Below are 122,608 nucleotides of genomic sequence, written 5' to 3' on the forward strand. Positions count from 1 at the left end.
CCTTCTTCTCATGCAGACCTAATTCGTGGTCATATCACCCATGCCACTCAGAATTACAAAACTGCCATTATAAGCCGCAGAATTACAAAAATGCCACTATGGGCCTCAAATGTTGACCCATTGACTTTGCTGACGTGGAAATGACATGGAAATGATGTGGCAATGATGTGGAAAGTTTCTTCAACTAAATATTAATGTCCAAGCTCCAAAATTGCTTCACCCAAATACCTAAAAATAATTAAAAACAAAAATTAGGCCAAATAATGTGAAATTAGTCCAAATTCGGAACAGTGGCCCAATAAAGCCCAACAGATGAAAAACACTCTAATGATGAACAATTAAGCACTAATCAACTGTCTAATGGGTGCACAAAGGCTAGTGGAATAGAAGAAAATAATGACTCATCAGTTGCTTCGCGGGGGTCTGTCTGGTCTGGTTTTTTGCAGGTACCGTGGTGGCTGTCGCATTGGCGCAATCGACATCGATTTCTGTCACGGTGGCCTGCGGTTCTGTTTGGAACGGAGGTGGAGGATTCTCGCAATGTAGGTGTGTTCGCGTCTGGTTTCGCGTCTTCTCCAGGCAGCTTTTTTCGTCGCAGGTGGCTGCGTGGTGGCCGGCGCCGCAGTGATGGGGATTTCGCGTCAGAAAGTGCCCTCGTCGTCGATCTGATTCGCAGTGGTTCTGCAACGCGTGGCTTCGTCAACGTGTGGTGGTTCGTCGTGGCAGCCTGGTTTCGCGAGACATCTGCTGGCTCTGGTTTCGTCGCAGCGGAGGTGGCTCGCAACACCGATCTGGTTGTGTTCGCGTAGGTGGCTCGCGACGGCGGCGATCTGGTTCGGGACGGCGGCTTCGCAAGCGGCAATTTGATTTTCCAGGCCCTTTTTTTGGCCGTCAATGGCTGTGGTTTGCTCTAAAGTGTGCCGGCAGAGATTCCGTTTAGGGGTTAGTTCATGCGCGTGGGAGAAGATAAAAACCTGATAACCAGAGCAAAAGTTATGGTCCTTTGAAGTTTCACTTAAAATCAGTCCAAAATTTTTTTGAATCTCTTAACTCAGACCATACCAATTGCTCTAGCTATTTTTCCTATCAAGTTCAACGTCTTAGAAGTGGGGAAAAAAATTTCAAGTTAAAACAAGCTCCGTAGCTACCAAAACAAAAATCCAGAAGTTAAATGCCAGATTCGGACACTATTCAAACACTATTCACTACTACAAATGACACTATTCATGCGCGCCGCGACACTATTCACTACACTAAACAGAAACACACAGGAATGGAAACAGACACTGAACTTAACACAACATTAACATCACAATGAACATATACCAACTCAACCACACTTGAACTACACACACACCAAAACACAGAACACAAACACACTGAAAATTTTACTTTGAACGAAACGATTGGTCCCCGGCAACGGCGCCAAATTTGATAGAGGCCGTACCCCACCAAATTAAAACATATTAAATGCAGTACATGAAAGTGAACCAAGTCGTCTCCCAACGACCAATATTTTCATTCAAAGCCAATTTTCCAGATGAACACAACAATAAAACACAGGGGGAGGGGGTTGGCAGACAGATTCAGAATGCTAATCAATAGATTAATTTAAATGCTACAGTGACTAAAACCGTATTGACATCCCTGATTCAAACGCAATTTCACTTATCATAGGCCACCAAATTAACACCAACCCTGCCTTGTCTCAATCCACTAGATAATAATTCACTAAGCGAAAATTACAATCTAGCTTCATTATGCAATTAAGCAATGCACACATCCTTAAATTCGTGACAGCCAAGCTACATACATTAAGCATGAACGTATCTTAAACAAAACACATGCAATTACTCTGTAAATTAAGCATTGACAGATTCACCACATGCATTCCACGAATTCAGAACAAAAACATGGCAGATTTCACAAAACAAGCACAACCTCAAAGCTTCATTGCATTTTTCATCAAGGAGTCAATACACGAATTTAGCTAGACATGGAAATGAGTAATTAAACACTTCAAAACTGAAATCACAAAAATCAGAACCAAGAACCAAGAACCCTTCAAATCTGAAAACGCAATTTAAGAGCAAAAATTGAGATTTCAAAGCTTAAATGGAATGCAAAACAGTGTTATCATATATAAATGCGAAAACCCCATGAATGGGTATTGTTCCAAGTCAATAAAATCCACAAACCGAACTGCCCAACCAAGAAAACGAATTCCAAACGTAAAACCCTCAATGGGTGCTGTCAAATATGCATAAAAACGGTAAAAATGAGCCAAAAACGTGAAAAACCGCAAGGGGGACGTCCATGGAAGCTTGGAGAACGAAAATGGAGGTTTTGAAGAGAGGTTGAAGATGAATGAGCGGCTGCCTTCTTCTCATGCAGACCTAATTCGTGGTCATATCACCCATGCCACTCAGAATTACAAAACTGCCATTATAAGCCGCAGAATTACAAAAATGCCACTATGGGCCTCAAATGTTGACCCATTGACTTTGCTGACGTGGAAATGACATGGAAATGATGTGGCAATGATGTGGAAAGTTTCTTCAACTAAATATTAATGTCCAAGCTCCAAAATTGCTTCACCCAAATACCTAAAAATAATTAAAAACAAAAATTAGGCCAAATAATGTGAAATTAGTCCAAATTCGGAACAGTGGCCCAATAAAGCCCAACAGATGAAAAACACTCTAATGATGAACAATTAAGCACTAATCAACTGTCTAATGGGTGCACAAAGGCTAGTGGAATAGAAGAAAATAATGACTCATCAGTTGCTTCGCGGGGGTCTGTCTGGTCTGGTTTTTTGCAGGTACCGTGGTGGCTGTCGCATTGGCGCAATCGACATCGATTTCTGTCACGGTGGCCTGCGGTTCTGTTTGGAACGGAGGTGGAGGATTCTCGCAATGTAGGTGTGTTCGCGTCTGGTTTCGCGTCTTCTCCAGGCAGCTTTTTTCGTCGCAGGTGGCTGCGTGGTGGCCGGCGCCGCAGTGATGGGGATTTCGCGTCAGAAAGTGCCCTCGTCGTCGATCTGATTCGCAGTGGTTCTGCAACGCGTGGCTTCGTCAACGTGTGGTGGTTCGTCGTGGCAGCCTGGTTTCGCGAGACATCTGCTGGCTCTGGTTTCGTCGCAGCGGAGGTGGCTCGCAACACCGATCTGGTTGTGTTCGCGTAGGTGGCTCGCGACGGCGGCGATCTGGTTCGGGACGGCGGCTTCGCAAGCGGCAATTTGATTTTCCAGGCCCTTTTTTTGGCCGTCAATGGCTGTGGTTTGCTCTAAAGTGTGCCGGCAGAGATTCCGTTTAGGGGTTAGTTCATGCGCGTGGGAGAAGATAAAAACCTGATAACCAGAGCAAAAGTTATGGTCCTTTGAAGTTTCACTTAAAATCAGTCCAAAATTTTTTTGAATCTCTTAACTCAGACCATACCAATTGCTCTAGCTATTTTTCCTATCAAGTTCAACGTCTTAGAAGTGGGGAAAAAAATTTCAAGTTAAAACAAGCTCCGTAGCTACCAAAACAAAAATCCAGAAGTTAAATGCCAGATTCGGACACTATTCAAACACTATTCACTACTACAAATGACACTATTCATGCGCGCCGCGACACTATTCACTACACTAAACAGAAACACACAGGAATGGAAACAGACACTGAACTTAACACAACATTAACATCACAATGAACATATACCAACTCAACCACACTTGAACTACACACACACCAAAACACAGAACACAAACACACTGAAAATTTTACTTTGAACGAAACGATTGGTCCCCGGCAACGGCGCCAAATTTGATAGAGGCCGTACCCCACCAAATTAAAACATATTAAATGCAGTACATGAAAGTGAACCAAGTCGTCTCCCAACGACCAATATTTTCATTCAAAGCCAATTTTCCAGATGAACACAACAATAAAACACAGGGGGGAGGGGGTTGGCAGACAGATTCAGAATGCTAATCAATAGATTAATTTAAATGCTACAGTGACTAAAACCGTATTGACATCCCTGATTCAAACGCAATTTCACTTATCATAGGCCACCAAATTAACACCAACCCTGCCTTGTCTCAATCCACTAGATAATAATTCACTAAGCGAAAATTACAATCTAGCTTCATTATGCAATTAAGCAATGCACACATCCTTAAATTCGTGACAGCCAAGCTACATACATTAAGCATGAACGTATCTTAAACAAAACACATGCAATTACTCTGTAAATTAAGCATTGACAGATTCACCACATGCATTCCACGAATTCAGAACAAAAACATGGCAGATTTCACAAAACAAGCACAACCTCAAAGCTTCATTGCATTTTTCATCAAGGAGTCAATACACGAATTTAGCTAGACATGGAAATGAGTAATTAAACACTTCAAAACTGAAATCACAAAAATCAGAACCAAGAACCAAGAACCCTTCAAATCTGAAAACGCAATTTAAGAGCAAAAATTGAGATTTCAAAGCTTAAATGGAATGCAAAACAGTGTTATCATATATAAATGCGAAAACCCCATGAATGGGTATTGTTCCAAGTCAATAAAATCCACAAACCGAACTGCCCAACCAAGAAAACGAATTCCAAACGTAAAACCCTCAATGGGTGCTGTCAAATATGCATAAAAACGGTAAAAATGAGCCAAAAACGTGAAAAACCGCAAGGGGGACGTCCATGGAAGCTTGGAGAACGAAAATGGAGGTTTTGAAGAGAGGTTGAAGATGAATGAGCGGCTGCCTTCTTCTCATGCAGACCTAATTCGTGGTCATATCACCCATGCCACTCAGAATTACAAAACTGCCATTATAAGCCGCAGAATTACAAAAATGCCACTATGGGCCTCAAATGTTGACCCATTGACTTTGCTGACGTGGAAATGACATGGAAATGATGTGGCAATGATGTGGAAAGTTTCTTCAACTAAATATTAATGTCCAAGCTCCAAAATTGCTTCACCCAAATACCTAAAAATAATTAAAAACAAAAATTAGGCCAAATAATGTGAAATTAGTCCAAATTCGGAACAGTGGCCCAATAAAGCCCAACAGATGAAAAACACTCTAATGATGAACAATTAAGCACTAATCAACTGTCTAATGGGTGCACAAAGGCTAGTGGAATAGAAGAAAATAATGACTCATCAGTTGCTTCGCGGGGGTCTGTCTGGTCTGGTTTTTTGCAGGTACCGTGGTGGCTGTCGCATTGGCGCAATCGACATCGATTTCTGTCACGGTGGCCTGCGGTTCTGTTTGGAACGGAGGTGGAGGATTCTCGCAATGTAGGTGTGTTCGCGTCTGGTTTCGCGTCTTCTCCAGGCAGCTTTTTTCGTCGCAGGTGGCTGCGTGGTGGCCGGCGCCGCAGTGATGGGGATTTCGCGTCAGAAAGTGCCCTCGTCGTCGATCTGATTCGCAGTGGTTCTGCAACGCGTGGCTTCGTCAACGTGTGGTGGTTCGTCGTGGCAGCCTGGTTTCGCGAGACATCTGCTGGCTCTGGTTTCGTCGCAGCGGAGGTGGCTCGCAACACCGATCTGGTTGTGTTCGCGTAGGTGGCTCGCGACGGCGGCGATCTGGTTCGGGACGGCGGCTTCGCAAGCGGCAATTTGATTTTCCAGGCCCTTTTTTTGGCCGTCAATGGCTGTGGTTTGCTCTAAAGTGTGCCGGCAGAGATTCCGTTTAGGGGTTAGTTCATGCGCGTGGGAGAAGATAAAAACCTGATAACCAGAGCAAAAGTTATGGTCCTTTGAAGTTTCACTTAAAATCAGTCCAAAATTTTTTTGAATCTCTTAACTCAGACCATACCAATTGCTCTAGCTATTTTTCCTATCAAGTTCAACGTCTTAGAAGTGGGGAAAAAAATTTCAAGTTAAAACAAGCTCCGTAGCTACCAAAACAAAAATCCAGAAGTTAAATGCCAGATTCGGACACTATTCAAACACTATTCACTACTACAAATGACACTATTCATGCGCGCCGCGACACTATTCACTACACTAAACAGAAACACACAGGAATGGAAACAGACACTGAACTTAACACAACATTAACATCACAATGAACATATACCAACTCAACCACACTTGAACTACACACACACCAAAACACAGAACACAAACACACTGAAAATTTTACTTTGAACGAAACGATTGGTCCCCGGCAACGGCGCCAAATTTGATAGAGGCCGTACCCCACCAAATTAAAACATATTAAATGCAGTACATGAAAGTGAACCAAGTCGTCTCCCAACGACCAATATTTTCATTCAAAGCCAATTTTCCAGATGAACACAACAATAAAACACAGGGGGGAGGGGGTTGGCAGACAGATTCAGAATGCTAATCAATAGATTAATTTAAATGCTACAGTGACTAAAACCGTATTGACATCCCTGATTCAAACGCAATTTCACTTATCATAGGCCACCAAATTAACACCAACCCTGCCTTGTCTCAATCCACTAGATAATAATTCACTAAGCGAAAATTACAATCTAGCTTCATTATGCAATTAAGCAATGCACACATCCTTAAATTCGTGACAGCCAAGCTACATACATTAAGCATGAACGTATCTTAAACAAAACACATGCAATTACTCTGTAAATTAAGCATTGACAGATTCACCACATGCATTCCACGAATTCAGAACAAAAACATGGCAGATTTCACAAAACAAGCACAACCTCAAAGCTTCATTGCATTTTTCATCAAGGAGTCAATACACGAATTTAGCTAGACATGGAAATGAGTAATTAAACACTTCAAAACTGAAATCACAAAAATCAGAACCAAGAACCAAGAACCCTTCAAATCTGAAAACGCAATTTAAGAGCAAAAATTGAGATTTCAAAGCTTAAATGGAATGCAAAACAGTGTTATCATATATAAATGCGAAAACCCCATGAATGGGTATTGTTCCAAGTCAATAAAATCCACAAACCGAACTGCCCAACCAAGAAAACGAATTCCAAACGTAAAACCCTCAATGGGTGCTGTCAAATATGCATAAAAACGGTAAAAATGAGCCAAAAACGTGAAAAACCGCAAGGGGGACGTCCATGGAAGCTTGGAGAACGAAAATGGAGGTTTTGAAGAGAGGTTGAAGATGAATGAGCGGCTGCCTTCTTCTCATGCAGACCTAATTCGTGGTCATATCACCCATGCCACTCAGAATTACAAAACTGCCATTATAAGCCGCAGAATTACAAAAATGCCACTATGGGCCTCAAATGTTGACCCATTGACTTTGCTGACGTGGAAATGACATGGAAATGATGTGGCAATGATGTGGAAAGTTTCTTCAACTAAATATTAATGTCCAAGCTCCAAAATTGCTTCACCCAAATACCTAAAAATAATTAAAAACAAAAATTAGGCCAAATAATGTGAAATTAGTCCAAATTCGGAACAGTGGCCCAATAAAGCCCAACAGATGAAAAACACTCTAATGATGAACAATTAAGCACTAATCAACTGTCTAATGGGTGCACAAAGGCTAGTGGAATAGAAGAAAATAATGACTCATCAGTTGCTTCGCGGGGGTCTGTCTGGTCTGGTTTTTTGCAGGTACCGTGGTGGCTGTCGCATTGGCGCAATCGACATCGATTTCTGTCACGGTGGCCTGCGGTTCTGTTTGGAACGGAGGTGGAGGATTCTCGCAATGTAGGTGTGTTCGCGTCTGGTTTCGCGTCTTCTCCAGGCAGCTTTTTTCGTCGCAGGTGGCTGCGTGGTGGCCGGCGCCGCAGTGATGGGGATTTCGCGTCAGAAAGTGCCCTCGTCGTCGATCTGATTCGCAGTGGTTCTGCAACGCGTGGCTTCGTCAACGTGTGGTGGTTCGTCGTGGCAGCCTGGTTTCGCGAGACATCTGCTGGCTCTGGTTTCGTCGCAGCGGAGGTGGCTCGCAACACCGATCTGGTTGTGTTCGCGTAGGTGGCTCGCGACGGCGGCGATCTGGTTCGGGACGGCGGCTTCGCAAGCGGCAATTTGATTTTCCAGGCCCTTTTTTGGCCGTCAATGGCTGTGGTTTGCTCTAAAGTGTGCCGGCAGAGATTCCGTTTAGGGGTTAGTTCATGCGCGTGGGAGAAGATAAAAACCTGATAACCAGAGCAAAAGTTATGGTCCTTTGAAGTTTCACTTAAAATCAGTCCAAAATTTTTTTGAATCTCTTAACTCAGACCATACCAATTGCTCTAGCTATTTTTCCTATCAAGTTCAACGTCTTAGAAGTGGGGAAAAAAATTTCAAGTTAAAACAAGCTCCGTAGCTACCAAAACAAAAATCCAGAAGTTAAATGCCAGATTCGGACACTATTCAAACACTATTCACTACTACAAATGACACTATTCATGCGCGCCGCGACACTATTCACTACACTAAACAGAAACACACAGGAATGGAAACAGACACTGAACTTAACACAACATTAACATCACAATGAACATATACCAACTCAACCACACTTGAACTACACACACACCAAAACACAGAACACAAACACACTGAAAATTTTACTTTGAACGAAACGATTGGTCCCCGGCAACGGCGCCAAATTTGATAGAGGCCGTACCCCACCAAATTAAAACATATTAAATGCAGTACATGAAAGTGAACCAAGTCGTCTCCCAACGACCAATATTTTCATTCAAAGCCAATTTTCCAGATGAACACAACAATAAAACACAGGGGGAGGGGGTTGGCAGACAGATTCAGAATGCTAATCAATAGATTAATTTAAATGCTACAGTGACTAAAACCGTATTGACATCCCTGATTCAAACGCAATTTCACTTATCATAGGCCACCAAATTAACACCAACCCTGCCTTGTCTCAATCCACTAGATAATAATTCACTAAGCGAAAATTACAATCTAGCTTCATTATGCAATTAAGCAATGCACACATCCTTAAATTCGTGACAGCCAAGCTACATACATTAAGCATGAACGTATCTTAAACAAAACACATGCAATTACTCTGTAAATTAAGCATTGACAGATTCACCACATGCATTCCACGAATTCAGAACAAAAACATGGCAGATTTCACAAAACAAGCACAACCTCAAAGCTTCATTGCATTTTTCATCAAGGAGTCAATACACGAATTTAGCTAGACATGGAAATGAGTAATTAAACACTTCAAAACTGAAATCACAAAAATCAGAACCAAGAACCAAGAACCCTTCAAATCTGAAAACGCAATTTAAGAGCAAAAATTGAGATTTCAAAGCTTAAATGGAATGCAAAACAGTGTTATCATATATAAATGCGAAAACCCCATGAATGGGTATTGTTCCAAGTCAATAAAATCCACAAACCGAACTGCCCAACCAAGAAAACGAATTCCAAACGTAAAACCCTCAATGGGTGCTGTCAAATATGCATAAAAACGGTAAAAATGAGCCAAAAACGTGAAAAACCGCAAGGGGGACGTCCATGGAAGCTTGGAGAACGAAAATGGAGGTTTTGAAGAGAGGTTGAAGATGAATGAGCGGCTGCCTTCTTCTCATGCAGACCTAATTCGTGGTCATATCACCCATGCCACTCAGAATTACAAAACTGCCATTATAAGCCGCAGAATTACAAAAATGCCACTATGGGCCTCAAATGTTGACCCATTGACTTTGCTGACGTGGAAATGACATGGAAATGATGTGGCAATGATGTGGAAAGTTTCTTCAACTAAATATTAATGTCCAAGCTCCAAAATTGCTTCACCCAAATACCTAAAAATAATTAAAAACAAAAATTAGGCCAAATAATGTGAAATTAGTCCAAATTCGGAACAGTGGCCCAATAAAGCCCAACAGATGAAAAACACTCTAATGATGAACAATTAAGCACTAATCAACTGTCTAATGGGTGCACAAAGGCTAGTGGAATAGAAGAAAATAATGACTCATCAGTTGCTTCGCGGGGGTCTGTCTGGTCTGGTTTTTTGCAGGTACCGTGGTGGCTGTCGCATTGGCGCAATCGACATCGATTTCTGTCACGGTGGCCTGCGGTTCTGTTTGGAACGGAGGTGGAGGATTCTCGCAATGTAGGTGTGTTCGCGTCTGGTTTCGCGTCTTCTCCAGGCAGCTTTTTTCGTCGCAGGTGGCTGCGTGGTGGCCGGCGCCGCAGTGATGGGGATTTCGCGTCAGAAAGTGCCCTCGTCGTCGATCTGATTCGCAGTGGTTCTGCAACGCGTGGCTTCGTCAACGTGTGGTGGTTCGTCGTGGCAGCCTGGTTTCGCGAGACATCTGCTGGCTCTGGTTTCGTCGCAGCGGAGGTGGCTCGCAACACCGATCTGGTTGTGTTCGCGTAGGTGGCTCGCGACGGCGGCGATCTGGTTCGGGACGGCGGCTTCGCAAGCGGCAATTTGATTTTCCAGGCCCTTTTTTTGGCCGTCAATGGCTGTGGTTTGCTCTAAAGTGTGCCGGCAGAGATTCCGTTTAGGGGTTAGTTCATGCGCGTGGGAGAAGATAAAAACCTGATAACCAGAGCAAAAGTTATGGTCCTTTGAAGTTTCACTTAAAATCAGTCCAAAATTTTTTTGAATCTCTTAACTCAGACCATACCAATTGCTCTAGCTATTTTTCCTATCAAGTTCAACGTCTTAGAAGTGGGGAAAAAAATTTCAAGTTAAAACAAGCTCCGTAGCTACCAAAACAAAAATCCAGAAGTTAAATGCCAGATTCGGACACTATTCAAACACTATTCACTACTACAAATGACACTATTCATGCGCGCCGCGACACTATTCACTACACTAAACAGAAACACACAGGAATGGAAACAGACACTGAACTTAACACAACATTAACATCACAATGAACATATACCAACTCAACCACACTTGAACTACACACACACCAAAACACAGAACACAAACACACTGAAAATTTTACTTTGAACGAAACGATTGGTCCCCGGCAACGGCGCCAAATTTGATAGAGGCCGTACCCCACCAAATTAAAACATATTAAATGCAGTACATGAAAGTGAACCAAGTCGTCTCCCAACGACCAATATTTTCATTCAAAGCCAATTTTCCAGATGAACACAACAATAAAACACAGGGGGAGGGGGTTGGCAGACAGATTCAGAATGCTAATCAATAGATTAATTTAAATGCTACAGTGACTAAAACCGTATTGACATCCCTGATTCAAACGCAATTTCACTTATCATAGGCCACCAAATTAACACCAACCCTGCCTTGTCTCAATCCACTAGATAATAATTCACTAAGCGAAAATTACAATCTAGCTTCATTATGCAATTAAGCAATGCACACATCCTTAAATTCGTGACAGCCAAGCTACATACATTAAGCATGAACGTATCTTAAACAAAACACATGCAATTACTCTGTAAATTAAGCATTGACAGATTCACCACATGCATTCCACGAATTCAGAACAAAAACATGGCAGATTTCACAAAACAAGCACAACCTCAAAGCTTCATTGCATTTTTCATCAAGGAGTCAATACACGAATTTAGCTAGACATGGAAATGAGTAATTAAACACTTCAAAACTGAAATCACAAAAATCAGAACCAAGAACCAAGAACCAAGAACCCTTCAAATCTGAAAACGCAATTTAAGAGCAAAAATTGAGATTTCAAAGCTTAAATGGAATGCAAAACAGTGTTATCATATATAAATGCGAAAACCCCATGAATGGGTATTGTTCCAAGTCAATAAAATCCACAAACCGAACTGCCCAACCAAGAAAACGAATTCCAAACGTAAAACCCTCAATGGGTGCTGTCAAATATGCATAAAAACGGTAAAAATGAGCCAAAAACGTGAAAAACCGCAAGGGGGACGTCCATGGAAGCTTGGAGAACGAAAATGGAGGTTTTGAAGAGAGGTTGAAGATGAATGAGCGGCTGCCTTCTTCTCATGCAGACCTAATTCGTGGTCATATCACCCATGCCACTCAGAATTACAAAACTGCCATTATAAGCCGCAGAATTACAAAAATGCCACTATGGGCCTCAAATGTTGACCCATTGACTTTGCTGACGTGGAAATGACATGGAAATGATGTGGCAATGATGTGGAAAGTTTCTTCAACTAAATATTAATGTCCAAGCTCCAAAATTGCTTCACCCAAATACCTAAAAATAATTAAAAACAAAAATTAGGCCAAATAATGTGAAATTAGTCCAAATTCGGAACAGTGGCCCAATAAAGCCCAACAGATGAAAAACACTCTAATGATGAACAATTAAGCACTAATCAACTGTCTAATGGGTGCACAAAGGCTAGTGGAATAGAAGAAAATAATGACTCATCAGTTGCTTCGCGGGGGTCTGTCTGGTCTGGTTTTTTGCAGGTACCGTGGTGGCTGTCGCATTGGCGCAATCGACATCGATTTCTGTCACGGTGGCCTGCGGTTCTGTTTGGAACGGAGGTGGAGGATTCTCGCAATGTAGGTGTGTTCGCGTCTGGTTTCGCGTCTTCTCCAGGCAGCTTTTTTCGTCGCAGGTGGCTGCGTGGTGGCCGGCGCCGCAGTGATGGGGATTTCGCGTCAGAAAGTGCCCTCGTCGTCGATCTGATTCGCAGTGGTTCTGCAACGCGTGGCTTCGTCAACGTGTGGTGGTTCGTCGTGGCAGCCTGGTTTCGCGAGACATCTGCTGGCTCTGGTTTCGTCGCAGCGGAGGTGGCTCGCAACACCGATCTGGTTGTGTTCGCGTAGGTGGCTCGCGACGGCGGCGATCTGGTTCGGGACGGCGGCTTCGCAAGCGGCAATTTGATTTTCCAGGCCCTTTTTTTGGCCGTCAATGGCTGTGGTTTGCTCTAAAGTGTGCCGGCAGAGATTCCGTTTAGGGGTTAGTTCATGCGCGTGGGAGAAGATAAAAACCTGATAACCAGAGCAAAAGTTATGGTCCTTTGAAGTTTCACTTAAAATCAGTCCAAAATTTTTTTGAATCTCTTAACTCAGACCATACCAATTGCTCTAGCTATTTTTCCTATCAAGTTCAACGTCTTAGAAGTGGGGAAAAAAATTTCAAGTTAAAACAAGCTCCGTAGCTACCAAAACAAAAATCCAGAAGTTAAATGCCAGATTCGGACACTATTCAAACACTATTCACTACTACAAATGACACTATTCATGCGCGCCGCGACACTATTCACTACACTAAACAGAAACACACAGGAATGGAAACAGACACTGAACTTAACACAACATTAACATCACAATGAACATATACCAACTCAACCACACTTGAACTACACACACACCAAAACACAGAACACAAACACACTGAAAATTTTACTTTGAACGAAACGATTGGTCCCCGGCAACGGCGCCAAATTTGATAGAGGCCGTACCCCACCAAATTAAAACATATTAAATGCAGTACATGAAAGTGAACCAAGTCGTCTCCCAACGACCAATATTTTCATTCAAAGCCAATTTTCCAGATGAACACAACAATAAAACACAGGGGGAGGGGGTTGGCAGACAGATTCAGAATGCTAATCAATAGATTAATTTAAATGCTACAGTGACTAAAACCGTATTGACATCCCTGATTCAAACGCAATTTCACTTATCATAGGCCACCAAATTAACACCAACCCTGCCTTGTCTCAATCCACTAGATAATAATTCACTAAGCGAAAATTACAATCTAGCTTCATTATGCAATTAAGCAATGCACACATCCTTAAATTCGTGACAGCCAAGCTACATACATTAAGCATGAACGTATCTTAAACAAAACACATGCAATTACTCTGTAAATTAAGCATTGACAGATTCACCACATGCATTCCACGAATTCAGAACAAAAACATGGCAGATTTCACAAAACAAGCACAACCTCAAAGCTTCATTGCATTTTTCATCAAGGAGTCAATACACGAATTTAGCTAGACATGGAAATGAGTAATTAAACACTTCAAAACTGAAATCACAAAAATCAGAACCAAGAACCAAGAACCAAGAACCCTTCAAATCTGAAAACGCAATTTAAGAGCAAAAATTGAGATTTCAAAGCTTAAATGGAATGCAAAACAGTGTTATCATATATAAATGCGAAAACCCCATGAATGGGTATTGTTCCAAGTCAATAAAATCCACAAACCGAACTGCCCAACCAAGAAAACGAATTCCAAACGTAAAACCCTCAATGGGTGCTGTCAAATATGCATAAAAACGGTAAAAATGAGCCAAAAACGTGAAAAACCGCAAGGGGACGTCCATGGAAGCTTGGAGAACGAAAATGGAGGTTTTGAAGAGAGGTTGAAGATGAATGAGCGGCTGCCTTCTTCTCATGCAGACCTAATTCGTGGTCATATCACCCATGCCACTCAGAATTACAAAACTGCCATTATAAGCCGCAGAATTACAAAAATGCCACTATGGGCCTCAAATGTTGACCCATTGACTTTGCTGACGTGGAAATGACATGGAAATGATGTGGCAATGATGTGGAAAGTTTCTTCAACTAAATATTAATGTCCAAGCTCCAAAATTGCTTCACCCAAATACCTAAAAATAATTAAAAACAAAAATTAGGCCAAATAATGTGAAATTAGTCCAAATTCGGAACAGTGGCCCAATAAAGCCCAACAGATGAAAAACACTCTAATGATGAACAATTAAGCACTAATCAACTGCCTAATGGGTGCACAAAGGCTAGTGGAATAGAAGAAAATAATGACTCATCAGTTGCTTCGCGGGGGTCTGTCTGGTCTGGTTTTTTGCAGGTACCGTGGTGGCTGTCGCATTGGCGCAATCGACATCGATTTCTGTCACGGTGGCCTGCGGTTCTGTTTGGAACGAAGGTGGAGGATTCTCGCAATGTAGGTGTGTTCGCGTCTGGTTTCGCGTCTTCTCCAGGCAGCTTTTTTCGTCGCAGGTGGCTGCGTGGTGGCCGGCGCCGTAGTGATGGGGATTTCGCGTCAGAAAGTGCCCTCGTCGTCGATCTGATTCGCAGTGGTTCTGCAACGCGTGGCTTCGTCAACGTGTGGTGGTTGGTCGTGGCAGCCTGTTTTCGCGAGACATTTGCTGGCTCTGGTTTCGTCGCAGCGGAGGTGGCTCGCAACACCGATCTGGTTGTGTTCGCGTAGGTGGCTCGCGACGGCGGCGATCTGGTTCGGGACGGCGGCTTCGCAAGCGGCAATTTGATTTTCCAGGCCCTTTTTTTGGCCGTCAATGGCTGTGGTTTGCTCAAAAGTGTGCCGCAGAGATTCTGTTTAGGGGTTAGTTCATGCGCGTGGGAGAAGATAAAAACCTGATAAAATTTTTGTATTAAAATAAATACCTATAAATATTTAGTTTCAGTATAAATAAAATATTCAATGTTTTGGTAGTTTAATATTTTTTGTGAGTAAATTAAATCAAGAAGTTAACAAAATATTCAAGTTTAATACTTTTTGCAGTTAATGATCATAGTTAGTGAAAAATGTTAAACATCAGTGTTTATGTATATCATGCGAATATTGGTTGTTCCAAAAGAAAATTAATATTTGGCCAGATTACATACATGTGATGGTAAAATGTGATAATTAGAAGGTTTTGTTTTGGTTGATGATAAATCAATCCAAAGATGAATAAGATGGGTTTGTTGTTTGACATACTTCATTATCAATGTTTAGTCGTTACAACAAAATATTCTTAGTAGTTAATATTATTTATATTGTTGTCCAAAGAATATTGATGATGCATTAGATGTCTTGAGATGTGTTAAACCATTATTTAAATATATTTATAATTATTTATTTTTATGATGTGACATGGGTGTTTTACTTTTTTAATAATATTTGCTTTATTAGGAGTTAGTCACTTTTGTGGTTTATGTTTTATGTTTAAGTTTGTGTATGCCTACATTGTATTTATGCTTTCATAAACTAGCATGTTTGTCTCCTAAATTATTAAGCTTTCCAAGTTTATGCAAGGATCAAATGTGTTGGATTGATAGAAGACCAAGGAACAAACAACAAAACCCTAAGTTCAGCTCTGCACCTAGAGCTAAGCAACATTCGGGTTTGGCTGGATTCAGCCCAACCGGATTAATCGAGGATTTGGGTAATTTCGGACATCACACAAACGTAAGCCAGCCCACACTTCACCGGAAGAAGACAACACCTTTGTGTGATAGGAAAGCGCAACACCTTCCAATGAGCACGAGGAATGAGCAAATTCTGAAGAAAAGAGGGAAGTTGTAGATAAAAGGTGAAGAGGTCGGGGGAAGAGAATATTATTTTTTTTATTCTTAAAGACATCATTTGTCCCAAGTTTCGTTTCTCTTTCTTCGATTTGGTCATATTTTTATGAAGGACAATGATATTTTGACAATTTTCTCTTATAATCTGATGTGACTTTTTTTATGTGTTAAAATATCATTTTATTTTTTTAAGTTAAAAAAATATTAATTTGTATAAATTATGATCAATTTGATTATATTTTGTGACGACATTTAAATTGTTAACCAAAAGTGAACAACGACAATCATGTGTCATTTCGTGATTTTTTTTATTTCTTAAATTTTTTAAAAAATTTTAAAAAAATTGTTCACATCCAAGTCAACATTATGACACATGGCAGTGTCATATGTCAAGCAAGTGTCATTACCACATACAAAGTCAGTATTATTGTCACATATTTTATATTTAATTCATACAAATTTTCGTTAATTTTATTCAAACAAATTGAATTGAATTGTCTTTTATTCTAACAAACTAAACTGAATTTAGTGAACCGAACAACGATATGAACCAACTGTTATGAACCAAACATTTTTTCTAATTACACTTTTGAACCAAACTATATTAATTTTAATTTGGACTATACTATTTTAACCGAATTGTACTTTATCAATATTGTTCGTAAAGTGTTTTTAAAAATGATAATATTAATTTCAATTCACTATCGTGCTAAATTTAAGTGTATAGTCAAAGTGATTAACAATACGAAGCAAAACTATTACATTTTATAAATTGTTTTCTACTTTTAATTTGTTTCATGTTTTCAAAGATTCGTATGAAAGTCAATTTCTCGAAGGAATTGGCTCAAAATAACAAATCCAACCAGCAAAGTATATGTTCAAATGAATCGAGAACAAAAAGCTATACACAAAAAACAAAAACAAGAATAGTTATTTTCACCATCATATAAAATAAAAATCATATTAAAACGAGATAATAATTTTGTAAATTAAAAGGAAAAAAGAAAATATAATAGAAAAATACAGGTAAATATAGATTTAAGTTATATAAAATAAATATTAAATATGTTTGTACACCTAACACAATTTTTTGCATGATCATGGTTCTAGTTAGAAGCTTTAACCTTTATTTATTTATTAATATATATATATATATATATATATATATATATATATATATATATATATATCCAAATTCAATTTTAACCATTTTTTCTAATATATAATATTATAAATAATCCATAGTTCAATATAAGTTGATACATTATATCAAGTTTTAATTTGTAATTTAATAACTTATAATATTTTTGTTGATATTGATATTTATTACATATTTTTTGTATCATACATATTAATATGTATGATAAGAAAATATACAATAAAAATTAACATCAACAAAAATATTATAAATTATTAAATCTTGAAGTCTACCAAAATAATAGTGCAAAAATATGAGCACTTAAGTTTTGTAGGAACATGTCTAAAACTAAATCTTAGAAGTACAAGATAGAGATTGTCCATCATCAAGCAACTTCCCATCATTAAATTTTTCTTTTTTCTTTCACCATGATATTTCCATCAACCAATGGAGAGTTTAAAATAGAAATTGAATCATCCAATCAACCATTAGGCTCCCTTCAATTGAAGTCAAAGTATACTAATAAAGATTGATAAGGAGTAAAAGATGCAAAGAGAACATTGTCCTTTAAAAGTTTCTTAAAAAACAAATTTAATTGAAAAGTATCACAACATTAAAATCGAAAATATTTTATTGCTTACAAAAGAGCAACAATACGTAACTCTTTTATATGATTTCATCGACAAAAGCAAATGATTTTAAGCAAAGAAACAATTATATACATTCGTTTAAAAATTCAAAAGAGGAAATACCGACTAAAAGTATAAAACTCCTATCTATACATTCGTTTAAAAAATAAGAAAAGAAAATTAGAGTTGACTCAAAATGAAAAAAGTTGAATATAAAGCATCTATACTAAACAAACAAGTAAAACCTATATTACATAAATTATCTTTTAATTTATTTATTCATTTTATTTATACTTATCACAAGTTAATGCATTTTCATAAAAAAAATAAAATAAAGAGAAAAATGGTCAGTTTTTGAACCAGAATAACCCTGTCCTAATATATAATTTTTTCTACCTCGAACATAATTATTTCTCATAAAATATACCTAAAATTTACCAAAAGATACCATTTAACTAAATAAGTTAAACCAGACACGAATTAATTCATTTATCTAAAACTTTAAATTAAGTCAATAAGATAAAAATCACTTCAAATATTTTCTGTCGGAGCAAGAAGAAAAAAACATTTGTAACAGAAAAAAAGAAGTATGTATGTGCTCCGAAACATTATGAGAGTGCTCGAATTGGGCCGCACGAATATGACGGGTCGGTGTCGGGCGCCCATTCTAAAACCCTCGCTCTTCGCACACACTGCTCTTCGCTTTTGTCTTCCTTCTCCTAAAACCCTCACCTCTCCACTCCATAGTTAGGGCTTTTCATTCTCCTCATCACTTCTTCAATGGCCACTCTTCTTCTCAGACACTCCTCTTCCACTTCTCGCCGCCTCTTCCCCTTAGCCTCTCAAATCCACTCTTCCGTATCTCGTTCTCCTCTCTCTACTCCCAGTGACTCCACCTCCACCTCCTTCTATTCTTTCAATTCCAATCCATGGTGGAGATCCATGGCAACTTTCACCAGAACGTAACACTCTCGCTTTCTCTTTTTCGTCGCAAAATTTAAAATATACAAGTAACAGTAATCGTTATTAGTATGTCTTTTACTTGTTTTGTTCATCTTATTGTTTGACTTTGCAGGAAGCCTCACGTTAATGTCGGAACTATTGGACACGTGGACATTGGAAGACCACGCTAACTGCGGTAATCACCAAGGTCTTGATTCACTCTTTGTTTAAATGTGTGTTGAGGTGGATGTTTTGGTGTTTATTACTCAATTAGGTTTGATCAGGTGCTTGCGGATGAAGGGAAGGCTAAGGCTGTGGCCTTTGATGAAATTGACAAGGCTATTGAAGAGAAGAAGAGAGGAATCACCATTGCAACGATATGGAATCGCACTCTTTTGGTCTTGCAATCGATTGTGTTGTTTTCTGTTGATATGTATGCTTGCTCTATATTTCGGTTTTCAGGCTCATGTGGAGTATGAGACTGCAAAACGACATTATGCGCATGTGGACTGCCCTGGACACACGGATTATGTTAAAGTAAGCTTTCGAATTTGGTTTAGTTTCTCTAAGAATGTTTTTTTTTATTGGAGTTATCAATTGCCTAATGGAAGCTGGGTGGCTAAGTTGTGGCGAACAAATTTAAGCAATTTTACCTTGTATAATAGTTAATTGTGGAATTTAGCATATTTTGGTGCTTGTGTAGCCTGACCTTCTTTTCAAAATGAGATGGAAAATTTATGCTAGGAATTTGGAAGTAGATTAGTTTGTAACAAAATATATTTTATAGGTATTGATTACACTGTATATTGGCAACAGCTGCATTTGTTAGATTCCTATTTTGTTCACTGTATGATTTATAATTGTCTGTTTTTTTTTTCAGAATATGATTACGGGAGCTGCCCAGATGGATGGTGGTATACTTGTTGTATCTGCACCTGATGGACCAATGCCTCAAACCAAGGAGCACATTCTTCTTGCTCGCCAAGTAGGTATTCTACTGATGTGGTTTGTATATATATACCTAGAACGTCTACACCTTTCTCCTTACTTCTAGATTGACATATTTTATCTTTAAATGTATTATGCAGGTTGGTGTGCCATCTCTTGTTTGCTTTCTAAATAAAGTTGATGCTGTTGATGATCCAGAGTTGTTAGAGCTTGTAGAAATGGAGTTACGTGGTAGGGTGTTTCTCTAAGGCTTCTCTTCTCTTGTCCATGCTCAGAAAATGAATAAACCTGCTTAAGTTTCTGTAATCTTTGTGTTTGCTAAAATGTGTTTGCTAAAATGTGTTTTTATGATAATGTTTTTTGCAGAGCTACTGAGCTTCTACAAGTTCCCTGGGGATGAAATCCCGATCATTAGAGGTTCAGCGTTGTCTGCTTTACAGGGTACAAATGACGAGATTGGAAGACAGGCCATTCTAAAATTAATGGATGCTGTAGATGCATACATTCCTGACCCTGTTCGCCAACTTGACAAGCCCTTCCTAATGCCAATTGAAGATGTGTTCTCAATTCAGGTAAAAGGACCTGAACTTTATTTTTTGGGTTAATTTTTGAAGAAAGCAGATTCATTGAAGTAAAGATGGCCTCAGTTATAAAATTGTTACAATTTGTAATGTAAGTCTTGTGTTTTTATCATGTTCTATCACTTTCCATCTGCTCCAGTATAAACACCGTTTAGGTAACGACACTGTTTAAGAAGTACTATTTATTACTATTCTGTTTACGTTAAAATTGCTTTAAATTCCTTATATGCTCCTTCAGTTCACTCAAACTACAGCAATTATTGATGTGCTTAACATCATAAGCAGATGGGATTATGAACACTGGAGCATATGTGGAATAGATGTTTATAATACCGGTCATCTTTGTAACTGTGGTCACTTTAACAAATTCTTTCTTGTTCTTCTAAATCTCTAGTTAGGTGAAGGATAAAATTTCAAAATCTTAAATTTCAAATTCTTAATTCGGTCTAGGGTTTTTGAAGAATAAAAAAGGAAAGGAGGTAGCATTTGTTACGGCCTTGCTCTTTGTAATGATATGACGCAGTGGTAATTTAAATCTTAACATAGTGCTTTAAAAACTGTTGTCTCATATAATTGTTTTTTTTTTCCTTAAAGAGAATATCAAAATTTCTATTTTCAACACTTAGTTCTCTCAAAATCTGCATTTGTTTCATTACATATATTGGATTGTATGGACATAAATAAATATGGGGGCAATGGTTTCCATCATTTCAGCTGCTTTATATTTTTCATTTGTGATGAAGGGACGTGGAACAGTTGCCACTGGCCGTGTTGAACAAGGCGTCATTAAAGTCGGTGAAGAAGTAGAGGTGTTGGGTCTAATGCAGGTATGTATGTTCATTGAGTCATTTCCTATATATAGCTGCCCTCTGATCCTTCCTGTTAATAAACTGATATTAATTATTCTTTCAATAAAAACACTACAGATTAATCAGAAACCTTTCATTAAAGACAAAACATCAATGTATATTAATTTCTTACAAACAAACAATAAACCAGTCGAAATTATTCCCCCCAAATAAACATTTCACATTTACTGTGCTTGAAATAGAAAAAAATGTAAAGTATAATAATGCTTGCATGGCTTAGGATCTTATTTTCATGCAGTATATATAACAGAATATTGGATGGACCCACATGTCAAATCACTCTCTTTGAGGTTCCCTGGTTTATCAATGGTCACCGTCTGTTGAAGGAACCATGCTTCCTCATGCTTGATGTACTTCTCAACTTCTTCTTCGAACTCTTGATAAAATTCGAAAACTGGTCGTTTAGGTTATCCCTAGCATTAGCCTCGTCATCATCTCGTAGTGGTACAGGTGTAACGTTGCTCTGCTCCCGACCGATGTGGGACACGGTTCTAAGTTTACCCTTGGCACGTCGAATGAAACTGTTGAAAGTTTCATCGTTATCAAGTGAGGTGTTATCTGAGTTCGCCGCACGACCATGTTGTCCCTTCCAAGCGCGTGTGGTCTCTACTGCTGGATTAGCAGCACGCCACCTCATCCTTGGATCATATCCAGCTTCACTTGAAGCAACTCTTGTTGCCTTTCCATGAACCTTTGAACATGATGAGTTCCTGTTCCATGATGCAGGTTGGTTTGAAAAGTGTTCGATGCAAGGTATATGGTTTCTCGACAAACTTGGTTAAGCTCAAATGATTATAAGTTGAGTTGGTGTAACTTGTTTTATAGTGTGTTATGAGGGTGTAAATGGAAGATTATGAACTAAAATAAGAAAGAAATAGTGACATGTTTTGAATAGGTATGTGTATGAGGACTAATTGTTTTTCGTAGGAGCTATCCAGTTAAGATTCTGAACAGCGATTAAGAAGAGCTTTTTCTAATTTTCCACGGAATATAATGGTGTCAAACTCCAAAACAACCAAGTACTGATGTATATACAGTAACATTGAACCATGGCCAAAGTTGACGGCTTAGTCCTAATCTTCTCAAGGAAATCAAATAAAAGGAAGAGATTTTCTTTAAGTACTTGATAATTCTATGGTTAGTATTGTATACTGCTGTTTTAATTATCTGTTATTATCATAATAAAAAGCAAAAAAAATAAACATAAACATTTATCTCTTTCATCAAAAATCAGTATCTTCCTCTCCCACCCTCACAAACATGAGAGTTTTCCATGGAGCAGCTAGATGGTATCAGATTCCAAGAGGACCCTTCTTCAGAATTGGCGAAATAAACAAAAGTTTCAGTTGCAGCTTGCAAGAATCACGTCATTCCCATATATATAAGATGCTTATGTGGTTATGGGTAATTATTATTCGTGTGTCTTTATGTGGAAATTAAACAACTCATCGCACTTGTTGAATTTTAAATTACGATCAGAGAGCCAGAATGTAAGTGGTTCCTACCATACCAAACATTAAAACGAATATGTTTCTGGAATTTTATTTTTGCATGTTCATGGTGTAGTGTATCAACCGTAGTTAAATTTATCTCAATCTAACGTTGCTGGTTGAGTATTGCTTCCACATTTATCTCAGTTAATAGATAGTTTAACGTTGTCATGTTCTTTCACAAAAGACAGAAAGAGAGGGGGGGAAAGCGAGTCCAAGTCATGCAGCTCGAAAGAAACAAAGTTCTAATTTTCAACTCACGCCAAAGATTTCTTCTTTCTTATACCATTTACTCTTCCCGGTTCCACCGCTGATTTATGTCACTACCACCATCTTTTAGAAAACAAACCATTATGTACCAAACTTGACACTTCTAGAACCAGTTATTTTGACTCAAATTCAAAATACTGGACCAGCTTTTATGATTCCCATAAGTGTTTTTTTAAGGTGGGACGGTTGTTATTAGAGAGAACTTTGACTACACTAAGGTTCGAAACTACTTTATTACACCTAACAATCACATGCAAGAACTTATCTGCTTTTTCATAATGGTAATGGGGTTTTGAATTTACCACCATTAATAAAAGACTTGAAAATTAGTTCACTATGTAACCAAGTAGAGTTAACAATAAACTATACTTTGAAATGGCGTATTTTAGAGACTAGAAGAAAAAAAATTTCTTGCGAATGTTACTGTATTATAGTTAATGGGCTCCCTATATTTAGAGAAGTAATATTTTTTTTTGTTTTATTATTATATTAAATTTATAATTTTAGAATTTATAATTAGTTGGTCATTTAATAAATTATTAAAGAATATATTATGTTTAAAGTATTACTTCTCTGAATAATTATTTTATTCATTTGATTTATTATTAAACTGATTTACCGTAAAAATAAAAATATATTTCAACTCTAACCTTTAATATCTAATAAATTATTATTTTAGTTCTTAAATAGTATTATTAGTTTTTTAAATTTAAAATCTTCATACAAATCTCTAAAATGCTCGAATTCTATATTGAATCGATTTAACCCACGGTATGTATTTCTAAAGATTATTTTTAAAATTATTTGATTTTTAAAATAAATAGATAATTATTTCTTTTAATGTGTGTCCTTATACACATATGTTGTCTCTTGTAATATTTATCTATTATAATATAACAACCCTGTAGAAGAGTGATACAAAATATCATGAGACGGACCTTCAAAGATAATGCATCAGAATTAATATACAAAATATGAACTCTTCTTTGATTGTTTTCAGGTTTAGCTGTTGAGTCAGGAAATCATAAGACGGGGCTGGAGGGCCACTGCAAGGTGAAAGATGAAACTGTCACAGCAAAGAATGGTCCATCTTGTAAGGGAAAGAGATTGTAAGAAGATTTGTTGCAGCTGCAGTTGAAGGGATTATATTTTGGCATTTTTTAGCTTAGTTCAAATACTACCAAATATATTCCAGTGATAAACAAGTGAAAGCAGTGATGCATACCTTTAGTCCCTCATTGAAAAGCCATTAAAAAAAAGCAGTCTTAAACGTTGACAATAAAGCAGCATAATAATGTCTCAATGGTTTCAACTTTCAAGTACCACCTAAGATTTACTAATGCAACCCACGTTCTTCTTGATTTTTTCTCTCTTAATAGTAGAAGGTGGAAGGGAGTAAAAGGAAACTCGATATCAATCCTACTTACGCACATACAAATTTGACTAATCAAATTAACTTACATAATTCACAACATAGAAACAGTCTAATTAATGCTCAGCGATTTAAAAGCTAAACAAGGGTGCTGGAAGATGAATACAGGCTAATTTTACAATTCAACATTGGAGCATATCCCAGTTGGGGAACAAGTCAACAAGATCAAGAAAAGTATACTCTGCATACCTCTTTAAAGGAGCAGTCAAAGTGGATTGCTTATTTTCGTGTGGATCTTCCAAGGTTCTTATGACCACCAAATTACCATGGGAAAGAAAGATGCATAATCAATAAACAGATACAATAAACGAGCCATCTTCATTACTACAATGAGACATTCCATGGTTATGCACAACACTATCTAAATAATTTCAGTATTAGAACCCTGTGGAAGAGTGAAAAAACAGAATTGAAGGTATGGTTATGCCTCCAGATAATGACCCTTGTATGCTACTAATAACTCCTCTGCATTTTCTCTGAACTGTGATATATACTTGTCCAAGAACATCTCCTCAGACAAGCACAACACATGAATATAACTGGGGACTTTCTTGCAGAGATTTTTTGATTTCAACAGTTGGAAGACTTTATATCGAGGAAGCACGCGATCCTCCATGTGTACATTAAAATCTTAGGCTGGTGAATAAGGACTGACTTGGGCAGCATAACTGTATGCAAGAAGAATTTCATTCCAACTTTCAACTTCTTCTCTGATGTTCTAAACAAAGTCGGGGTTCTCTTGAACATTTGCAGGCCCTCATCCTTCAAAAACCAAAACAATTAATTAGTTTCAACTTTCTCTCAAATGTTTTATCGCTCAAACAACTTAATGTATGAATTGCATGGACAAGCATTCTTGAATTTTCACGGAAACCCAAGTCTACAGCTCGAGAAACATTGTTTTCAATAGTAGACCGCTGTGCAACGAAAAGCCTTGGATGAAGTTTGAGTAGCAATGAAAGATGAGTCCCAAGAATGCCACAACTCTCCAAGAAGACGACATTCTCCATAATTCTTTTGTACTTTGGGAGTATCCAGCCACATCTGTGCAAAACAAGAATAAAATCTTTCTGGTCGTAGACAATTTTCCTAATAGCTTCAACTGAGGGGACCAATGTTTTCTTCAAGCTATGAGTCAAAATGGAGGGATTCTTTGAAATGAAGCTGCATAACTCGTAACCCTGGAATCCAGACATCTGAAAGAGCTGAATTTTGGGTCTCAAGATTTTCTCAACGTTTGTAAACAGTATCTGGGGTCTTTGACGAATCAGGGAGAGAATCTGGCTTTGGGAAAAGCCTATTTGTTTGAAGAAAGTGAGCACTGATAAGGGGTTTTGAGGGAATCTGCACCCTGAAACACGTTTGGAGACATAAAGGGATTGGGTTCTGGAGAACTGCAAGTCGGAATTCAGGTAATCAATTATTGAAGTGGTTTCGTTGAAGTGTAGGCAACGCTTTTGGTTGAGAAAGATAGGAAGAATGTCATAGACTGATAAGAGAATTGATTGAAAAGAGAAGATGAAACAGCATGGTGTGACTTGAGAGACTGCATTAGTTCTGTGATCGTAGATGAATGAATGCTTTGTTTAGAATCAACCAAAAAACAACGTATTTTTTAGGTTTTCTATTTCGAATTTGAAGTCACCAAACGTTGGCAGCCCTAATCAAGATAATCCCCAAATCTGATTCTCAAGGGTTTCGAAGAACCCTAAATCCCAATTTCTTTAACCTTTCGTCTCTCGCTTGGATTTCAAACCCTTCTTCTTCATTGAGCACGGCCAAATCACGATGAAGAAGACTGAACCCTTTCTTGAAGTTGCGTTCTCGTCGACGGTGGGTTGCTTCGCGGGGGTCTGTCTGGTCTGGTTTTTTGCAGGTACCGTGGTGGCTGTCGCATTGGCGCAATCGACATCGATTTCTGTCACGGTGGCCTGCGGTTCTGTTTGGAACGGAGGTGGAGGATTCTCGCAATGTAGGTGTGTTCGCGTCTGGTTTCGCGTCTTCTCCGGGCAGCTTTTTTCGTCGCAGGTGGCTGCGTGGTGGCCGGCGCCGCAGTGATGGGGATTTCGCGTCAGAAAGTGCCCTCGTCGTCGATCTGATTCGCAGTGGTTCTGCAACGCGTGGCTTCGTCAACGTGTGGTGGTTCATCGTGGCAGCCTGGTTTCGCGAGACATCTGCTGGCTCTGGTTTCGTCGCAGCGTAGGTGGCTCGCAACACCGATCTGGTTGTGTTCGCGTAGGTGGCTCGCGACGGCGGCGATCTGGTTCGGGACGGCGGCTTCGCAAGCGGCAATTTGATTTTCCAGGCCCTTTTTTTGGCCGTCAATGGCTGTGGTTTGCTCTAAAGTGTGCCGGCAGAGATTCCGTTTAGGGGTTAGTTCATGCGCTTGGGAGAAGATAAAAACCTGATAAAATTTTTGTATTAAAATAAATACCTATAAATATTTAGTTTCAGTATAAATAAAATATTCAATGTTTTGGTAGTTTAATATTTTTTGTGAGTAAATTAAATCAAGAAGTTAACAAAATATTCAAGTTTAATACTTTTTGCAGTTAATGATCATAGTTAGTGAAAAATGTTAAACATTAGTGTTTATGTATATCATGCGAATATTGGTTGTTCCAAAAGAAAATTAATATTTGGCCAGATTACATACATGTGATGGTAAAATGTGATAATTAGAAGGTTTTGTTTTGGTTGATGATAAATCAATCCAAAGATGAATAAGATGGGTTTGTTGTTTGACATACTTCATTATCAATGTTTAGTCGTTACAACAAAATATTCTTAGTAGTTAATATTATTTATATTGTTGTCCAAAGAATATTGATGATGCATTAGATGTCTTGAGATGTGTTAAACCATTATTTAAATATATTTATAATTATTTATTTTTATGATGTGACATGGGTGTTTTACTTTTTTAATAATATTTGCTTTATTAGGAGTTAGTCACTTTTGTGGTTTATGTTTTATGTTTAAGTTTGTGTATGCCTACATTGTATTTATGCTTTCATAAACTAGCATGTTTGTCTCCTAAATTATTAAGCTTTCCAAGTTTATGCAAGGATCAAATGTGTTGGATTGATAGAAGACCAAGGAACAAACAACAAAACCCTAAGTTCAGCTCTGCACCTAGAGCTAAGCAACATTCGGGTTTGGCTGGATTCAGCCCAACCGGATTAATCGAGGATATGGGTAATTTCGGACATCACACAAACGTAAGCCAGCCCACACTTCACCGGAAGAAGACAACACCTTTGTGTGATAGGAAAGCGCAACACCTTCCAATGAGCATGAGGAATGAGCAAATTCTGAAGAAAAGAGGGAAGTTGTAGATAAAAGGTGAAGAGGTCGGGGGAAGAGAATATTATTTTTTGTATTCTTAAAGACATCATTTGTCCCAAGTTTCGTTTCTCTTTCTTCGATTTGGTCATATTTTTATGAAGGACAATGATATTTTGACAATTTTCTCTTATAATCTGATGTGACTTTTTTATGTGTTAAAATATCATTTTATTTTTTTAAGTTAAAAAAATATTAATTTGTATAAATTATGATCAATTTGATTATTTTTTGTGACGACATTTAAATTGTTAACCAAAAGTGAACAACGACAATCATGTGTCATTTCGTTATTTTTTTTATTTTTTAAATTTTTTAAAAAATTTTAAAAAATTGTTCACATCCAAGTCAACATTATGACACATGGCAGTGTCATATGTCAAGCAAGTGTCATTACCACATACAAAGTCAGTATTATTGTCACATATTTTATATTTAATTCATACAAATTTTCGTTAATTTTATTCAAACAAATTGAATTGAATTGTCTTTTATTCTAACAAACTAAACTGAATTTAGTGAACTGAACAACGATATGAACCAACTGTTATGAACCAAACCTTTTTTCTAATTACACTTTTGAATCAAACTATATTAATTTTAATTTGGACTATACTATTTTAACCGAATTGTACTATATCAATATTGTTCATAAAGTGTTTTTAAAAATGATAATATTAATTTCAATTCACTGTCGTGCTAAATTTAAATGTATAGTCAAAGTGATTAACAATACGAAGCAAAACTATTACATTTTATAAATTGTTTTCTACTTTTAATTTGTTTCATGTTTTCAAAGATTCGTATGAAAGTCAATTTCTCGAAGGAATTGGCTCAAAATAACAAATCCAACCAGCAAAGTATATGTTCAAATGAATCGAGAACAAAAAGCTATACACAAAAAACAAAAATAAGAATATTATTTTCACCATCATATAAAATAAAAATCATATTAAAACGAGATAATAATTTTGTAAATTAAAAGGGAAAAAAGAAAATATAATAGAAAAATACAGGTAAATATAGATTTAAGTTATATAAAATAAATATTAAATATGTTTGTACACCTAACACAATTTTTTGCATGATCAAGGTTCTAGTTAGAAGCTTTAACCTTTATTTATTTATTAATATATATATATATATATATATATATATATATATATATATCCGAATTCAATTTTAACCATTTTTTCTAATATATAATATTATAAATAATCCATAGTTCAATATAAGTTGATACATTATATCAAGTTTTAATTTGTAATTTAATAACTTATAATATTTTTGTTGATATTGATATTTATTACATATTTTTTGTATCATACATATTAATATGTATGATAAGAAAATATACAATAAAAATTAACATCAACAAAAATATTATAAATTATTAAATCTTGAAGTCTACCAAAATAATAGTGCAAAAATATGAGCACTTAAGTTTTGTAGGAACATGTCTAAAACTAAATCTTAGAAGTACAAGATAGAGATTGTCCATCATCAAGCAACTTCCCATCATTAAATTTTTCTTTTTTCTTTCACCATGATATTTCCATCAACCAATGGAGAGTTTAAAATAGAAATTGAATCATCCAATCAACCATTAGGCTCCCTTCAATTGAAGTCAAAGTATACTAATAAAGATTGATAAGGAGTAAAAGATGCAAAGAGAACATTGTCCTTTAAAAGTTTCTTAAAAAACAAATTTAATTGAAAAGTATCACAACATTAAAATCGAAAATATTTTATTGCTTACAAAAGAGCAACAATACGTAACTATTTTATATGATTTCATCGACAAAAGCAAATGATTTTAAGCAAAGAAACAATTATATACATTCGTTTAAAAATTCAAAAGAGGAAATACCGACTAAAAGTATAAAACTCCTATCTATACATTCGTTTAAAAAATAAGAAAAGAAAATTAGAGTTGACTCAAAATGAAAAAAGTTGAATATAAAGCATCTATACTAAACAAACAAGTAAAACCTATATTACATAAATTATCTTTTAATTTATTTATTCATTTTATTTATACTTATCACAAGTTAATGCATTTTCATAAAAAAAATAAAATAAAGAGAAAAATGGTCAGTTTTTGAACCAGAATAACCCTGTCCTAATATATAATTTTTTCTACCTCGAACATAATTATTTCTCATAAAATATACCTAAAATTTACCAAAAGATACCATTTAACTAAATAAGTTAAACCAGACACGAATTAATTCATTTATCTAAAACTTTAAATTAAGTCAATAAGATAAAAATCACTTCAAATATTTTCTGTCGGAGCAAGAAGAAAAAAACATTTGTAACAGAAAAAAAGAAGTATGTATGTGCTCCGAAACATTATGAGAGTGCTCGAATTGGGCCGCACGAATATGACGGGTCGGTGTCGGGCGCCCATTCTAAAACCCTCGCTTTTCGCACTCACTGCTCTTCGCTTTTGTCTTCCTTCTCCTAAAACCCTCGCCTCTGCACTCCATAGTTAGGGATTTTCATTCTCCTCATCACTTCTTCAATGGCCACTCTTCTTCTCAGACACTCCTCTTCCACTTCTCGCCGCCTCTTCCCCTTAGCCTCTCAAATCCACTCTTCCGTATCTCGTTCTCCTCTCTCTACTCCCAGTGACTCCACCTCCACCTCCTTCTATTCTTTCAATTCCAATCCATGGTGGAGATCCATGGCAACTTTCACCAGAACGTAACACTCTCGCTTTCTCTTTTTCGTCGCAAAATTTAAAATATACAAGTAACAGTAATCGTTATTAGTATGTCTTTTACTTGTTTTGTTCATCTTATTGTTTGACTTTGCAGGAAGCCTCACGTTAATGTCGGAACTATTGGACACGTGGATCACGGGAAGACCACGCTAACTGTGGCAATCACCAAGGTCTTGATTCACTCTTTGTTTAAATGTGTGTTGAGGTGGATGTTTTGGTGTTTATTACTCAATTAGGTTTGATCAGGTGCTTGCGGATGAAGGGAAGGCTAAGGCTGTGGCCTTTGATGAAATTGACAAGGCTCCTGAAGAGAAGAAGAGAGGAATCACCATTGCAACGATATGGAATCGCACTCTTTTGGTCTTGCATAACATTGAAGTCCCTTGTAAGTGTCATAGTTTTGTTAATTTGTGTTGACTCTAATAATAAGATTTTAAATGTAACAACAATCACCTTCTATTATTGATTAGAAATAATGTTACATTTTAATATATATTATTGATTAGAAATAACTTTACATTCAATATTTATATAGATACAATATCCCTCTTGTGTTTTTACCACATAAGGCTTTATCCTCTAAACTCCCAGTCCATTTTGTCGTGACGTAACAAAGAAGTGGGCTTAAGGCCCAAAGGGCCGATTATGTCATTCCACTCTCCTTGCTCCATCTTTTTCCACAAAAAAGAAAATATGACTCATGCACAATATATTTGTCCATGTTTTATTACTATTTATAAAAATACACAGGCTATCAGCATCTTGGTATTTACATTTTAAAAAATTTAAAAGATAATTTGAATCATTATTATCAGATATTGTAATTAAAATGTTATAAAACGATACATTATTTAAAATATATTTCAGTTTTTCTTTTTTATTGTTCGATTTAAAAGATATTAAAGAAGAAAAATTGAATGAGGTGATGACAAGCAATTATATGATTTATTGCTAGAGAAAGTAATTAAATTAAAAAATAATTTTTGAAAAAGATGATGTATAAAAGAATCTCTTTTAAATATTATTATAGATTACATATGCTATAACTCTTGAAAACATGACCATCTAAATACATATTTGACACCAATTTTTTTCTTTTATAGTTGGTACCCTCCTCCACTTGTCAATAAAGATCTTGCTATTGATACCTTTTGTGTATCTTCTATGTGTTTGAGAAAATAATTCTCTATATTATATTTTTCAGAATATCCCCTTTATTGGATTCCTCTAAAAACTAAGTAAAAGAGCTTTTTTTTTTTTTACTATAAAAATTCCTTGGTCTTGGTCATGGTCAGAACTTAGTATGACAACTGTGTTTTATTTTTAATTCATTGAAAAAGTATGAAATGTGCTTGTTCGCTATGGAAAGGAAATTTACAAAGAAGATTTTCAATTAATTTGTCCAAATTTTGAAAGGGTTTTGTTCTTCTGGGTATAGAAGCCCAAAGTTGCCATTTTTAAGAAATATAAAATCTTGAATTGGACAACAAAATTAAGTACCGAAGACAAAGATAGCGTGTACGCTTCCGAGTAACTTTCAGTTTCACTTCACTCTCTGTACTCTCCACTTCTTCTATCTCACCAAATAATCCTCCTCCACACTTCTAAGTAAGGTTCTCCTGTCACTTGAAACAGTGAATTATTCGTCCTGTTGTTAATGTTCAATGGCACCCTTCCAGAAAAAATCCAAGACCAAAAAGAAGACTAAGAAGTTCAAAAAACACAAACAGGTGAGTCTTGTACCTGTTGAGCCCAGAACCAGTGAGACCGATTGGTGGGACTCTTTCTGGCACAAGAATTCTACTACCCCAGGTATCTTCTCCTTTCCCATAATTCCATTCCCCTTCAAAGTTTCGAACTTTAATGGTTTATCATTGATGTTGTTCTGGAATGAAACCCTTCAAAGTCATGCATGTTTTTCTCTAGTGTTATCACCTGATCAATTGTCAACAATTTTGTTGTTTATGTCTTGTTGGTAAAGAAATAAGGGGGTTTCCACGCGTGGGTTTTCTTCCCACATCCCATTGTTTGAGGTGGTGATCTCATTCAAATTGCTTAGCTGTTTTGGGTGGTGTTACGGATATGATTGATTTGATTTGAAATTTTTTTTATTTGAATGGGTATGCTTGATGAAATGTGCAGGATACTCTGTACCTATTGATGAGGCAGAAGGGTTTAAGTATTTCTTCAGGGTTTCAAAGAGTTCTTTTGAATACATATGTTCCCTTGTGAGGGAGGATCTCATATCAAGGCCTCCATCAGGGCTCATCAACATAGAGGGAAGGCTTCTGAGTGTTGAGAAGCAGGTTGCAATTGCCCTTAGAAGGTTGGCATCTGGTGAGTCTCAAGTCTCAGTTGGAGCTGCCTTTGGGGTTGGGCAATCAACAGTGTCTCAGGTGACTTGGAGATTCATAGAGGCACTTGAGGAACGTGCTAAACATCACCTCAATTGGCCAGATTTCAATAGAATACAGGAAATCAAGCGTGGTTTTGAAGCATCCTATGGGTTGCCTAATTGCTGTGGAGCCATTGATGCAACACACATCATGATGACCCTTCCGGCTGTCCAAACCTCAGATGACTGGTGTGATCAGGAGAAGAACTACAGCATGTTGTTGCAGGGAATTGTGGATCATGAAATGAGATTTATTGACATTATGACTGGTTTGCCTGGTGGCATGTCATTTTCCAGATTGTTGAAGTGTTCAGCATTTTTCAAGCTATCAGAGAATGGTGAGCGTTTAAACGGAAGTGTGAAAGCTTTGGCTGGAGATGTTATAAGAGAATATGTGGTTGGTGGGTGCAGTTATCCTCTTCTTCAATGGCTCATGACTCCTTATGAAACTAATGGAGCTAATGCCATATCAGTTTCACAGTCTACATTCAATCAGAAACATGGAGCTGGAAAGGTTCTTGCTGTGAAGGCATTCTCGTTGTTAAAGGGAAGTTGGAGAATCCTGAGTAAGGTTATGTGGAGACCTGATAAGAGGAAATTGCCCAGCATTATCTTGACATGCTGTTTGCTCCATAACATAATCATTGACTGTGGAGACTCCTTTCAACCAGACGTTGCCTTGTCTGGTCATCATGATTCTGGATATCAAGAACAGCATTGCAAGCAAGTTGACCCTTTGGGGAGGACCATGCGAGATATTTTGGCCAAGCATTTACAGCAATAATGTACTTAGATGTTCATGATACTTCTGATGTTACCTTTGTACATCTGATCTACAATTTGACTTTTGACCGCGGCATTCTGTCTTTGAAATTAAGAAACTGAGTTTTCTCTCCCCTTTGGTTGGGAATTGTGATTTATCCCCTTGATTTTGTTTAATGTTAATTATTCTCGAAATATATGTTGCTGAACAGTTAGCTAGATTTTTATTAGCCTTCAGTCTTGTAGGATAATTTGTCCATGAGCCACTGTATCGCAGTAACTAGTCCTATTCTCTCTTGTAACAAATGAAATGATGCTTAAGACGCAAACATGACAGAAAAAAGTTCCATCGTAGCTTCTTCTGAGAGAACATTACATAAATTTACAGCAGGATCTCTACACTACAAGAACCGTAGATCCTCTATATTGAAAAACAAGTACGGTCTTGAACCATCTCTAGATTACAAAGAAAAAAGGTAAACGTCTAATGTAATTTAAACTAAGTTAAAAATCCGGCTGACTTAATCTCCCTTAGTGGGAGGCTGCATGCATGCACAAAAGGGTGCTTTCTTCTTCTTTTTCTGGTAGTTTCTTCTCGTCCCATCATAGAGATAATCTCGCAAAAGGACTTTTGAATTTCGTTCATCTATCATTGTCTTTCCTTTGCCTTCTTTTTCATCATTCAACTTCAGAAGTAAAAATTGCAGTCTTTGCACCTCCAACTGCAGCCGACCTATCTTTTCAGACCCTCTCCGAGCCTGTTCTGAAACTCTCCTCCTTCTGGCACTTCCACTCTCATTTGATTCTGCTGTATACTTCGCAGCAAAGGATGAAGTACCCTCTTCTACATTCTTCTTCAACTTGTCGTTGGCATCAAACAACTTTGTGATGGCTTCCTGGGTAGTTTCAAGCTGCCCTTTCACCGTATCCAACTCAATACCTTTTCCCTTTGTGGTCTCAGTAATTTCTAGCTTGCTCATCAAATCTTGCACGGTAATTTCAAGGTTGGTCAACTTTTGAGCATCAGAATATAGTCTTTCTAAAATCTTCCTCCTGTTGCCTTCTTCATGTGAATGTGGCAGTGTCAATCTTCTTGAGATCTCTAATTTGTCCACACTCAACTCCTTCTCAATCAAGGACTCTACGGATGGATATTTGTTTCTCAGTTCCTTGGTTGCTCTCTTTTGTTGGTATCCAGTAGGCACAATGGCTGTCTTCTGCGCCTTTCCAACTGTCAGTCCAATAACGCCATCCTTGTTAGCAGTTTCCCACAATTCGAGCATCTGATCATCAGTCTCAAGAGTTCCTCTCCTACCTATCCCATATGAACATTCAGACGTTTGATCAAGCATGATGTCTTTTGGCAGAACTTCAATTTCTGCTACAGGGACATCTGACACTGATCTCTTTGATTTCAGTTCATCAGAAGGTCCACCCCGATGCCCCTTCGTATCATGCATTTCAGTAGCATACTTACTTGCTTGAATATTTCCTTGGCGCCAGCTGAATCCAGATTTTAACACTTGAATCTCTCTCATTTCATCCTTAGTTTTGAAACTTTCATTCATCTGTTTAACAGCCGTTTCAATTACGTTGATTCTTTTCTGCATGTCTTGGAAATCTGGAAGTGCATCTATTGCCGCAGCATTCTGATGTTCACCTGTTTGTTGACCACCTTCATTGTACTTGTGAAACGCCAAACCTTTAACCTGGAAACAATGATTTAAAAAAAAAAAAAAAACTTCATTTTGTCAATGTAACCAATGCAATAGTAGCTGGTTCCCAGTTGAAGATAGCATGTAAATTACCTTTGATACTTTGTCTTCATGTGGTTTTGCATGCCCAAGTGTTTGCATCTCCAAGGATGTTATGCAGTCATTCAGAGCACTGGCAGCAGGGACATAAGCAGCCAACTGAACCCGAAGCTTCCCGTTTTCACCTTCCAACTTGCAAACTCTTTCTTTCAGCATTTCACTTTCCATATCTTTGAAGTTCCTTCTGCGTTCAAGATCTTCACATGCATGAGCTAGCTCGCGCACCTTCTCTTCAAATAATGTTTCATTGACGGCAGAAATCTGCAGTCTAGTAAAGAGTGTGGCTGCCTGAGTTTCCCATTGTTTAATCTCATTTGTTCCCTTGAGTAGTTCATGACTTAGCTTCTCTTCCCTCACTTTAATTTCTCCAAGTTCTTGGCGCAGGTGCTTCATTTCTGCCTCCAACTTCTGATTCACTTCACCAAGGCATCCAAGCTCTTCATTTTGTCGATCCTTGTCGGAGGATAATTTTAAAATTTGACTAGCTTGTTCTTCAAGTATCACCCTGGCTTCATCATACTTACTCTTCAGAACTTCCACCAATCTTTGTAATTCTGTTTTCTCATCATGTAAAGTGCTAAGCATCTCTGCTGCTTCCAAAAACTCATTTTCCTTTTGAGACAACAATTGTTTTCCATTCCTAATCTGAGAATTTAACTGATCATTGACCGATTGAACCAATTTTAGTTCAATGCTTGACGCTGCAAAGGACTCTCTAAGATCGGAATTTTCCATTTGTACATCTTCTATTTTGTTCATCAGTATTTTAGTTTCTCCTCGATGTTGGTATTTACAGAACAAAGTCTATCGAGATTGTTGCTTAGCTCTTTAAGTGCCAGGAGTTTTTCGAAGACAATGTTCTGGTAGACCAGCGAGAGATTAGATTGTGTGATTGTCTCATGAATCATAATGCAGATTTCATCTTCCATCTTACTTTTCTCTTCACCCAGGTCCATAAATCTTCTCATCAAGGAATTTTTCTCTTCAAAGGTTTTGCAACTTTCTTCCTTTATGTTTTGGTGATCCTCTTTCAAATCTAACAGCTGTTTGCATAAATTGTCTATTTCAGTAGCCATTACTTCCATTTTTTCTTCTCCTTTCCTTATTGTCAACTTCAACTCCTGATTCTTCTCCATTATCTTTTGTACTTCTGCCTGCATTGTCAAGAACTGTGTAGACTGGGTTCTCAACTCCTTGTCTAGGGAATTTCTTTCCGTCAAAAGATTTTCGGCCTCTAATTTCAACTGGCCAAGGAATGTAACAAGAACTGAATTTTCAATGGCCACTTGCTGGCTTTCATTGAAAATTGTGACAAAAGAACTTTGTGTCTCTTGAATTTTGCCATGTACGTGGTTCAGAAGCTCCTGGTCCTTTTCAATCATATTTTCACACCAAGGCTCGCTGTTAACATCAAGAGCCTTCAACACCTGAAGGAGCCCGATCCTGAGTATTTTAATTTCTCAGACAATGAATTAACATCAACTTGCTTCTGAGTGTTGTCATTCTCCAATTTAGATATCAATCTATCAGACAGTTTGGAAGCCTCCAAGAGTCCCTGACACTCAACTAGAAGGGAGAAGTTCTTTTGCCCCAAATCCTGGATACATCTCTGCAAGATGAATATTTCCATTTGAGCATGTACAGATCTGTCCATTTCCTCTTCATACTCTTTTGTCTGGTAATCTGCATCTTCTTGGAGAACAAAGATTTGTAATTCCTTCTCAGCCAAGTGACATTCATGCAATTGCACAATTCTGGAATGTTCTTCCCTCTCAGCATATAAGGAAACAAGTAGCTCTTCCAACTTTAGAAGTGCAGATTCCCTTTCTGCTTTCAGTTCAGAATGCTTCAGTTCCAATTCACTGTGTTGTTTCCCAAGATCTTTCAGAGTTTGATGAGTGATGTTGAATTGTGAAACCAAGGTTTCTTTGTCAGAGTTTAGACTGGACTTCTCATGATCTAGCAACATACAAGAGTCTTCTAAAATCTTTGACTTTATCCTTAATCCTTCGAGCTCAGCATTCACGTCACATAGTGAATTTTCTAAAAGGTTGTTTTTTCTGAGAGCTTCTCCAGCTGCTTAGCTGTGGTTTGTAACTGAGAAAACAGGGTGGCTTTCTCAGCAGCAAGAGTCGCTTGCTCCCCAAGAAAAGATTCGCAAGTTTGTTCCAATACCTTTACCCTTCCTCTAGCATTCTCAAGCTCCACAGTCAAATCTGAAAGAGACCTCTCCAAAACAGCATTCTTCTCTAAAAGATTCTCCATGGTCTCCACTTTTTCCTTTAGATCTGCTTTCTCATCTTTGTAGGTTTCACATCTTTCCTTCAGCTTCGAGTTCTCATCTTGCAAGTTCTTCACAGAAGAGGCAAAGCACTGCGGATCTAAGTCAGTTGATCTGACATCCTCCATCATGGATTCATGTATTTTCTTCACATCATTAAGCTCTTCTTTAAGATGGTAAATTTCTTGCTGGAGAGCATTTCTTTCATCTACCTGCAGTCCAACCTCCAGTTCAAGTTTCTTTATTATCTCCCTCAAATTTATTATCTCATCCTTCATTTTTTTTATAGACAAAGATGAAGATAATTTAAGCTCATTTAGAGTTTTGTTTTCCACTTTGACCTTGTGAGCTTCATCCTCTAAAGCCTGCTTATGGGATTCCATATTCTCCAGAATCTCAGCCTTACCATGAAGCTTGGTGGCAAGAGATCTTAGTTCTTCCTGAGATTGAGAATGCAAATTCTGCAGAGTTTGGAAAGCAGCTTCAGCCTCGATAAACCGCAATCTCTCCTCTTGTATGCAAGTCCAGAGTCTACCCAATTCTTTCTGCTTCTCACTAAGTTCTTCACCCTGAGATCCCAACTTCTGTGCAAAAGACTGCAATTCAGATTGCAAAGTCTGATTAGATGTTTCCAAGAGAAAACACTTCTGTTCAGAACTATGTAACTTTTCAACCCCATCATTTATCTTGCAGTTTAGCTTATACACCTCCTCTTGGGCACAAGAGAGTTTATGCTCCAAACTGGAAATTATCTCTAAGCATTGTTGATAGCTGTGAGCTGCATCTTGCTTCTCTGCAGTAAGTTTAGCAATTTCTAACTTCATGCTTTCAATTTCATTTTTGCATCATCAGCTTGTTCTTTAATTATCCTTGCGTTCTCTTCAGCTTGTACGAGTTTCTCCTCTAGTTTTGACAACAACTCCAAGGACTGTTTATACTGAGCAAGGGCAGCTTCCTTTTCAGCTTCTACTCTAGCAAGGTCTTGATTTAAGGATCCAGCTTTAGTTTCAGCTCTACTAGCTCGTTCATTGAGTTCTCCTACATCCTTTTGGGCAGAAGAAATATGATTCTCCAGACTATATATTTTCTCCAAGCATTGCTGGTACTGAAGAAGACTAACTTCTCTTTCGGCCTCTAATTCATCAAGGGCTTCCTTCAAGGTTTGAACTTCAGCTTCAGCTATGTTTGCTCGTTCATTAAGTCCTTGAGAATTCTCTCTTGCACGAGACATTTCTGATTCCAGATTAGACAATCTCTCCAAACTCTGCTGATACTGAAGCAAGCCAGCCTCCTTTTCACTTTCTAAGTTAGACAGGGCTTTCTTTAAGGCCAAAATTTCTGTCTCAGCTTTTGTCATCCGTTCAGACTCAGATAAGACTTGAGTCCTACTATCTTGGCTTTCATTGTCTTGCGCATTAATCTCTTCTACGTCAAGAAAATTGAGCCCCCTTCGAACGCGCCCTTCTGAAGACTTTGCATGATCTCCTGACATAAATAGATCGTTGAGCTGTTTCAAACCCTTTCTGCTTATACCACAATCAGTTTCATCAGTATAAGATCCATTTCTTTTTATGGATTGTAAATGAGTTGAAGCATCCTTTTGCAATTCATCTGAGTCAAGAAATGAACGGGAGAAGGTGAATGTCTCTGGTGTATGTGGCTCAGTCTCCATGTAAGAAACTCCGGGTGAATCATCTGCTGATGCAGGAGGCACTTGATTAGGAAATGCTTCAGCCATGGTCCGATGGGCCTGACGAATCACTCCAGTTGCATGATCATATCTCTCCGCCAATGCCCGATATGCACGATAAAACTCTTCAACTAATTTCATCAGCTCTGGCCGTTTCTTATAATACATTTCTGCCCTCCTTGCAAAGGAATCTGCATCTTCTTCAATAAGCTTGATCATATGTTTCACCTTGGAATCCATATCTGTTCATGAGAAGGTATCGATGAGATAAATTAACGAGTTTCAGGGAACGTACAAGGAAGTTAATCCACAAAACTGATACTTGTGACTTTTAGATAGAAATGTAATTTTAATTTTAATGAAGATACACCAACATAGAAGATTCTGAAAGATGTATCAAAATACAATACTGCAGTTTCATTAAATGTCCTTGCATTGCAAAGTTTCTACTAAAGTGCATCATGACTGTAAGTAAATTTGGAAGTAAAACCGGAAACTGGTTTAAACCAGAGTAAATCTTTTTGCCATATACTCCCAAAGGGTGAATATACATTGACGATTACATATGATAAACCAGAACACTTTGTAGCCAGTCCAATAATCTTAAGATGTTATCAACAATTATTTTAAAAACCCAAATTTTACAAGGTCTTACATCAGCATAAGCAATTATCTTTTATCAAACAAATACTATAACTAGAATTAAAATTACCAGTCAGATTCTCTTGGAGCCATTTCGAGTTCTTGGGGCTAATGTGACTGTCCCACCACCATGAATACATTCTTCTAGAATCAGCATGGGACAGAGCCGCCATCGCTCCCGCCAAGTAAACCAACACCAACACTGTGTCTTCTGGTGTTCAAAATACTTAATCCACAAAAGTTCAAGGAAGAGTAACCAGGACCACGCTAACACTGTTACACAGCTGATGAAATACTAGTCTCTCTTGCTGCTACCATATAGTCATTGGAATAAACAAAAAATACAAAGGAATGCAAATGATTCAGTTTCAGATAAATCATAGACGCACTTTTTCTCTCATCAAAGCAAAAGTAAATTTCAAAAACAGCACCAAAAACAAAAGTAAGAGAAAGAAAATACCAGTTCAGTTAAACTCTCAAGTTCCAAGACTGAATGAATCAACAAGCATCTGAAACACCAGAACCAGTGCTGATCAAACACAAAATTTCAATTAGAACCACAGAAAGAAAGTTAACAGAATTTGGCTAGTACACAAAAAGCATAAATTATGTGCATGTCAGGAAATACAAAAAAAAATGTTACAAATTATTTCTCCGTGAAAATCATCCATGAACATGAGATGGCTACACCATATATTCAAAACACATGACCGGTCAAGAAGGTTGCACTCATAGTTAAGAGATCAAGGCTCAAAACCTGCAACATGAAGCTCATAATTCAGGTAACAAGTTACTCACCAAATAAAAACAAAATTCAAACGTAGGACATTCGGTTCCAATCAGCAGCAACGGCAATGAACAACTTCAACTGTTTTTCTTGACTTTTTCTTTTTATTCCATTTTTCAGAGTCACCCCATGTTGCTTAGATCTCTCTATTTTGCGGACAATGTTGTTTCTGTTCTGTGCTTCTCTCTCTCTCTTTCTTTCTCAGCTTTGCTTTTTATGCAGTATAGGTTGGTGGTACTGTCTCCCAGCGTCTCAGAACTGTTAAAGTGGAAAAGAAAACAAATCATAACAAGTTGGCAAAGAAAGAAAAAATAAAGGCAAACATGGCTCTTATAAGGAAAAAAAAAACAATTAAAGGTTAGCATAATAAAATCACATTAATAAGTACTAATTTAGAATCTCAGGCTCGATCACATTAATTTGGAACATTGAAGATGAAAACGGGAGATTGTGATATTAGTAACCGCAATTGTATTTCTTTCCGTTACTAATAATAACCATGATTATACTAAAAATAAAAATATAGAATATGTAATGAGGATGAAATTATTCGTTATATTAAAACATTAAAAAAAAGTATCTAAGTACTCCTTAAGCACTCATGTATCAAAACTATGATAAAAAAGTAGTACGAAACTTAGTTGCGTGTATTTTACGAGGAGAGGTATAATGTGGTTTTGTTAGCGTTACCAAAAATTTCAAACATGTCGCGGACTTTAGGGTGAACTTATTCCTATGTAATGCAGTGTAATAATAACATTTTGTTGCCGTTGCAGAATGGTGCATCACTGTGTGAACAATGAAAATGTGTAAAAAGCAACACTATTATTGTTATTGCGTGTCAAAAAGTAATGGTTGTACCAAACAAAAGTCATACGCTCCCACACGATGCTAGAATTGGTCACCATGCTAGAATTGGGCCGCACGAAGGCGCCCATTCAAAACCCTCGCTCTTCGCACTTGCTCCTCGCTTTTGTCTTCCTTCTCCTAAAACCCTCGCCTCTGCACTCCATAGTTAGGGCTACTCTTCGCTTTTGTCTTCATTCTCCTCATCACTTCTTCAATGGCTACTCTTCTTCTCAGGCACTCCTCTTCCACTTGTCGCCGCCTCTTCCCCTTAGCCTCTCAAATCCACTCTTCCGTATCTCGTTCTCCTCTCTCTACTCCCAACGACTCCACCTCCACCTCCTCCTATTCTTTCAATTCCAATCCATGGTGGAGATCCATGGCAACATTCACCAGAACGTAACACTCTCTCTTTCTCTTTTTCGTCACAAAATTTAAAATATATAAGTAACAGTAATCGGTATTAGTATGTCTTTTACTTGTTCATCTTATTGTTTGACTTTGCAGGAAGCCTCACGTTAATGTCGGAACTATTGGACACGTGGATCACGGGAAGACCACGCTAACTGCGGCAATCACCAAGGTCTTGATTCACTTTTTGTTTAAATGTGTGTTGAGGTGGATGTTTTGGTGTTTATTACTCAATTAGGTTTGATCAGGTGCTTGCGGATGAAGGGAAGGCTAAGGCTGTGGCCTTTGATGAAATTGACAAGGCTCCTGAAGAGAAGAAGAGAGGAATCACCATTGCAACGGTATGGAATCGCACTCTTTTGGTCTTGCAATCGATTGTGTTGTTTTCTGTTGATATGTATGCTTGCTCTATATTTCGGTTTTCAGGCTCATGTGGAGTATGAGACTGCAAAACGACATTATGCGCATGTGGACTGCCCTGGACACGCGGATTATGTTAAAGTAAGCTTTCAAATTTGGTTTAGTTTCTCTAAGAATGTTTTTTTTTTTTTTATTGGAGTTATCAATTGCCTAACAGAAGCTGGGGTGGCTAAGTTGTGGCGGACAAATTTAAGCAATTTTACCTTGTATTGTATAATAGTTAATTGTGGTATTTAGCATATTTTGGTGCTTGTGTAGCCTGATCTTCTTTTCAATTCAAAATGAGATGGAAAATTTATGGTAGGAATTTGGAAGTAGATTAGTTTGTAACAAAATATATTTTATAGGTATTGATTACACTGTATATTGGCAACAGCTGCATTTGTCAGATTCCTATTTTCCATGAATGCTGGTGGGTTTAGCATTCCAGCTTGCCTTGATGTACTTACTAGATGGTTTATCTAATGGTTTTATTTAGTTTAAATAATAAATTAATTCTTGTTCACTGTATGCTTTATAATTGTCTGTTTTTTTTTATTTCAGAATATGATTACGGGAGCTGCCCAGATGGATGGTGGTATACTTGTTGTATCTGCACCTGATGGACCAATGCCTCAAACCAAGGAGCACATTCTTCTTGCTCGCCAAGTAGGTATTCTACTGATGTGGTTTGTATATATATACCTAGAACGTCTACACCTTTCTCCTTACTTCTAGATTGACATATTTTATCTTTAAATGTATTATGCAGGTTGGTGTGCCATCTCTTGTTTGCTTTCTAAATAAAGTTGATGCTGTTGATGATCCAGAGTTGTTAGAGCTTGTAGAAATGGAGTTACGTGGTAGGGTGTTTCTTTAAGGCTTCTCTTCTCCTGTCCATGCTCAGAAAATGAATAAACCTGCTTAAGTTTCTGTAGTCTTTGTGTTTGCTAAAATGTGTTTTTATGATAATTTTTTTTGCAGAGCTACTGAGCTTCTACAAGTTCCCTGGGGATGAAATCCCGATCATTAGAGGTTCAGCGTTGTCTGCTTTACAGGGTACAAATGACGAGATTGGAAGACAGGCCATTCTAAAATTAATGGATGCTGTAGATGCATACATTCCTAACCCTGTTCGCCAACTTGACAAGCCTTTCCTAATGCCAATTGAAGACGTGTTCTCAATTCAGGTAAAAGGACCTGAACTTTTTTTTTTGGGTTAATTTTTGAAGAAAGCAGATTCATTGAAGTAAAGATGGTCTCAGTTATAAAATTCTTACAATTTGTAATGTAAGTCTTGTGTTTTTATCATGTTCTATCACTTTCCATCTGCTCCCGTATAAACACAGTTTCATTGAAGTACTATTTATTACTATTTGTTTATGTTAAAATTCTTTAAATTCCTTATATGCTCCTTCAGTTCACTCAAACTACAGCAATTATTGATGTGCTTAACATCATAAGCAGATGGGATATGAACACTGGAGCATATGTGGAATAGATGTTTATAATACTGGTCATCTTTGTAACTGTGGTCACTTGAACAAATTCTTTCTTGTTCTTCTAAATCTAGTTAGGTGAAGGATAAAATTTCAAATTCTTAATTCTGTCTAGGTTTTTTGAAGAATAAAAAAGGAAAGGAGGTAGCATTTGTTACGGCATTGCTCTTTGTAATGATATGACGCAGTGGTGTAATTTAATCTTAACATGGTGCTTTAAAAACTGTTGTCTCATAATTGTTTTTTTTCCCCTTAAAGAGAATATCAAAATTTCTATTTTCAACACTTCTTAGTTCTCTCAAAATCTGCATTTGTTTCATTACATATATTGGATTGTATGGACATAAATAAATATGGGGGCAATGGTTTCCATCATTTCAGCTGCTTTATATTTTTCCTTTGTGATGAAGGGACGAGGAACAGTTGCCACTGGCCGTGTTGAACAAGGCGTCATTAAAGTCGGTGAAGAAGTAGAGGTGTTGGGTCTAATGCAGGTATGTATGTTCATTGAGTCATTTCCTATATATAGCTGCCCTCTGATCCTTTCTGTTAATCTGCAGTTGTTGTTTTCTTTTGCTTCTATATAATTTTCATTTGCCACTGACTGATGATTAGTGGTTTGTTCTTGATGAGCATTAGTTGATTTCTCTATCAGAGCTTTTGGTAAATTCCTTTATAATGGTAGTCCTAAAACCGAGTTTTCCTTGGTAGGGTGGTCCTCTGAAAACAACAGTAACTGGAGTTGAGATGTTCAAGAAGATTTTGGACCAAGGACAAGTAAGTGACTGTTATCTTCATGGAAAAGGGCTATAACTATATTTACAAAGAGCATATGTTAAACTAATATGGATTGTACACACGTATTGTTAGGCTGGTGACAATGTTGGTCTTCTTCTCCGTGGTCTGAAGCGTGAAGATATTCAACGTGGTCAGGTTGGTTGCAGAGATCAAGTTTTTCCTTTTTTGTTAGACATTGTAGCCGTCGTCGCATGCAAGAGAACGACATATATAATCTGTATCTGTTTTAGTAAAATTGTTGAGTTTTGAATTCAAATTACTAAATTTGAGCTGCCACTTTCCTTGTGCTGCTGCCTTCTATTGGAAGGTGATTGCAAAGCCAGGTTCTGTAAAAACATACAAGAAATTTGAGGCAGAGATATATGTACTCACAAAGGATGAGGGTGGCCGACACACCGCTTTCTTCTCTAACTACAGACCCCAGTTTTACTTGAGGACAGCTGATATCACTGGAAAAGTAGAGTTGCCTGAAAATGTTAAGATGGTTATGCCCGGAGACAACGTTACTGCTGTGTTTGAATTGATTTCAGCAGTTCCACTTGAAGCAGGTAAGTACTTCATTAGTGAACTAAATTGAACCATCATAACCAATTTGTATTTATCCGTATGTTGAATATTCTTGTACACTTCATGCTGGAAAGTGGAAACTTTGCTTTACTGCTTGCAATTGATTTTACAGGACAAAGATTTGCCTTGAGAGAAGGCGGCAGAACAGTTGGTGCAGGTGTGGTGTCAAAAGTACTGAGCTAGTACCGTTCTCTGTGACTCAAGTTTTAGTCTACACATTTGCAAAAAGGGGTTGCAAGCCCTGAGACCTGACTATCTATCCTGAAAAATACAAACCATGTGCCAAACAATTATTATTTAGCGGTTGTGTTGGATGAAATTCAGTAAATTGAGTAAAATTTAGAGAAGTTAATCTTCAATGTTCATTTTTGTAGTGCATAATTTTCAATATGCCTTGATCACTGCAGACTTTTTCTGCTTTATGAAAAATAATGTGTATCTTGTGTACCAACAGTCCGAGCCATTGATTTTGGTTTTTACAAATCTTTTGTTTTTATCAACGATGCTCATATTGGTTTTGAACCTCTATTGTTGATGGCATATATATTGATTTGAGATGAATGAATAGGTTGAAATATGATTTGTTAGCTGTAATGATGGCTTGTATATCTCTAATTGGGAATTAGGAATATGTTTATCTATCATACTATTAATCTTCTATTTGCTTTTGTTGTAAAAGTAACCGAGTGGCTGAAACGTAATAATTGAATAATAAACACCACCAGTTTAAACAATGGTACTCATATATAACAAATTAATTTTTAATGATTAAGGTCAAATTATTCTATTTAGAACCACCTTCGCTTGGCGTATTCTCCTTTCTCTTTTAAAGTTGATCAAATACTCATACTTTATAATAAGCTTTTTAAAATGCTTTTTCTTTAGGGTCAGACAGTAAACTTCTATTTTTTTACTTTTTTAATGTGTTAAAACGTAATATATATATATATATATATATATATATATATATATATATATATATATATATGGTTTTAATCCTTTCAAGCCTGATATGCTCAGTGGGGGTCTTGTTTAAATCAAATTTTAGTCTTTTCTGTGAAAAGATCTATTAACGCGAAAACTTGTGATCCTCGTTATAGAAAAATCTGTTGGTCTATTTAAAATTTTAGACAAAGCATAGCTAAACTAAAGCTATTTCTACTTATAGGAGTGTCTTGATGTATTTCACGAGTTTTTAATTGAAAATGAAAAAAAAAATGTCACTAATTTTATTCACAAAAATGCAATTAGAAAATTTATATTTGTTTTATAAAAAACTTTTGCGGATAAAAAACTCTTTGGATAGTTTGACTATACGCAAAGATGTAAACATAATTCAACTGTTTTCCTAATATATATCTATTTAAAAAAAAAGTTACTTTGTAAAGTAAATAAAATAACTATTGAAACTATTTGTAAAAATGAACAAATTATGGTAATTAAAGAGAGATTTAGTAAGTTTTTTTGTCCCCTTAAAGCTCTTCAACCTTATATCCATGCACGACCCGAACAGGCTGAATTGACCCGGCGACTCAGATGGACCATACCACACAATCCGTACGAACCGAGCATGTCCGATGTCCAAATAGGCCAAGAGGGTTCAAAGACCCGGTTAGATCAGGTCGGCCCGACAATTCGGACGAATCTTACCCAACGAACTGTACGGACTGAACAGGCCTAAGACCCTGATGTACCGAGCGAGCTCGACGAACTGGACAGGCTGAGTCGTGTTAGTCTTAAGGACACAAGTTTTAGAAAATTCAATTTAAATTTCATTTATGAAAAATAGACTCTAGATTTTGATCCAAATATTTGGAATGGATTTAAATCTTGATCCAAAAATTTGGATCTGGATTTAAAAAAAAAATCCAAACTAGTTTTTGTTAAAAAAATGAATTTGAGTTGAAAATCTAATCTAATTATTTGAATTTAAAATGGATGTGGATTGGATCGTTAAAAATTCGATGCATGGCCACCCTTAATCCTTTGCATGCTAAAACTTGTAAAATGTGTTGGATGGTGACAACAAACTGAATATTATGCCCCCAGAGAACAAATTCTTTCCGTTCTATTTTTCTTTTTAACTTTTATCTGCTCCTTTTCTATTCACATGATAAATAAAATAAGAACAATTATTAAATTTTATTTTTAACCAAAGTATTCAGTTCAACATCATGCTAATTTTAACGGTGAAAATAGAGGAGTCATTTTATTTAATTCCATTGCAAAATTCTATATTACAAGCTGCAAAATACTAAGGAATACTTCTTGGGTTAATTGCAAGTAGGAAAATAACAACATATTGTTAATCAGCATTGTACCTTGAAGATCTCATTGTAAAAGTAACTGCAACATTTGTTCTTTAACAGTCTGGTTTGCTTCACCAATGCCATCACTGTAGACATCCAATTAGCCATTTATTCACTTCATCAAACTAGTCTTGGGAGATGCCACTCAAGCAAATCTCAGCATCACCACTGCTAGCAATGCTGCAGCAGTATAGTAAATATCTCTAATGCTCTCATCCAGCTTCTGCATCATTTTCTCTTCTTTCAAACCCAACTTTCCAGTGTTCTTGCTGATGCTCAAAATTGTGACCCTGAGCTTATTTACTGCCCCAGAAAGACAAACCAACCCCAATCCAAACCCAGTGTTGAAAAAGTTAGAAGCACAGAAGGTAGCCCTTCCACAAGCTATGTTACCCATTACAGATAGCAGAAAAGCAAGGCCAGTTCCAGCAATACCGGCAGCAAACTGTGTCAGAAGATCAAAAAGCTCAGAGCTAGATTTCTTCAGGGAGAGAATTGCTGTCCTGCCACGCTGCTTCTTGTCCACCATCAGGGACAGAAGGGTCTCACATGCATATGAATAGTTTTTGTACTGATCCATGTCCCTGCCTACTTTCTTCTTCTTTATTGGAGATGGCTTCACTTTCACTTTCTCAGGGCTGCAGACAAGAGAGAAGCATTAATGTTAAATACTTCTTCAGCAAGAAACTACAATAGAGGTATTGTATTATTTAGTATGCAGCCCAACAATTGAACATGATCAAATTTATCCACAACCATGTATAAAGTCAATATTAAAAGAAACTATAGAAGATGATAACCTTTTCTCATCAGGCAATTTTAAAAAAAAATGATCAGATGGATTGTTCTGATGTTCTTAGAAGTTGAAAAATAAATAGAGAGAGCAGTGATGCATATGTTTAGAGCCATTACAAAAAGCAGTCTTAAATGTTGACAACAGAGCAGGATAATAATGTCTCAATGGTTTCAAGTACCACCTAAGATTTACTACTGCAACCACGTTCTTCTTGATTTTTTCTCTCTTAATAGTAGAAGGTGGAAGGGAGTAAAAGGAAACTCGATATCAATCCTACTTAGGCACATACAAATTTGACTAATCAAATTAACTTACATAATTCACAACATAGAAACAGTCTAATTAATGCTCAGCGATTTAAAAGCTAAACAAGGGTGCTGGAAGATGAATACAGGCTAATTTTACAATTCAACGTTGGAGCATATCCCAGCTGGGGAACAGGTCAACAAGATCAAGAAAAGTATACTCTGCATACCTCTTTAAAGGAGCAGTCAAAGTGGATTGCTTATTTTCGTGTGGATCTTCCAAGGTTCTTATGACCACCAAATTACCATGGGAAAGAAAGATGCATAATCAATAAACAGATACAATAAACAAGCCATCTTCATTACTACAATGAGACATTCCATGGTTATGCATAACACTATCTAAATAATTTCAGTATTAGAACCCTGTGGAAGAGTGAAAAAACAGAATTGAAGGTATGGTTATGCCTCCAGATAATGACCCTTGTATGCTACTAATAACTCCTCTGCATTTTCTCTGAACTGTGATATATACTTGTCCAAGAACATCTCCTCAGACAAGCACAACACATGAATATAACTGGGGACTTTCTTGCAGAGATTTTTTGATTTCAACAGTTGGAAGACTTTATATCGAGGAAGCACGCGATCCTCCATGCTGTACATTAAAATCTTAGGCTGGTGAATAAGGACTGACTTGGGCAGCATAACTGTATGCAAGAAGAATTTCATTCCAACTTTCAACTTCTTCTCTGATGTTCTAAACAAAGTCGGGGTTCTCTTGAACATTTGCAGGCCCTCATACTTCGAAAAACCAAAACAATTAATTAGTTTCAACTTTCTCTCAAATGTTTTATCGCTCAAACAACTTAATGTATGAATTGCATGGACAAGCATTCTTGAATTTTCACGGAAACCCAAGTCTACAGCTCGAGAAACATTGTTTTCAATAGTAGACCGCTGTGCAACGAAAAGCCTTGGATGAAGTTTGAGTAGCAATGAAAGATGAGTCCCAAGAATGCCACAACTCTCCAAGAAGACGACATTCTCCATAATTCTTTTGTACTTTGGGAGTATCCAGCCACATCTGTGCAAAACAAGAATAAAATCTTTCTGGTCGTAGACAATTTTCCTAATAGCTTCAACTGAGGGGACCAATGTTTTCTTCAAGCTATGAGTCAAAATTGAGGGATTCTTTGAAATGAAGCTGCATAACTCGTAACCCTGGAATCCAGACATCTGAAAGAGCTGAATTTTGGGTCTCAAGATTTTCTCAATGTTTGTAAACAGTATCTGGGGTCTTTGACGAATCAGGGAGAGAATCTGGCTTTGGGAAAAGCCTATTTGTTTGAAGAAAGTGAGCACTGATAAGGGGTTTTGAGGGAATCTGCACCCTGAAACACGTTTGGAGACATAAAGGGATTGGGTTCTGGAGAACTGCAAGTCGGAATTCAGGTAATCAATTATTGAAGTGGTTTCGTTGAAGTGTAGGCAACGACTTTTGGTTGAGAAAGAGAGGAAGAATGTCATAGACTGATAAGAGAATTGATTGAAAAGAGAAGATGAAACAGCATGGTGTGACTTGAGAGACTGCATTAGTTCTGTGATCGTAGATCGTAGATGAATGAATGCTTTGTTTAGAATCAACCAAAAAACAACGTATTTTTTAGGTTGTCTATTTCGAATTTGAAGTCACCAAACGTTGGCAGCCCTAATCAAGATAATCCCCAAATCTGATTCTCAAGGGTTTCGAAGAACCCTAAATCCCCAATTTCTTTAACCTTTCGTCTCTCGCGTGGATTTCAAACCCTTCTTAGACTGAACCCTTTCTTGAAGTTGCGTTCTCGTCGACGGTGGGTTGCTTCGCGGGGGTCTGTCTGGTCTGGTTTTTTGCAGGTACTGGAGAAGGAAAGGATATTTGGTAGCCCTGTCTTGAAAAACAAACTAAAAAATATAAGAAACTAAATTAAGCATGCACAACACTGTCAAAATAATATCAGTTTTGGTTGTGGGGAAACTTTGTTATCATATGGGAACAATTCACAGTTAAGAAATCTACAAAATCAGACAGATGAAATGCGAGATTATCGTGTAACCTTCAAATCATCATAATTCATTTACTAAAATAGCTTATACTTAAATTTAGAAATGAAAAATGAACCCTCCCTCCTCCACAGATAGCCCTAATGAGTTACGAATACGAATGATTAAAAGGTAGGATGATCTCTTATTCTATTCCTTTCATCATAAGGTATATATAAATTGCAGAATAATCTATACCCTTTATAAATTACCTAAAATGAAAAACTAATCCCCATTGCCAATGTCACATACGCACAATCCCTCACTGAAAACTTTAATCAACATACCCATTTTACAGTAAAACACCATTCCATTCATTAACACTGCGAAAAAACATAAAAACCACAACTTGTTAATGTTACCTTCATGTTGGTGCCCGGCAAACCCAGTTGTGGGTGTAAGACAAGGCCAGTTGGGTAACCATGAGATGCCATCAAACAGAGACTCTGCACCATTTTTGAAAGAAGCCCGGCTTAATAAACGATTTTCTGTAGCCAAAATCTCCCTCCTTTCGTGCCCTCACTCATGCACTCATGCTCTTATCTCTTCCCGCACCTCAAATCCTGAGTATTTTCCACAAACCTCAAAAAATAATTAGGTTTTTATTGCGATCCATCAGCTCAACAAAAAAAAAATTGCTGGATCCAGAAACTTCCAAAATGGAAAAACTAATGGTACTCACCGGCTTGATAGTCAACGTTCGAATTTCCATTAAAGACAGAAAGAAATTAGTTTGTGGTCGGCTTCATACTGTATAAGTACATTAATACTAAGTTTATTACTTTATTAATGCATAGCATGTGTTGGGACCAGGAAAATATATTAAATAAATACTTTATTTTATAAAATAAAATACTCACATTTTATGTGTTGAAGTGGACGCGACATATTTGGCTAAGAAGATATCAATATCATTGTCAAAACATAATTTAATAAATACATAAGCTTTTGACAGAATCTGTGGTTAAAAGTTATAATAAATACATTAGAGTTTAAGAGTATAAGAAAATAGTATATAGCTTAATTATAATGTGCTAACAATAGCTGTTTTAGCATTTTGAATCTAATTATGACCGATTCAAAAGTCAGATTTTTTTTTTTTTTATAATGTTACTTGTAAAGTTGTGTGTAAAATATTTTTACTTTTTAATTAATAGTGTAAAATATTTTAATACATTAATAATGAATTCAATATCAAAATGTTTCGATTGAAAAAAGCCCTTCGTGTATGACAATGACATTTTTTAATTTTTATAGTGTACTACGAATGAAGGCTAACATTTAAGTTTTTCAGTTCATAAATAGTCCTAAAGCGACGTAATTTTTTTATATTGAAATTTGTTAAAAATTAAATCATGATAAAATATTTTAATTATTAAAATTATTTTATTATATAAATAATTTTATATTATTATAAAAGTACATATCGTATATATTAATTATAAATAAAATATAATACAAAATTTCTTTTATTTGTTTTCTTTATATGGTATATATACAACTAGAAGGTATTGATTATCATGACACTTCTTTTACTTACGGCTAAAATGGGATGCTTTTTATTAGCTTTGGCTGCTGCTCAATATTGGTCTCTTCATCAGTTTGATGTCCATAACGCTTTTTTTCATGGTGATCTTTCTGAAAAAATCTGTGTCCCTTCTTCCAGGTTTTCAATGTTCGGGAGAGAATCTTGTGTGTCGCCTCAACAAGTCCTTATTATATGGATTAAAACAAGTTTCTCGTAAATAGTTTTCCAAATTCTCTACAAATATTCAGGTTGTTCAAAGACAAGTCATTTACAACTTTGTTGATTTATGTCGATGATATTCTCATAACTGGTAATGACCCTATTGCAATATCTAGTCTTAAATAATTCCTACACAATCATTTTCGGATTAAAGAGTTGAGTGCTCTTAAGTTTTGCCTAGGTATTGAGGTCTCTCGTTTTAAAAAAGGTACTTTCATATCACAAAGGAAATACACTTTGGAAATTATCAAAGATGATGGGTATATTGGAGTTAAGCCCGTGGATTTTTCCATGGAACAAAATACAAAGCTTTTCGATGAAGGGGAATTATTAAAGGACCCGTCAGTATATAGGCAAGTTATTTGTCGCTTAATTTATTTGACAATTACTCGTCCTGATATCACCTACACATACTAAGCAGAGTCATGCATGGTACATGCAAGCCTCGTATGAAACCTGCAATGCGCGAGCTACGATATTTGAAGAATAATCCAGGTCAAGGTCTATTTTTTCTTCACAAAACTATTTATCTTTGTGCGTTTTCTGTGATTCAGATTGGAATCCTCCCTCATCTCTTGGCGAACAACGGATATTGCATCCTAAACCGGCATTGTTGTATTGTGTCGATAAAGTTGTCTTACACATTACAACTAACCCATTATTTCATGAAAGAACTAGACACATAGAGACAAATTGTCACTTCATTCATGATTTTGTTTCAAATGTTTCAGTTGAAACAAAATATGTACCTTAACTTGCTTATGTGTTCACTAAACTATTGAGAAAAGAAGTTTTCTCTACCATGAAGCACAAGTTGAAAGTTCTTGATATTCATTCTCCAACTTGACAGAAAATGTTAGAAAATAAATCATGAAAAAATATTTTAATTATTAAGATAGCTTAATTACAAGAAAAATTTTGTATTATTATAAAAAGGGTTAAATATGTTTTTGGTCCCTCAAGTTTGAGCGAAATTTGGGTTTAGTCCCTCATCAAAATTTTTGATCAATTTAGTCCTTCATCTTCCAAAATGCGTGAATTTAGTCCTTTTAACCAAATTTTGTTAAGTTTATCTGACATTTCAAGCACATTTCATGATAGTATTTAAATTATTTATACTGTTTGACACATTTTTGCTTCAATGTTAACTTAAATACTATCATGAAATGCGCTTGAAACGTCAGATAAACTTAACAAAAATTGGTTAAAAGGACTAAATTCACGCATTTTGAAAGATGAAGGACTAAATTGGTCAAAAGTTTTGATGAGGAACTAATTTCAAATTTCGCTGAAACTTGAGGGACCAAAAACATATTTAACCCTTATACAAATATAGGGGTTGTATATATTAATTATAAACACTTTCTTGTATATATTTATCTGTGTTCTCCTCTTCAATAAAATACAACACATAATTATTTTATTTGTTTCCTTTGCAAAATTAAAAGTAAGAGTCTATTTGATATTTTTCTAAAAGAAAAATCTTCTATCATAAAAATAGTAAAACAAAAATAGAAGAGTTTGATTTTTAAAGCAACTTACAGCATTAAATTAAGCTAAAGAATGAATAAAATTTGAAAATTTTCTATTATGTTCACTCATATTTATGTGTTCCCTACGAATGCTGTATGATCATTGTCATGACTTTGTAATGGTCTTGATCTACATTATTAAAATACTTTCCTAAATTTTGCATTTAATGATGCATGACATAAATATGTATATTTTGCATTACAACCATGTTTAAATCATTTCAAAATATTGATCATTTTAGAAAAGTTGGTCTTTACAAATACTTGTACCGTATTGAGAGTAATAATTAATGCACATTAAATCTTTTGTAATATTTTCAAATAGAAAATAATAACATTTAAGCACTGGTTCTTCATATCAAAGTGAGCACTTAATCATGTTTTGTAATATTTCTTCTCCTTTAAACTCTTTAATATTTTTCCACTTATTTCTTACCTTTATTTTCACCTAGCAAGCATTGTCGTATCTTTTTGTTTGAATAAAAAAATATTAATATATTTATTAATCAGCAAAAAAATATTATCAACTTGCTAAACACTAGTAATATAATTTTCTCTCATTGTTCTTTAAGTAAATGTATTTAGCTAAATATTTTTTTCCTTAAATAAAAACAAGTGACGATCATTAAGAGAGTTTTGATTGATTAGTAGTATGAATTAATGTAATTATTTTATTATTAGCGTTTGACTCTTTCCAAGGAAAATATGTAACAACTTGATCACATTTTAAATAGTATTGTTTAGATCCTGTCTTATTGACTTTTTATTTTGTGATTGTGGCAAGGAAATTGCATTGAATTATATAGGATGATTCCTTTAAAAAACTTATTCAGAAAAAAAATAAATATCCCAACAAAAATAGTCATGAGATGCACATGATGTTTTTCTATTTACTAAATTTTATTTTCCTAAAAGATATAATGAATTTACCCTTCTTTTCATAAACTGATTTATCTTTGAACTTTTGAAACGAGAGAAAATCTATCTCAATTAAGATGTTATATTATTATTTTTTTTTCTATAAAAACATTTTCTTACATAGAAGGTTCTCAAAGTCCATTGAGTAAATGTTTTCTCTAAACCCCTTAATTGTGTTTTAGATACAATATTTTGTACTTTTGTACGAAAAATATTATCAAATTCTTTTGTTTAAATTTAATTTAGTGAATAATGAGACATTGCTAAAATATTAGACAATTCCATAAAACGAAAAATCTCATAACTATAAGAAGAATAATTAAGGTTATAGCTTACAAATCATGATGTTAACAAGTAAAATTGATTAATGTACATTTTTACTAAATGATTATTTACTTTTTCAGATATATTTGTGAAGAATAAAGGTTAAATAACAATCGTCATTCCTAATTCAAATTAATTTCAAACACAAAAACACGTAAATATATTAAAAGTAACAGTGTGTACCTTTTTATCAAATATTTTATAGTTCCTGTAATCAATTAAATAATTACTTTCATCTTAATATAATATTTTCAAACTAAACCAATTCATATATATATATATATATATATATATATATATATATATATATATATATATATATATATCCTTTGACTATTGAAAAATCCAAATTTCAATAACAATGGTCAAATAACATTTGGTTTTCATTCACTATATCAACATTTATATCAAAGTTGAGTGTGAAATCACCACAAATTACATCCATCAATCTAATTCATTCACAAAGTTTTCAAAGAAAAAAAAATTCCGTAAAAAATAAATAAAAATGATCATAACAGTTTACTATAAAATACCTTTTTCCAAGACTAAGATAACTAAAAAAAGGACATACGGTTTTAGTTTTCAAAAAACAATTTATTTCTATATTCAAACTTTATAAGAAATCCTTCATTGGTGAATAAATTATTCATTCATATATTTCTCCTATATTAATACCTTTAAAAATAACTTTTTATCTTGTTGCCACACCATCTTATACATATGAACGTTTGGAAGTAATTTATCTAGCATAATTCAATATTTTCGTTAGTCTTTATATTTCAAAACTTAACCAAACACAAAATTCACCACATTTTTTAAATCACAAACAAACATAAAAAAATGACCATATATGAAAGTGTTATGTTAGATTCAACAAATCTCATATCATTTAAGAGTTAAAGTAAAATGAAATTTAAATATTTTTCCTTTTCTCTTTTCAAAATGTTTTTTAAAAACAAAATTGTGATAGAGTTTGACGCTCTGAAACAAATAATATCTTGAAAATAAAATGATTGTTTCTAACGCTAGACCAACTTGAATAAAAAAAATAGATTTAATTAGTTTTCTAATTTTTGTATTTATGTTTTTGATTAATTTTTGTATGTAAATTTGCATGTAAAATAAAACAAATTAAAATATGTAAACATAAAAATCAAGTTACATGTTACTAAAACCAAGTGGTTGAAACCAAAGTGAGTGAGCAGTTACTGGGTGAGTGTTTGTGTGGTAAGTTTTTTGTTACAGTATTATGCACACGTGTTTGGGATGGAACGCGAGCGGATCGAGACAGGTAGTTGCGGGTCTCATCAAATAATCAATATTCCCATTTTCGTTCTCCCAAAAATTATAATTATTTAAAGCCATAGCCATTCTATTGTGCAAGCCTTTATCTGTCATTTCGTTTCGCAATCTTTTCTTTTCCTTTGCTTCTATCGTCTTCTTCTCTCTCTGAATCGAAACCCTAGAAATTCATCGTCTTCCACAATCTGACACCTCTCCCTAACGGAACCTATATTCTCTCATCAAACCTCACTTATCCAAATCCGATACTCAAATCCCCATCCCAATTCCTCGCATCGACCTCACTGCCCCAATTCCCCCAATTCGCACCTTCCAACGCCACAATCTTAGGATCGCCGATTCCGCTACGGTGGCTCGCGCATGGGTAAGATTCTCCGAGAAACCGCGAAGCCGTCGGCGAATTCTTCATCGGCGTCCCCCTCTTCGGCGGCGCCCGCCACCACGTCTTCCACGTCGGTGACGGAGACGGTCAGGGGCTCGCACCAGTTCAAGATCACGGGCTACTCGCTCTCGAAGGGGATCGGGATTGGCAAGTACATGGCCTCCGACGTGTTTTCCGTTGGAGGGTACGATTGGGCGATTTATTTCTACCCCGATGGGAAGAGCGTGGAGGACAATGCGACCTACGTGTCGCTCTTCATCGCTCTGGCCAGCGACGGCACCGACGTTAGGGCACTTTTCGAGTTGACCCTTTTGGATCAGAGTGGCAAGGAGAGGCACAAGGTGCATAGCCATTTCGAGAGGACACTCGAAAGCGGGCCTTACACGTTAAAATACCGCGGTAGTATGTGGTGGGTTGAGATTTAGAAATCAGTTTTGATATTGATCTTGTTTTTCAATTTCGTCCCTGCTGCACTTTAATTCTCTCTTATCTAAAAGACATATTTGTTAAGTTGTCTCCGAGCACCTGAGTTCCAGTTTAACTAGTGGTCTCTCTTTTGAGTCTTTAAATGTTGTTGCTCATATTTGTCTTACTGAGTCGAGCAAGATCGTGTCTAAGAAGGATATCCCTGGTCTTTTACCAAACAAAAAAAATAGTATGTTTCTTAACTTATAATACTGTTGGAAGGTGACAGGTTTACATAACGGATTCTAACATGTGCTTTCGAGGAAGCAGTTAAGAAAACAAAAATGGAAAGTATTTATTGAGAAGGAAAACATTTACATGTGTTTTTTAAAGTAATTGAATGTTTTTAATTGGTCGGGTTAGGTTTTCCTTAACGAGTACCCCCAAATTATTTAATGGTTTAAGGTTCTACGGTTTGCATTTTCATGTCAACTACTTGTCGATCTTATCTTCAATGCAGCTGTTGGATACCAAATTGTGTGATCATTTTCTTTTCTGAGGTAAGTTTCGTAGGGTGCCGTATGTTTGTCCTACTTGTCTAATGGAGTGGATTTTAATGAGTGTTTTAAGTCGTGAGATCTTTCATCCCTTGGGAGTTGCTCCACCCACAAATGCCGTGGAAAAGCGATAGAGAAATATCAATCTGGAGAAAGAAAAATGGGAGAAATGTTCATGTCCAGTGTTGTAAAATATCACAAGTAAACTCGCTACCTCTTGATACTCTGAGTTTTCTTTTGGACGATTGGGGTCCACTTCCTAACTCGTACAGAGGTCACTAGCAACGCGGATTGCGAGTTTCATTGTTGATCCGCTTCTATCCTCTTCGCTTAGACGAACAAAGATGCTCTTTTCCAATCTGCAGTTCACTATTGGTCTTTGACACCATCATTGTTGGTTATTACCATTTCCAGATGTTGGCATAGTTGTACTGGTTGGAAGCATCCTTTGTTTGTTGTATGTAGGTGTTGGAGTGTTGTGTGGCAGCTAATTGGTATGTGTTGGCCTATTTTGGTTCTGTTCAGTTTGGACCTAGTTAGTGTGTTTGGGTCTGTTGAGTGTTGTTATGTTTGGACCTATTATTTTCTGTTTAGTTATTTATGATTTATTGAGTTATTGTATATTTTTCTTATCTATGCTACTTTTTTTAATGTATATGCATGTATGTATAAATATAGTTTTACATTTTAGGAAGCATTTTATGATCCATGTAGAACTTTTACATTCCTCAAGTTACGATCTTTACCCCCTTCTTCTCCTTGAACGTTGTACGTGGCTTCATGTCCTTTTACTGATTTTTTGTTGTATTTTGTATTAACTAATTATTTGATGTTTTGGGTGTTTCAGGGGTTACAAAAGATTTTTTAAGAGAACAGCTCTAGAAACTTCGGACTACCTTAAAGATGATTGTCTATCTGTGAATTGTAGTGTTGGTGTTGTGAGGTCACGTACGGAAGGTCCTAAAATCTATACGATAGCAATACCGTCTTCTAGCATTGGTCATCAATTTGGGCAGCTACTTGAAAGTCGTAAAGGAAGTGATGTGAATTTTGAAGTGAACGGAGAATTTTTTTCTGCTCATAAATTGGTATTAGCAGCTCGGTCACCTGTTTTTAGAGCACAGCTTTTTGGTCCTATGAAAGATCAGAATACCCAGTGTATTAAAGTTGAAGACATGGAGGCTCCAGTTTTCAAGGTTTGTTAAATGCTCTTTGTGCTTCCCATTTTTTATTTGTTTTTGTTTGTAATGTGGTCACCTAATGTGGTTTTGATTTCTATTTTGCTCTTCATCCTAACCGCGTGAGCTAAATGATTGTGTGCATTTTTTTCCTTGACTGTTTTTTTATAGTTCCATTATTAGGAATTTGTATTTCTTTATACCCGCTCAGCTCTGGTACCTGTGTTAATTAGTCTTTTACTGTATTCCAATAGGTTTGCAAAAACACATTTTAATGTGGTTTCAATCTGTATCTCTTTTCGTGCTTGTCCCCTTTTGAAAATGCGCACATTTCATTGTATTTGTATTTTTTTTTCTTCTTCATATGCATGGCTATCAGATAAGTTGAAAATTTTGTGGTATCTCTGCCCAGATGGTAGTATCATTTGCTGTTGGATGACTCAGTTGGTGGTAGGTCAAAGAGAACACATGGACCTTTCTCATTTAAATTAAACATTATGTGCTTGTAGATCCTCCGAGGTTGTTTGGCTTGAGAAAATGTTTTTTTCTGTTTTCATTTTTAATTTTAAAAAATGGCCATCTTGTTTTTATTTTATTTCTTGTTTTTAAAAGTTTATATAGAGAAAAGGTGAAAACAACCTTTTATTATTTTCTTTTTCATTTTTCCCTTACGTTCCTAAATTAAAGTGGAAGCGGGAAATATTTTCTCAAACTGAACTAAGCAACTCCATGTCTACGTTCTCCTTTCAGAAGTTGTACAGGCTGCTTATGCCCATAAAATAGTGATAGTTGTAAAATCACTCTTACTGAACAAGACACACTAATCCATTTTCAAGTCACTTGCATTTCTACTCATTTTTTTCATCTTTCTCTTTCTTTCTTTCCTTTTTTCCACTTTCTCACTTTCCATCTTCCGTCGAAACAAAGTGCTTGGTTAATGAATTTAATCGGGTGTTGGCAAAATATAATAAATAGTTTCTTTAATAATTTAAACATGCAGAGAAATTTCAAGCTTTTAGTTTTTGGTAATTGCATTATGGGTGTACGGGGTGACTCTGGTTCCGTACAGGATGCAACTATGCAAGGCTTGGGTCTAACTCAAATGTGACTGTGTCTGTCTTTGTTGAACTAGATAAATCGCAGTGAGCAATATGCATGTAGAATGTTTTGTCAGTTGTGTCGTGTCTTTATTTTTCAGGCATTGCTTCATTTTATATACTGGGACTCACTGCCAGATATGCATGAGCTTACTGGGTTGAACTCAAAGTGGGCATCAACCTTGATGGCTCAGCATCTTCTAGCAGCAGCTGATCGATATGGTCTTGAGAGGCTTAGGCTGACGTGTGAAGCAAGTCTCTGTGAAGATGTAGCAATTAATACTGTGGCTACGACTCTAGCCTTGGCAGAGCAGCACCACTGTTTCCAGCTGAAAGCTGTTTGTCTCAAGTTTATTGCTACTTCTGAAAATCTTAGAGGTTTGTTTTTTTCCATCTGAATACTTACCAGAAGAAGTACAGTATTAGAGGGGGACTGTGACAGTTGTCTGCAAGTTAGAGTTGTCACTGAATATCAGTAGTGATGCTGTCAATTGTCATTGTCTTCCAGTTTGTATTTGCATGAAAAAATTGCTAAGCTTTAAAGGGATTATATGGTTTTACTTTAAAGTGATGTTTTTTATGTAACTAATTATTATATTATTAATCCATGCTAAAACTTCTGGTTGTCCCAAGTTGACCTCGAAGACTTGTGTCACCATTAATTTATACCAAAACCTTTATGAATAATTTTTCTCTTTGTAAATGTTTAAGTTTGCTTTCTGCTTCCTTTTCTCGTAATTTTTCATTGAAAAAGAAGACAAAAAGGTTCCTAGATCATGGAACAATCAGTAAACTTCTTCCACGATTTTGGTTGAATGGTTGAAATATTTGGTACTCATATTTAAAACACGTTTATTTTAGATGGTTATTGCAAGAGTTTTCTATTGTAAAATTTTGTTGCCATCTCGGATGAAATTGATGATAACTTTCTTAATCCCTCATCCATGAAGTTCTTATCATTAACCATTGTATTTCATGTTTTGATTCTTCAGCTGTGATGCAAACTGACGGATTTGAGTACTTGAAGGAAAGTTGCCCATCTGTTCTGACTGAGCTATTGGAGTACGTGGCCAGATTTACTGAGCATTCGGACTTCATGTGCAAGCATAGGAATGAAGCACTGCTTGATGGCAGTGACATAAATGGGAGGCGGGTGAAGCAAAGGCTCTAGTTTCAACACTGAACAGCTTTCTGTACAACCCTCTTCTACTCTCCGTTTTAAAAGATCGCTAGAGTTTGTAGTTGAAGGGAAAATATATATAATCTTTTATAGGATCAGAGGCAAATTTTAAATTTCTTAGCTTATTCTTGTGTAAGAGATGTAAATGTAATTTGTGTTGTTGCTGTTACCGTTCTGTTTGACGTAGGTTTCTTCTGTAATATCTTAAGGATTTCTTTTTACTGGAAAACATGTCTGGAAAGTGTTGATTTGATCGCTACTTCCCCGTTTGTTTTTGTACTTTTATTCAATCTAGCAGCGTAAGTACTCTTGAACATTTTAGTCTTCATCTAGCATCTCTCTGTTTTTTACCGATTATGCTAATGCACAAACTAGTTAAGCCACAGCCTTCACATTGTTTCTGGGTTTGCTCTTCAGAACCGTCCCTTCAGGACCATGCCATTCATTATTCATTATGTGAACATCTTTCGATTCTGAAACTTCCTAAAAACTTGCACATTTATATAATCATTCCTTTTCGCCCATTAACTATAATGCGCTTCATTATCGTCCAGGATATTTGAAAACTAAAAGTATTGCAGAAGTGAAGTTCTCATTATGTAACAACTATCTTCTCCTCGGGTGTTATTAGAATATGAGAAAAAGAGGGAGATATCATTTACCACCTCTACCAAACTTCTGGTCCATGCGAGAAATTGGTATAAAGAAACATCCTCAATATCGATGCATTATATGAAGTTATGTAATATATATCATTGTTGTCCTTTTTTCTTAACATTTCCCATAAATGCTTGCGGAGCAAACAATCTGAAACACAGTGGGAGAAATGGTCCTTCTTGGAAATGTCTATCAATTCCCTAACTCCTAGTTCCGAAATGAGATTAGGATTGTTATTGCATATTTTTTTGCTATTACTTTTATCCTATGACTAGAGAGATAAGATATTTTATCCCTTTCAAAATTGTTAAATGTATGACTCTCTTATATTTGCTAATGAGTGCAAATAGATGATTTAGTACTAAAAAACAACCCATTTATGTTACGTTAGTTTGTTAAGTTTCTATTTTAATTTTAATTAACTTTATTTCCTTCTACTTTCACATACATACTTAAAATATGTAGGTAATTTAGTAGAATTGCGATGATAACATGGTCATATTAGATGTGTCATATGAGAAAATTAAAACTTGTTTTGTTTTCGTATTGGATGTGAACTTTTTCTAATTTTGTCCTTTAATAAAAATTCATTTTTTAAATTAAAGCAATTATTTTAACTTTTAAATAATTATATTATTAGATTTAACTATTTCATTCATTTTATTTTTCTTTTAAATTAATCATTTTTAAACTAAAATAAGTATCCTAAATTAAAAAATTATCTATAAAATAAATAAATAAATATTATAATAAAATTAAAAATTGTTTATATTTATTTTTAAAATTAAAAAAAAAATCTATATTTTTTTTTGTTTTCTCTTATGTTCATCTTTTTAGCATTATGTTATGTGCTTTTATTTTAATATTTTATTAAATTTCAATTATTTTTAATATTATTTCCCATGCATTTAATATTTTATTTTTGTTTGAAAATTAAATCTTATAATCGAGGTTTTAATTACTACTGAATATATACTAGAGCGAGAACAAGGTTATATAATTCGCAGTAGCAGCTTTTGGTTTCCCTCCAGCGCGGTCCCGTTTTCTTCCCCTCCGTGCAAACATGGTGCAGATTTCTTTCTTCTCTTTTCTGTTTTCTGTTTTCTTCATTCTGATTTTTGTATCAGTGATGAGTTGGGTTGTGGTGTAGTTGTTCTTCTCGTACTTCAAGGATTTGGTGGGAAGAGAAGTAACCGTAGAGCTGAAGAACGATTTGGCCATCAGAGGGACATTGCATTCCGTTGATCAGTACCTCAACATCAAGCTCGAAAACACTCGCGTCGTTGATCAAGACAAGTACCCGCACATGGTATCCCATTTCTCTCTCTCGTTCTAGGGTTTATACTCTTCATCTATTTCTATCATGAGTTTCCTTTGATGGTGATTAGTTTTTGACTTGTGAATTTTTAGGCGTTTGATGTAGGGTTTATTTGGGTTTAAAATATAATTTGGGATTACGATTAAATGGATTTCCGTGTTGTCGAGTAGCCACTGATAACCTCTGTTCGTAGGGTTTCTTTCTTTCCTTTTGGAATAAAATCTTGATTTTTGAGTCGTAACATTCTCTTATGCTCGATGTAGATATTGGAGTTTTGAACTTTGAACTCAGACCTGGTCTGTCCCCTTTCCTCTATTTCGATCATAACAACTCCAGTTCAACCAAGTACTAAAAAAATAAATTAGATTTTTTAGTACTCTTTAATTTAAAGTTTGTTTCAATTAATGGTATGTTTAATAAGCATTGGACCCATGTTAAATAATGGGATTTTCTGTATCTGGGATTTGAATTGAGTATTGATGTGCCTTGGTTATTGGTTAATTTTGAATCGTTGTTGTTGATTACGATTTTGAATTGTACATCAGTATATGTGAATTGGTAGTTGTGGTTGAAAACTTTTCATTTGTAAGCAACAAGTAAAAGGGAACCTGTCTTTTATATTTAGCATTTAGCGTACATTCTCCATTTGTTTTATGTTTATATGCGATTGAGAGTGGGTTCAAGTTTCTTCTTAAATCCATCAGAGGTCTCCCTCCTCCAGTAGTTTTTTTCTTTTTTCAGAAAACTTCATCTGTTCTGGTGTGGATGGTAGGCAGGCCTATATTTTTTGGTTTAGATAGGAATCCTTAAGAGTGTTGTTTCTATCTATTATTATCTAAAATAGTAGTTATCGGTGACTGGAGGAGTGGTGCTTACACTCTGCAAGGATTTAAAATAAAAAGATAAAGAGAAAAAGTTATGCCCTTGATATTTTGATTAGTGGTCTTATAAATTGATTCGGGGTGTCGTGGTTTTGTATCTGTGACTGTAATTTGTGTTTTAGACAGTACTAATATGACCTGAAGGATGTTGGAAATTTTATTGGTTTCTTCATAGGAACATGGAATATGAGATTATATATATTGTCCTCCAGTTTCTTGGTTCTGCTTTTGGGCCAATATCGGGGTGTTATCATTTGCATGGTTAATCTTTCTTTTTTACACTCTTCTGTATGCCTGTAAATGTGTTTCTGTGAAATGAACTTTCATTGAAAGTGTTTGCCTATGTTTGCATATGATAAGTTGCTTTTGATTTGACACATCAAATCTAAATGTCAAGTTCATCTACATATTAGAAGAGTAGGACAATCAATTAATTGGTATTCTTCTAGCAATAGTGGGAAAAAAGATTAAGGATCCGACTGGGGCTGTTAATGCTCAACTTTCCTACTTCCAATTTTCTCTCATGATTTATGAATATGGAGAGATTGAAGTTGATTGTTGGAAATTGGAAAGTATGCTGGATTGAGATTTGGAACTTATGTATGTTTGGTACTTGCTGTTTTAAAGTGGATGCTCGACTGAATTAAAGTTATGTTGGTATGCCATTAAGAAAATATGAGTATAGAGAGTTTGATGGTACAAGATATAATACGAAGGTATGCTGCCATAATAGAATAAGATACTCACTTTTAGGAATACTGATTGCTGAATACTGATTTGCATAGGAGGAAACCTTAGAATCAAGGAAGATTTATACTGAATTGGTCAAAAAGCTCCTCTTGAATTAAAAAGAAAAAAGAAATATATGTCGGCAAGTTTTTTCTCCGGTTAATTATTTTATTTAGCTCCCTTAATTTGGCATATCTGAAGACCTATAACGATGATTAGATTTTTGATTCTTTTGGTATTCTAGTTGGTGGGTGTTTGATGTTAGCTTTCAGTAAGAAACTGCTTCATCAGAGGTTCGGTTGTGAGATACGTGCAATTACCTCCAGAAGGGGTGGACATTGAATTGTTGCACGATGCCACTAGGAGAGAGGCTAGGGGCGGTTAGCGTCGTGACCTTGTGATGTATCTCTTAAATGAAAATTCTATATGGTTAATCCTACCACAGAAGGAAACTCCTTTAAGATGTTAATGCTATGTAACTGTATTGCCTTTTCATTTTATTTCTTTTGGAAGCTTTGTCCAATTTTAATGTGACAAAATGAAACTAGTGTAACTGCATTGCTTTTTTCCTTCCCTAAGCTCTTCTCAGTTCCGACAAATCGATGCCTTTAAAAATGAGTTTAATGCTGTGTTTGCATCCTGAATTGGTGACTCTGGTTTGTTTGTGTTTATTCTCGTTAAAATTGTGTCTTAATAATGTAAATATTTTTGTTCTTATTTTTATTTAATTTGCATGTTTCTAAAAAAGAAAGTAGTTTTTCATTTTTCTTAATACAAAAATTTTATGTGCTTCTCAAATAAATGGTATTTTAAAATGTTATTTGCATAAAAATATTTATTTTAAATTTAAATAGCCTAATATATGGTTATTATAGTTTTAACTTTTATGCTATGCTAAGTATAATTATTTATATTATTTGATAACTTTTTTAGCGTTATATGTTAGTTGACAATTTTATCTTTTAATAAATAAAAAATATTTTATTTATTTATTTAGTAAGATAAATAATTGATTAATTTCTTATTATTATTTTAAGATAACTCAATGACTTTTCACCTTTTTAACATAATTCATTTAATATTATTTTTATAAAATCATGCATATATATATATATATATATATATATATATATATATATTAATGTAATGAAAATGCGAATACATATAGGTGTGTTTTTGCTAGTATTGATCTTCAAAATAAAGATTTTTTGTTTCTATTTTTTTTTTAATATTTCGAATTTCTGTTTAGAGACCAGGTAAACAATTATTTCAGTTTTCCAAATTTAGTGTTTTAAGTAATTATTACACTTTTTTTTTTAAATTATGGGACAAATGTTTTACAAAATATATAAAAAAACAAAATTATATCAACTTTGGATTTATGGAAAAATTATTTATTTATTATTTATCAATTTATATTTTAAGCTTTCAAAAATCTAATGCATGTATTTTTATTTAACATTTTTACTAAAAAAATGTTATTTGAGTTAGCAAGAGTTACTCATGTAATTAGAGTGTCTTTGACCAAACATGTTGGTGATCTGTTGTGCTTTTTGTTGGATTCGTCAATAATTTGTAAGCTAATAAAGGTTTTCCATTTATTATATATTCAATATATTATTTAAACTAGTGTTTGGGCTACATTAATAACAATACGTAATGAATGTAATTTTTTTTACCCATTTTAAGTTTTTATTTTGTTTTTATTTTTTTTAATTATGTTTTAAATTTATTATTATGTTAAATATATAACAAGGAAAAACATGCTTTGGTAAAACTGTTATTTAGATGCTGAATTCTAACTAATGCAGAGTGGTTGATGCTAATCCAAAGATCAACATAATTTATAAAGAAATTTATATTATCACTTTTATAAAAGATAAGTGAATTCGTAAGCATATAAAATAGTCCTTCAGATGACTGGACAATCAGAATCTGTTTAAACAAGTCAATATGGTCAAAATATTTATACCAATTGAAGTGTGGAACAAGCATAAATTGCTTTTCACCCTTTTGTGTGTTTTTTGATAAGTATGACTCAGCAACTACAGAGACAAGATCTTTCAACTCAATTGCAGTACCCATAAATGTGATTTGACCATCTGGATGAACCGTGATCTTAGAAGAAAGGGCTGAAGCTTGAACAAAATGCAGTAAAGGCTTCTGAATGATGAATTTATTAGTTGGATAGATAAGGGATGACAATGGTTGCTGAGATTCACTAGTGCCTGGCAACTGCAATTTCATCAACTTCGATAACAAAGATAGATTTGCTCCATCTATCCCTGCTTCAGCAGTCTCAGACATTAGCAAATTTATAATTTTATCACGCTTAGTGCATTGTTCAACAATTCCAAAGCCAAAAAGGACTGCGTTTGAGCAGTTTGCTGCAACCAAAGACAAATAACGATATTCAGAAGTCAGAATAAGCACAAAAATTTACTTAGTTCAATTACTACCAAGAGATTGTAAGAAGATTTGTTGCAGCTGCAGTTGAAGGGATTATATTTTGGCATTTTTTAGCTTAGTTCAAATACTACCAAATATATTCCAGTGATAAACAAGTGAAAGCAGTGATGCATACCTTTAGTCCCTCATTGAAAAGCCATTAAAAAAAGCAGTCTTAAACGTTGACAATAAAGCAGCATAATAATGTCTCAATGGTTTCAACTTTCAAGTACCACCTAAGATTTACTAATGCAACCCACGTTCTTGATTTTTTCTCTCTTAATAGTAGAAGGTGGAAGGGAGTAAAAGGAAACTCGATATCAATCCTACTTAGGCACATACAAATTTGACTAATCAAATTAACTTACATAATTCACAACATAGAAACAGTCTAATTAATGCTCAGCGATTTAAAAGCTAAACAAGGGTGCTGGAAGATGAATACAGGCTAAGTTTACAATTCAACGTTGGAGCATATCCCAACTGGGGAACAGGTCAACAAGATCAAGAAAAGTATACTCTGCATACCTCTTTAAAGGAGCAGTCAAAGTGGATTGCTTATTTTCGTGTGGATCTTCCAAGGTTCTTATGACCACCAAATTACCATGGGAAAGAAAGATGCATAATCAATAAACAGATACAATAAATAAGCCATCTTCATTACTACAATGAGACATTCCATGGTTATGCATAACACTATCTAAATAATTTCAGTATTAGAACCCTGTGGAAGAGTGAAAAAACAGAATTGAAGGTATGGTTATGCCTCCAGATAATGACCCTTGTATGCTACTAATAACTCCTCTGCATTTTCTCTGAACTGTGATATATACTTGTCCAAGAACATCTCCTCAGACAAGCACAACACATGAATATAACTGGGGACTTTCTTGCAGAGATTTTTTGATTTCAACAATTGGAAGACTTTATATCGAGGAAGCACGCGATCCTCCATGCTGTACATTAAAATCTTAGGCTGGTGAATAAGGACTAACTTGGGCAGCATAACTGTATGCAAGAAGAATTTCATTCCAACTTTCAACTTCTTCTCTGATGTTCTAAACAAAGTCGGGGTTCTCTTGAACATTTGCAGGCCCTCATACTTCGAAAAACCAAAACAATTAATTAGTTTCAACTTTCTCTCAAATGTTTTATCGCTCAAACAACTTAATGTATGAATTGCATGGACAAGCATTCTTGAATTTTCACGGAAACCCAAGTCTACAGCTCGAGAAACATTGTTTTTAATAGTAGACCGCTGTGCAACGAAAAGCCTTGGATGAAGTTTGAGTAGCAATGAAAGATGAGTCCCAAGAATGCCACAACTCTCCAAGAAGACGACATTCTCCATAATTCTTTTGTACTTTGGGAGTATCCAGCCACATCTGTGCAAAACAAGAATAAAATCTTTCTGGTCGTAGACAATTTTCCTAATAGCTTCAACTGAGGGGACCAATGTTTTCTTCAAGCTATGAGTCAAAATTGAGGGATTCTTTGAAATGAAGCTGCATAACTCGTAACCCTGGAATCCAGACATCTGAAAGAGCTGAATTTTGGGTCTCAAGATTTTCTCAACGTTTGTAAACAGTATCTGGGGTCTTTGACGAATCAGGGAGAGAATCTGGCTTTGGGAAAAGCCTATTTGTTTGAAGAAAGTGAGCACTGATAAGGGGTTTTGAGGGAATCTGCACCCTGAAACACGTTTGGAGACATAAAGGGATTGGGTTCTGGAGAACTGCAAGTCGGAATTCAGGTAATCAATTATTGAAGTGGTTTCGTTGAAGTGTAGGCAACGGCTTTTGGTTGAGAAAGAGAGGAAGAATGTCATAGACTGATAAGAGAATTGATTGAAAAGAGAAGATGAAACAGCATGGTGTGACTTGAGAGACTGCATTAGTTCTGTGATCGTAGATCGTAGATGAATGAATGCTTTGTTTAGAATCAACCAAAAAACAACGTATTTTTTAGGTTGTCTATTTCGAATTTGAAGTCACCAAACGTTGGCAGCCCTAATCAAGATAATCCCCAAATCTGATTCTCAAGGGTTTCGAAGAACCCTAAATCCCCAGTTTCTTTAACCTTTCGTCTCTCGCGTGGATTTCAAACCCTTCTTAGACTGAACCCTTTCTTGAAGTTGCGTTCTCGTCGACGGTGGGTTGCTTCGCGGGGGTCTGTCTGGTCTGGTTTTTTGCAGGTACTGGAGAAGGAAAGGATATTTGGTAGCCCTGTCTTGAAAAACAAACTAAAAAATATAAGAAACTAAATTAAGCATGCACAACACTGTCAAAATAATATCAGTTTTGGTTGTGGGGAAACTTTGTTATCATAGGGGAACAATTCACAGTTAAGAAATCTACAAAATCAGACAGATGAAATGCGAGATTATCGTGTAACCTTCAAATCATCATAATTCATTTACTAAAATAGCTTATACTTAAATTTAGAAATGAAAAATGAACCCTCCCTCCTCCACAGATAGCCCTAATGAGTTACGAATACGAATGATTAAAAGGTAGGATGATCTCTTATTCTATTCCTTTCATCATAAGGTATATATAAATTGCAGAATAATCTATACCCTTTATAAATTACCTAAAACGAAAAACTAATCCCCATTGCCAATGTCACATACGCACAATCCCTCACTGAAAACTTTAATCAACATACCCATTTTACAGTAAAACACCATTCCATTCATTAACACTGCGAAAAAACATAAAAACCACAACTTGTTAATGTTACCTTCATGTTGGTGCCCGGCAAACCCAGTTATGGGTGTAAGACAAGGCCAGTTGGGTAACCATGAGATGCCATCAAACAGAGACTCTGCTCCATTTTTGAAAGAAACTCGGCTTAATAAACGATTTTCTGTAGCCAAAAGCTCCCTCCTTTCGTGCCCTCACTCATGCACTCATGCTCTTATCTCTTCCCGCACCTCAAATCCTGAGTATTTTCCACAAACCTCAAAAAATAATTAGGTTTTTATTGCGATCCATCAGCTCAACAAAAAAAAAAATTGCTGGATCCAGAAACTTCCAAAATGGAAAAACTAATGGTACTCACCGGCTTGATAGTCAACGTTCGAATTTCCATTAAAGACAGAAAGAAATTAGTTTGTGGTCGGCTTCATACTGTATAAGTACATTAATACTAAGTTTATTACTTTATTAATGCATAGCATGTGTTGGGACCAGGAAAATATATTAAATAAATACTTTATTTTATAAAATAAAATACTCACATTTTATGTGTTGAAGTGGACGCGACATATTTGGCTAAGAAGATATCAATATCGTTGTCAAAACATAATAAATAGGGATGTCAAAACGGGCCAGCCCGGTCCGTTTTGACCCGGCCCGATTTTGGCCCGATTTATACAGGTCGGGCCGGGCTAGGCCGCAAGGGTGAAACGGGTTACACTTTTGAACCCGGCCCGCAAGCTGGCGGGCTGGCGGGCTGGCGGGCTAGCCACGGGCTTTTTTCCATATGTTACATTTTCAGTCCAAAATCAGATTTCAACAAAATTATTGCAACAAAAACAACCCTGCAGTATATAATATAACTGATCACAAAACAAACAACCCTACAATATATATAAATGACATTTTGCTCTCTGCAAGTCATCAAGACACTGTTGCAACATCAATAACAAGTCTGAATTAGAGTACTTTAGGCATGGAGCATTACCAAAGTGCAAACAGTTACATAAAAAAAAACAGAAGCATTAATTATGGATGAGAGGTTGTATAATTTGTTTGGCAACATGTGCTGCAGAAGCATCTAAACCCTCCAAATCAATAGGAGCATCTTCTGAAATCTCCCCATCATCAAACCCCGGTAGAGATGCCTCAAACAAATTAGAGTTCAGAACAGTTAAAAAGGAGGTGGCATTATAGTTCTACATCAAATATACTGCAGTGTATAAGCAAATTTCAGTTTAAGTTAATGCCAAACAACTCAATCCCAGCTTTGCAAACACGGCACATACAACTTTGCAACTTGGTACTTTCTATCATATAATTCAATCATTAATGAAGAACATATTTTTGTCTCAAGGATGATAGAACAATATGAAACAGTGGCAGTATTTATTTGATCACAGTGCAAGGATGAAATACATGTTCTCCACATATCTCCAACATGATTACAGATAAACAGACAAACAAAGAAAACAACCACAACTATCAGCCTATCACACAGTCAGATAAAAAATAGTAACACTAGAAAAACAAGAAAAAAAGAAATGAACATCACCACCACACCAAAACGGCAGCAACTACGAAATTGAAATTGGGGGAAAATTTAACCAACAACAGCACAACAATTATGATTCACAGAATGGGTCCAATCCAAACAAGGACAAATCGCAGCAACAACAACCACACATACACCATAACTTCCAATTACAGGAAACCAATTTTAGGGTTACGAAAATCATAAATTTAGGTTACAAATTGAAAGAAAAGGGAACCAGAACGCAAATTACAAACAAACCTGTGTTCGTGGTGGTCGTGGCTGTCGAAATCGTTCGTCAATCGCAGTCCGATGGTGGCGCTGCTGCCCCTGCCAGCGACGTGGTGGATGTCACGGTGGAGGAGAAAGGAGACGCCGTGAATGGCCTGCACTCTGCCTTCGTGTTTCTTGGCCAGCGACGTGGGTGGAGGAGAAACGAGGGTGCTCTCTTCTGGTTTCCCAAAACGCGGGTGGTGGAGGAGGAGTAGAAGAGAGTGTGAGAGGAATGAAGGAATAAGTCTGGCAGTGGCAACGATAATAATGGAGAAAGAAAACCCTAATACCTTTTAAGCCTTGTCTGGGTTTTGGAATTTGGATGAAAGTGACAACGATAATAATGGAGTTTGCCGCCACTACTTGTCTCGGTGAAACTAGGTTTTTGTTAACAATGAAATTGGATTTGATTGGGCTTGCCCAAACACAATGCGTCCACTTCAGAATTCGCACATGGTTTGTGCTTCTTGCACCCCATCATTGTTAAGTGCACACCATATTAATATCAAAAAGGCTAAAATATCCTTTCTTAGTGCACAACACTCCTGCTGCCTCCGCCGCAGTGAAAAGAAGAAGACAGAGATGCTCTTCGCTTAGACGAACAAAGATGCTCTTTTCCAATCTGCAGTTCACTATTGGTCTTTGACACCATCATTGTTGGTTATTACCATTTCCAGATGTTGGCATAGTTGTACTGGTTGGAAGCATCCTTTTTTTTGTTGTATGTAGGTGTTGGAGTGTTGTGTGGCAGCTAATTGGTATGTGTTGGCCTATTTTGGTTCTGTTCAGTTTGGACCTAGTTAGTGTGTTTGGGTCTGTTGAGTGTTGTTATGTTTGGACCTATTATTTTCTGTTTAGTTATTTATGATTTATTGAGTTATTGTATATTTTTCTTATCTATGCTACTTTTTTTAATGTATATGCATGTATGTATAAATATAGTTTTACATTTTAGGAAGCATTTTATGATCCATGTAGAACTTTTACATTCCTCAAGTTACGATCTTTACCCCCTTCTTCTCCTTGAACGTTGTACGTGGCTTCATGTCCTTTTACTGATTTTTTGTTGTATTTTGTATTAACTAATTATTTGATGTTTTGGGTGTTTCAGGGGTTACAAAAGATTTTTTAAGAGAACAGCTCTAGAAACTTCGGACTACCTTAAAGATGATTGTCTATCTGTGAATTGTAGTGTTGGTGTTGTGAGGTCACGTACGGAAGGTCCTAAAATCTATACGATAGCAATACCGTCTTCTAGCATTGGTCATCAATTTGGGCAGCTACTTGAAAGTCGTAAAGGAAGTGATGTGAATTTTGAAGTGAACGGAGAATTTTTTTCTGCTCATAAATTGGTATTAGCAGCTCGGTCACCTGTTTTTAGAGCACAGCTTTTTGGTCCTATGAAAGATCAGAATACCCAGTGTATTAAAGTTGAAGACATGGAGGCTCCAGTTTTCAAGGTTTGTTAAATGCTCTTTGTGCTTCCCATTTTTTATTTGTTTTTGTTTGTAATGTGGTCACCTAATGTGGTTTTGATTTCTATTTTGCTCTTCATCCTAACCGCGTGAGCTAAATGATTGTGTGCATTTTTTTCCTTGACTGTTTTTTTATAGTTCCATTATTAGGAATTTGTATTTCTTTATACCCGCTCAGCTCTGGTACCTGTGTTAATTAGTCTTTTACTGTATTCCAATAGGTTTGCAAAAACACATTTTAATGTGGTTTCAATCTGTATCTCTTTTCGTGCTTGTCCCCTTTTGAAAATGCGCACATTTCATTGTATTTGTATTTTTTTTTCTTCTTCATATGCATGGCTATCAGATAAGTTGAAAATTTTGTGGTATCTCTGCCCAGATGGTAGTATCATTTGCTGTTGGATGACTCAGTTGGTGGTAGGTCAAAGAGAACACATGGACCTTTCTCATTTAAATTAAACATTATGTGCTTGTAGATCCTCCGAGGTTGTTTGGCTTGAGAAAATGTTTTTTTCTGTTTTCATTTTTAATTTTAAAAAATGGCCATCTTGTTTTTATTTTATTTCTTGTTTTTAAAAGTTTATATAGAGAAAAGGTGAAAACAACCTTTTATTATTTTCTTTTTCATTTTTCCCTTACGTTCCTAAATTAAAGTGGAAGCGGGAAATATTTTCTCAAACTGAACTAAGCAACTCCATGTCTACGTTCTCCTTTCAGAAGTTGTACAGGCTGCTTATGCCCATAAAATAGTGATAGTTGTAAAATCACTCTTACTGAACAAGACACACTAATCCATTTTCAAGTCACTTGCATTTCTACTCATTTTTTTCATCTTTCTCTTTCTTTCTTTCCTTTTTTCCACTTTCTCACTTTCCATCTTCCGTCGAAACAAAGTGCTTGGTTAATGAATTTAATCGGGTGTTGGCAAAATATAATAAATAGTTTCTTTAATAATTTAAACATGCAGAGAAATTTCAAGCTTTTAGTTTTTGGTAATTGCATTATGGGTGTACGGGGTGACTCTGGTTCCGTACAGGATGCAACTATGCAAGGCTTGGGTCTAACTCAAATGTGACTGTGTCTGTCTTTGTTGAACTAGATAAATCGCAGTGAGCAATATGCATGTAGAATGTTTTGTCAGTTGTGTCGTGTCTTTATTTTTCAGGCATTGCTTCATTTTATATACTGGGACTCACTGCCAGATATGCATGAGCTTACTGGGTTGAACTCAAAGTGGGCATCAACCTTGATGGCTCAGCATCTTCTAGCAGCAGCTGATCGATATGGTCTTGAGAGGCTTAGGCTGACGTGTGAAGCAAGTCTCTGTGAAGATGTAGCAATTAATACTGTGGCTACGACTCTAGCCTTGGCAGAGCAGCACCACTGTTTCCAGCTGAAAGCTGTTTGTCTCAAGTTTATTGCTACTTCTGAAAATCTTAGAGGTTTGTTTTTTTCCATCTGAATACTTACCAGAAGAAGTACAGTATTAGAGGGGGACTGTGACAGTTGTCTGCAAGTTAGAGTTGTCACTGAATATCAGTAGTGATGCTGTCAATTGTCATTGTCTTCCAGTTTGTATTTGCATGAAAAAATTGCTAAGCTTTAAAGGGATTATATGGTTTTACTTTAAAGTGATGTTTTTTATGTAACTAATTATTATATTATTAATCCATGCTAAAACTTCTGGTTGTCCCAAGTTGACCTCGAAGACTTGTGTCACCATTAATTTATACCAAAACCTTTATGAATAATTTTTCTCTTTGTAAATGTTTAAGTTTGCTTTCTGCTTCCTTTTCTCGTAATTTTTCATTGAAAAAGAAGACAAAAAGGTTCCTAGATCATGGAACAATCAGTAAACTTCTTCCACGATTTTGGTTGAATGGTTGAAATATTTGGTACTCATATTTAAAACACGTTTATTTTAGATGGTTATTGCAAGAGTTTTCTATTGTAAAATTTTGTTGCCATCTCGGATGAAATTGATGATAACTTTCTTAATCCCTCATCCATGAAGTTCTTATCATTAACCATTGTATTTCATGTTTTGATTCTTCAGCTGTGATGCAAACTGACGGATTTGAGTACTTGAAGGAAAGTTGCCCATCTGTTCTGACTGAGCTATTGGAGTACGTGGCCAGATTTACTGAGCATTCGGACTTCATGTGCAAGCATAGGAATGAAGCACTGCTTGATGGCAGTGACATAAATGGGAGGCGGGTGAAGCAAAGGCTCTAGTTTCAACACTGAACAGCTTTCTGTACAACCCTCTTCTACTCTCCGTTTTAAAAGATCGCTAGAGTTTGTAGTTGAAGGGAAAATATATATAATCTTTTATAGGATCAGAGGCAAATTTTAAATTTCTTAGCTTATTCTTGTGTAAGAGATGTAAATGTAATTTGTGTTGTTGCTGTTACCGTTCTGTTTGACGTAGGTTTCTTCTGTAATATCTTAAGGATTTCTTTTTACTGGAAAACATGTCTGGAAAGTGTTGATTTGATCGCTACTTCCCCGTTTGTTTTTGTACTTTTATTCAATCTAGCAGCGTAAGTACTCTTGAACATTTTAGTCTTCATCTAGCATCTCTCTGTTTTTTACCGATTATGCTAATGCACAAACTAGTTAAGCCACAGCCTTCACATTGTTTCTGGGTTTGCTCTTCAGAACCGTCCCTTCAGGACCATGCCATTCATTATTCATTATGTGAACATCTTTCGATTCTGAAACTTCCTAAAAACTTGCACATTTATATAATCATTCCTTTTCGCCCATTAACTATAATGCGCTTCATTATCGTCCAGGATATTTGAAAACTAAAAGTATTGCAGAAGTGAAGTTCTCATTATGTAACAACTATCTTCTCCTCGGGTGTTATTAGAATATGAGAAAAAGAGGGAGATATCATTTACCACCTCTACCAAACTTCTGGTCCATGCGAGAAATTGGTATAAAGAAACATCCTCAATATCGATGCATTATATGAAGTTATGTAATATATATCATTGTTGTCCTTTTTTCTTAACATTTCCCATAAATGCTTGCGGAGCAAACAATCTGAAACACAGTGGGAGAAATGGTCCTTCTTGGAAATGTCTATCAATTCCCTAACTCCTAGTTCCGAAATGAGATTAGGATTGTTATTGCATATTTTTTTGCTATTACTTTTATCCTATGACTAGAGAGATAAGATATTTTATCCCTTTCAAAATTGTTAAATGTATGACTCTCTTATATTTGCTAATGAGTGCAAATAGATGATTTAGTACTAAAAAACAACCCATTTATGTTACGTTAGTTTGTTAAGTTTCTATTTTAATTTTAATTAACTTTATTTCCTTCTACTTTCACATACATACTTAAAATATGTAGGTAATTTAGTAGAATTGCGATGATAACATGGTCATATTAGATGTGTCATATGAGAAAATTAAAACTTGTTTTGTTTTCGTATTGGATGTGAACTTTTTCTAATTTTGTCCTTTAATAAAAATTCATTTTTTAAATTAAAGCAATTATTTTAACTTTTAAATAATTATATTATTAGATTTAACTATTTCATTCATTTTATTTTTCTTTTAAATTAATCATTTTTAAACTAAAATAAGTATCCTAAATTAAAAAATTATCTATAAAATAAATAAATAAATATTATAATAAAATTAAAAATTGTTTATATTTATTTTTAAAATTAAAAAAAAATCTATATTTTTTTTGTTTTCTCTTATGTTCATCTTTTTAGCATTATGTTATGTGCTTTTATTTTAATATTTTATTAAATTTCAATTATTTTTAATATTATTTCCCATGCATTTAATATTTTATTTTTGTTTGAAAATTAAATCTTATAATCGAGGTTTTAATTACTACTGAATATATACTAGAGCGAGAACAAGGTTATATAATTCGCAGTAGCAGCTTTTGGTTTCCCTCCAGCGCGGTCCCGTTTTCTTCCCCTCCGTGCAAACATGGTGCAGATTTCTTTCTTCTCTTTTCTGTTTTCTGTTTTCTTCATTCTGATTTTTGTATCAGTGATGAGTTGGGTTGTGGTGTAGTTGTTCTTCTCGTACTTCAAGGATTTGGTGGGAAGAGAAGTAACCGTAGAGCTGAAGAACGATTTGGCCATCAGAGGGACATTGCATTCCGTTGATCAGTACCTCAACATCAAGCTCGAAAACACTCGCGTCGTTGATCAAGACAAGTACCCGCACATGGTATCCCATTTCTCTCTCTCGTTCTAGGGTTTATACTCTTCATCTATTTCTATCATGAGTTTCCTTTGATGGTGATTAGTTTTTGACTTGTGAATTTTTAGGCGTTTGATGTAGGGTTTATTTGGGTTTAAAATATAATTTGGGATTACGATTAAATGGATTTCCGTGTTGTCGAGTAGCCACTGATAACCTCTGTTCGTAGGGTTTCTTTCTTTCCTTTTGGAATAAAATCTTGATTTTTGAGTCGTAACATTCTCTTATGCTCGATGTAGATATTGGAGTTTTGAACTTTGAACTCAGACCTGGTCTGTCCCCCTTCCTCTATTTCGATCATAACAACTCCAGTTCAACCAAGTACTAAAAAAATAAATTAGATTTTTTAGTACTCTTTAATTTAAAGTTTGTTTCAATCAATGGTATGTTTAATAAGCATTGGACCCATGTTAAATAATGGGATTTTCTTTATCTGGGATTTGAATTGAGTATTGATGTGCCATGGTTATTGGTTAATTTTGAATCGTTGTTGTTGATTATGATTTTGAATTGTACATCAGTATATGTGAATTGGTAGTTGTGGTTGAAAACTTTTCATTTGTAAGCAACAAGTAAAAGGGAACCTGTCTTTTATATTTAGCATTTAGCGTACATTCTCCATTAGTTTTATGTTTATATGCGATTGAGAGTGGGTTCAAGTTTCTTCTTAAATCCATCAGAGGTCTCCCTCCTCCAGTAGTTTTTTTTTTTTTTTGGAAAACTTCATCTGTTCTGGTGTGGATGGGCAGGCCTATATTTCTTGTTTTCGATAGGAATCCTTAAGAGTGTTGTTTCTATCTATTATTATCTAAAATAGTAGTTATCGGTGACTGGAGGAGTGGTCCTTACACTCTGCAAGGATTTAAAATAAAAAGATAAAGAGAAAAAGTTATGCCCTTGATATTTTGATTAGTGGTCTTATAAATTGATCCGAGGTGTCGTGGTTTTGTATCTGTGACTGTAATTTGTGTTTTAGACAGTACTAATATGACCTGAAGGATGTTGGAAATCTTTATTGGTTTCTTAATAGGAACATGGAATATGAGATTATATATATTGTCCTCCAGTTTCTTGGTTCTGCTTTTGGGCCAATATCGGGGTTATCATTTGCGTGGTTAATCTTTCTTTTTTACACTCTTCTGTATGCCTGTAAATGTGTTTCTGTGAAATGAACTTTCATTGAAAGTGTTTGCCTATGTTTGCGTATGATAAGTTGCTTTTGATTTGACACATCAAATCTAAATGTCAAGTTCATCTACATATTAGAAGAGTAGGACAATCAATTAATTGGTATTCTTCTAGCAATAGTGGGAAAAAAGATTAAGGATCCGACTGGGGCTGTTAATGCTCAACTTTCCTACTTCCAATTTTCTCTCATGATTTATGAATATGGAGAGATTGAAGTTGATTGTTGGAAATTGGAAAGTATGTTGGATTGAGATTTGGAACTTATGTATGTTTGGTACTTGCTGTTTTAAAGTGGATGCTCGACTGAATTAAAGTTATGTTGGTATGCCATTAAGAAAATATGAGTATAGAGAGTTTGATGGTACAAGATATAATACGAAGGTATGCTGCCATAATAGAATAAGATACTCACTTTTAGGAATACTGATTGCTGAATACTGATTTGCATAGGAGGAAACCTTAGAATCAAGGAAGATTTATACTGAATTGGTCAAAAAGCTCCTCTTGAATTAAAAAGAAAAAAGAAATATATGTCGGCAAGTTTTTTCTCCGGTTAATTATTTTATTTAGCTCCCTTAATTTGGCATATCTGAAGACCTATAACGATGATTAGATTTTTGATTCTTTTGGTATTCTAGTTGGTAACGTGTGGGTGTTTGATGTTAGCTTTCAGTAAGAAACTGCTTCATCAGAGGTTCGGTTGTGAGATACGTGCAATTACCTCCAGAAGGGGTGGACATTGAATTGTTGCACGATGCCACTAGGAGAGAGGCTAGGGGCGGTTAGCGTCGTGACCTTGTGATGTATCTCTTAAATGAAAATTCTATATGGTTAATCCTACCACAGAAGGAAACTCCTTTAAGATGTTAATGCTATGTAACTGTATTGCCTTTTCATTTTATTTCTTTTGGAAGCTTTGTCCAATTTTAATGTGACAAAATGAAACTAGTGTAACTGCATTGCTTTTTTCCTTCCCTAAGCTCTTCTCAGTTCCGACAAATCGATGCCTTTAAAAATGAGTTTAATGCTGTGTTTGCATCCTGAATTGGTGACTCTGGTTTGTTTGTGTTTATTCTCGTTAAAATTGTGTCTTAATAATGTAAATATTTTTGTTCTTATTTTTATTTAATTTGCATGTTTCTGAAAAAGAAAGTAGTTTTTCATTTTTCTTAATACAAAAATTTTATGTGCTTCTCAAATAAATGGTATTTTAAAATGTTATTTGCATAAAAATATTTATTTTAAATTTAAATAGCCTAATATATGGTTATTATAGTTTTAACTTTTATGCTATGCTAAGTATAATTATTTATATTATTTGATAACTTTTTTAGCGTTATATGTTAGTTGACAATTTTATCTTTTAATAAATAAAAATATTTTATTTATTTATTTAGTAAGATAAATAATTGATTAATTTCTTATTATTATTTTAAGATAACTCAATGACTTTTCACCTTTTTAACATAATTCATTTAATATTATTTTTATAAAATCATGCATATATATATATATATATATATATATATATATATATATATATTAATGTAATGAAAATGCGAATACATATAGGTGTGTTTTTGCTAGTATTGATCTTCAAAATAAAGATTTTTTGTTTATATTTTTTTTTAAATATTTCGAATTTCTGTTTAGAGACCAGGTAAACAATTATTTCAGTTTTCCAAATTTAGTGTTTTAAGTAATTATTACACTTTTTTTTTAAATTATGGGACAAATGTTTTACAAAATATATAAAAAAACAAAATTATATCAACTTTGGATTTATGGAAAAATTATTTATTTATTATTTATCAATTTATATTTTAAGCTTTCAAAAATCTAATGCATGTATTTTTATTTAACATTTTTACTAAAAAAATGTTATTTGAGTTAGCAAGAGTTACTCATGTAATTAGAGTGTCTTTGACCAAACATGTTGGTGATCTGTTGTGCTTTTTGTTGGATTCGTCAATAATTTGTAAGCTAATAAAGGTTTTCCATTTATTATATATTCAATATATTATTTAAACTAGTGTTTGGGCTACATTAATAACAATACATAATGAATGTAATTTTTTTTACCCATTTTAAGTTTTTATTTTGTTTTTATTTTTTTAATTATGTTTTAAATTTATTATTATGTTAAATATATAACAAGGAAAAATAAAAGAAAAATAGGAGACAAAAACTATTCATCCACTCAAAATAAGTGCATACATTATTAATTTACAATATAATTAAGTTCTGTTTTTCTTCCTCTTTCTTGAAATTATGTAACTATATTATTTCTCTTACATTTTTTTTCATTCAAATTATAGACCACACATTAAATATATAAAAAATATTACATATTTTTAAAATAGACATATAAAATTAGAAGATAATATAAATATTAATTGCATGAAGTTAAGCTACTCAAATCTGAAGTCGAGTTGTGGAGATGAGATGAAGATACAGAAAGTGTGAGATAAATTAAAGATGTTCGAAACACAAGTTTGATTCAAAGATTAGATGTTTGCCATATAGATGCCCACAAGGGTGTGAAAGGAACATTGGAAGTGAAAATTACATCAGAGTTTCACATAGAAGTGTGGTTCAACTCACGTGGTTGTATGAAGTGTGCTTATATATAAATTACTTCAAAGATTTGACCACTATTACATTCACGTTCAACATTTTTATTATATGCTTAATCAAAGTATAAAACATAATTTGTTGCATACCAGATCATGTCTAACACAAATTGTATGGTTGAATAGATGCAAGCTATGTTTATTATATGCATCATTTGGTAAGTTGATACTTAATCAGACATAAACAAGTATACTTAGTCAAATAGGCTTTTACTTAAAGAAGACGATAAATATATTCTGCCTAACAAACACAAAGCTTAAACTTTTCATAATTCATATAAAAAATTAGCATATGTTTGTTTTATGCTTGTAAGAATTAAAAATTTCTTCACTATTTCAAGAATATCACAATGTTTTGTCAACATCAAATCTATCTCTCTCAAAGAATGTGTTGAAAATTATCCATAACCACACCACCAATCATTTATTTTTTTCCTTCTTTCTTTATTTTTTAATAATACGTCTTCCATTATTTATTTTATGTTATATTAATACAATTTATTAAGTATAAAATTAAATTTATTATTTTAACTAAAAAATAAAAAAATAGAAAACATTGAATTTGTAGACTTCATTCTAAAGAAGTCGTACACCACAATCACAATTTATATAAGAAGTCGTCAAGAAGAATTACAACTTTTTGTATGAAGGCATCCAACTCACATACGACTTCGTTTATTTAATAAAAAATAAAATATTTCGTTCTATTAATATTAATATCACACTGAAGTTGTACTTGTCGTGTATGCAGTGGCGGAACTTGAAAAAAAAAATTAGGGGTGCTAAATTAGATTTTTTCAAATTCATTATATGTAACTCTGATAATTTTAGAGAGTTTTTTTTCGTAGTCTTTAATTTTTAAATTCTCATGAAATTTTTTAAGTTTAATCGATGTACACGCATCATAAGTCTTCTTTTTTGAAAAAAAATCAATTATTTTACTTTTAATCATAATTTTTATAATATAAATTTACCATCTCTCACCTAATTAGAAAAATATGAATTTGTCACCACCTAGCGAATTACTCTTTATCATAATTTTTCTAATATAAATCTACCACATCTTTTCTATTTAGAAAAATATGAATTTATCACTACCTAGCGGTACACTAGACAAATTTATCACATGTAAGAGAAAAACATATGCTTCAAAATGTTCTTTAAAAGGTACAAAAGAAATCAAATCAAAAGAATAAATAAATTAATCTAAAATATTATTTAACTCATCAATTTTACTATGGTGCAATTTTACTTTGAAAAAAAAAGTGATATTGAAAGTGAAAATTGAGATAGAAAAAGAATAGATGAAAAAGAGATGAAGATACAAAATAGAAAAATGAAAAAAAAAAGAAAGAAAAAGACAAGAAAGTATGTATAAAGTTAAAAAAAAACTTAAAAAAATAATATAAATAATATAATAATATATAAATAAATAATTTAAATATATATAAAAAATTAAACAAAAAAAATGGAGGAACCATGGTTCCCCTATATCATTGAAAATGTCCACTAGTGCGTATACGACTTATAAAATCGTACTCGCAACATACGACTTGTTCTTTTGGAATCTTACAAGTCTAATACGACTTATCCATATTAATTTTTTTTTAAATTGTTCAATTCAATAATTATCAAATATAAATTACACCGTAATGATAAAAGAACCGCAAAAATTGGTGTAGAAAATGTCCTACTTAAGAAAAGACCGTATAAAGTTTAACTTTCGGGGTAACATGAGTGTAAAAGCAACACTAATATAAAAATAGTTTTCAAATCATTAAATTTAGTATCTTTAATTTATTTATATTGAATTCATAGAATAACTTGTAATTTAATGATGACTCTCTAATACAAAAAAATATTAATTGTGTATATTCATTTAAAATTTTATGAAATTACGTTATATCAAACTTTACTTTTGTATGCTCAATATTAAAATTTTCTTTAAATGTTGTAAATAAATTAAGGAAAAAAAAGTTAAAACTTTATGAATGATTTAGAATAAAATAATGATGTCAAGGGAATAATTCACCTAGAGACAAACAAAATCAACGAGACCTAAGTCGACATAAGAAATTGACATCACTTTCAACTTAATACCTTAAGATAATAAGTTGATGAATCCTTATACTCAAAGATTTGGTACCAACGAGTTATAGAGTAGTCATATAAGAGACCAAAACACTCATTTTAACAAAAAACCTTAAGGTAGTGTGTTTATGAGTAATTTTACTTATATATTGTCAATTTTTATGTGATATGGGACTTCAAATTATGGATGGTAAAAATATACGTGTCTGCGGATATCTGTAGATAAAATCGACCATAAATAGTTGGTACCCGCGAGTATTTATTACTCTTGCATAACCAGAAGCAAGTATCCGTTTATAAACGAAGATCATATGTGGATATTATATTATCCGTATCTATGGATATTCGTTACCTGTAAAAAATTAAAATTAAAATTTAATTTATGTTTTATTAAGTTAAATTTAATTAAAATTAAAATTTAATTTATATTTCATTAGATTAAATTTAACTACAATTAAAATTTAATTTATACATATTTTTATATTGTTTTGTATTTTGATTTTAAAATATCATAAAATATTTTTTAAAAAATATTTTTGGATAATCACGGGTATTAGCAGATTTAAAAAACCTGCAAGTATTGCTTAAACTGATAAACGGCCAGGTAAAAGTTAAATTCTTTTTTGTTGTGAATCGAATTATGAATAGACACCACCCATGTCATCTACTTCAAACTGACATTGTATTCTTAACAAATATGATTAAATATGTTTTTGGTCCATTAATTTTTAATGAAAATTGGAATTAGTTTCTCTTCGAAACTTTAGACCAATTTAGTCTCTCATCTTTAATAAATGGGTAAATTTAGTCTTTTTAACCAAATATTGTTAAGTTTATTTGACGTTTTAAACGTGTTTTTAAGTAAACATTGAAGCAAAAATGAGTTAAACGATGTAAACAACTCAAGTACTATCAAAAAATGCATCTAAGACGTCAAATAAACTAATTTGGTTAAAATGACTAAATACACATATTTTCAAAGTTGAGGACTAAATTAGTTTAAAGTTTCGAGGATGAACTATTTCCAATTTTCAGCGAAAGTTAAGGGACCAAAACATATTTAACCCTAACAAATAAAATTGTTTTTGTTAAAAAAGATATAGGTGTAAAATTTCCTAATTCTAGTTTTAGTTTACTTCAATTAAACATTATGAATATGAACATATTTTATTGAACGATAATGAAAAAAATATAAAATTCAATGGTAATAAACATAACATAATATATTAAAGGCTTAAATACCTTTCTGGTCCTTATTTTCGTAGTGTTTGTTGTGGATGGTCCTCATTTTGACAGAAGGTTTAAAATGGTCCTCATTTTTACCGAATGTTTAAAATGGTCCTCATTTTCGCAATTTGTGTTTTATTTGGTCCTTTTATGTAACGTCGTTTAAATCATTAACGGAGCATTGTACAGGTGACACGATTTGTATTAGGGTGTGTTAAGTGTACTATACAGGTGTGGTACAATGCTCCGTTAATGATTTAAACGACATTACAGAAAAGGACCAAATAAAACACGAATTGCGAAAATGATGACCATTTTAAACATTCGGTACAATGAGGACCATTTTAAACATTCTGTCAAAATGAGGACCATCCGCAACAAACACTACGAAAATGAGGACCAAAAAGGTATTTAAGCCTATATTAAAAAATAAATAAAATGAACTTAATTAATAATTTTTATTAGGTTAAATTATTTAAGACGTTCCATTTTTGTAGAAATCTCAAGTAGGTCTCCTCATTTTTATTTGATTCAATTGAGTTCCTATTTTGGAAAATTTATTTGCAAAGAGTTCCTTTTATAAATTTTAAAATTTTACAATTTGTTATAAAATAAAGGTAATAAGAGAGACAAAGGAGAGGAAGAATAGAGAATGAGAGAGTAGGGAGCAACTTCTGGTTTTATGTGTGTCTAATTACTGATAGGACGAGTCCTATTTATAGGTACAATATGGTAACCCAGAAAGGATATAAAATCAAATAGTAAATACAAAATATTACATCATAAAGAGTAATGAATAATATGATTATCAATCATATGAGTAATTGTATAAATCAATGGACGACCATTAATTCATAACACTCCCCCTTGGGTGTCCATTGATAAAAGAATGTGCCTCGTTAAAACCTTACTAGGAAAAACCCTTTGGGATAAAAACCTAGTGAAGGAAAAAGAGTACATCATTCTATATAATATTGTTCTTTGCATCTTCTAATTTCTCCCCCTCATGTAAACTTACATCATTAAGATGGCGGAGTCCAATCCTATGAACCAATTGCTCAAAAGTTCTCCTTGGCAAAGACTTTGTAAATAAATCTGCTAGATTTTCACATGAGCGAATCTTTTGGATCTCTACATCACCATTTCTTTGAAGATCATGAGTGAAAAAGAATTTTGGAAGAATATGTTTTGTTCTGTCTCCTTTAATATATCCTTCTTTCAATTGAGCAATGCATGCACTATTGTCTTCATATATCGTTGTTGGTTTCATTTTTCCCAAGGATAAACCACAAGTTTGTCGCACATGTTGAATTATAGACCTTAACCAAACGCATTCACGACTTGCCTCATGTAATGCTAAAATTTCTGCATGATTTGACGATGTTGCTGTTATTGTTTGTTTCACAGATCGCCATGAAATCGCTGTGCCACCACATGTGAACAAATATCCTGTTTGTGATCGACCATTATGAGGATCTGATAAATAACCTGCATCTGCATAACCCATTAGATCTAATTTTGAATCATTTGGGTAAAACAAGCCCATATTCATAGTGCCTTTAAGGTAACGGAGTATTTGTTTTACTCCATTCCAATGTCTTCTTGTAGGTGAAGAACTATATCTTGCTAACAAATTTACAGCAAATGCTATATCAGGTCGAGTATAATTAGCAAGATACATTAGTGTTTCTATGACACTAAGATATGGTGCTTCTAGACCAAGAAGATCTTCATCATTTTCTTGAGGTCTAAGAATAGTCTTTATCAACATCTAACGACCTCACAACTATTGAAGTGCATAATGGACATGACTTGTCCATTTAGAACATTTTAAGCACCTTAATCATATAAGCCTCTTGATGTATAAAAATACTTTTATTTAAATACTCAATTTCTAATTTCAAACAAGACTTTGCCCTTCAAAGATCATTCATCTCAAATTCTTTCAATTGCCTTGTGAGCTCATTAGTAGTTTCAACGATGTTTATGTCATCTACATAAACAATAATTATGAAAAATTGATTTTCTAATATTTTCATATAAATACAAGGACAAAAGGGATCATTTCCATATCCTTATTTTAATAAGAACTCAATAAGATGGTTATACCACACACATCCTTGCTTTAATCAATAAAAGAACATGTTCAATTTTATTGAATAACCCTCTTTAGAATTTGTCTCGTTGGGCAAATAAAATCCTTTAGGGATTTTCATATAAATATGATTCTCAAAAGAACCGTATGAATAGGTTGTAACATCATTCATTAGATGTAAATGCAAACCTTGTTGTGCAACTAGAATAATCGAATATTGCAATGTTGTTGTATCAAATACTAGTGAACATGTTTTTTTTTTCACTAATCAATACAAGGTTTTGTGAAAAACCTTGAGCAACCAATTATGCTTTGTATTTAACAATTTCATCATTTTTAATTTGATTTTTGCGCAAAAATCCATATGTACCCAATGGGTTTCACAACTTCAGGAGTGCGAACTATACGTCCAAAAACCTTTCGTTTAGCAAACAAATATAATTATGCTTCTTTGCATATTTTCATTTTGACCAATCTTTTCTTTGCCGACAATCTTCAATGATCATTGCTTATTGATCCTCATTGTCATTCATAGCATTCATCGCTATGTTATAAGTAAAAGTTTCGTCAATGTTAACTTCATTTTGGTTCCATATTATATGATTCATGACATAATTTATTGAGATCTCATCATTTTCAACCATTTCAGGTACCTGAGGTTCTTCTGGAACCGAACCATTAATTATGTCAAATGAATCTTTTTGGGATTTCAACCTTTTCGATTAGGTCATTTTGCATATTAGCTCCCTTTCTCATTCAAGAGTTTTTATCTTTGGAACCAACATATCTACCATGCTTCAAACGTGTTCACATGAGTTTTTCAACCCTTTTTTTTTTCGCATCATAATTGATCATGTCAAACAAGGCATCATTTTGATTTGTAAATTTCTGGTTTACCATGACATGCATTTCAATTGTACTAATAAACTTGTAGTACAAACTATAAGAGAATGTTGATAATTTCTCCAATACACTTTCTTTTTCAACTCAATCATAGAGATATAAAGATATTTCATATCTTTTTCATTGTTTGTCTCAATATAATATCTATTTAGACAAATATCATTGAAACTTAATAAGTTTCTATTCAACTTCTTAGTAGAAGTATAATAGCTCTTCTAGAGTCTTCAAATATATTTGTAGTACTATAAATAATACTAACATCGATGTCTCACATTATCAAACAAAAGAAAATTTTAACACTCTCATAATCAATGAGGTGATCAATGCTTCCATTTGCTTTAGCAAAGAAAATAACAATATCAAAATGAGTAGCATCCATATAGCCATAATCAGAATCACCATCTTCATAAGCAAAGTGTGTTTCTATGTTCTTCTCATTATTTGTAGGATGCTTTGGTGTACAATAAGTACAACTCAAATGGCCTTTAACACCGTAATGATAATATATACTTTCATCTTTTTGTCAATATTTTCACATTTTTCTTTTCCTTTTTTTTTCACATTATTATGCCACTTCTGGTGACAAAATGTGTCTTTGAAATTTTCTTTATAACCATGTCCATAATCAAGATCACGATCACGATCATGAAAATATAAATAAAATGTTGCTGCATTCACTTCTGGGAATGGAGCAGAATCAATTTGGACAGGTTTCATGATTTTCTATCAAAAGCTCATTGCTTTTTTTCAGCCATACAAAGGCATAAAATAAATTCATAATATTGATTGCTGCATTCACTTCTGGGAATGGAGCAGATTAGGCGGATCTCATGATTTTTCATCAAAAGCTTTATTGCTTTGTCCAGCCAGCCATACATAAGCATGAAATAAATTCATAATATTTGTGAATCCTTTTTCACAATATTTTTGTCGCATGAGCAAATTAGTTGCTTAGATGCTTTATTTCTTTATTTAATGGTATCCCAATATCTATTGTATCTTAAATGTATGTCAACATTTAAAATCCAATATAAGGAATTCTTCCTTGCAATGTCAAGGGTCACAAATCCAAATTTCGCAACGTTTCGCGTGTTTAGAACTAACACATAAAATAATAATATTAATAATAATAATAATAATCATCAAAATAATAATAATAATAATAATAATCATCATAATAATAATAATAATCACCGTCATAATAAAAATAAAAATAATAAGACGGAGATAAAAATTGATAAAGTTAAACAATTCTTATCGCAAGAGGAAGAATATAAGTTAAAATTATAATTTGAGAAAGGATTAGAAAGAGCCTGGATTGAGACACGCAGAGCACTATCGTTATAGAGAAAAAGCTTCCACTAGTCCTCAATTGGTTGAAGCATCGTGCTGATAACGTGTTATAAAATAAAGGTAATAAGAGAGACAAAGGAGAGGAAGAATAGAGAATGAGAGAGTAGGGAGCAACTTCTGGTTTTATGTGTGTCTAATTACTGATAGGACGAGTCCTATTTATAGGTACAATATGGTAACCCAGAAAGGATATAAAATCAAATAGTAAATACAAAATATTACATCATAAAGAGTAATGAATAATATGATTATCAATCATATGAGTAATTGTATAAATCAATGGACGACCATTAATTCATAACACAATTCAATTTATAAATTTGTTATTTTTAAACCAATTATAACATTTGTTTATAAATTATCGATATATAAATATTTGAAACAATATTTAAATAAAATTCAATGCAAAATATACATTTAAATAAACTTAATTTTGTTAAAAATATCATTGTAAAATTTATATAAAAATTAAATTTGATATAGGGATGAAATTGATTAATTTTAAAAAAATTAGGACAAAATTGAGACAAAATAACAGACATAAGAACTATGTTTAAAATTCAAAATAGGGACTAAGTTGAGTAAAATAAAAATGGAACAACTACTTAAAATCTCGTTACAAAAATGGATACCTCACAAATAATTTAACCTTTTTATTAGTGCGTAGGAATTGTATTAGACTTATACTAAAAGGAACTATTTTTTTTTTACAATCCAGATATGCAATTCTTTGGTATAATGCATAATAAAATTTATTTTTTCAGATTTATGTTAAAAATAAGGTTTAAATATACATTTGGTCTCTATTTTTGTTGGTTTTATTCAATTTGGTCATTATTTTCGTCTGGTGTTCAATTAGGTCCTCATTTTCGTCAAATTGTGGTCAATTTGGTCATTTTCACTAACGGTGTTTAAATAGTTAACATTTTTGAACAGTACATGCCACGTGTCAACTCCTGTTTTTTTTTAATTTTTTTAATTAATTTATTTACTTTTTAATTTTTTTAATTTCAAAAAAATTGTCCATATGTCAGGTCACAATTATGCCACGTATCAATGCTAGTGCCACGTGTTAGTTTGTGGTTGTATTATTTTTTTTGTTCAATTTAGTCCCGATATTTGTTATTTTTGTTCAATTCAGTCCTTATATTCGTTATTTTTGTTTAATTTAGTCCTAAATTTTGTTAAAATAGAACCATTTAATTTTTAAAAATGATATTATTATTAGTTATTTTTTAAATTCAACTATAAATTATAATATTTAATTATAAATTGAATATAATACTTATATTCAATTGTTAGATTGTTAGATAGAATATAATTATTTAAATATTATTAAAATATAATTATTAAAATTATAAAAATAATATTAACATTTGTAAAATTCACATTTAAATTTATAATATTTAATATTTTTATTGCATTTTAGATATTAAAATCTAAAATATTTTATATTTAAATATTAATTTACAAGTATTAGTTTACTTTTCTAAAATATTTTGAATATTTAAAATATTTTTATATATCAAATTTAAAGGTATTTTAGAATATAAATATTAGAAAAAAATTAATAATTATATTCTTATAATATTTAAAATAATTATATTTTATTTAGCAATTAAATTTAACAATTTTATTCTATTTATAATTGAATTTAAAAAATAATAAATTTAAATATCAATTTTAGAAAAAATATTAATATAATTTGTATAAAAAATATTAAATTTAGTGTCAAATTGAAAGAGACAAAATTGATTTATTTTAACAAAAATTGGAACTAAATTAAACAAAAGTAAGGGGACTAAATTGAACAAAAATAATAATACTATCACAAATTGACATGTGACACTAACATTGACACGTGACACAATTGTGACTTGACACGTGGATGATTTTTTTGAAATTAAAAAAAATTAAAAAAAATTAAAAAAACCAGGAGCTAACACATGACATGTACGGTTCAAAAGCGTTTATTTAAATACAGTTAATAAAAAAAGATCAAATTGACAATAATTTGACGAAAATAAAAATCTAATTAAACATAAAAAAAATAAGGACTAAATTAAATAATAAAAACAAAAATAGAGATCATATATATTTAAATTTAAGCCTAAAAATAATAATACAATATTCATATTCATAGTTCAATTTACGAAAATGGGAGATGGGAATGAATGTTACATTTCCCGGAGTGAAACTGTAATGGGGTTTGTTTTCCATGCATAACTCTTGTCGCATCTCTTCTCTCTTCCCTGTTTCAAAATTCTATTTCTCTCAATTCCCTAACTATGGCAGTTCCCGCGCAAACCAGCGAGGCTGATGCGTGGGACGCGGTCCTACGCCAAACGAAGTTGGCCGTTGAGAGCAACACCGATCCTTACGCGTGGGCCTTCGATATCAGGTCGACGCTTCACTCCTCCGCCATTGCCATCCCTTCCACCGAACTCGCTCATCGCTTGGTCTCTCACTTCTTTTGGGACAACTATTCCGCCGCCGCATGGAAGCTTCTACACACCTCCCTATCCCTCAACATCATCCCTCCCACCCTCCTCGTCGCACTTCTATCCGCCGCGTAACGCACCTCTTTCCTTTCCCTTTTATGTTTTCTCTTTTCCACTACTTCTTCTTATACGCTTACGTTCTAATTAATTTTACTATTTTTTTATCTCGAATTACTTTCTGGAACGTGCATTTTCATAGGCCTGCTTAATGTTCCATTTACATAATATGTATCCGAAGATGTAGAATCACTAAATCAAGGAATTCGTACTGTAACGTTGGTTTTGCTCCGTTCGTTATCGGAATAGTTTTTCTGTGTGCTTTGATGGTTATGATAGAGAGAAAGGGAACTATTTTTGGTTTACTAGAAAATGAGAGTTTGACGCTACTAACCAACCTCTGTTTTTTATTTTTTATTTTTTTTTTTGTGGAACATTGCACGGAATTGCAACCGCAACACTGATTTATTTTGTTTCTTCACTGGTTATTACTGCAGGGTTGTACCAAGCAGAAAAGTCTACCCCACTGCTTACAGACTTTACATGGAACTCCTTAAGCAACTTCGAGATATGCTTGAACATGATGTCAGTTCTCCATACTATGAAAAGTGAGGTCCAACTCCAACTGAACTAGCTTGATAAGAATTGTTTGTGTTAGCTTCTGAATATGTTTAGCATCTTGGATATTCTATTACTATGTCGGTTTGAATGTGAGCTTATCATTGCTCCTGTTCAATTCAAACTGAATAAATCCTGTCTGATACAACTAAAGCCAAATGTAGCCAGCCAGTGTTATTGGGTTTTCGTGTGTATTTGGTTGTGTTTTTCTTTGATTTGATGTGAAAATTTGAGAATATGTGTGATACAGACGTCAATGCAAACCACACTGCTCATATCGTGGTAAATCTATTATTGTAGAAATTTGCATTGGTAGGAGGTTGGTGTGTGTATGTTAATGTCTAATGGTGATCTTATTGGCTAAAGACTCACCTTAGTAGCCTAACTTACAAAAGACCACTATAATAGCTAAAACGTAATTTTTAAAAATTTGTAGTTCGAATATTGTTGAAAGGTTTTTGAATAGCATGCTAATGTGCTAAAAATATTTAAAATTTCATGCAAAGGAATTGGGATGTATGATTGAAAATTTCCCTTGATAATGATGAATCATGTTTAGAAAATAGAGATAACTGGGCAAAAGTATCTGCTATCTAGTTTGGTATTTGAAGTTTTAACATATTATTTACACTTAATGACTATGGTTAGGTCCTGACCATTATTTCAATCCACAAAGTAAAATTCTTCTTTGTTGTCAATAATTTTTTATTTATGGTGCTAGAGAAAACTACTTGGGAAAAAAAAACAGAAGTGAATCTCCTTAGCTTTTTGTGGTGTACTTGAAAGTCTTACTATTAGGCTTTATGCTGTCAACCTGAAGGTACTTGTTTTAACATATCTGTCCCTCAAAGGCTCAAACGATTGATCACAGAAATTGGGATGATATTTTAGAGCTTGATATATATTTGAAGGATATGTATGTGAAAAGAAAGAAAAGTTGCATCTAGTGCATTGCTCGCAGAAGCAGATTTGACCTCTCTTCAAATTTCAATGTTATCTCCTAAGGCCACATTTCATCATATGCAAGTAGATAATTATATTATCTTTTAGATAAAGGAAACATAAATCTGCTTAAGTAGTTTTTTGTGTGTTTTTCTCTTTCTCTTTTCAGGGTATGGGAAGGTTCGTTGTTTATTTCTGAATACTAATAATGACATTTCAAACCAATGGTTCTTTAGGATTATGAAATCAATTGATGATGTTCTTCAGCTTTCTCAAGTATACAGTCAAAAGTTGTGGGAGCCTGGAGTTGTTCTAGTTGAATTTGTCTTTTCAATCGTATGGCAGTTACTTGAAGCATCATTACATGATGAAGGGTTACTAGATCACACTACAGAGAATAAGCCTATATGGCTATGCAGGTCACATGACATGGATATTGATGGACATGACAGCTTAGGTGAAAAGAAAACTGAGGATGTTGAGGGGTTTCAGAAGAAAAATACAGGAATGGCTATAGAGATTATCGCAGAATTTTTGCAACACAAAATGACTTCAAGGATCCTTTCCTTAGTTCATTGGAACATGTAAGAACTTAATTATGATATGCATTGCATTAGGTAAACCAGCTAAATACTCATTTGAGTGAATCTCAATTAAGGCTTTAGAACCTTTTATTGAAGGGAAGTTATCTCTGTAGGCCATCATATTGGAAATCTTTCGTTCACCAAACACAGCTGCTTGTGTCAAATTCTCCAACTTTAAGGAATTTAGGAAATAATAACGCAGAGACCCTTATGAGTTTGTCGCAAAATATCCATGCGGTTATTTCTCATGAGTTCAAAATAAAATCGAAGGTGAGGACTAAAGAAGTCATATGTGCTGGTTCGCCCATGTCTTTTGCTGCGCAGTCTTATGGGGATAGTTGGTCTTCACTCTGGCTTCCTATTGATCTTATTCTGGAAGATGCTTTGGATGGAGGACAAGTGGTAGCATCTAGTGCTATTGAGATTATTACAGGTATTATTTTTTTTAAGTGAAAATGTTGGGAATAATAACTATACAAGGAAGAAAAGGAACTCGTTGAAAGAGTCTAATTAACTGCTTTGGGTTCATAGTTATTATGGTTCCTTTTCTTCTGTCCCTACGCGCAGATATTTTGAGTCTTTCCAGGTTCGTTTTTTTGGTTTCCTTCAGAAATTAATATGGTTCATATAATTTCAAGGACCACATTGTGGTTTTACCCAACAGAATTAAAATAAATCTTACTACACCTTCTGATTCAAGTCAAAGAGAGAGGAGAAACTGGAAAATGTTATACGCCCCAGCCTATGAAACATTGACACCTTCTATCTTCATCTTGTTGGAAAGTTGTCTTAATTGTGTCCTATTTTGGGCCTTAATTGAAACCTCGAGGAGTGTGTTTAGCCTCAAATTACCTAGAAATATGACTTATATAGAACTTATAAAACTTTGACAATCCTCACATTACAAGCTAATTTTATCGGTTTGGGTTAGGCTCTAGGCCCAAATTCTAAGACATGCCAGAATCATGCCAAAATACACCACAAGTGACAGTGTCTCTTTTTGGCAGACAGAAAGGATTAGAAAGCAGCCAGAAAAGGATCTATAGAAATTGCAAAATGCTGGGTGAGGAAGTGGATATCACAATAAAATCTGCCTTGTAACAATTAGAACTGCTGCTATACTATAAAAAAAAGTTGTTAAAAGATGATGGGAAAGGAAACGTGAATAGTGATCTTAAGTTTTTCCATGAGAGGATTGTGACATGGAAAAAAAATCCAAATGGCATCTTTTGGGTGGGAGTTGAACTGAATACTTGATTTAAATGAAAAATTTCTTGTATTTTTATTTCCAAATCAGTGTCATATTATTTATTTAATCTTGTAATTGCAGGTTTGGTGAAGACTTTACACGTAGTTAATGGCACTATGTGGCACAGAACATTTTTGGGGCTATGGGTTGCAGCACTGCGTTTGGTTCAAAGGGTTGGAACTGTTCCAACAAAAAGGGTATGGTGCCGATGATGCTCCCGGAAATATTGCTTGATAAATTTCTTCCTGTGTATGATCATTAAAAGCGAAAGACCGTGCTGCATGTCATTTCCATTTTACTTTTTCTGTGTTGGCACATGGCTCCTTTGCGTTTAATTGATTCATTGGTCCTTCATAAAAGATCTAGAGACACTGAAAATTTGCATGCAATTGTACTTTACATAATATTCACAACAACAAATCTAATATTATATTATTCACCCTGTTATTTTAGGAGAGAGATTCTAAAGAAGGTCCTATACCTCGTCTTGATACCTGCATGTGTATGCTACTGAGCATTACAACCCTCGTGGTAACTTATATTATTGAAGAAGAGGAAGGTCAATTGATTGAAGAAGCTGAACATAGCCCTACAACAAGCAAAGGAACAGAAAAACCAGCTCTGGGAAAGTGTCGTGGGGAACTAATTACCAGTTTACAGCTATTGGGTGATTATGAGTCCTTACTCACTCCACCTCAGCCTGTTCTTGTGGAAGCCAATCAAGCTGCTGCCAAAGCTATTTTGTTCTTATCAGGAAATCCTGTTGGTAGTGGATACATGGAATATACAAATGGCTTGCCGATAAAATATTGTGAGTAATTTCTTTTATTGTGGTAATGGGGAATCTGTAAAGATTTCTTTTTGGCGGTAGACTTTGTACTTCTAACTGATATGTATCCTTCTATGATTTTGTTGCTTCCCCAAACAAGAAAACACGGGTCTCCCTGTGAACATACAGTCAACATTGCTTATCAATTTAATTTTTTCTCCCTCACTCTATCTCACACATATAACAATTATAGTTGTCCATAGTTTTATTGGTGGCGCTGGCACCTTTACCTGTGATATTTAATCACATTTTGGTAATCTGGTCATCTGGCAGTGCTCTTTTTGCCTCTGTAATTTTCTTTTTCGTATAACGCTATTTCATAAAAGTCTGTTCATATTTTGTTCTGGATCCCTTATTTTTTATGCCTTTGGTGTATAGGTGACGCTGTTTTCCTTGTATGTTTTTCCATGCAGCTGGCAACTTACGGCATCTAATTGTTGAGGCATGTATTGCCAAGAACCTACTTGATGCATCAGCTTATCTATGGCCTGGCTATGTGAGCGCATGCAGCAATCAAATTCCTTGTAGCATTTCTAATCATGTCCCTGGCTGGTCTGCTTTGATGGAGGGGTCACAGCTAACTCCTGAATTGGTTAATGTCTTAGTTGCAACTCCAGCTTCCAGGTAAGCTGCATCATTCATAGTTCATATGTTCTGTGTCCCTTTCAATCCCCTCTTAAATTTGGTTTCAGAACGGAAAAATTTGAGGAAGTGGTTGACTTATGTAAATTAGATGGAGGGGTTTTTCTAGAATTTTAATCTTTCCAAAATGCTGCTTTGGCAACTTTTTTTTAGTCTCCTGGTGGTGGTTTAGGGGTAGAAATATTGTTCGTACTTTGAATTGTTGACGTTGTGTTCATTCATTCGATCAGAAAATTCATGAAAAGTCTTGGCTCTTATCATTCATGCTACTGACGTAGAGTACTGTTCATACTTCAGTAGTGGGTGCATTTTATGCTTTAATGTAATTTAAATATGTGGATATTATTGTAATGCGTGAAGGAATCTTCAAAACTTTAATATATTAAAATATTGACGTCGTATGCAAATCGCATAATATACAACAGATATGGAATAACGGAAACAACATATATATGCTATACAGTATTAAGGGTTGCTATTGAATACATTTCTTTAGTATAGGCTTTATTGCTCCCATAGCTCCTCGATAAAGGGATTTATTGATCTGGAAAAAATATCGAGATTCTTGTCTTTTAGATCAAATATAGATTTATAATTCAAAGACACTAAATACGCAATACACATTTACGGAGTCTTCGTGTGTAAGTGAAAGTGGTGGCTATCTGATCAAGGATAGTATTGCATAATAGCTCCTCTACATTACAGCATGTCGTGCATCCTTCTTTTCATGAAGCCAATATTAGATGCCCTCTTTTGAAAATTTAAAGGCAACTGAATTTCATGGATTTTGATGTAAGCTTAGCAGAGATTGAGAAAATATATGAAATTGCAATCAAGGGTTCAGATGAAGACAAAATATCTGCTGCTACCATTCTGTGTGGGGCATCTCTGGTACGTGGGTGGAATGTACAGGTACTGTTTTTAGCATTCCAATTTGACCAGACTTCCACTTTTTTCTTAGTTTTTAGCTTGTTTGGTGTGTCTTCTGTCCCTTTAATTTTTTCAGTTATTTGTTCATCATTATCTTTGTTTGCAGGAGCTTACCCTTCTTTTTATCACAAAATTGCTTTCGCCTATAGATCCTCCTAATTACTCTGGGGCTGACAGCCATTTGACCAGCCAAGCTGCCTTTTTAAATGTTTTACTTGTGGGAATCTCATCTGTAGACTCTGTTCATATATTCTCCCTACATGGTTTGGTATGCTCTGTTTTTTATCCTTGTAGTTTAACAGACGTTTAATTGCCAACTAACCTTTTTTATTTTAAGTGAAATTTTTATCAAGTCTTTTTGTAGTATAGGAAGGCTCTATCATAAATTAAGTTCAGTTTTCATAAAAGCTAAAGGAGGATGGAATGCTATAGAGAACTAGTATATGTTGCATGTATAGTCTTCGTTCATATGCTGTGTTTTGCCATTTACTACAGGTTCCATTACTTGCGGCAGGACTAATGCTAATAACTGAGGTTTTTGGATCACGTGTTCCAGAAGCCTCGGGGACTCTTGCAACTGGAGAAAAACTCACTCATTGGGAGGTATTTTCTAATGCATTTACTCTTTTGCTGAGGTTTTGGCGGTTTGATCGTCTACCTGTTGAACAAGTGAGAAGCAATGCAACAGCTCCACCATTTGGATCACTACTTAGTCCTGAATGCCTTTTATTAGTTCGAAACAGTAAATTGGCATCGCTTGGAAGAACAACAAAGGATCAGAAAATGCTCAAAAGATGGTCAAACATTTTAAGCTTTCCTGCAGACCCTGTATTTATGGATTTCTTCCCAAAATTAAACTTTTGGTACCGGAAACATCAAGAAGGCATTGCTTCTACCCGCCCTGGTCTTGTGCCTGGAGGGCCTGTTCATCGGATTGTCGATGCCCTACTAAGCATGATGTTTTCGAAGGTAAGTAATGGAGCCGAACCTTCGACACCTACGACTTCAGAAAACAACAGTTCATCTGGACTTGCATTGGATGATGCTTTAAAAGTGCCTGCCTGGGATATCCTCGAAGCTATTCCCTTTGTTCTGGATGCTTCGTTGACATCCTGCGGTTATGGGAAACTCTCTACCCGTGACCTTGCTACAGGTATGCCTTCTTCTCTATCTGTCTCCATAATTTTTAACTTGAACTTAGAACGTATCATATATATTGAGTCAGGACAAGATTATAACGAGGACTGAGGCTACATAATCTAAGAATGTCACACCCTGGAGATTATGTCTAAACTTAATAAGTCCTAAAATAACTTAAATAAGCAAAAGAAATAAATAAATAACCGAACACAATCCTAAAGCTTCAATTTGATTTGAGAGCCAACCACCTTTTTTGAAAAAACAACCATTTGATAAACTATTATATATATATATATATATATATATATATATATATATATGATAATAATAAATATAAATGAAATTTTAAAATAAAATAAAATATTATATAAGGTTATCGAAGAATTATATAAAATATATAGAACATCAACCTATCCTTATCAGTCTGTTTTCGAAAAATTAAATAAACATCTTACTTTGTTATTCCTTAAAGTATTACCCTTTCTAGAAAATAATCATAAAATATGTTTACTTATTCGATTTTTATGAGAAACAATGTATTTGGAGATAATTATATTAGAAAACGTTAACAAGAAGAAAATTTTACTGTCATTTATGATAGTGAGAGTGAGTTTTATTCTCACTTGTTCATAAATTGTATCTTTATTCCAAGGAATTTTTTTAATTTTCTTCCCCTGAATATGAGAAATGTTAAAGCATTTCTTGTATCAAACCTTCACCTAATTTCTTTCTTTTGTACAGATATAGAAAATGTGTTTTTCATTAGAAACTTGAAACAAATATCCAAGCTTGTTGAATACAATTTAAGGTAGATTAATTTTTACAATTGAGTAAATAAATAAGTAGCTTTACCTTAAGAAAATGATTTTAAAAATCTACACATGATGGCACCAGCTAGCTCTTTGAAGTGCAGCCACCACTTGAAAATGCTCAATTCGGCATTGGGCAATATGAAAATTACATACTATTGTGCTAATATTGTTTAATATATCTTATGATGGTAATAAGGATGATATAATAATAATAATAATAATAATAATAATAATAATAATAATAATAATAATAATAATAATAATAATAATGGTATTATGATAATATATAGTGGAGACAGCGGCACAAGTGGAGGAGGTGAGAGTAGTAATGAAGGTAACAAAACTGATTGTGTTCTGATAGTCACATAAACAATAAAAATGACGCATGCAATGGTGATGGTGATGGTGATTAGCACATGAGATCAAGACTGTAACATCGATGTGTATGGATATAAAATAAAGTCTATAAATTATTCATAAACTAAAAATATTATAATTTCTTCCTAAATGTTTGTAGATATAGACAAAAATTTAATTTATTCATGAATAATAAATATTTTAGATTTTATAATTTAGAAAGACATTTTGTTATGTGTAATTCAAAATTCAGAAATACATGGTAAATTATATAATTTAGAATTGTGTTATATAATTCAGAATTAAAAATATATGTTAAATTATATTAAAATATATAATTTAAACTATATTTTTAATTTTGGAAAAAAAAATTGAATGATGAAAATATATTTTGATTAATCTGAAATACTTATATTTTTTTAATGAAAAAGTATATTTTAAATTATATAATCTTGTCATTCGAAGAGGTATTATTATAAAATATATTTTTAAATTACAGCATCCGAAATAATTATTTTGGATAATTAGTTAAAAAATCTGACTAAATGACAAGTTGGTCTGTCCTAACATCCATGGCATGGAGAAACCATGGAGGTGGATGAAGAAAGATCCCTTTTAAGGATTTTGCATATCTTAAAGTAGCGGATGCTTCTTTAAGGTGGTGGAAAAAAATCTTATCGAACTTGAATACCATATTCGAGAAATTTGCACCGGATTGTATTGCAATGCTGATTTTTGAGACTTTTATTTTGTTTACTATGTAATTTGATTTTCACACGTTTTTTTCTCAGGTCTCAAAGATCTAGCCGATTTCCTTCCGGCTTCTTTGGTTACTATTGCAAGTTATTTTTCAGCTGAAGTTACAAGGGGCGTATGGAAGCCAGCTTTAATGAATGGAACTGACTGGCCCAGCCCTGCCTCAAATTTATCCCATGTTCAACAAGAAATAAAGAACATCTTAGCAGATTTCAATGTCCCAAGCCTTGATATAGGTAAAGTTCTCTGTGATTTGTTTAGATCGAGTTGCAAGTATAAAAAAAAATTGAAAAGTGAGATTTTTTCAGGTGGGAGGAAGAAAGTAGAAATTGTATGAAAATTTGTAGTTGATATGATTGATGTGATAGAATAAATTTTTAAAATATAAGTTAAAGGTAAAATATATTTTAAATTAAAATATATTATCAAATCATACTAAATAAAAGAAATATGTTTAAAATAATAGTATATTAAAATAAATTATATAATAAAGTTCAAAATTTTAAATTAATTAATTTTGTTTTGATCATTAATTTAATAATTTTATTTCCGATATTATTTTATTACAATATGAAAGCATATATATTCAGTAAAATATTAAATTATTTTATTTTATTTATTATTTTAATTTTTTATTATGTATTGTTATAGTATAAAAACATTTATTAATAAACATTATTATTTTAATTAATCATTTAAATTCTTCTTTATTATAGTGTAAAAACTTATACAAATAAATATTAATGATATGACTATTAAAACAACAATAATATATTAAAGTTAAATAATAATAAAACATTTATACACATGATTTCTAGATAATCATATATGTATATATTTTCTTTGCAAATAGACTCTGAATAGTGTCAAAAGTTAAAATTAAAAATTTACCTCGTTTTTTCACACTTTTTTATGAATTGATTTTCACACTTTCGTCTCTTTTCAGTCTGTATAAATAGTATTTGAATAGATCCAAACACAATGTTAATCTCCACTCTATATTTTTATTCTTTTGAGTTTTCTTTAAAACATAAAGGAGAAGAATTCGAACAAGTGGTCTTAAGGAACAAAAGTAAAAAGTAACTAATGTAAGAAAACATTTATCATATTACTTATTTGCAGCAGGAAATCCTGACATTATCTCAAAGATGCATATTCTTTCAAGAGCACAGGAGGAGTTATATTTATTTATTTATCAACTGACTGAATGGTTGACCAATGAATATCCACCTGTAACCTTTACCTGCATTTAGTATTCTTTGTGGAAAAAAAAAATGTCCATTATGTTGACAGTATTTTTTTTTAATTCGCTGTAGATGGAAAGTCTCCACCCACACTTCCTTTGCCTTTGGCAGCTTTTGTAAGCCTGACGATAACATATAAACTTGACAAGGCCACTGAACGATTCCTTGCCCTGATTGCCCCTACTGTGACTGACCTTGCTTCTGCTTGCCCCTGGCCCTCCTTGCCCATTGTGACGTCTTTATGGGTCCAGAAGGTGAAGCGTTGGAGTAACTACTTTGTGCTCTCTGCTTCCAGCACTGTTTTCCACCACAACAGGGATGCTGTAGTTCAACTACTTAAAAGTTGTTTCACATCCACCCTTGGCCTTGGCTCTGTCTGCATTTATAATAATGGCGGTGTCAGTGCCCTCCTTGGTCATGGCTTAGTTCCTCAAATATCCGATGGGATCTCTCCAGTTGCTCCAGGAATTCTTTACCTAAGAGTGTATCGGTCTATTGGAGATATCGCGTTATTGATTGAAGAAATTGTGCCTATTCTAATGCTTTCGGTTAGAGACATAGCGAGTGATTTGCCCAAGGGGGTTATATGGAAATCAAAGAAAACCCATTTTGGGATCAAATATGGCCAAGTATCTCTGGCCAGATCCTTGGCACGTGTGGAACATGCCGCTCTACTCGGGGCTTCATTGATTTGGATATCAGGTGGACCAAAGTTGGTTCAATATTTGATAAGTGAGACTCTGCCTTCCTGGTTTTTATCAGCTTCCATGTTGGAGCAGGGTGGTGGAGAATCTGGAGTTATGGTTCCCATGGTCAAAGGTTATGCACTGGCATTTTTTGTCTTTCTTAGCATAGCATTTGCCTGGGGTATTGACAAGTCGCATGCACCCAAAAGACTGGCGAAGGTTATTGGATTGCACATGGAATTTCTTGAGAGTGCCCTGAACAGGACTACATCAATGCATTGTGATAGTGCTACTTGGGAGGCCTATGTTTCATGGTTTGTGAGCTTGATGGTGAGCCGAGCTCCGTCGTGGATTGAGGAAGTTGATGAGGATTTGCTGAAGAGACTGAGCAGGGGACTAAGTCGTATGGATCAACACGAGTTGGCTCTTCGCCTGTTGGAAATTGGAGGGATACGTGTGATGGGTGCAGCAGCTGAAATGATAATTCAATTTAAACGTATCTGAACTGGTAAATACTATACTCATTCATTCTTTGATTCCTTAGATAAGGGCTTTTTCTTCAGTATAAACGGTATTTATTGATATACTATTTATTTATTCTTCAGATAGAAATTGGGTAAAAGTTACTTCCACCAAATAAACTAAAAAATCTGTCAAACTATTCAGTAGCCACACTACAAAGATTTGACACATTGATTTTATATCTATCCAATAGAAAAATGAAAACAGATCTTCTTTGCAATGATTTCGGCCAAGTGGCTTTTGCACTATTGCATAGTTACTTTTGCTATTCTGGTAAAAGTGGCTTTAATATCAGTTGTGGCATGAACCGTTTTTTTCTTCAAGCTGTCCCTACGTTATTTTTCTTAGAGTGCAGTTCTTTTTTTCGTGAATGATATATGTAACAAAACCTGTACATGCGAATGTCGTTAGCACCAAAAGCATGCAACTTCATCATAATCCACTATTTTTCTGTCTTCGATCTTATGTAATGTAATTCTCATACAGTAAATTTCTTCAATCATTGCAAGCAACCCTGAAGCTGATGGCAATCTATCTATTAAGGATGAAATACATTTCTGCAAGAAATTCATTTCGAATATGCTGGATTGATCCATAGTAGTTTTTACCATATTATAAAGTTTTATAAAATAAAACATTAAATGATGAGAGCAAAATTCTGAAGTGACTGTCTTTAGTTAGTTTTATTCTGAAAATATATACACGCTAAAAAGTAATTAGGCTGCTAGCTTCGTGAAGTCACAAGGAAGGGTATTGTATGTATATTTTTCTTGTATATAAAAAAATACTGTTTTACATTAGAGCCTTAACCAACCAGTTTGGATATTGAATCTAACGATTCAAAAATAAATAACTACTAGTTATTTGTTTAAAAATAAAGACAATAAAAAATCACTTCCATGAACCTACTTTTTACACAGTTTTGGAAAATTAATTTAATCATTTTTGGAACAAATGATGTAACAAATAAGGCACATCATATTGTCACACTATTCTACAACCCCACAACAATTAATATATTGATGCAACTTAGTAGAGAGATCAATTTTGAAATATATAAAAAAAAGACGAAATTAATGAAATTGAAACAAATAAGTTTAACTAATTATATTTAATATTTTCTTTTACAAAAACATTCTGCGAAATTTTCTGGGAGAAAATAATTATGCATAACGGAGAAGATCTGAAGATTACTATTATATTGTTAGAACTTTTAAAATTTTAATTATTTAAGAGACGTTTCGTAAATGATTTTCAGGTAATTATTCTCATTATTTTAAGATTTTATATTTTGATTCGAATAAGATTTCAATCGTTAAAAATATATTTAATTAAAATTAATCCATTTTTTTTTATTTTAGCAGAGGAAGACATTTCACAGTGGCAAAAGGCAATCACATGTTGAACTTGCAATAAAAAAATAAAGAATATAAATTTTAGGCTATTATTCTGACGAGATGCGTGGTGTGCACACTTTGTGGGATAACCTATGCCAAAGTGGCATTGTAACAACATTCAGTGTAATGTTCTGCTTAAATCCTTGCGAATAATGCCAGAATATTGAATTGGACAAATATTGTATCTCTCCAAAAGCAAGAACAGAAGTCACAGATAACAGTACTGCTACAAACGGATGAAAATTTTTGTCAAGGAGGTAAATTGGAAGAATTTGATAATTAAATTTTAATATTTTCTCTTATAACTTGAGATAATATCTTTAAAGTGATTTTAGAACATAAAGAAATAAAAAAAAATGAAAAACTAGAAAATCGCGTAAAAGACGTCATCTAATTGCAAAATTGAAACAGCACGAGAGGAAACACGAAAATGAAGGATCCACCAATAATCATTCGTTGTTATAACCCAGCTATTATACACTGGCATTTTTAGCTGTTTTCTCTTTCGGGATCATCATTGTTGTTGAACAAGGGAAATAAAGGTGCCATCAGTTTCAACTTGACTACACTGTAAACTTGTTCAATGTATTGACCACATATTTATAATTCTTTGAGAAGATCAAGCTTTGTCAGGATTTATACAAATTAGTTTTAGGTTTATTCTAAAACTGATCCAAAAACTCAGAACAGAGATTTCTCTCAGTTTCTTCACCATAAGTTCTCACTTCATTAGCATTGTATTTTTGTAAGAGTTGTACAGAAAAAAAAAATGATAACTTTGACTTACTTAAACAAGAAATGATTTTGAATAAAAGTTCCAATCTTCTTTAAATAATTACCCTTATATAATTTACAAGCAGTGTGGGTGTAACACTTTGAACACCAAACTGATGTGAAAAATGACATACCTAGAATTCTCCAGTGAGGATACAAGCCAGCAAAACATGTCGATTACTAAATCTAAGGTACCATACAATATGTATGCAGCATTTTTCTTGCATATAGAAAGATAATGTTTTCGATTAGAGCCTCAACCAACCGGTTTGGATATTGATTAACAATTCTAAAGTAAATACTCCTTTATTCATCAAAAAATAAAGACAATGTGAAATCAATACCATGAAACTACTTTTTACACAGTTTTCAAGCATACATTGCTCAGTATGCGTTCTCACCAACTCATTATTACCTCAATCTACAAACCTATTACTGAATGACAAAATTTTCAAAGTTCGAGGGAATGTAGTCCTTTTAAATGGTATAATTACTCGCCTCAAACAAAACACAGCTATGAGACTTCATTTTATATTTCATCTCAGGGACAATTTCACCACTGCTTGAGAAAAAACCTGGAAATGGAAGTGTTGTGTCAACTAAGCGGAACCATGACATCCCTTGTGGAGGCAGAGGTAAAACTGTAGTTTCTGGTTGATCAGCTGCATTGAAAGCAATAAATAGATCCCCAGATATATCAGAAGATACAGAGCTATCTGGGAACTTTGCTGCTTCAGTCTTCAAATTCATGGCCAGGAACTTGCATGATGGATCTTCCCATCTTGGTGGAGCCCCATCACTTCCATACCATTCTATGTTTTCTTCTTTTAAGAAGCTCCTTCTCTGAAGAACATCACTCCTCCTCTTTCTCAGTGAACTCATAAAGAAAATGAATTGTGAGATTTGTTTACCAAACCCTGTTGTCACAGCACTCCAAGTGATGGGCTTTATATCATCATGTGCAAGAGAAGCAGCAGAGGAGTGAGCACATTCATCTCCCATGTTCAGAACAGGTACTCCTAATGACACAAACAAGACAAAGAGGAAATTACGGATTTGTTTGAGCCGTGTTTCAAGGACACTGGTGTTGTTAGTGGCTCCTTCTTCCCCACAATTCCAACTTAATTCATCATCACTGTTGAAGCTAACCAAGTCTACAAGAGAAAATCCCAAATTCTTGGCAATGTAGTTAAAAGAGAATGCTGGGCCTCGTCCGCCAGAAAACATGTCTCCACTCCCACAAAGTCTTGTTGCAAGGTCGCTAAGAAGACTTTCACCCCTTAAAAAGTTCCTCACATCATTACAAAATCTTGCATTCATTTCGGCCCATCTCATCCAATGAGGAAAGTGAATCTCCTTGGCTACCATGGCATGAGGATCCCAACAATCTGCAATGATTTTGGTCTTGGAGAGTACCGGATCAAAAGCAATTGCTTCAACTAATGGTGGTCTGGACAAGCACTCCCCATGAAATCCCCTCAGCAGGTGTGAAGCATTTATGAAAGAGAAGCCATCAATGTGAAACTCAGTCACCCAATGCCGCAGACTATCCAGAATCAAATTGTGCACTATAGGATAGTTACAGTTCAAAGCACTATGTATCTTCAAATCACCAACTCCATTTGGTAAATAGTAGGATGAGTCATCGATTCCCTGTAGAGCACCAACCTCAGCAGTGTTGGAGAAAACTACTTCCATAAGAACTTCTATCCCATTGGCATGCATAATTTTAACCATCTCTTTCATAGAGGCCATAGTAGATTCAGGATCACCAGATGGTCCATAAATGTGCATAAGGGAGAAAAAATGGCAGGGAAAATATGGTCCTTTTTTTCCATCAAATGTGAAAACCGGCTCCAGCAGAACAGCATTCACACCTAGATCTTTAAAATGCTGAACCTTCTCAGCCAAACCAGTAAAGGTTCCAGCTGAACCACTTGGAAGTTGGCTTGACTCATGCTGTGTAAAGCGTTTGACATTCAACCTGTAAACCACTAGTTCCTCCATGGCCAAATCTGGGTGAAAGTCACCACCCCAGTCAAAACCAGGTTCCTTTCTCAACCATCCCAGATTCTGCACTAGTCCAAGACCACCAGGACAAGAATTAGCGACAATCTTAGCATACGGGTCCAAAACAACATGCTCGACAGAACTATCACCTCTGTTCTGCTTATGAACACCCCCTCTGAAGCGAAAACCATAGCTCACAAAACTCTTGACACTCTCAAACGAGACATGCCACATGACACCTGACCTATTCACATAGGGATCCAAATCAACCTCCAAAGCAGGCTTCTCCACACCCTTCTCATCATACAAGCACAAAACCACACTCTCAGCATGTCTCGAGAAAATAGCAAAATTCACAGAGCCATCAGGAGAATAAGAGAGGCCCAAAGGACCCGGGTAACCCGGAAGCAACCCAATCGGCACGCAAAAATTCGTTCTCCTGTGGCTTCTAATCTCCAACCCTGCATCCAAAGACGACATCAAGAAAAATGACAAGTACAAAGGAACGTATTTGGCATCGAATTCCAACTCAACTCCAAACTTGCCAACAGATGTTTGCACCAAAGGACTAACATTCATCCGCTTTGCCGCAATCTCACTCAAACCAGTCGAATCCATATCCACAAAACAAGATGAATCACCTCGATACACACCCCAACACAACACCAATGTTTCACTTTCACCATAATGATTCGCATCCAACGAAGAAATCTCAATGTAAACAAAATACCTATCTTTTTTCTTTGTGACATAAACTTTCACCAAACCTCCACCAGTTTCCGTCCTAAACAAATAAGCCAACGCCCCTTTCAGGTCTTCGGGCCGGGTCAAGGTTCCGACTTGCTGCTCCGTCTCATCAATGGACAATCGTGAAGTGGCACATAATTTCGAAGATGGGTTTCGGAAAAAGGGGGGAAAGAGGTTTTCCGATCCAAGTTGGTGGTGCTTCCTTTGGATCAAGGGTTTGTAAAAACAAAAACTTTTGGCTTGGAATTTGTGTTGATTGAAAGGAATCAGTGAGAATGAGAAGAGTGATACAACACTTGCCATAGTTGAATCTGAGGAAGGAAATTCAGTTGTTGTTAATTAGAGCATTGCATGAGGTTTGACTGAGAGAGATTACAGTGAGGTTGTTATGCATGTGTGAGTGAAGATATATGTTAGCTCACTCATTTTCGTAGAATATGTGACTTACTAAATTTAGTGGAGTTTTCCTTTCTGACTTTTTTTTTTTCTTTTATTTAATTAACCATTGTTTAACCAGTGAGGAATATGAATGGAAAAAGATTACAATATTATAAATAATCGATATAAAATTTTAAAGTAGATATATTTGAAAAGCAATGGGATTCACCAATATTTTTTATTTATTTCTTTATTTTCATATTATTTTTTTTCAATCAAATTCCTTTAACTTTTACTTTATTTTTCACCTCTTTTCATTCATCATTTCTATTTTCATTCACTTTTTATTTCTCCAACCAAATAAACCATTAAAAATAGGTACTTATTTTTACTGGTAAACTAAACTATTGTTCATCGATTTTATCTGGACTTCACCAAACCTTACCGAACCAATATTCGGAGAGGATTTGATGAATAATGAGATAAGAGAATAAGAGATTGTGTGTTGTGTCAAATAATCCTTCAAGGGACCGCATTACTTCTGATGTTTGCGTTTTTTGAAGAAAGAAAGGACAATTTTATGCTGTCTTCTCTCAACTCTCTCACTCACTCCTCACCGTTGCCTTCCTTTTCAAAAATGACTTTTTCGTTGTAACTATCATCACAAACAAACATCTCTTAATCATTTTTCAGTGCATAATTCATTCTTTCCATTGAAGAGTTTTGTCGTTCTTGGGCTTCTCCATCTACAAGACTGTATAAACACCGTCGAATGAACCAATCACCATGCAATAAATGTATATAAAAAGTGGTGAAAATTTTGAGAAAAAACGTAGTGTAAAATTCTTCTGTAAAGATACTTATTTTCATCCCAGGGGTTTGTTTCTGTTATTGTACATATTGAACACAGTCTTTTCTACATTAATTATACAACAGCGTAGAACGTACTGATATTTACACAACAAATAACATTTTTGGAATGCAATGGATAGCAACAGGATGTTATGCAATTGGTTCTGGGAATCCAGCTTGATGCATCTCAAATTTCAACTAAAAATAGCTGATTCTCATTCACTTAATCACTTCAATCCATAAACTTTTCTTGAAATCTCAAATGGCAATTGTACCTTAGCAACCGCCGGTTTCACTTTCAGATTTGCCAACCCTACGAGTAGGTCTCGTTGTCTTAATTAGTGGATTATCCTCTTCATCATCAACCACTGCTGGTTTTTCAAAATCATTGTCCTGAAAAACTGGGTGTAGGTAAGCATTCTGAAGGTAAACTCTCAGGTTTAAGTTTGGCTCAACGGCCCGTTCAAGTGTATCCTTCACCATTGCTTCCTGCCAAATCTCAAATATGTCAGCTAATACAGACACTTAAAGAACAATCAAGTAAAATGCATTGAACTTTTCTTTAAAATAAATTTTGTTTATATGTCTTTGTATTTGTAAAAATTTAGTGAATAGGAAGATAACTTTAATTTATGAAAAGTGTTTTATTCTTCTATATAGACTTGTGAATAACCATTTTCAAACAAATTGATCAGCAGATATCTCTGCCAAACCACATAGCATAACTTGTTTACTTAAAATATAGGTATATGAGTTTTCATTCTTGTATAATACTCAACTTTTTTATTTTTACTCAATGTAAAACTTAGACTCAAACTTTAATTTCCAACAATTTTCTCCTCACTTGTGAATTCCTTCACAATGACCCTTCCTCAAGTTTTTCACATTTCACAAACTAGAAGTACCTCTTGTACACTGCATTCACATTTCACAAACTTCACATTAGCACAAAAAGTAACATTATTTCATTGTAAATTTACTCAACTTTCATTTTTACTCAATCTGAGACCTAGACTCGTACATGGATTAATCCAACCCTCTGAAACATACAAAATAAAACTCTAACATGTATGCATACTTATAATTGCTTAACCAACCTGTAGTGGAAATTTTACAAATGCAGACTCGAAGAGGCCTTTACAATATCTGTGAAACCAGAATGTCAAGATAGGTTGTGCAATAAGCACTAGCGTCGACGTCTCTGTACCTCTTGTACTTAACAATCCCATCAGAAGAATTTGAGATATAATCAAGCCCATAACTACTCGGCCATGGACGTCTGGCCAAAACGATCCTCCACTCTCGTATTGCTGGTTATACACATTGATAATCTTTGCACAAGAAAAAAAAGTGCTGATTAAGCATTACTATAAACGTGATCATTTTACTCAAACATTTAATGTTAGAAAAGAATTTTGTTTAGATAATGCATAAACTACAACAATAAAATATTGCTGAAAAGTGTGTGCAGACTCACCTGGTGCCGAAAGATCAAGTAGGCAAAACCAAAGAAGATTACAATAAAGGGGAGAAGAAAAGGTGTGACTGGAGCGTAGACTTGCCCCAGCATGAAATATAACTGGATGCGAGGTTCAGACGTGGCAAAATCCAAGCTTCCAGGATCCATTGCCATCTCTCTGTCTTGTTCCGTCTTCACCAAGAATGCGTTTTTCAGGTGGAAAGTAATTAACGGAACTAACCTGAGAACCTCTGCAGCTATTCCAGCCCAACCATCGACCATTATGTATGTGATGAAAAATGTGGCTTTCATGGGGATTGTACTGCCAACTGTTTTTGTGAAACTGCAAATTAATATCCATGTCAGACATTGCAGAGTTCAGTTTTTCTCCTGACATTTTTTTTGTGTTGTTTTCTATTAATTATTATAAATATATTATTTTGATACTTTAAAAATGTTTTCTAATATATTTTAAAATTTTAAAATTAATGTTCACAAATATATATTATAAAGACACAGCACAGAAATAATAAAAAAAAAATCACTAGAAAATCTAAATTTTAGTTGATCTCGATGTCCAAATAAAAGAAATCTAAACTAAAAAAACTCAGAGCGTACTCTGCAGAGGTCTGATTAAGAAACTGCTGAAGTTGCTGAAATGCTGTTCCTGTTATTACACTCCCAAGGAATACGTTGATGAGAATAAACAAGTAATATTTGGAAGCTGACCTCCGATCCAAACTTGAAAGGGAAGTAAAACCTTCAATTTTCGACATCGCCATGAGAATTTTCGGAAGCACCGCGAGAAATATCTTCAATGCTATCCCTGGAAGAAATCCTTGAACGAGAGACTTGATAGATGGCCTGCAACGAGTAACTCAGTGCATGAAGCCACACCCATTACAGAAAGGAATGCCGCTTTTGCAGACAATAAATATTCCATAGTAAGCCACTTAAATATTTTACTAATTCACTCAATAAAAGCTTTCAACATCAACTTAATTGAAGGCACATCTCTTATTAGGAAACCATACTAAAAACCTTTGCGAAGCTGCATTTAATTCTTATCTGAAAAAAAATAGTAAGCACATATTTAATACCTCTAAATGTATAAACAAATGTTTAATTCTATGTACTTTATGTAGTATAAAAAAAATACACTTTGAAAAAGAAATTAATGTTAGTGTTACTTTTAAAATAGTTATCAAATTTATAATACATTGCTTATAACAGAATGGTTTGTAAAAAAACCTTTTTGAGCGCATAGATATGCTTATAAAAAAGTTTACACCAAATTAGTATTCAATTTACTAACCATAATTGATTAATTTAATATTTGAATCGTATAAGAAAAAACATTTTTTTAGTATTTAAAGTAAATACCGAAGTTCCTGACATTTTATTATTTCAAAATTCAAATGATGTTTTTGTAATCTGTAAACTGGACTGATTTATATTCTAAATTTTAGAAAATAATTTGGTGTGTATTTAGAAACTAAGGCTTTAAACATCTTGGAAGAAGATTAATAATTTCTAATCTTGTATTATAAATTAAAATTATAAACTTGAAGGGTTCTCAAAGTCCTTATAATCTCGAATATGTATTTCTAATAGGCTCTTTCTTTAGATGTTATTTTCAAATTATCCTAGTTTTTTTTTTTAAATATATACAAATAAACATTTTTAAACTTTATTTACATATAGATTCATTTATGTTATGATTCACAAGTCATAATTCAAGGAGTCAAGTTAGAATTCAGCTTCCATAAAGGGAGGGTGAAGGAGGATCTAAGTAGTTTACACGGTATCTTACGTTTAAACTTAATTTTGGGAAAAAAAGAAAGAGAAATCAAGTAGGAATTTATTAGCAATTTAGCATTCAAAAATAGCATAATAAAATTAGTAACTGGTATGAGATTGTGAGGACTTACTCTTGGATTACTGGCTTCAAGAAAGGAAAGACCTTAATAATTGACTCAATGTTGGCCAAAGATTGGACAAATGCTATTGGAACCATAAAGCAAAATGTGAGGAAAAATAAAGCGACGGTCATGACCAATCTTCTCATGTTCAGCTCAAAATATGGAATTGCTAGATTTTCCCAAAAGACATCCCGAGGCTCTGGAGCCCATTCTGTGAGCCAAATAGTTGGATCACTGGTTTGCTGAGTTTGAGAGCACACAACAGCTCCCCATCGTGTTTTGAATGAAACAAAGGCTGCAGGCATAATAGCATCCGGATTGTTTACAACGCTTTCTCTTTCTGCCGCTTCCTGTTTTAAATTATCGAACACCAAGAAATCAATAACAATTTTCTTAAAATTTTATTTTTAGCTTATGCATAAACTAATTAATAAAAATATTAATTTCATTGTCTTTTCTGAAAATACTTGTAATAAAATTTTTCCAAAAATGTCTACTGACTAAATTTCCATTTTTTCTTATTCTCTTTTTTCCCCTCCCCTTACAGATACAGGCGCAAGATGAATCTTTGCAATTAAATTTACATCATGCATGGAAACTTCAAGTTCAAGTAGCAGTCATTCCTGAGATTTTAATTTTAAAATAAACTAATTATTGACAAGCCATATGTTAGTGTATGAGTAACTGCAAGGAAAAACTAAAACCATGCATGCCATTTACAACTTATGCACGTACCACTTGAAATTTGCCGACATAAACATGAGGATAATAATCAAAAGCGAGAACAACCAAATTCGCAAGTGAAATAAGAGCAGGAAATGAAATGAAATATCCAAGATGTTTTGAATTCCTTCAATATAACAATGATATATGTGGTGATAAGCTCATTATAGTGATGGTTATGATGGGTTTGTAACTTTTTGGTACAAGATATAAAAGTTAAGGGTCATGTGGTGATAGGCTCATTACCAATGGTTAAGATTGGTTTGAAGTTTTCTAGTACAAGATACTAAAAGTTAAGGGACTATGTAGTAATAGGTTCATTATCATGATGTCAACAGGACAGGTAGGATACGGGTAGTACCTTCCCCCATATTCTACTGGATAAAGATCAGTTCCGTATCCGTTTCCATATATGTGTGGATATAAGTTATATAGGTATCTGCATATTTTTTTTAAATACCCACATATATCCGCAAGTACCCGCAAAAAGAATTAAAATATTTAACAACATATTTTAACCATAAATTCAAATAAAATACAATACATAACCTTTATAAATTTTAAACAAAGTCCAAATAAACTATTTAAATATTGTTGAATGATAATTTACAAGAAAAAGAGAAATTGTATTTTAAAACCAATTGTTTAAAAACAACTCATTCAAAATCACTATGTTAATATTTTAATAATTTTTAATTTTAATTTTTTTAATTTAAATTAGAGTATAGCAGGTATGGGTATCCACAAATACGAATACTATGAAACCTATATTCGCCCGGATAACAAACAGGTATAAAAATTACCCATACACGTTACTTGTGAATATTCATTTACAATAACAGTTTCTTAACCGTTGCGGATTTTATCCATGACTACGGATTTTCTTGAAATCCCTGCCCATTACCCATGGTTATGATTGGTTTGTAGCTTTTTAGTACAAGATATTAAAAGCTAAAGGGCTATCTGGTGATAGATCCATTATCGATGATTATGATTGCTTTGTAGCTTTTTAGTACAAGATACTAAAAGCTAAGAGGGTTATGTGCTGATAAGCCCGTTACTTATGATTGGTTTGTAGCTTTTTAGTATAAGATACTAAAAGCTAAGGGGCTATGTGATGATTGGCTCCTGATGAGTACGATTAGTTTTGGCTTAGGCCAAATACCTAGGAGTGTGATAGGATATTGCCTCATTAGTTAAATAAGTCATGTTAAGAGTCTAGTAAAAGGTGAGGAAGACAAAAGGGCAACATTATGAAAAGAGAGTTAAATGACTTTAAAGAGGATTTAAAGGAGAAAGAACGTTGGGAAAAGGAGAAGACAAAGAGGTCTGAGTAAAGAATATAAAGGGAGAACTACAAAAGGGAAAAGGGACGAACAATAGTGTTTTGGCCAATAGATCTACTTTGATGTTGGCTAGAATGATATCCAATTTCTAAAAGCACAGTAGCTCATCATCTTCAAATTATTATAGAAGTCGAAAGAGTTGGCAAGATGACCTGATAAAAAAATCTGTGAAAAAAAACTATAATTGTAAAAAGGGATAAGAAGGGTGACGTTGACGTATACATTGTGTAATTTGATCAGTACTCACTTCTTTGCTCAGTGTATCAATTGATTCAGTATAATGATCAATAGCATCGACTTTAGTCCCCAAGAGACCCATGAAACCTGTCTATAGATAAGAAATCAAATCGTGAAAGAAGAGGTTATTAGTGGATGCCACTTTAATTATGGCTATTCTCTTGAAAAAGAAAATGCAAAAAGGAGGTCTCTTCTGCTGAAATTAGAAAAAGTAATTTAATAGAAAATCGTGAAAAGAAAGCTACCCGAGTAGTTGGCCTCCTGGAAGGATTTCTTTCGTATTTGTTTTGGTAATAAATAAACCAGTTCTGTAATGCCTTCTTCTGTGCAACTATTGCAGCAAGCTTGTTCGCATTATAAACAACCTATCAATAATTCATAATAAAATATATTTTTGTTACACGAGAGAAAATCGCATAAATAATACAAATTTAAGATTCATAATAGAAGATCCTGAATAAGTTGAAGTAAATCTCAGTAAATTACAAATCATAATTCCTAAGAGGAAGGTCGATGTATTAAAATGTTGGGCTTGACCCAAATCCTTAGCTGTAAGTTATATATCAAGATAAGTGAGATATACAGTTCGTATCATGATACAGACTTTTTGTTTGTCTATCAAATATATTATTGTAAGTTATCGTGAGAGTGCAAGTGTTTAAGTGCAATCCTGTACTTTGTATAACAAGGATGTGAGTTGAGTAACACATAAGTAAAAAAAACCTATAAATGTAATGCTTTTTAGTTTTGAATTGAGTGTAGTATTAAATTCATCTGATTAGACTCGTAGCTCATTGAAGAAAATCTCTCCATGTTTCTCTTTTGATTTCTCAACAATTGTAAAATATGTATACTAGTATGGATTGGTAGGTTAAGATTGTGAGAACAAGAGAGAATATATTGTGAGTAATGTTGGAGGAAGGTTGCAACCTCGTCCGTAGAAGTTGCATAGACATAAGGTTTATACCTTTGTCTATATAATTAAAATAGCAATGTGCATGAGGATTTGCAACTTATAAAAAGTTGTAATTACTATATGGACATGTTGAATCACTTTAAAGTTTAAGCTTGATGTGTTTGCGGTATATTTTGTATTACTACGTGTTTATGTTGCGTTTTTGCATATATACATCTATTTTTCCCATGTTCGGGTCACCCTTTCTGTGAGGGTTTATGTAAGCACACAAAGAGGAAGTGGTAATTCCCAAACAAAAACAACTAAAAAAAATTACATTTTTGACAAATTATTTCTATTTGCAATTAAGTAACATACCTGATGCATTAGATAGTGATTTGGATGGTTGACGCAAAAAAAATGTTCGATGTGCTCAGTGACTGATTCATCGGGATCTGGAGGAACATTCCTCACCAAGACCTGTAAAAAAATGAGTGGTTATTACAAAACAATATTCAGCTTCCTAAAGGACAGCTGGAAATCGGCTGCAATTATTAGCTCAATCCTTCCAATAATGGGAAACAAAAACAAAAACAAAACATGCATATATATATATATATATATATAAAAGATAAATGAACGCCGCAACTTAAAATTCTTTCGGAAAGTGACCCAAGAATAAGCATATGGTACTCAACATAGAATACAACAGACAAACATCTGAAAAGGATAGGTTGCTAGGAAGTCTCCTAAAAATACTAAATGCGGATACTAACTTTCAGATCATCAATGTCCAGTTAAATTACAAGCTGGAAGACTATGCTTTGCATTAAATATTCAACATAGAAGATAACGAGCCAGCATCTGATAAGATAGTTTGCTAGCAAGTCTGCTAAAATTAGTAAAATACGGATACTAACATTCTGATCATTAATGTCCTATAAAACAAATACAAGTTAAAAGACTACTATCATGTTTAATTGTAGAATGCATGGCATGAAAATAGGGGAGTATAAATCCCCATGCATGCACAGGGTCGTCGGTATACGCCGGCACGTGAGCACACTCAGTCATTGAAATAGAATATTAGCACTAGATTCCGAGTTTTTTTAATAATTTTACAGGGATGCAAAGAGAAACTGATATTTTAACAAAATTCCTTCCTTTAAATTACTAGAAAAAATATTAAGTCAAATGTCGGATCCGCTGATCCAGGAGCATTTGAGCGAGAACATAACATGTCAAAGAAATACAATGGTAACTCGGCCACAAAATAACACAGAATTAAATGATGTTCAGATAAGATCAACTTCCGTAAATATGAGTAGCCACTCTCATCGTATCGGCAAGAAAATGGATTTTTAGGAGCTAGAACACCGTAAATGCAGAAATTTGGGTACCAATTTCCCATGGTGTTTCTTTGTTATGAAGGGAAGTAAAGCAGCAAAGGAAGATTAATGAAAATGAAACCAACTTACAGAAAATTGGTCCGGACGACGACTTTCAGCTGCCAAAAATCGCAATCTCATTGCTGCGACATTCTTGTACTCCTTATATAGACTATAGCATGTCCAACATGAGAAGACATATGACATTGCAATATGCGCCCAAAACCTGGAAGAAAACGTAGTGAAATCTCGAAACATCAAGTGCAAAGCAAGCAGATTGCGTAACGTGAGATTCAAGACGCGAAATTAGAGTCTGAAACCATTATAATAAACGAAGAGGAAGAGGAAGACGAAGTTAAGTCATTAATAGTGAAACTTTTAGAGGTATTCTGATTTTCTTAATAAAAAGGCAAAGATCAAAATTGCAATCACGTTGCCAACACAATCAATAACTTCTTCCATTTGTTAAGAATCCACATTATGCTAGCAAGAGAAAGAAACTCAGAGCTGGGACAACAGTCATAAATCTCACCTATCTGATCCAAATGGGATGTTTGATATTGAAATCTTGTCAATATCGCTATATGTCAAATTCTTAGCTCCCTGTTCTTCTAATGTGTTCCCTGTCAAGTTAACAGGAACCAAAACGGCAAAAGCAAGCAGGGTAATTGGGGCAAATATTTTTAACCTGTACACGAGTACTCCAATCAGATAAAAGAATATATCACAAAAGAAAAAGGATCAAACATTTAAATACAAGACAGTGTATCAGATATTGCTATCTCTCTGAAACTCAGTCCATGTTTACGTATGTAAATTCCAATGAGATACTTGGTGCACAACTCACCCAAGAAGATATATCCGAATAAACACTGCTGAGTCAAGGCCTGCATGATCAATGAGTTCAGGTTCTGGCATATGCAACGCTGCAGGCATCCAGTTCAGAAACCTGATGTAGGTCCGAAAGTCCAAGTTAACAAATTTCTTTACCGCTGTGGAACCTGTTGGGCTGCCTCTTATCCCCTTCAGATACCATTTTGGGAAGTAGACCCGGTCATTAAAGGGCTGAAGTCGCAATACTGCAAAGGCTACTAGGAATGCCAATGCAGACAACAGATTGATGGCTGCCGAAAGACTAATATCCGCAATACTCGCCATTATCTTCTTTCTCAAGGTTTTTCCTGTATCATATACAAACATCCCAAATTGGCTTTCCATTTTCCATATATGAAGTCATACTATATCTTGTGTATTTATCCACATTTAAATCAATAACTTCATAATCTATTACAAATATTATATCAATCTCAACCACATAATGGTCATTAACTGCATTTTATCCTGCATTCTAAAAAACCCAAATATGAGCAAGGAGTTGTTAGTTTCTATTTTCTACCACAATGATTCACAAGTTACTAAGCATGTCGTATTTATGTATTCAAGCATTCAATTGATATGTGATGAACAAGAGAAATCATAAAAGAACCACTAACTGCTTTTTTTTCCAGCACTTATTAGAGAAGTCAAAATTCAAATTATAATATAAACCAGTAACATCATAATTTATTACAAAGTGCATGCATTATTTAATCACAGACCATGACTGGCAGCATTCAATTCAACACTTTAGAGGAACCAAATTTGAACTAAAAGTAGTTCTTCTCTCCCTGATTTCCATTTTTTACACCACAATTGCCAACAAGTTACACGTAACAAGTCACAGACACTTTATAGTTATGAATTCAAAAGGTTATCTGAGCAAAATTCAGATTAAAGGAGAAAAAAATAAAACCTATTATATCTACATTTTTCTCAGTTTCTCACTATCTCTCTAAGTTTCATCAAGTAGAGTTAAGCTATCCGTTAATCTTTATTTAAATCACTAATTTCATAATTTATCATACCGGTGCAAGCATTTTATCACATCCGCACCATTACTAATGACATTCTATCTTTCACTTTAATTATAAATCAATAACTTCATAGTTTATTATACAAATTCAGGCATTTCACAGAAATGTAGACGTTATCACAGTGTTTAATCCTTCACTAGGAATCATTTAAAAACTATTATTCTCTAACTAGCTTCCACTTTCCGCGGCACAACGATCAACAAGTTACACGCATCAATCTTAAGTCGAGTCGTAGCTATGTATTCAGGCATTCAACTGTCCACCGTGAACCAGCGAAAAATTCAGATAAAAGAACCAAAGAAACAAAGATAACCATCAATTTCATTAGCTTATATTATTGCCTAAGCTAGCATGCATGCACGCAAGAGCAACGATTAGCGCCATTGCAATTTCCAGAACGTTCAAAACAAGCAATTGTCTAAACCTAACACAAGAACATTGAGAATTGGAACGGAAATTTACTGGACAATTTCACAATGAAAACCTCTATCCGGCGAAGAATCCTGAATGTGAATGCATGTTTGGTTGATTGGTAAATAAAAGCGGTGGCGACGCGGTGGTTTCCTGATTTTTAAAACGAGAGAGAGAGAGAGAGAGAGCAGAATTTGTCTTGTTGGCGGTGTCCAAACAGCGGAGAGAAAAATGCGAAGTGAATTTTGGTTTGCAGAGAATGAATTACGCTCTTTGCGCGCAGAGAAAGAAAGGGATTGTGTTGGCGCCAAAAGGTTCGGAGGCATGTCAAATAGTCACCGTCCTTTTTTACCGTTTTCTTTATCATCTGGACTCACCGCTTACTACTGCCGCTACTTACCATCCACGTAGAAAAAATAGAAAAAAATAACATTTAAGATTAGTTTATTTATTTATTTTAATTATTTAAAAGTATTATCCATGCCTTTCTAATTCTAGACTTCTAAAATATCTTACGAGTCCATAATTGAAATTAGTGATCGTTAAGGAATTAATATGCAATTTTTAAACTTATAAATTTTAATTGTCTAAGAATTATCACGCGTACTTTCTCGAAAGTTTAAATTTGAAAATATTATGAAAGTGGTTTCTTTATCAATTTTGAAAAAAAAAAAAAAGGAGAAGCTTAGATATAATACGAAACTATTGGATGATAAGATAAGAATTTTCGTTAAATTTTTGGAGAAATGAGCATTTAGTTTTTAAACTCTATCAAATAAATCCCTTAAACTTTACCTGTTTTTTAAATAGATAAAGTTATCACTTCCTATCGTTGATCTTTAAATTTTGCTATCTTTACAGAGAAATATCCTAAAATTTAACTTTTTACTTTTTGATACTTAAACTTGTTGTCACATAAATATCTTAATTTCAATTTTATTTCAATCAATTCTTAAAATTTACATTTTGTGTATAGCCTCTCGATAAATTTGGGTTAAACTCAGGAAAACTCCACAACTTTATTCTAAATATTTTTGCGAACATAAAAAATAAATCACCTTTTAGTTTATACTTGTGTTTATATTATATTTTCATATGTCAAAATTTAACTAACAAAATAATAAGAAATATTAAGTAGAAGTGTAGACTAACCTATGTTCTCACTTTAATTATAATTGTAGCTGACACAAAAATTTTAAGTAGAAGGGATAAAAAATTAATTTTATGTACAAGTTGTATTAAATTAATTTGTTTCACTTATTTTCTTTAGCATTTTAATGTGATAAGCACGTTCTTTGAATGTAACTACAACATCATGTAGTCAACGAGAGTCATCAAGTGAGCATGTATTATTAATACTTATCACTCAAAACTTTAGTTGAATTTCTTTAGAACACAATATTTTAAAACAATTTTCAATTCATCTGGAACATCCAAACAGTAAATGCAATGCAAACTTCCTCTATATAATTTATAGGGTCTTGCTAACTAGTGTCTTAAGGACATTGGTTAAGGATGATTAATATACATTAGATCCTACAAAAATACATAAATAAGTACAATATTAAATAAAACATGACCTAATAATTATTAATGCAACTTTATTTTTTTAAATACAAAAACATCCATAAATATTGTACATGTATATTTAATATTTTATATAATGTTCACAAATAAAATTTAAAAACTAATTAAATAATAAAATAACTATATTTTAATGTTGCTAAAAATTATATATAAGAAAATTTAAATTAACAAAAAACCAACAAAAAAATAGTGTTGAACATTTAAAACTTAAAAAAAATAACATAAGAAAATATAAATCAACAGAAAAACCAACAAAAAAATAGTGTTAAACATCTAAAAATGTTACCAAAAAAGAATAATTAAAGTGTCAATTTAAGACTTAATTGATTTTTTTTTCTTTTTAGTAGAGACCTTAAAAATTTCAAAATCTTGTTTTATAACAATAAGTTATTGTCTACACATTTAAAAGGATATTTTTGTCTTAATAAAATTGATTATGTGCATTTATACTATTTTAATTATTGTATTTAATTATTTAAGCTTTCAATATAAAAATAATGATATCAAAGCACATTTATTATTACTTAACCAGTGTTTTTAGGACACTGATTAGCATTCTCCTAATCTATAAAGTTTATAATATAATTAATAGCCACACAAAGTAATATATATATATATATATATATATATATATATTAGTATCGACTCTTATATTTTTTTCGTGATTTTGTTTTCAAGTCAAAAGAATATATTTGATATACTCATTAATTCCACATATGTTATTACTTTTCCAACACCATGACAAAATTATCATCTTTACTATAAAATTTAATAAAGGATTTGTACAAACCATTTAATATTTCAAAATATAATTTAAACACATACAGAACATATATAAATATTAATTTCTACAAGAAAGATGGTCTAAAATAAATTTTTGTATTGTCTTCTTTACATATAAGGGTAAGTTAGTGAAAAAAAAATTGACAAAAAAATGTATAAAAATGAAAACATTTCAATTAACAATGGTCAAAAAATTCATATAAAAGCACACAAAAACCAGATATAGATCACACATTTACACACAAAAGCATGTTAAAAAAATAAAATATTAATTTAAGCATTTCAAAATATTCATATTAAGTATGTTGTATAAAAAAAAAATAACATTTGATACAAATCAAAACTTATTTCAACAAGTGAACTTAAGTGTAGTATGTCATTCTCGTCCATTACAACTAAAGCTACACATATATATAAGAAACTCATATTTTAATTTATCATCACCTAATATATTATTTTATGTGGTTACCAGCGAAAAAAAAAGAAGAGAGAAATATCTGTTATAACATATATCACATTACTTAATACATGACCAAAACAATGACTCAGATATCATCCCAAATTTGTAATCTTAAATTTATATTTTCAGTATCCCTTCTCATATGACATAACTTGTTTAAACAAAACCACATATAAATTAAATATATATATATATATATATATATATATATATATATATATATATATATATATATATATATATTCAACATTGACCATCAAAACCATT

At 34.2% G+C, this 122,608-nt stretch overlaps 15 protein-coding genes, 1 long non-coding RNA gene and 1 pseudogene across 32 annotated transcripts; 11 read left to right on the forward strand and 6 right to left on the reverse strand.

Annotated features, from left to right (window-relative positions):
* Positions 1-18,735: 18,735 nt before the first annotated feature.
* On the forward strand, positions 18,736-24,168 carry LOC114190746. The gene is made up of 10 exons (XM_028079754.1): positions 18,736-18,841; positions 19,031-19,093; positions 19,172-19,434; positions 19,778-19,882; positions 19,986-20,076; positions 20,212-20,417; positions 21,170-21,307; positions 21,622-21,969; positions 22,022-22,055; positions 24,056-24,168. The coding sequence occupies exons 1-10, from the start codon at positions 18,736-18,738 to the stop codon at positions 24,166-24,168; spliced, it is 1,467 nt and encodes a 488-aa protein (XP_027935555.1).
* Positions 24,169-30,345: 6,177 nt separating this feature from the next.
* LOC114190756 (elongation factor Tu, mitochondrial-like) lies at positions 30,346-30,977 on the forward strand. Its single transcript, XM_028079765.1, has 3 exons — positions 30,346-30,541; positions 30,655-30,730; positions 30,807-30,977. The coding sequence occupies exons 1-3, from the start codon at positions 30,360-30,362 to the stop codon at positions 30,975-30,977; spliced, it is 429 nt and encodes a 142-aa protein (XP_027935566.1). The 5' UTR covers positions 30,346-30,359.
* A 1,005-nt stretch (positions 30,978-31,982) lies between these two features.
* Positions 31,983-33,912, forward strand: LOC114174362 (protein ANTAGONIST OF LIKE HETEROCHROMATIN PROTEIN 1-like). Its single transcript, XM_028059203.1, has 2 exons — positions 31,983-32,372; positions 32,703-33,912. The coding sequence occupies exons 1-2, from the start codon at positions 32,225-32,227 to the stop codon at positions 33,737-33,739; spliced, it is 1,185 nt and encodes a 394-aa protein (XP_027915004.1). The 5' UTR covers positions 31,983-32,224; the 3' UTR covers positions 33,740-33,912.
* Positions 33,913-34,048: 136 nt separating this feature from the next.
* On the reverse strand, positions 34,049-40,386 carry LOC114174331 (annotated as a pseudogene).
* On the reverse strand, positions 40,381-41,192 carry LOC114174439. Its single transcript, XR_003602687.1, has 3 exons — positions 40,943-41,192; positions 40,605-40,673; positions 40,381-40,455 (listed from the first exon to the last, which is right to left on the reverse strand). It is a non-coding gene; the product is annotated as an uncharacterized LOC114174439 (long non-coding RNA).
* A 644-nt stretch (positions 41,193-41,836) lies between these two features.
* Positions 41,837-45,979, forward strand: LOC114174341 (elongation factor Tu, mitochondrial). The gene is made up of 12 exons (XM_028059180.1): positions 41,837-42,176; positions 42,285-42,360; positions 42,437-42,529; positions 42,615-42,689; positions 43,152-43,256; positions 43,360-43,450; positions 43,572-43,777; positions 44,497-44,580; positions 44,798-44,863; positions 44,957-45,019; positions 45,192-45,432; positions 45,564-45,979. The coding sequence occupies exons 1-12, from the start codon at positions 41,995-41,997 to the stop codon at positions 45,632-45,634; spliced, it is 1,353 nt and encodes a 450-aa protein (XP_027914981.1). The 5' UTR covers positions 41,837-41,994; the 3' UTR covers positions 45,635-45,979.
* A 1,840-nt stretch (positions 45,980-47,819) lies between these two features.
* LOC114174402 (transcription termination factor MTERF5, chloroplastic-like) lies at positions 47,820-51,773 on the reverse strand. Of its 6 annotated transcripts, none has more exons than XM_028059261.1 (3): positions 51,566-51,773; positions 51,246-51,446; positions 47,820-48,398 (listed from the first exon to the last, which is right to left on the reverse strand). In XM_028059261.1, the coding sequence occupies exon 3, from the start codon at positions 48,338-48,340 to the stop codon at positions 47,906-47,908; it is 435 nt and encodes a 144-aa protein (XP_027915062.1). In that variant the 5' UTR covers positions 48,341-48,398; positions 51,246-51,446; positions 51,566-51,773; the 3' UTR covers positions 47,820-47,905. The 6 variants fall into 6 exon arrangements, with proteins under 6 accessions (XP_027915062.1, XP_027915059.1, XP_027915049.1 ...); XM_028059258.1 differs by adding an exon at positions 49,032-50,728 and having other exon boundaries at positions 51,246-51,773; XM_028059248.1 differs by lacking the exon at positions 47,820-48,398 and adding an exon at positions 48,457-50,728.
* Positions 51,774-56,779: 5,006 nt separating this feature from the next.
* On the forward strand, positions 56,780-61,821 carry LOC114174351 (BTB/POZ and MATH domain-containing protein 2-like). The gene is made up of 4 exons (XM_028059192.1): positions 56,780-57,497; positions 58,898-59,246; positions 60,427-60,703; positions 61,318-61,821. Exons 1-4 carry the CDS (start codon positions 57,067-57,069, stop codon positions 61,494-61,496), a joined length of 1,236 nt encoding a protein of 411 aa, XP_027914993.1. The 5' UTR covers positions 56,780-57,066; the 3' UTR covers positions 61,497-61,821.
* Positions 61,822-63,131: 1,310 nt separating this feature from the next.
* LOC114174434 (sm-like protein LSM2) lies at positions 63,132-65,689 on the forward strand. The gene is made up of 3 exons (XM_028059279.1): positions 63,132-63,228; positions 63,313-63,471; positions 65,356-65,689. Exons 1-3 carry the CDS (start codon positions 63,226-63,228, stop codon positions 65,473-65,475), a joined length of 282 nt encoding a protein of 93 aa, XP_027915080.1. The 5' UTR covers positions 63,132-63,225; the 3' UTR covers positions 65,476-65,689.
* Positions 65,690-67,023: 1,334 nt separating this feature from the next.
* LOC114174368 (transcription termination factor MTERF5, chloroplastic-like) lies at positions 67,024-72,641 on the reverse strand. 9 transcript variants are annotated; one of them, XM_028059230.1, is made up of 5 exons: positions 72,335-72,641; positions 72,033-72,222; positions 70,281-70,481; positions 68,067-69,763; positions 67,024-67,477 (listed from the first exon to the last, which is right to left on the reverse strand). In XM_028059230.1, exon 4 carries the CDS (start codon positions 69,430-69,432, stop codon positions 68,299-68,301), a length of 1,134 nt encoding a protein of 377 aa, XP_027915031.1. In that variant the 5' UTR covers positions 69,433-69,763; positions 70,281-70,481; positions 72,033-72,222; positions 72,335-72,641; the 3' UTR covers positions 67,024-67,477; positions 68,067-68,298. The 9 variants fall into 9 exon arrangements, 6 of the variants coding, with proteins under 6 accessions (XP_027915031.1, XP_027915028.1, XP_027915023.1 ...); XM_028059227.1 differs by lacking the exon at positions 72,335-72,641 and adding an exon at positions 70,602-70,604 and having other exon boundaries at positions 72,033-72,321; XM_028059222.1 differs by lacking the exon at positions 72,335-72,641 and adding an exon at positions 70,602-70,669 and having other exon boundaries at positions 72,033-72,321.
* Positions 72,642-73,122: 481 nt separating this feature from the next.
* Positions 73,123-76,079, forward strand: LOC114174422 (BTB/POZ and MATH domain-containing protein 2-like). The gene is made up of 3 exons (XM_028059268.1): positions 73,123-73,504; positions 74,685-74,961; positions 75,576-76,079. The coding sequence occupies exons 1-3, from the start codon at positions 73,445-73,447 to the stop codon at positions 75,752-75,754; spliced, it is 516 nt and encodes a 171-aa protein (XP_027915069.1). The 5' UTR covers positions 73,123-73,444; the 3' UTR covers positions 75,755-76,079.
* Positions 76,080-77,387: 1,308 nt separating this feature from the next.
* LOC114174428 (sm-like protein LSM2) lies at positions 77,388-79,948 on the forward strand. Its single transcript, XM_028059272.1, has 3 exons — positions 77,388-77,484; positions 77,569-77,727; positions 79,615-79,948. Exons 1-3 carry the CDS (start codon positions 77,482-77,484, stop codon positions 79,732-79,734), a joined length of 282 nt encoding a protein of 93 aa, XP_027915073.1. The 5' UTR covers positions 77,388-77,481; the 3' UTR covers positions 79,735-79,948.
* An 11,532-nt stretch (positions 79,949-91,480) lies between these two features.
* Positions 91,481-92,524, forward strand: LOC114178954 (mediator of RNA polymerase II transcription subunit 33B-like). The gene is made up of 2 exons (XM_028065112.1): positions 91,481-91,822; positions 92,246-92,524. The coding sequence occupies exons 1-2, from the start codon at positions 91,539-91,541 to the stop codon at positions 92,358-92,360; spliced, it is 399 nt and encodes a 132-aa protein (XP_027920913.1). The 5' UTR covers positions 91,481-91,538; the 3' UTR covers positions 92,361-92,524.
* A 1,475-nt stretch (positions 92,525-93,999) lies between these two features.
* LOC114178943 (mediator of RNA polymerase II transcription subunit 33A-like) lies at positions 94,000-96,616 on the forward strand. Its single transcript, XM_028065102.1, has 4 exons — positions 94,000-94,325; positions 95,223-95,338; positions 95,595-95,952; positions 96,384-96,616. Exons 1-4 carry the CDS (start codon positions 94,103-94,105, stop codon positions 96,596-96,598), a joined length of 912 nt encoding a protein of 303 aa, XP_027920903.1. The 5' UTR covers positions 94,000-94,102; the 3' UTR covers positions 96,599-96,616.
* Positions 96,617-97,305: 689 nt separating this feature from the next.
* On the forward strand, positions 97,306-104,624 carry LOC114178925 (mediator of RNA polymerase II transcription subunit 33B-like). Of its 3 annotated transcripts, none has more exons than XM_028065091.1 (6): positions 97,306-97,524; positions 97,649-97,810; positions 98,038-98,695; positions 100,643-100,843; positions 101,924-103,045; positions 104,424-104,624. In XM_028065091.1, the coding sequence occupies exons 1-5, from the start codon at positions 97,393-97,395 to the stop codon at positions 103,039-103,041; spliced, it is 2,271 nt and encodes a 756-aa protein (XP_027920892.1). In that variant the 5' UTR covers positions 97,306-97,392; the 3' UTR covers positions 103,042-103,045; positions 104,424-104,624. The 3 variants fall into 3 exon arrangements, with proteins under 3 accessions (XP_027920892.1, XP_027920885.1, XP_027920877.1); XM_028065084.1 differs by lacking the exon at positions 104,424-104,624 and adding an exon at positions 103,546-103,751 and having other exon boundaries at positions 97,320-97,524; XM_028065076.1 differs by lacking the exon at positions 104,424-104,624 and having other exon boundaries at positions 97,320-97,524; positions 101,924-103,145.
* Positions 104,625-105,510: 886 nt separating this feature from the next.
* On the reverse strand, positions 105,511-108,435 carry LOC114193488 (isoamylase 2, chloroplastic). Its single transcript, XM_028083317.1, has one exon. It carries the CDS (start codon positions 108,288-108,290, stop codon positions 105,708-105,710), a length of 2,583 nt encoding a protein of 860 aa, XP_027939118.1. The 5' UTR covers positions 108,291-108,435; the 3' UTR covers positions 105,511-105,707.
* A 781-nt stretch (positions 108,436-109,216) lies between these two features.
* Positions 109,217-119,783, reverse strand: LOC114181863 (CSC1-like protein At4g02900). 2 transcript variants are annotated; one of them, XM_028068477.1, is made up of 12 exons: positions 119,585-119,783; positions 118,035-118,368; positions 117,720-117,875; positions 117,278-117,413; positions 116,178-116,279; positions 115,150-115,269; positions 114,915-114,995; positions 112,608-112,948; positions 111,295-111,540; positions 110,695-111,019; positions 110,315-110,548; positions 109,217-109,706 (listed from the first exon to the last, which is right to left on the reverse strand). In XM_028068477.1, the coding sequence occupies exons 2-12, from the start codon at positions 118,343-118,345 to the stop codon at positions 109,494-109,496; spliced, it is 2,265 nt and encodes a 754-aa protein (XP_027924278.1). In that variant the 5' UTR covers positions 118,346-118,368; positions 119,585-119,783; the 3' UTR covers positions 109,217-109,493. The 2 variants fall into 2 exon arrangements, with proteins under 2 accessions (XP_027924278.1, XP_027924286.1); XM_028068485.1 differs by having other exon boundaries at positions 119,563-119,783.
* Positions 119,784-122,608: the final 2,825 nt, after the last annotated feature.

Source organism: Vigna unguiculata, chromosome 1, assembly GCF_004118075.2.
Source record: "Vigna unguiculata cultivar IT97K-499-35 chromosome 1, ASM411807v1, whole genome shotgun sequence".
Taxonomy (NCBI): Eukaryota; Viridiplantae; Streptophyta; class Magnoliopsida; order Fabales; family Fabaceae; genus Vigna; species Vigna unguiculata.

What these genes read in the sequence shown, in the direction of transcription:
- LOC114190756 (XM_028079765.1), top strand. Translation starts at nt 30,360, where the DNA reads ATGGCCACTCTTCTTCTCAGACACTCCTCTTCCACTTCTCGCCGCCTC. An exon ending in ATGGCAACTTTCACCAGAAC is followed by an intron (nt 30,542 to 30,654) that starts GTAACACTCTCG and finishes TTGACTTTGCAG; the next exon opens with GAAGCCTCACGTTAATGTCG. An exon ending in TAACTGTGGCAATCACCAAG is followed by an intron (nt 30,731 to 30,806) that starts GTCTTGATTCAC and finishes AGGTTTGATCAG; the next exon opens with GTGCTTGCGGATGAAGGGAA.
- LOC114178943 (XM_028065102.1), top strand. Translation starts at nt 94,103, where the DNA reads ATGAGTTTGTCGCAAAATATCCATGCGGTTATTTCTCATGAGTTCAAA. An exon ending in TGCTATTGAGATTATTACAG is followed by an intron (nt 94,326 to 95,222) that starts GTATTATTTTTT and finishes TTGTAATTGCAG; the next exon opens with GTTTGGTGAAGACTTTACAC. An exon ending in TGGCTTGCCGATAAAATATT is followed by an intron (nt 95,953 to 96,383) that starts GTGAGTAATTTC and finishes TTTTCCATGCAG; the next exon opens with CTGGCAACTTACGGCATCTA.
- LOC114178925 (XM_028065091.1), top strand. Translation starts at nt 97,393, where the DNA reads ATGGATTTTGATGTAAGCTTAGCAGAGATTGAGAAAATATATGAAATT. An exon ending in TATTCTCCCTACATGGTTTG is followed by an intron (nt 97,811 to 98,037) that starts GTATGCTCTGTT and finishes CATTTACTACAG; the next exon opens with GTTCCATTACTTGCGGCAGG. An exon ending in TACCCGTGACCTTGCTACAG is followed by an intron (nt 98,696 to 100,642) that starts GTATGCCTTCTT and finishes TTTTTTTCTCAG; the next exon opens with GTCTCAAAGATCTAGCCGAT.
- LOC114178954 (XM_028065112.1), top strand. Translation starts at nt 91,539, where the DNA reads ATGGCAGTTCCCGCGCAAACCAGCGAGGCTGATGCGTGGGACGCGGTC. An exon ending in GTCGCACTTCTATCCGCCGC is followed by an intron (nt 91,823 to 92,245) that starts GTAACGCACCTC and finishes TTATTACTGCAG; the next exon opens with GGTTGTACCAAGCAGAAAAG.
- LOC114174434 (XM_028059279.1), top strand. An exon ending in AAGACAAGTACCCGCACATG is followed by an intron (nt 63,472 to 65,355) that starts GTATCCCATTTC and finishes GTTTGATGTTAG; the next exon opens with CTTTCAGTAAGAAACTGCTT.
- LOC114174368 (XM_028059230.1), bottom strand. Translation starts at nt 69,432, where the DNA reads ATGCAGTCTCTCAAGTCACACCATGCTGTTTCATCTTCTCTTTTCAAT.
- LOC114174341 (XM_028059180.1), top strand. Translation starts at nt 41,995, where the DNA reads ATGGCTACTCTTCTTCTCAGGCACTCCTCTTCCACTTGTCGCCGCCTC. An exon ending in ACATTCTTCTTGCTCGCCAA is followed by an intron (nt 43,257 to 43,359) that starts GTAGGTATTCTA and finishes TGTATTATGCAG; the next exon opens with GTTGGTGTGCCATCTCTTGT. An exon ending in TGTAGAAATGGAGTTACGTG is followed by an intron (nt 43,451 to 43,571) that starts GTAGGGTGTTTC and finishes TTTTTTTTGCAG; the next exon opens with AGCTACTGAGCTTCTACAAG.
- LOC114174402 (XM_028059248.1), bottom strand. Translation starts at nt 50,397, where the DNA reads ATGCAGTCTCTCAAGTCACACCATGCTGTTTCATCTTCTCTTTTCAAT.
- LOC114174422 (XM_028059268.1), top strand. Translation starts at nt 73,445, where the DNA reads ATGAAAGATCAGAATACCCAGTGTATTAAAGTTGAAGACATGGAGGCT. An exon ending in TGGAGGCTCCAGTTTTCAAG is followed by an intron (nt 73,505 to 74,684) that starts GTTTGTTAAATG and finishes TTTATTTTTCAG; the next exon opens with GCATTGCTTCATTTTATATA. An exon ending in TACTTCTGAAAATCTTAGAG is followed by an intron (nt 74,962 to 75,575) that starts GTTTGTTTTTTT and finishes TTGATTCTTCAG; the next exon opens with CTGTGATGCAAACTGACGGA.
- LOC114190746 (XM_028079754.1), top strand. Translation starts at nt 18,736, where the DNA reads ATGGCCACTCTTCTTCTCAGACACTCCTCTTCCACTTCTCGCCGCCTC. An exon ending in GACACACGGATTATGTTAAA is followed by an intron (nt 19,435 to 19,777) that starts GTAAGCTTTCGA and finishes TTTTTTTTTCAG; the next exon opens with AATATGATTACGGGAGCTGC. An exon ending in TGTTCGATGCAAGGTATATG is followed by an intron (nt 22,056 to 24,055) that starts GTTTCTCGACAA and finishes GATTGTTTTCAG; the next exon opens with GTTTAGCTGTTGAGTCAGGA.
- LOC114174428 (XM_028059272.1), top strand. An exon ending in AAGACAAGTACCCGCACATG is followed by an intron (nt 77,728 to 79,614) that starts GTATCCCATTTC and finishes GTTTGATGTTAG; the next exon opens with CTTTCAGTAAGAAACTGCTT.
- LOC114181863 (XM_028068477.1), bottom strand. Translation starts at nt 118,345, where the DNA reads ATGGCGAGTATTGCGGATATTAGTCTTTCGGCAGCCATCAATCTGTTG. An exon ending in ATCACTATCTAATGCATCAG is followed by an intron (nt 115,270 to 116,177) that starts GTATGTTACTTA and finishes AATTATTGATAG; the next exon opens with GTTGTTTATAATGCGAACAA. An exon ending in CCAGGAGGCCAACTACTCGG is followed by an intron (nt 114,996 to 115,149) that starts GTAGCTTTCTTT and finishes TCTTATCTATAG; the next exon opens with ACAGGTTTCATGGGTCTCTT.
- LOC114193488 (XM_028083317.1), bottom strand. Translation starts at nt 108,290, where the DNA reads ATGGCAAGTGTTGTATCACTCTTCTCATTCTCACTGATTCCTTTCAAT.
- LOC114174351 (XM_028059192.1), top strand. Translation starts at nt 57,067, where the DNA reads ATGGGTAAGATTCTCCGAGAAACCGCGAAGCCGTCGGCGAATTCTTCA. An exon ending in AAATACCGCGGTAGTATGTG is followed by an intron (nt 57,498 to 58,897) that starts GTGGGTTGAGAT and finishes TGGGTGTTTCAG; the next exon opens with GGGTTACAAAAGATTTTTTA. An exon ending in TGGAGGCTCCAGTTTTCAAG is followed by an intron (nt 59,247 to 60,426) that starts GTTTGTTAAATG and finishes TTTATTTTTCAG; the next exon opens with GCATTGCTTCATTTTATATA.
- LOC114174362 (XM_028059203.1), top strand. Translation starts at nt 32,225, where the DNA reads ATGGCACCCTTCCAGAAAAAATCCAAGACCAAAAAGAAGACTAAGAAG. An exon ending in CAAGAATTCTACTACCCCAG is followed by an intron (nt 32,373 to 32,702) that starts GTATCTTCTCCT and finishes TGAAATGTGCAG; the next exon opens with GATACTCTGTACCTATTGAT.